The sequence below is a fragment of the Actinia tenebrosa genome, unplaced genomic scaffold, assembly GCF_029948245.1.
Source record: "Actinia tenebrosa isolate PJP-AT-01 unplaced genomic scaffold, QUT_ActTen_1.0 PGA_scaffold3__52_contigs__length_22856419, whole genome shotgun sequence".
NCBI classification, from domain to species: Eukaryota; Metazoa; Cnidaria; class Anthozoa; order Actiniaria; family Actiniidae; genus Actinia; species Actinia tenebrosa.
The window spans coordinates 15,936,261-16,046,381 of record NW_028292580.1 but is presented as its reverse complement, the minus strand read 5'-3'; the positions used below and the strand labels follow the sequence as shown (position 1 = coordinate 16,046,381).

The window sequence follows — 110,121 nt, the reverse complement described above, 5'->3', positions numbered from 1 at the left end:
GGATGGGGGGTTAGAGGAAATGCCGCATAATGTCATTTTGCGATCTTTTTTTTTTTTTTTGCGATATTTCAGGACCACTCTGTAAACCACTGATTGTGATGTTGGTATCTTCAATAAAGACGATTTATTGATTATTAGTATTGATTGTGTGATTGATTGTGTTTGTGTTCAAGTTGATTTTATATGAAAATACTGAGGGTCTGGGTGCCCTAAACCGCGGAGTGATTTTACTTGGCCCGCAAAACAAAGTTGGATGATTAGAGACTAACAGTCAAAGTAAAACAAAAGAAAACAATGGAATTAGTGTATACTATGTATGCTAACTATTCTTTTCACGGGCCAACATTTACAGAAATTTTGAACAAAGGGATATATTGAGCACGAAATAACAATTCTCAAAAGGCATTCCTTTTATCTCGGGTCTTAAATAATAGGCGTTTCCCAAGATACATTTTTCATTGTTCAATAGTCCAATAGAAAAAAAGCTATTGGTAAATGAATTTAGATTCGTTGAGCACTGAACTGTATCTTGAGAAAGATTTATTGTCTTGTCCTCCATGTTGGTGATATGATTGAGCAAAGAAACGACGATGGAACACGAAATAAGTCAAGAATCTGGCTGGAGTCAACTCAAAGATGCCCGGTACGTTATGTTTACAAAAACAACTCCAGGTTTGTCACTTTTCAATCAAGTTTATTGGGTGTATTTTGGTATTTTGGTATTTTGGTACTTGTTTTATATGCATAACATAAGAAACTGGTTACTACTTATCCTAGGGAGGGGGGAGTCTGGAGGATTGTTGTTGCCACATCAAAAGATTAACTCTAGCTGTCTAAAATCCATGTGATTCCCAGGGTACGGGTACCTGTTATTAAATGACTTTGGGGTCCCTGTGTATAATTTTTTCTTCTTCTAAATTCAAATTCAAAGTTTCTTTAAATGAATTTAAATTATTATCAACCTATAAAGATTTAGATATAATTTTTGGTATAACCCCGCAAACTTCCGCTTATCGTTTCAATCACACGCGCGTTCTTAAACTAGGCAAACCACAGGCAACCCAAGAAATACTTTTTCACCCCTTTCATTTTCAAAATTTTCAAAATTTTCAACATTGGTTTTTTCCAAACTTTTGTCAACACAGTAATTAAGCGCATTAAAAATACGGATTATCAGTGTGAATAAACATTCGTTACTTAAGCCAATTCTTTGGTTATTATTTCGATAGCAAGGACTAAAGAAGATGTTTTAAACGATATGTATATGAATCGTTGCGCGTGTCCTTATGCCAGCACATATCCATTATGGGAATAATAGAGCGTGTTATAATGTTAGAAATCATCCACAAAAAAAGATATGGATTGACAGTGTGAATATACATTCCTTACTCAAACTAAATCTTCAGCTTTTATTTCGATAGCATGTGGACTTTTGCTGAAAAAGATTTTTTAAAATTATAAGTATATAGGTTCGAATCTTTGCGCGTGTTCTTAGGCCCAGCACATATCAATCATGGTACGATTCAAACGTGTTATTTCAATATAAATTTTTGAAGAACAAAGATATGGATTGTTGGATTGTCAGTGTTTGCTGAAAAAGATATGTTATACTAGGATATATATATGAATCGTTGCGCTTGTTGTTAGGCCCAACACATATCCATCACCCATGGTACTCCTAGTTCAAACTTGTTATATTAATAGAAATATTTGACGAAAAGTCAGTGTGAATGGTATTTAATAAAAAAATTCCTGATTTAGTAATCATTTTTTGAAAAACGTTCCCAAGTTTTGCTCTTGTATCTTCGATACATCGAAATCATATTTTAAGCAAAAAAAAAATCACTAAACTTATTCATTGCAACGAAAATTCAGTGAGTTGTGATCTTGTGAACCTGTCTTATTTTACCACAGGGAGCCCAAAATCCAAAGATCGCCAAAAAACGCTTTATAGAAGAAAAACTAAAAACGTTTTTCAAAAAGTGCTAGATGATTTAGAAACTCCTTTCTTAGCTTTAAATCGTGACACAAAGAAATTTGGACTTTTTGCATTATTTCATAGAGAACAAGGCTCTTGAAGTTGAGACCCCTAAAATCGCGTTTTTTCGAAGGTCCCAAATTTTCGTCAATTTAAAAAATCGCTTTTTCTGAACAAAATATACACTAAATAAAAGCTTAGGATGAGGGCTTTATGTTTCTAAAACTATCTTTTCTAAATATATAAAAGTAATGGTGTTATGAGTGAAGGAATTTTCTGGTCTGCAGTCACCTAGTCAGCGGTCTACTGTTTTTACACTTTTGCATATTTTTGTATGTTTTTGATTTTCATTTTTAATGAAACTTGCATGTATAACACCTTTAATAATGCACTAAGTGATTACGCTGACAAAAGTTTGGAAAAACTTTGGGAAGTTATAAAATAAAAGGGCGAAAAATATCCTGTTTGGGCTGCCTGTGGTTTGCGGTGGTTTGCGGTGGTTTGCATTGGTTTAAGGTTGCAGTTAACCAATCGTGTTATTCTGAATGAAAATACAAGCGGAACTTGAAAGTGCGCGGTTTTTAGGGTTGCAGCTTTAAGAGCCTTGTTTTCTCTGAATTAATGCAAAGAGTCAAAATTTCTTTCTTCCAAGATTTAAGCAAAGAAAAAAAGTAACCAAAAGAAAAAGCAGAACCAAAAAAAAAAGAAGGGAATTTTGGGTGACTGATTCTTAAAAATGCTACAATATGCAGATGGATAGTGGTCTTCATTTAATCGAAAATGATTTACATGCAATTTTAAAGCAAAAGGAGATAGATGAGCGGACCTTAAGCTTTTATGGGGGGGGGGGGGGGGGGGGGTGCACGTGCACCCTGTGCTTGGTTATGGCCCTATATGGAAAGTTTACTTAAGATGACATGTAAATAAGAAATAATTGCATTTTTTTATTTTTTTATTTACGAAAACGCGACTTTTAAAATGCTGGGTAGTAGTTCATGGTACCGGTATAGGGATACCACAATTTTATGAAATGGAAATTTCCTAAAAATTAAAAGTAAGAAATGTCGTGTGTAAAATTTGACTTTAAAACTGCTTTTTGATTAAGACATTTTTTAAACAAACATTTTATTTTTCTGACCAGGTATAAATCGCGCCATTTAATTTTGAATTCGTGGGGTACTGATTCATTGTCAATAGGGACAAAGATATGATACTCAAGGGAGTGGCCATTCTAAAGCCTCTAAAGACGAAAGGTGTTTTTGTATAAAGCACGCTTTTTAAGAGTAAACTTTTCTTTTTCAATTGTAGATTTTTTATTCTCATGGGGTTCGTGGACATCCATCAAACTTGTTCTGTTCCGCCATTTTGAACTGAGCGACAAGAAGCCATCAAAGTGTTCCAAAAATGTCATGAAACCAGCCGTAATAAAGATCCTAGACGTCTAAAACGAAAGGTAATGTGAAATATATACTTCGTTTAACTATCAGGAATAGAAAACTAAATGAAGATCATTGATTTTTGAGCATTTTTTGCTCGCAATTGTTGAAAAACGATTATTAAACAGCTTATGGTTTCCTTGGTATTATGTCTTTATTTGACTGTTGAGAAACACTGTAAAAACCCGCGCATAAGTCTAGATCTGTTTTAGGTTAAATTCCAAAGCAGGCCCTTCTTTGATCAAATAGGGACGAGCAAAAAGATATAAATAAAATAAAAAAAAAGATCTTCAAAAAAATTAAATAAAGTGTAGCTTTAAACTGCATATAGGTTTGTTTTTGCTTAGATTGCAGTCATTTGGAGAGCTTTATGCCTTATTTATATATTAAACCACACCTACCAAAAACAAATCACTTTTTTAAAGAAAATAAGCAACTGCAGACGTTAACACCATTTATATAACAACCTTTTTAAGCTAACTTGGAAATATATAGGTTCTTATACGCGAGCTTTTACTATATTGTATTATATTCATCAGTTGTACCTAGTCATTATCTTGTACCTAGTTTCTTTCGTTCTTTATCTATATATTTATTCAATTTTTTAAATCTATTTATTCTTATTAGGCTACCAAATCATGCACTCCATCATAGGAACTGATCGAAAATTGAAGAGGCTTTTTCAATTCTGCTGACAAGAACAAACGAGGCCGATATTCAATCTACGTGTTATTATTGGTTATGTAAGCGTCAGGTTATACAAAATATCAATAATTTTTGCCATTTATTTTTCCCCGTGAAGTTTGATATTTTATATTTTAACGATGTATAATAAACGAGTTTTAAAATATTTTGGTGTTTGTTTATTTCATGGTACACCCCTTTTCAAATTTTCGTTTTTTTCCCGCCAAAAAACTTAGAAAATTTTTAGGCTCCTTGTCACTTGATCTGGAACAAAGCTTTTTCCCACCACAAAACTTACCTATCTTAGCGTGCAACCTTAGCTCCGCTTAGCTCACTGCACCACACCCACTTGCACCTCTTTGTCACCTTTACCCTTTGGCTATCTTAGTACCTCTACCCCACCCATCTAATCCCCCTAAGCACCTCTGTCTCTTGAGCACCTTTACCCTTCGGCTAACTTAGCACCTCTACCCCACCCATCTAATCCCCTTTCTTTATTCTGCTAATTACTCCTTTGTTTCATTCAGACAATAAACAAGACATTAATTATTTATAAGAATTTTATTTGGTAATTAATTCAAGGCATTACAAAGCCCTATGATATAAGGTACATCAATACCATCACTTTCAACAAATAAACTGACAGTATACAACGCAAGTGCACAGGCTAATGGACAAGAGGCAAGATGAAGGTAAGGGTTCAAATCCAGGTAAGATCTAGGTTCTCAGATGAAAAATTGGACAATCAAAAAGACAGCCACCCACAAGCAAGGAACAAGGTAAGTCTGGTATCCATAGAGAAAGTAAGAAGGATTGGCTCAAAAAAACAAACAAAACAAATTGGCTTTAAAAAATAAAAAAATTCAAATTGGCAATAAAAAAAATTAAAAATTGTGAAAAAAAGTAAAAAATCCCCATAAATTTTGAAAAAATATATACTAAGTCTTTTTGTGATTTTTTTTGCCCCTAGGGTAATTAGACGAAGGTCCCTGAGATCAAAAGTTCAAACCTACCCTCCCCTTAAGAAAAAATGGCCCTCAACAAAGTGTTAAGGACCACCCTTAAGGGTTTGGAATAGGACGAACTGATGACCTCAGGGACAGAGATTTTGATTAGGATCCTAAAGACATAGGTGTTGCTTGATTAAAAGACTGATATTGGATGCTAAAAAAGGCATAAAACTGGTGTTGTACTTTGCTAAGAAGAATTCAAAATCCAATTGTAGTACCAAAACAAAAAATATTCCCAATACGAAGTGACATTTTTAGTGAGATCATTAGAGAAATTTAGATTTTTTTTGAAAAATTTAATGATGGGGAACACCAGTTCTATGCCTAGTATATAGCAATAATTCAGCCCAGCTAAGACATGGAACTTTTTTTCAATTTGAAAAAAGCTGCCTTAAACTGATTGCATGGAGCTTTATGAAATTCCTCAAGTCTCAATTTTCGATGACCGATTTTAGATACCTCACCACAACACTTAATATTTGATCAATGAAAAGTTCCATGTCCACACTGAGCCTTACCAGTACTTGTAATAATAGACTTTTCAGGATTGCAGCCAACCATGGTGTATGGCAAGCTATAGCATAGTGTGTTATATTATGCTTTTAGGATGACATCAAAGTCAGCTGATCCTGGCACCCCAGGACTGTACCATGGTTTACTCAATTCTACAGTCTATTCTGCATTACAGCAAGAGTTACAAATGGTATTTTTTGCTGACCAATCCTTTTTACTATGATAAAACTTAAATCTGGTTTGAAAAGGTTCCCTTTCAATAAATTGTTTGCAACCGAGCATGCACAATTTGAATTTCTTTCAATAAATTGTTTCCAACTGGGTATTTGCAATTTGTTAAAGTCCAAAGGTAGTGTCAAGAAAATGCTATTGAGCCACCTTAATGTGAATTAATTCCAAAGACAGCTAAGCAATTTTTTCAATTATTTCAGTTAATCATCCCAGTGCCTGAAACATGGCAACATACAGTTTGACTTGTAAAATAACATTTTCAATTTGAAATCATTTTTACAAATAAATCTCTTTTCAGAGTCAGGCAGAAATCAACTTAGTTTTAGTATACCATTTGTTATCTCTTGTTGTACTTTTAACTCAAGCAACACCTTAGTCAGACTATGAGATGAACACACCAAGCCCCATGAAGTACTGATGCCAAATTACTTCTTGTTCGTTTGTATTTGTTCTGATCAGGTTTATCAGTACTATGTAAATTTTATGGAGAAAATCAAATCACTTATAGTTTTGAGACTTTCCACATTGGTGATTAAGTAAATGGAACTGAAAATAAATACTTAATTTTGAAGGAAACATCAAGATTGAAGACATTGTGCAAAGAAATACCATAACAATCCTTACAATTGGAGCTCTGGGAGAAAGGAATTTTTCACAATTCTTGAAGAACCCTTTAAAAAAGGCATTCAACTTTTTATGTCTTTAGGTTCTAGCCGAACAATGTAAAACGTGGCCAAAAATGAAAATATTTAGATAGTACTTCTATCTGGTCATTGGTGTGTCCACTCATAGTCCTAAGTTAATATTATTTCACCACTTTAAGAATAAATGGAACCATTCCACTGAAGAGTACAAACACTACAACCACTTGCAACAGGTAATGGGCTAATAAGTTGACTACAGTAGTACAAAATAAGTTCAATTTGTACTAACTGTTTACAAATATGAAATTTTCTTTGGTAGAACATAAATATCTTGATCATGATACTTTGTTGAACTTATTTGAGTGAATTAATTCAAATGACTCATCTGTTGCACTGCAAGTTTTAGTGTTTGTAAGGTAACTAAGAACTTGTCTGAGAAAAGTAATTTAGAAAATTGCACCTTCCAACCAACATCCTCTGGTTGACTTAAAATGAATGTAACACCAAAATACATGGTCTACCATATTTTTGATTAGCAATGTAAGATATTCAGAAAAACAACTGGATGATAAAAGAGGGCATTGGTGGAAAAATACAAGACTTAATGCTGGTAAATTATGCACTTGACTTACCGTGTTGAAGAGAGTGAACCAGGAGTGTAGAATGTAGCAGACAAATCTTTATTAAAGCATCATAATATATGGTAATCAAAGAAAGTAGAACCACACTATCTCATAAAATATGCTCAAAGGAGAAATTGAAAGCCAATGATAGCATTAAAATGACAATTGCAGTTGATTAATCATGATTTTGTTTACCACTGCAGCGAATCAGAGTATGCAAAGATACCATACAATTTATTTCATTGCCCAATTTTGCTGTTACGCTGTTCTCTCAATCAGTATATAAGGATGACAAGGACAAGATAGTGAGTTCTACTGTATCTTGTAATACATCAATGAAAATAACAATCATCATGATGTGTACAGTATCCTCTCACTAACTATAGTAGCAGAACAACTAAGAAAATTAATAAACCAAATTGAAAGCCCAAAAAAGATTGTCTTATTTTTTTCACTTTAATTCTTTAAAAAAGACATTTGGAATCACAGAATGTTTTAGTACAGTGAGAGCATACTGTACAGACCGAAAACATGTCAAACAATGAAATAATTACTTAGGAAAAAGCTTTTTTCTAAATATTGCAATCCTGGCAATTTGCCAAATTTGATGTGAAAGCCAAATCAGGCATGGAAAAAATAAAGCAAAAGTCTTAGAGTAATGGAAAACCTCCAAACTAAATGCAAAATATATTTTACAATGTATCATAATAACACTTGCCTTGAGGAAAAAATTAGAAGTAGTTTAAATATAATACACAATATTTTGAAAGAAACTTTTTCATGTACATCAATAATCAATCAAATGTAAAATAAATCATTCAATGTGAGACAAAAAATCAAACTCAATAAATATTAGTCAAATGCAATAAAAGAATATATCAAATATATATCATAATATGTAGAGTTGATCCCAGCCAGCCAGTCATCAGGTCCAAAGGAGACAGTATATGTGCATAAGTTACCAGCATTTAGCAAATTGTAAGAAAATTCAAAAGTTGTGGTCACTTTTCATTTGTAACAAAAAGCTTGCACAACCATTGATATTATAAGGTCTAATTCTTAAAGTGGTGAAAACAAATCTACATACAACAAAGCATTATATGTAGATAAATTTAATAATTAAGGATTATTCACCAAGACAAAGTGAAGATCAGCCAATATTTGAGGCAAATATCAACCAGAGTCCACCCAATCTGTGGTGAATAAGCATTTAGTAAAATTACACAGGTGCTAAATCAATTCAAAGGAAATTGTTTTCGCTGGTGTAATTTTACTAAATAACATCTAAAACTAACACTTATAGATTCAGCTAGTCTTCCTATCCTTGATGATCCAACTAAAAAAACAATAAAAGTGTCAGTATGATGGTCCTCCAAGTTGGACAAAGCTTAAGGGACCCTTCTTTTTTACCTGGGAGCAGGGGGCAGTGGGTTTTTTAACTGGCTCACTCGGCAGCCATTTTGACTAGTACAATAGATTCCACACGGAGTCCTATTCAAGTGCTTGAAAATAAATTTATGCAGTTTTTGTTCTCATGAGAATAAACATGTGAATAAATACTAAGAGGTGAAACACTTAAAACAATTCAAGTAGTACCAGGGACCATTTTTTAAAAGTAACAATGGATCATGGAGTCAGATTTCTTGTGTGGTTAACTTGGCAATTCCACTCCCCACCTCCCTGATGAAAAAGGAACTGTCCTAAGAGGGCGCCTAAAGTCCTAATGTATGAGTCAATATTCCAAAGGTTTCCATCCCCCCCCCAGGAATTTGACTTTTTGGAAACAAAATTGGTCAAATTCCCCACCATGCGGGCCAACAAAATGATCAAATTCCTAAACGTTCAGGCTCCACTAAGTGGTCAAATGCCTGCCCCTCCAGTCCAATGAATCTCTAATTTTACCTAAAAAGTACAAAACTGAGCCTGTATACATCCAACAAGTTTCATGCTAAGTACCTTTTGAGATCGCTTTATCAATTATAGCTTTAATTTCATAAGAATCAAAACCTGAAATCTTTGCCGACTTTGGAATTAGCGTAAACATATATGAAGAGTGGAGTCCAAAACAATAAATTTTATTGTTTTGGACTCCACTCTTCATCTACTCATTCTGTACTGTCATCCACATTGAAAGGTTTTGCTCCTTTTGTCTTTTTAATTCCAAGCTTTTCTTTCCCTGTTTCTCAAAGAAGCGACAAGTATAAGATTTCATTTTGAAACCAAATTTTTGTACCGTGGCAATTCGATTTCAATGAGATTGTAATGAATACGAAGTTCAACCTCAATCTTTTGAAAAGAGTGCGCAAAGGAATCTGCCAAAAAAGCTTTTCTCACTTCCCTTGTGCCATCCCAGATTTTAAACAAAGGTATTTGGATTTTTTTTTTAAATTCACAGGCGAACCAGAGCCCTATAAGCAGGATCCACAAGCGTAAAATTTTGCAGTACGCTAATTTATGCAAATTAGATAAGGGCCGCTATATTTAGTCAAAAGTCAAATGCCCACCCGTTTGGACATATATTCAGCATCAAATTCCCCAGTCTACGGAACTTGAATATGGTCAAATGCCTGGGGTATGCCCGCGGAAAGGGGGGGGGGGATGGGGACCTTTGGAATTGACTCATACATAAAAGGGCCCCTACAAAGTAGCATTTGTCAACCACTCCCTTCTGCCAAAAAAATATCTTGCTGACCGTAGTTCTTATTAAAATAAACGCAACTCTGTGAAATTGAACTGAATACTTTAACTTTTTTAGGAAATCGAAGAAAAATTAAAAACATGAGCCTTAAGAAATAATTTAATGATGGAACTACGGTTACAAATATCCAAATTGTTGGAGGGGGGAAAAAAAGAAAAGAAAATCATGTCTTAACTAACTTTGAATTCATTTTGCATTTATGGAGTAGCTATAGAGTGTCTGAACAAAAAAGTTAGCAAAACTTTTAGCCTTGAAAGTATGTCACACGTGTACCAACCAAACAAGATTCAGAATTTAAATGCTTATTTAAGCTCCGAAAAATTATAGGAAACATAAAATGATTTTATACAGGGGAAGAAGTCAGTCTTATCTTACGTTTTTTCTAGTCTGGTCTAGTTTTGAAGCCCTTACCATCCCTATCCCTTACCGTGTAATTGTCGAAGTTTGTGTTAACACCTCGAAGCTTCACTTCAGCGCCATCTTGTTTCTTCTTTTCAGAGACCCTGAAGCATGAAGCAAATGCTTATTTAACGGCGAATTCTTTTTAGAAAGCCTCAAATGAATTCATACAAGTGAAGAACTCAATCTTATCTTAAGGTTTGTCTAGTCTAGTCTAGTTTTGAAGCATTTCTTACCGTATATTCGTCGAAGTTTCTCCCACACCTCAAAGTTTTACTCTACGCGACATCTTGTCACCTTCTTGTCAAAGAGACCCTGAAGCATGATGGGTACACGTGCTTCACTGCCACAGGTAGCCCATAGTATGTTATAGTTCGAAGAAGATGATGATAAATTAGATCATTCACCTATAAAGAAACTTATCACCTCAATAATAACAACAAGCATATCACCTCAATTTTAGAATAGACATTTATATGTTCAACGCAGCCGATATGCAGAGATCAGTCCATCTTATCCGTCTCATCCATTCCACCCCGCCCCAATCATTTAACCACCCAACCATCTACTAGTACCAACTCATCCATCCCTCCACAGGGACGGATCCAGGGTATAGTTGCAGGGGGTGCGCACCCTTCTTTGGTTACACTTTCTTCTCCACTTCGAAGATAACCAACTTTGTTTTTTGCCTTTGATTCTAAGGTGTGCACCCCTCCCTGGGTTAACATTGTCCGCAGCACCCCTCCCTGGACAAAATCCTGGATCCGCCCCTGCATGCATGCATGCATCCATCCGTCCGTCCGTCCGTCCGTCCGTCCAATTACTTCTGCCGCCAAGCATCATGTTTTCTTATTTACAGTCTTTGACACTGAAACCGGCATATATTTTGGCGTCTACAAAGTTCAGTTTATAAACAGCCTTTTAAGTCAATTTATCATATACGTACCACAGGAGGCAGAGGGGGCATATTACGTCAAGCAACTGGAACCGTTAGGTCTAAGTCACAGCGCGCTCATTTCCCCCTCTTGCGTGGCCGCTTAGCAACCGTTAGGTCTAAGGCACAGCGCGCGCATTGCAACGCGAGGTATCTGACGGGCTCACGCTTACTCATATTATGTACAGCGATATATTAAAACAATGAAAGATAAGTGCCCCCTCTCCTCCCCCCCCCCCCCCTCCCTTGTGTACATACCGAGATTTACTCACTAAAAACCTGGTTAATACATTTTCGATCGTTCACTATTCCCGACCAATCACAATGCACGTATCGTTTTCTCACGTGTTGAGAAACGATACGACAAATTCGTTGCCTGGCGTACTGTAGCCGTACCTTATCTTACCGTAGCCGTGCCAATGGAAAACCATTTCAGTGTTGCGGCATGTCGTACTGTGCACTTGCTTAGTACGGTACTCAGTGCCGTACGTTTCACACTCATACGAAAAACTTGCGCTCTATGAATCGGAATCACGAGTAATAATAAATTAAAATTATATTCATAACACTAGATTTAGATGAAAAACAGTTTATTTATCGTAATACCATACAAGTGATTTACCTTTCTTAAAAATATTCTTCGAAACATTCTATGAACTAAACAATTTGTTTAGATGTTATGTATATACGAATATATTTTAAGAATATTAATCATATAAGAATATGATTAATTCTGATATTATATGCATCATGTTCTAAGGAAACTGGTAACCGAACAAAAATTATGCAATCGATAACCTGTCCACCTGGGATTTTTTTTTTCATACCGCATATCAATCCCTTGAATATTATTTCTTTACAGTTTGGGTAGAGGTCCCAAAAAAGTTTTTTAGTTAACAAGAAAATTAAAATAGGGTAACCTGTCCAGTAGAAAACTTAAAAAATTATGAAATTCTACCATTAAATAAAACACTGAAATAAAGAAATATTGTATTTTTTTAGCTATGTTTTGATTTTTTCCAAAATTATACCTCCGTACAGGCTGTTTTTGGAAACTATGATTCATCTTATTACATCAATTTTGTCATTAATCCAGGTATAAACCTGTTAAACCTGCTTTTTAGGTTACCATGATAGACCATGGATACCTTGTTGCAAGTAGAGGTGATCACCAACTCTTAAAAGGGTTAATAATTATTCTACATGTAGAGTCTTCTTCACAGTGTTAACTACGTTATGTGTCTGTGGGGTGCTATTCTTCTCCAGTTCTGTGGCGTAGGGCATTGGGATGTCAGCACCAGTGACTCGGTAGATTGGGGCATCTAAATAGTTGAAAGCTTCACCTGAAAAATCAACAGAGTAAAGTCTGTCAAGCTTGAAAAGTAGCATCGATCATGCGTTGTTTTAGTTTCTCTAGTACGTTATGACTTGCTGTATACCTGTTCCCTGGATACGATGCTAATCTACTGTCTGTTAATCCCCACATTTTACAAAGATACCCCCTGTAATCTTCGTTTAAGATACTGTGAGAGTGATTTGATTAGGAACTTGATGCAAGTGCATCAACCTTTACTCCAAGTGCACTATCAACTTTTACTGCTGAAGTGTGAGAGGCGTGCACTTAAGCTACTGAAGGCGCGATGACATGGTGCAATTATCTCTGAAACTTATCTCTAAAACGGCGTTGCAACACACCATTTAGGACACCATGCTTCTCAATGTAACATCACTGAATAGGTAATCCTTGATGCTATGCAGCTCATCTTCACAGACAACGGGGCAGATGCTAAGGAGGTAGACAAGAAGGGAGGACAAAATATTTGCATTGTAGTCTAAACAATGTAAGTGTACTTACTTTCGATTATTGATGCAGATATCTCAGCACCCACACCAAAGTGGGGCCAGCCTCCCTCTACTGTGATAAGATGGTTTGTTTTCTTGACTGAATCTATGATGCACTGGGTATCCAATGGACGAATGCTTCGTAGATTTATCACCTGTAAACAACAAGGAAATTGGTTGGTAGTATACGACACTGGCAGGAATAAGCTGAAAGCCAGTTGTACGAAGGGTGGATAATAATAATAATAATAATTATTATTATAATCATCATCATCACCATCATCAATATCATCATCACCATCATCATCGTCATCATCATCATCATCTTTTATTTGTTAGAGCAGGCAGATTATTTTGGCAGCTTTCGCTGATGTGGGCCTGCTTCCACTCGGCACACTCACTACCACTATATTTACTATTTTATGCATGCAACGCTCGACTCACATGTGGTTTTTACAGAGACAGGAAAACGGGATACCCGGAGAAAAACCCTCGTGGCAAGGGAGAGAACAACAGATCAAGCAAACTCAATTCACATGTCGTGTCTGCAGCCCTCGGACCTGCGACCCAACTTGGACTCACAGTGGTGAAAGACGACTCATTAGCGTACAGCACCCATGCCATTCATATAGTTATCCAAAGGATAAATCTTATCCAGTGGATAAATATAGTGAATAACAGCATCAACTTATCCAATAGATAATGATTTATCTGTTGGATAGCCACTATTCACCCTTCGTACAAACGAACCCAGTTTTTGTTTGTTTTAGTCATAAATTGTATAAGACATAAAAGATGTGTGGTAAAGTATCATAGTTTTCAATGATGTTTTCTCACGCTCGTAATGTTTATAAGGCAGTTAATTTCTTGCCACTTGGTCAAAGGAAATTTATGAAAAGAATTAAGCTATAGTAGGAGACAAACCTCTGCATCAATGCCTTCCGCTTCTAGCTGCTTTGCTGCTTGCAAGCTTACATCCACCATGCGAGAATGTGCGACTATTGTAATATGGCTCCCTGGATTATATATGGAAAAGGCATAAATAAGTATTGTAACATTATCAGCATGTATCATCTTCATGTATCATCATAATCATGTATAATCATCATTACCATAGATCATCATTATGAATCATCATCATCTATTATCACTATCTATCTTCATCATCTATCATATTCATGTATCATCATCATGCATAATCACCATCATCTACTGTATAACCCATGTTTCATCATGTATCATCATCATCATGTATCATCATTATGTATCATTTTAGTCATCATCATCTTCATCATGTATCATAACCATCATGTGCCAGGCATCATCACCATGTGTCATCATCATGAAGTACCATCATCATCATGTACAACTGCTACCATCATCACCATCATCATGTATCACCACTACCATCATCATCATGTATCACCACTACCATCATCAACACCATGTATCACCACTATCATCATCATCATCACCATGTATCACCACTACCAACATCATCACCATGTATCACCACTACCAACATCATCACCATGTATCACCACTACCATCATCATCATGTATCACCACTACCATCATCATCATCACCATGTATCACCACTACCATCATCATCATGTATCACCACTACCATCATCATTATCATCACCATGTATCACCACTACCATCATCATCATGTATCACCACTACCATCATCATCATCATCACCATGTATTACCACTACCAACATCATCATGTATCACCACTACCAACATCATAATCATGTATCACCACTACCATCATCATCATCACCGTGTATCACCACTACCATAATCATCATCACTATGTAACACCACTACCATCACCATCACCATGTATCACCACTACCATCATCATCATCACCATGTATCACCACTACCATCATCATCATCACCATGTATCACCACTACCAACATCATCACCATGTATCACCACTACCAACATCATCACCATGTATCACCACTACCATCATCATCATCACCATGTATCACCACTACCATCATCATCATGTATCACCACTACCATCATCATTATCATCACCATGTATCACCACTACCATCATCATCATGTATCACCACTACCATCATCATCATCATCACCATGTATTACCACTACCATCATCATCATGTATCACCAATACCATCATCGTTTCGTTATGCGCGAAAAGCATGAATTTAATAATAGATTCCTTTCTGCACGCACGCACGAGTAGCTTGCCTCGGATTAAGTCGCATTTGTATATAAGTAAGTGACGCTAATTTAAATTCAGTTCGTCGAGTTTCAGAGCAAGCTACCGGGTAAGTCAGATCGCTTAAACTTTATATATATTTTTCTACACAAGTAACGCTTTATTTTGCTTCGCATTTTTTAGATTTCGAACCAACTCGTATATAACTCGCGAAGAGAATTAGTTCTGAAACCGTAGCTTGTAACATTTCGTCAATAAACGAAACATTCGAAATCCGAGCTCACCAAGACGACTGGAACATGGCCGATGACGTTAAGAACCAAAGACGAGCAGCTAAAGGCAAGTTTACCAGAAAATTAAACGAAGTAAAGAAGGCTATCGACGAAGATTGTGGAGTAGAAATAGTCAAGAGAAATTACGACGAATTGGTTGAAACCTGGAAGACCGTTGAGTTAAAGCACGATGTTTATACCACATTCCTGACTGATGAAGAGGTAGAAGCCGGTGACACATGGATTCTGGAATTGCAAGATTTGTTCAGCGACGCTATGAAACGCCAGAATCAATACGAGAAGAAGAAAACGTCTACCGATAATGAAGCCAAGGAACAAGAAGAAAAGAAGCAAGCGGTTCTTAGAGAAGAAGAGAAATTTCAACGAATGTTAGATCAAGCGTATGTGAGAAGGAGTAGTGCCAAAGTAGTCTTTGGACAAGCTATAAATATTGTGAAATATTCGTCGCTTACAGCCCTCAAGGTAGCCAAGAAAGAATTAGATAAAGCCTTTGCCGACTGCAAGAAAGCAAACAACGAGTATCTCAGCCTGCTACCCAGAGAAAGTGCCACTCTAGAAATCACGTGGATAGTCGCTATACAGAATATGTACAGTCAAGCTGCTGAGGAAGTTGAAACAAAGTTGACAGAAGAACTAAGTATTCAGGAGACAGCAAAGATGAATAATCTACGGTTGGAAAAAATAAAGATGCCGAGATTCGAAGGAGAATTAAGAGAATATCCGAGATTTAAAGCAGATTTCCAGAAACAAGTTATGACAAGTTTATCAACAGAAACCGCTCCATATACGCTAAGATCCTGTCTTGGCAAAGAACCTTTGGGCGTGGTTAAAAGCGTGGATGATGACATCCACCAAATATGGAAACGCCTAGACGAGAAATATGGTGACCCATCGAAAATCGCTGATGCTATCATAGATACCATACGCAAGGTAAGACCGATAAGAGATGGAGAGAGTAAGCGATTGATCGAATTTATTGATGTCGTGGAAGATGGCTTCAGAGACCTTAAGAGACTTGACCTTGAAGTCGAAATGACAACTACTAGTTCTGTTAGTATAATCGAGAAAAAACTGCCTGCCAGTGTGAGAAAAGAATGGGCTAAGATGGTGACGGATGATGACAGTAAAGTTGAAAGAGTTAACAAGTTCCCTAGTTTGTTGCAGTTTTTACTAAGCCAGAAGAGAGCGATAGAATACGACGCAGCTGAATTACGTACAAGCAACACTTCATACAAATCAGCAGCCCATCATGTAGTAGCTAAAGAACAAGATACTCGCCAACCAGGAGAGAGACAACAGCGTTATTCTGATGGAAAGATTTCCCAGAAGTGCTTGTTACATGACAACGCGGATCACTGGACAGATGAATGTCGTATTTACTTATCTAAGCCGTACAGCGAGAAGAAAGATCTAATAAAGACGAAAAAAGCATGCTGGTCATGTCTTAAGCCAGGACACTTGTTCCGAGACTGCAAGAGAAAAAAGAACTGTGGAGAAAGTGGTTGTACCAGACGACATCACAAGACACTTCACAATCCTGAAGAAAGTCAGAACAGTACTGAGGAACCTGTAAGTAACCAACACAGCAAAACACAAGATGAAGAGACACCAAAAGGTAAACGTGCCACGTCCTGTGACAGCTTAGCAGAAGAAACTTGCCTCCTACTTTTTCAAAAAATTCCAACACCTAAAGGAGACGTAAATGTCATGTGGGACAGTGGAGCATCATTATGTTTCATTACCAACGCCAAAGCTGAAGAACAAAGATTGCCAAGCAAGAACGCGCAATTGACTATCATCAAAGTTGGGGGTAAGACGGAGACGATCGACTCTAAAAGGTACAAACTTCATCTGATAGACAAGCAAAGATGTGTGGTAGAGATAGATGCATTCGGGATAGACAGAATCACATCGGACATCCATAGCATCGACGTCGAAGGAGCAGTACATTTATTCAAAGATATCAAGAGAGATGACATAGCAAGGCCTGAAGGATCTGTAGATGTTCTAATTGGTTACGAGTATGCTGCATTTCATCCAGAACCAGAGCAAAAGGTGGAACATTTGATGTTACTGAAAAACAGATTTGGACGATGTCTTGGAGGTAGACACCCACTTCTCAAGGAAGTCAAAGAGACGCGTAGCCAACACGTACTTGGAGGAGTTCATCATGTTAGTCAGGTAAAGCCCAAAGTAGACTTAGAAGATTTCTACAAGATCGAGAATCTTGGGATCGAGTGTACTCCTCGTTGTGGCGGCTGTAAATGTGGAAAGTGCCCTCCTGGATCGAAGGACTATACGCTAAAAGAAGAACGAGAACTGAAGTTAATTGAACAAAACTTGAAATTCAACAATGAAGAAAACACATGGACCGCAGATTACCCTTGGATAAGAAATCCAGCTGAATTACCAGATAACAGGAAAGCAGCAATGGGATTGTTGATGTCTACAGAGAAAAGATTAGTCAAGAATCCAGAACATGCTAAAGTCTATCAAGAGCAAATAGATGATATGATAAACAGAAATGTCGCCAGAAAGCTCACTGCAGAAGAGATGAGACATTACAAAGGACCAGTCCACTACATTTCGCATCACGAGGTTCTTCGTCCAGATTCCAAGTCCACCCCTGTACGAATAGTATTTAACAGTAGCGCTAACTACATGGGTCATGTTTTGAATGAGTATTGGGCCAAGGGACCTGACCTGCTTAATAATTTGCTTGGAGTTCTCGTCAGATTTAGAGAAAATGAAACAGCAATTACTGGAGACATCAAGAAAATGTACCACACAGTCAAGATTGGCATCAAAGATCAGAACACTCATCGATTCTTGTGGAGAAATATGGAGAAGGATAGAGAACCCGACACCTACGTTATTCAGAGAGTATCGTTTGGAGACAAACCCGCTGGTACAATAGCTACTGTAGCCTTGAGAAAAACCGCAGAGATGTCATCAACAGAGTATCCTCAAGCAGCAAAGACCATCACAAGCAATACCTATATGGATGACATCATTGACAGCGTCAAAAGCAAGGAAGAGGCTAAATCTCTAACAACAGACATAGAGACTCTCTTGAGGAAAGGAGGATTTCAAGTCAAGTATTGGACGTTCTCACGTGAATCTAATCAAGGTGACGATAAACCGCTTTTACAAGACGAAAGAAATTCAAGTTCAGAGAAAGTTCTTGGTGTGGTATGGAGTCCCGTCAAAGACCAGTTCTACTTTAAAGTGCGTCTGAATTTCTCCCCGAAGAAGAAGAAGTTAAGAACAGAACCCGATTTGAGTGTCAAGCAGATTCCTGAAAGAGTTCCAGAGCCGTTGACAAAGAGAATGATTTTGTCACAAGTTAACGGGATCTATGATCCCCTGGGACTTGCTGGTCCGTTTACTGTGAAAGCAAAGATGCAGATGAGAAGGCTATGGCTGAATGATCCAAAACTTGATTGGGATGATCCTATTCCAGATATGTTCCAAAGTGAATGGTTGCAAATCTTCAAGCACCTTTTTGGTATGGAGAAAATATCGTTCAACAGATGTATCAAGCCAAGTAATGCTGTTGGTGATCCTTCCCTAGTCATTTTCAGCGATGGATCTCAAGAAGCTTATGGTGCATGTGCCTACGCCAGATGGGAAATGCCAGAAAATACGTTTGAGAGTAATCTAATCATGTCGAAGAATCGCCTGACCCCAGTAAAGAAGATGTCAATTGATAGAATTGAATTGTGTGGAGCAGTTCTAAACAAGCGTCTAAAGGTCTTCATAGAGAAAGAATCAAGATACAACTTTGTGAAATTCTACCATCTTGTGGATTCGCAAATTGTGCAAGCTATGGTCCAGAAAGAATCATACGGATTCAATACGTTCGCTGGCACGCGCATAGGTGAAATTCAAGAAAAGACAAATCCCTCTGATTGGTATTGGATTGACGGAGAACTGAACATCGCAGACTGGTTAACACGTGGCAAGAAACCTGATGAACTAGATGTTGACAGTGCCTGGCAAAAGGGACCAGAATTCTTGGAGTTACCAGTAAGTGAATGGCCAATAACCCAGAAACCCACAAGCATAATTCTCCCAGAGACAGTTCAACCTGTTATGATGGCACAAAACATCCAATCAGATACGTTAGAAGTAAGAATCAACATCGAGCGATTCTCATCCTACATCAGATTGCTGAGAGTGACAGCAAGAGTACTGGCTATGTATCAAAAGGACGCAAGTCCAAAAAGCAAACCTAGTTTCAAGAATGCCACAAAACCTCTATCTTCTGAAGAAATCGAGAAAGCTGAACTGTTTTGGATAAGAAACGCACAAGTACAACTGAAACAGAACATGAACAACAAGAGCTCAAAACGCCTTTGTCCTACAACCAACAAGGATCATGGTATGATAACAGTTGGCGGACGAGTAGATAAATGGATGCAAATGAGCTACAATCAAAATGAAGTCATTCTCCTACCCTATGATCATCGTTTTTCTCGTCTTTATGTAACGTACGTACATAATCAAGGACATTATGGCGTCGCGACTACTGTTGCCAAAGTCAGAGCACGATTTTGGATTATTAGTGCTCACAAGATGGCCAAGTCAATAAAGTTTCACTGCGTTACCTGCAAGAAATTGGAAAAGAAGACTGAGGAGCAAGTGATGAGCAAACTTCCAGTAGAAAGGTTAAAGCCTGCACCAGGCTGGAGTTCCATTGGCATCGATCTATTTGGACCCTTTAGCATCCGCGATGAAGTAAAGAAAAGATCCACTGGAAAAGCTTATGGAGTAATCTTCAATTGTCTCGGGTCAAGAGCGGTACACGTGGATGTCTCGCCAGATTATAGTGCCCAGAAGTTCTTGATGGTACTAAGACGTTTTGTTGCCCTGAGAGGTTATCCCAAGCAAATTATCTCAGATAATGGAACACAGCTCGTAGCTGCAAATGAAGAACTAAAGAGCGTGACTCAATCCTGGGACTGGGACAAGCTAGCAGAATTTGGAGCCACCGAAGGAATGCAATGGAAATTTACTCCAGCTGATGCACCATGGTATAACGGTATATCAGAAGCTCTAATAAAGTCGGTCAAGAAAGCATTGACAGTTGCCATTGGAAACAACATTATGACATTTTCAGAGTTGCAGACAGTTTGTTATGAAGCTGCGAATTTGGTAAATGAAAGACCGATCGGAAGACTCCCAACACAACCAGATGATGGCAAGTACTTGTGTCCAAATGACCTTCTTTTAGGAAGATCGACCTCAAGAATTCCAAGTGGACCATTTAAAGAGACAGCCAATCCAAGATACCGCTTCGAATTTGTTCAAAGTATCGTGAATGCATTTTGGAAAAAATGGACTCAGAATTTCTTCCCAAGTCTGCTCGTTAGACAGAAGTGGCATACCGCCAGACGAGATGTCAAGGTTGGAGATATAGTGATGATACAAGACTCAAACTTGGTGAGAGGAAACTGGAAGCTTGGAAAGGTATCCAAGGCTGAATCAGATCAAGATGGAAAATTTCGACGAGTGCAAGTACAGTACAAAGTACCCAAGCAAGGGGAGCCGCGGAAAACCTACCAAGGAAGAAACTACACCACTGTAGAGAGAGCAGTCCAAAAATTGGTAGTTCTGATTCCTGTAGAAGAAACTGAATAATGAAGAAAAGAAGGACACTAGAAAGACCTAGTTTGAACTTTAGATAAGAATTATTTATTGAATATGCATCTTGTTTAGTTAGAATTAAGTGTTTTTCCAAGAATTAAGGTTAAGATAAGATTCTTTATTTAGGCCGGGGGGGAGTGTTTCGTTATGCGCGAAAAGCATGAATTTAATAATAGATTCCTTTCTGCACGCACGCACGAGTAGCTTGCCTCGGATTAAGTCGCATTTGTATATAAGTAAGTGACGCTAATTTAAATTCAGTTCGTCGAGTTTCAGAGCAAGCTACCGGGTAAGTCAGATCGCTTAAACTTTATATATATTTTTCTACACAAGTAACGCTTTATTTTGCTTCGCATTTTTTAGATTTCGAACCAACTCGTATATAACTCGCGAAGAGAATTAGTTCTGAAACCGTAGCTTGTAACATTTCGTCAATAAACGAAACAATCATCATCATCACCATGTATTAACACTACCAACATCATCATGTATCACCACTACCAACATCATAATCATGTATCTCCACTACCATCATCATCATCACCATGTATCACCACTACCACCATCATCATCACTATGTAACACCACTACCATCACCATCACCATCCCCATATATCACCACTACCATCACCTTCATCACCATGTATCACCACTACCATCATCATCATCACAATGTATCACCACTACCATCACCATCACCATGTATCACCACTACCATCATCATCATCACCATGTATCACCACTACCATCATCATCATCACCATGTGTCACCACTACCATCATCATCATCACCATGTATCACCACTACCATCATCATCATCACCATTTATCACCACTACCAACATCATCACCATGTATCACCACTACCATCATCATCATCATCATGTATCACCACTACCATCATCATCGTCACCATGTATCACCACTACCATCATCATCACCATGTATCAATACTACCATTATGTATCACATATGCCATAATCATGCATCAACATGTAATGTTATCATTGCCATCATTCATCAGTGAAGCAAATGACTAAAACCCACATACTATAAAATACATGCCTTATCACAACATATTGGATACCTAATTTTCAAAATGCCTTGGGCATTTGACATTTTTCTCTTAATATTCTCTCTAATTTTCAAACTAATTACTTTCTGGATTTAGCAACTGTACCTTGTCGCTCTATTTTGGCCTTGCCCAAAGGAATAAGGAAGTCACTACTCATGGCCTCATCAGACATTTCAAAAGGAACACCATACATGATTTCATTCTCAAGTACAACAACTACGTATGAGAAAATAATATATAATAAAATTTAACAGTTATCGGCTGAACTTGAGTATAATATCTTAAATTATCAAGACAGACTGGAGGCCATGCTATCTGCCAAAGCTGTAGGCTGAAAATTACATGTAAATGTTTCAATTTGTTTTACTGTTCCACATTATGCAATGTGCATTAAAGCTCACAAAGCAGCCTGGGAAAGTGAGTACTGTAAAAGAACTATTGTTTGTTTTTGTTTGTTGACATTTTTAAACTTCCATAGAAAATGTTGTAAGAAAAATTGTGAGATTAATTTTTAGAGCCAAAAAAGCATAAGGGGGTTAACACATATTCAGGGGGTGATGAAAGGGTAGGGGGGAGTATGGAATTGTTGTCAAAAGCTGTGCATGGAGGGGGGTTGGGTTATGTTTGTCAAGCTTTCCTTGTGATTTTGCAGACTCCCCATGAGGTAATAAATGAAGCCCCCCAATAGCAACATCATATTATTTACTGTACCTGGGTTTGGTTCCCTGATAGCTGACTTGAGTAAACCTTTGGCATCTTCAGCTGAATAAGGTGACACAACCTATGCAAATGAGCAATAATTTGGTGAAATATCAACGTTATAATCTGGTTGGAATCAAAGTAAAGACAATTAGTCTATTATAACTGTTAGCAAGCAGAAACATCATACTTGGTACAGTAAGTTTTGCGGTCTGAAGAAAAAAAATGTTGGTAAAAAAGCATAAAAATATTCCTGCTTGTCTAAGTCAACATAACACACAGTTCATTTCTTCAGGAGTTCTTCAGGATAAAATGAATTATTGGAAGGGTTACTACATATGTAGTTGATTTATATCATGATAGTGGTAATATTTTCCAGGCTTATAGATGGTTCTGTGATGAGGTGTGACATGTCACGGCAGCATACACATAAGTGATAAAAAACAAGACGTCAACTTAGAGAGACAGCTTGCAAGTATATAGTGATTATAATGTCAGAGTGAAAAGAAATAAGTTACTACGATACACAGGTACCAGTCTATTGTTACCTTTAATCCAGGGCAGTGACCATACCAGGCAGCATAACACTGTGAATGCTGTGCAGCTACACCAGCTGCAGCTCCATTTGGTCCTCTGAACACAATGGGTACTGGAACCTTGAAAAATAATTAAGGAATGGTCAATGCTTAGCGTTTGTAAATCCAGTTCTGGATGCACGCAGGAGGTTGCTAAGCACAAAAGAAGTGAACGAGTCACACAAGGTGTAGCTGAGTGACATTACTTACATCTCCTGCTGACATATAGTATGTTTTAGCAGCAGAGTTGATAACCTGCAAAATAAAGAAATATCAATATATGTACAATAATGAATAACTTGTTTCTTACTTCTCCAGGCAATCAGATGAAGGTAGACTTAGCTAATAAACTGCTAATTATGGGAAGAGGGGTCACAAGCACCTAGTAGCCCAACCCTCTGATCAAAAATAAAATAAATGGAATTTAGCAGTATGGGAATTTCTACAGAGTAGCTCTTTGATTTGTCCGCTGAAATTCCCAGAAGAACTTAGAAGAAAATGTTTTGCAGAGGGAGGGAAACCAGAGAAAAACCCTAGAATCACAGTGGAGAACCAACAAGCAACTCTACTTGTATATGACACAGAATCCTGAGATCAAACCTGGGGTGCATTCATGAGAGGTAAGTGCTCTCACTGCTACCCACCCGTGCTTCGATTCCCAATGCTTCTCCCATATGGCCCTATCAATAACTATGTTAATAGTTTCTTTTCTCTTTCAGTAAATACCTCTGTGTTTTATATCCAAAGACTTATCTGCACAGACTTAGCCTTGCTTAAAATACAATGCACTGCACCCCTATGTTATTGTTTATATCATTCACCTACATCCTTCTCGAAGCTCTTCCATACACCAGTGCAGCGAAATTTCTGCAAATTCACTATGCCAATGTCCTCAAATTCCAAAACTGTCCTTCCTTTCATTCTACAGCAAGTAGGCTGACAGGCCCGCTGAATTTTTCAGAGAGATTCTCTTTGTGAAATTATGATTTTTTGGTCATCCAAATGTTAGACATCAAAACAGTCTTTCAAAATCTACCTTAGATTCCTTGCCAAAATTTCTCAAATCTCATGGAAAGCTTTAAGTGACTATATATCATTATATCATGATGGTCATAACACATCTAACAGGAAAAAAACTTCAGCTACAAAACCACCATTTTGCCTGGCGAGGAAAATGACGCTCTGCATGCACATTGTTTCCGGTGTGCAGTGCATCGTAGTTGACTAGGATTCTTTAAGAGCTAGATACAGATGCAAATGCAAAATACAAATAATGCAATGTAAAAAATGTGCAGCTTGAACAATAGCAATGTTTTGAAATCCCACAGACTTTTTATGGTGTCTGTGAATACCTGACGTATAGACGAGGCTGAGCCTGTGCAAATGACTCTGTGGTGTTAGAAAACAGCGGTATGCAACAAATGTGAAACTGGTGTATTGTGTACACTGTTCAACAAAAAGCAAATTTCATTTTGCATCATTTTAGAACTTATTGTTAAGTCAGTAAGGTATAATTATATATTTTGCATAGTATTACATATATACTTTATTGAGCACTTCACCATAGGGCTTTTTAGACTGTCAATTTATATTTTTATTTTCAAAAAGACTATTATTTCTTTATAATGGCATACTCACTTGATCAATAGCTTGCATAGCAAAGTTGAAGGTCATGAACTCACATATTGGTTTAAGACCAGCCTAAATAAACACAAATAAATTACAGTGTGGATAAATGCTTTTAAAAAATGTATGCTATTGATTTTTTCAACATTCTAAACAGACATGCTTTTAACTTGGAATTAACTTACCATTGCAGCACCAGCAGCAATACCAGCAAAACCCATCTGAAAGAATTCCATAACAAAATAAAATTTAATATAAAAATATCTTGAGCTATTTACAGTACAGTTATAACAGCCACACCCATAGCCAATTACAAGGGTAACAGGATTAGAGGCTGATGTATACAAGGCAGGATATTTGAGGCATAGCCAATGACAGAAAGAGGTTTCATTGAGGTCATAGACAGTTGACTGAATCTTGGTACAAAAATTCTGAACAAAACCTACTACAGTGATACAGTATCTCTAACCAAACCCCTTAATTAAGTCGTGGTCACCCTTTATTAAATCAATACCTTCTCAAGTACCAAACCAAATTTTTACGCTGTTGTTTGCACTATAGCACGCACTCGTGGGGAGAATTTTGCTTTTAATCAACGAAAATCGGTCAGTTTTTTTCCTTTTTCATGTGTTGAATTCTTTAGAATCGTGATACAAAACTAATTACGATTTTGAGACGACAATACCACGAAATATTGATGGCATTGGAAGCAAATATATTCCGTATTGGGCGGAGTCACGAATACCGAATATATTTTCTCCCAACTGGCTGTCAATATTTCATGGTATTGTCATCTCACAATCGTACTTAGTTTATAGAATTTACAAGTACTGTATAACAGTCCAACATTTCATTTCCATCAAATTGTCTTGCATCCTAGATACATGTAGTTAACTACAATAATGTAGCTATGGAGGCTTTGCACATGATTGTGATGGCAGCCATGACAGGAGGCTGGAATAATGAAATCTGGTTTGCATGAGAAACAATTCAGTTTCCCAGGGGAAAAAGACTATAGTTGTGCCTCCTGTCATGGCTGCTATCATATGATGGTGCAAAACCTCTATTCTAGAGCAACATGGCATACTTCATTACATTGGACGGATTCTGCGAACTTGGACACGGATGCCAAAAAAATATAAAAGGTATTGACTGATTATTTTTGATTGATGGCAGCAAAAAATTTTTTAAAAATTAAAAAGCATACAGCTTTTAACTATTCCATTCTCAGAATAAAAACCACAGTAATGCACAGTCAAATTTAGTACAAACCTCTGTAATCAAAACCATAATATATATAAGGCCAAACAAAAAAATATGTGTTTCTTGTTGCACAACCGACCATAATTTTCATACCGATTTTTGCCGACTCTAATATTTTATTCATTTCCAAATGCACCACAGGGTTCCCAGTAAGCTGATTTCCACTGCTGTATCAGTAAAAAAATCTGACCTACCGACCCAAATTATTTTTCTCATGCAACAGGAAACACACTTATTTTTTTGTTTCCAGCCTAAACAATATATAACAAACTAACCTCACTTATAGGTGTGTCTATGATGCGCTTGTCACCAAACTTCTTATAAAGACCTTTGCTAACCTTTTGGGAATGAAATGATAATAGAATAAGACACTTCTTATGAGGAGCAGTACAAAAATCCCGTTTATTTCCCATTTCTAAATATTTCCAATTTAAACATCTATGGGAAAAGAATCTTTGCTTGATTTTTTTCTGGAAGGAGGTCCCATAACACGCTCATCTTTATCTGCATGGGTTCCCTGGTTTTTCTTCCTCCACTAAACCTAATTAAAGCCAGCTAAATTCCAATTTGATCTGTAAATTACTCACTGCACATGGAGATTGTTTTCAAGGTACACTGTATCAATAAGATTTGAAAGTTTTGATCTACAAGGCTTTTCGCTGTTATATCACTGCATGGGACAATCACAACAGAGCTAGGCTCCAAACTAGGTGAAAGCCCAAAGATCGAATTAGAATTTAGAAGTTGATTTTTGCAGAGGGAGGAAAACTGGAGAACCCAGAGAAAAACCCTCAAAGCACAGGAGAGAACCAACAAACAACTCTACTCACATACGACATCAAGATTGGCAGGACTCAAACTCGGGCTGCATTGGTGCGAGGCGGAGCATTTTAAATGCTGTACTCATCAAGGCCGGGCCTTTGCTTAGATAGTGCATTGTGGTATAGCTTGGGTATAAAAATCTTCCATGCATCAAACCTTATACTGCAAAATGTTGCTTTGACTCAAGCTAGACCAGAATGCACCTTGATTGTCAAACTTAAAAAGGGCTAAAGCTTGTCAATTATTCATGGTAAAACAGGAACCCTGTAGCTGTAATTTCATTGGTCTTACATTACCTCCAATACAGATTGATTATTATTGATTGATGGAAGTGAAAAACCAAATGATTAGCAAGCAGCTACCAAGTTTGTGTTATAATGAAAACTGCTATAAAGCAAATGTACCTTAAATGTTTTAAAAATTAATATAAATTTAACGATAATTATTATAGACTAATGTAGCTTCCTGCCACATACAGTACATGTGCTTGTACTAAAAACGTACTTTGTATGCACCCTCGTACAGAGCAACTTCTTCGCCCAGAAGAAAGACATTCTCATCTCTTGACATCTCTTCGTCCATAGCATTATTAAGTGCTTCCCTAACTGTCAGCTAGTAAAAAAAAATTAACAGACTCAATTATATACAGGAAGCTTACTACTCATATGTCAATCAATCAATCTAAAACAGCTGTTTTGGGGGTGCAAATCGTAGCTGATATTTCTGCAAATCTTGAAACTAGATGTCCAATGGTACATATTCGTTGTATAGCGGACAATAAATATTAGGGTATAATTGGCAATAAGCAGAATAATCCATTCAATATGAAGATATAAACAATCCACGTAAGTAAAGAAATAAGCTTACTTACAGTAGCCCCTGCAAGATGTCGACTAGTCGAAAATGTCCGTCCAAAAGCCCCAGTTATTGCATTCTAAAAACAAAATAAACCCATCAGCATGATCTTTATAAACTATTTAACACCTGGAATACATAAAATACCTGGGTGGTTCGTCTACCTAGGCGAAAAACTCTCGAAAAAAAGAGCCATTTTGGTATATTTTCGTCCGGCTTCAGTAGCTTTTGATGCGCAGGCAAGAATTGACCATTCACGCATACTACCCGCTGTTATCAACCATCGATGCTTCAGATTCAAGATGGCGGATGAATGAAGGAGTTTGTCTGCTGGACTTTGAACTCAACCTTTTTGTTTATTTTTACCACTAGAATTGTAGCTTGGCTCCTTAGATTATAGAACTAAGAATGGCATCTTATAGATTGCTTCATGGCAATAAAATTAGCGCGCTAAATTATTTTCGTTTTGTAAGAAAGGTAAGTGTTGTCGTCTGTCAGAAGTTGTAGATATTTCTAAGCTCTAGTTATTTTTAAAACCAATCTCTACCGTACATTTGGTAAGCATTCTCTGCCGTATACTCGTTATATTTGGACATCAATAAATTTGAGTTCATGTAAAATATTGTTTACACTCTGCAGGTAACCGGTAGCCATTCATTGTTGTCACATTCAAGACGGTTTCAAAGCACCACACAGAGGTAAGATTGGTATTTATGGAATATTTTGCCAATTATGATTGCGATTTATTTGTCTTCTTTGATTTAGTTATCTGATAGTTAAATTATTTGGATTAATCTTGCTGGGTGGGATGCAGTTATGCAGCTGAGGGAGGGGTAGTGGGTACACCTCCAAAACAATTTCCATTTTATGCTTCATTGTTTTCATTTTATGCGTCATTGAAAAAATGGGTGCTGTAGCTGTAGTGCTTCCACCTCAGCAATGCAACCAGGGTTGAATTCTCATATTCATAATTTCATGTGTATTGAACCTTACCCTGCAACAGAGGTTTTTTTTCTGACCCTCTGTGGAGCTCAATCGCAGGGTAATTGAACGTTAAGCTAAAGATCCAAATTCTTTACCCCACCCACTCCCTCCCCCCCCAAACGCACAATTCACATATACAGATTGAAAAAAACACACAGGAGTGACCTAACAAGCAATTCTACTAACATATGCATCACCGAGTCAAGTCCATTAAACTGTGAGTTCCATTAGGTAAAATTTAAATCCTGTCACTGGTATTTTCACTCACAGACCAGGATCTTTTTATTACTCAAACTGTGATTGACTAAGCACCATCTGTAGCTGATCATAGTTGCAGTTTCTGTGCTTTTATTATACTTTTAAAGATCAAATACTAAATATACTTCTAAAATCTTTCTTAAAGTTCTGATGAAGATAAATACATCCTGCCTAAAAGTAAAGTCTACACATACCATTACCAAGATAGTCTACCAAGACTCCCAATACCAAAGCTAGAAAATACTTGTCACCGTTATCTGGCATCACAGAAACCACTCCTTACTCCTGAAGAATATGAAGTCACTAAGAAGTTGACAGAAAAGTTTCAAAAACAAGAAGGACCAGGTATTTTGATCAATATATAATGATGACAATATCAACAAAACCAAAAAAAATTCAGAAATCATTTTTTGTGTTATCGAGCATATTTCTTCTGTAAAACGGTTTCAGGGTATCAATAAGATTATTTTGAAGGTTTCAATGGTAATATCTATATTGTAGAAAGTCTATTAAATAGAGGATATCACATGGGTGGGAATTGTATCTTCAAGTGTTCAATTGATGTCTCATGAGTGAGCGCAGCAAACGAGTGAGATATCTAAATTGAACATGAGAAGATGAAATTCGTATCTCCAAGCGGCCATGTAATGTTCTGTTTATTATATAGATATCGATGAAACTTAAATAAAACAAAAGCTCAAAAATTCTTTATTAAAATAGCAAGCCGATTCAACAGCGATATCTTCACGTGTGAAAGATATGGTATCTTCCCACTGGCGAAAGATATCAAGTTTTCAACACTAGAGAAAACCGGATATTTCATTGATATCTACATAATAAATGAGATATATTTTACTGTTTGTAAATGCAGTATTAAATGCTGAACTCATCAAGCAAGACAAGATTAATAAACACACAAGCTATATCTCAGGTACACATTTTCACATTTTGGTATTATATTAGGATAATATGTGTGGCTATTAGCTATCCATCCATCAAGTTAGTCAGTCAGTCAGTCAGTTGGTAGGTTGGTCAGTCAGTCAGTCAGTCCAGTCAGTCAGTCAGTCAGTCAGTCAGTCAGTCAGTCAGTCAGTCAGTCAGTCAGTCAGTCAGTTGGTCAGTCGGTTGGTCAGTCATTCATACTTTCAATCATTCATACATGTACTTTCATTCATTCATTCATTCATCCATTCATCCTTTCATCCATTCATCCATTCATCCATTCATCCATTCATCCATTCATCCATTCATCCATTCACCCATTCATCCATTCATCCATTCATTCATCCATTCATTATGCTTGGCATCAATCTATCTATTCATTTAAACATTCATTTATTCAATTAACGTTTTAGTTCTTTTTCTAGTATCTGGTCATTTTTTTCTTTCATCAGTTTAGTCTTTCACTTTGCTTCATATTTCAGACCTAACTTATTACAAAGATTATCATTTATATTTTCACAGAATCATGGTTTGACATGTATCTTACTGACAGAAAATCCATTGTATTAAACTACAATCCATTTATCAATTTTAAAGAAGATCCAATAAAGGAGAATAATGACCAGGTTAGAGCCTAAAGTGTTGATAAATAAAACTTTCAACAAACTCAATAATATTGTTGAAAAAATTAGTGATTTTTTTTCAACTTTCTCTTTGGAATTGCAAAATTTTAGCCTCAAGAAATATTGCATTGCTAAAATCATAAAATACTCCAGTTTCATGTTCTCTATTGCCCAGGATTTGCCTATTAATTACTATTATTATTTATTATTAATTATTATTGTTAATGACGACCGTCTTAGCACTAGTGTCCATTACAAACCTACTGACTCTCATTCTTATTTACTCTACTCGTCTTCTCATCCTAAGCACACTCTTAACGCTATTCCGTTCTCGCAATTTCTTCGTCTTCGTCGTTTGTGTAGTGATGATCTTGATTTTTCTGTTAAATGTTCTGAGATGCGTTCCTTCTTCCTTAAGCGTAATTATCCTGCTCATGTTATTGATCGTGCCATTTGTAAAGTTTCTACTATTGATCGTACCACCGCTCTCACTCCTCACACTCGTCCCTCTAATGACCGCATTCCTTTCACTCTTACGTATCATCCTATTAACATTTCCATTAAACCCATTGTTAACCGCAACTTTTCTCTGCTTGACTCTGATACTCGCACTTCTGCTATTTTCAACAACCGCCCTCTCTTTTCCTATAAACGTGATCGTAATCTCCGTTCTTTCTTGGTCAAGGGAGTTCTTCCCTCTAACAAAGAACCTGGTACTTTTCGCTGTTCTCGTAAACGTTGTTATACTTGTCCTCACATAGTCTCTCACACTTCTGTTGTCGGTCCTAAATCAACTGTTAAAATCACTGACCATTTTGTTTGTACCACTTCTAATGTTGTATATTGTATTAAATGTACCCGCTGTAATCTTTTGTATGTGGGCGAGACTGGCTGCCGTCTTGGTGATCGCATTTGCAATCATCTTTATGATATTCGCAATAACGATCCCACCAAACCAGTTTCCCGCCATTTTAATCTAGCTAACCATTCTCTTTCTGACTTCATTGTTTTCGGTCTTTCTTTGCTTAACGGCAACAATGATTGTCGCAAGACCAAAGAAATGCGGCTTATTCACCTATTGGGCACTCTTAGTCCCAACGGGATTAATGAACGCTTTATTTTCAACTAACCTTTTCTTTTGTCTTTTGATTGTTTGTTTTTGTTTCCTTGCCTACCTTGCTCTCATTGGTTTCTTTTGTCTTATTCTATCATATATACACTCCTTTCTACCACTTCTTTCTCTTTTACTCCGACGAAGGACTAGCGTCCGAAACGTCAGTAAGTTGTTTCATCTTTTCACGGTGTATAATTTACCTTTTCATCATTACTGTTTCATTAGAAACACCGACGCAGCTCACACTAGTTTTTAGCTAGTTATATCTCAGGATTTGCCTAGTTAATTTTGTGTGGAATATTCATGTACTGCAGCGAAGGTTCATAGAATTTCAGAGTGTTGCTAAAATTAATGTTGTGCATTCTTTACTTTATCGCTGGTATTTGTGAATATTCTGACATTGAAATAAGGCTAACCCTGAGTAAATGAGTCAAGATACATAGCAGTATTGTTAGTATGGAATTGAAAATGGTTTATTAGATATTTATGTACAAATTTAAGTATAAATAAGGTAACTCAGGTTGTTGAAAATTTGATGGATGACAGCCAAAACAGTGTTTAAAACAATGTATGGGTGGCAAAAAAAAGCAAAAGTTATCTTATTGTGTCTGTCACTATCTGTATAGTCGACTAATTTTTGGATATATTTTTGTTTTTAGCTTATCCGAGCTACCAATTTCATCAAGTCTGCTGTAAGGTTCAAGATATCTCTGGACCAGACTGTCCTTGAGCCTGATATCTTTCACCTAAACCCAAAGAGAAGTGATTCTGATTGGTTTAAAAGCATCATAAGGTGAAAAAATACCTTAAGTAGACCTCTTTACCTTGGACGCAATGTTTTCCCATTTCAGACCATGTGTTATTCTCTTGAGAATAAGATTTTTTTACAACTCACATGACTTGTGTCTACTCACATGCAGCTGTTAAACAAAGAAATGATACTCTAGGGAATGACATGTGGTCTGAAATAGGAAAACATTATGCCAAAGGTAAAGGTCTAATTTGTCAAACCCTGAAACATCTTCTGCACTGATCTAAATAAGGGCATGGCTAACTCACAAATCGAATTTGAATTTAGCTTCAATTGTTGGGATTTGTAGAGGGATGAAAATTGAAGAACCTGAAGAAAAAGACCCTTGAATCGAGGGAGAATTACAACAAACTATACTCGCATGCTGTATAATGCCTAATGTCCTGGAATCAATTCCAAGACCCCAGGGGTAAGTGCCTAGTGCACTACCTGCATGCCACACTTGGTCCCCAAGTAATAGTCTAGTCCTGACCAAGTGATGAGGTCTTCATTTATTTAATGTTGAAATGTCTGTATGGGAACCTGGATAGCATTAGTGGGTTGAGATCTTGCATCTTACCATTGTAACCTTGGATTGATTCATAGACTTGATGTTGTAAAATAATTATTATTTGAGTATATAGACTTGCTTGCTATTCTCTGCTGAGCTTGGAGGGTTTCTCTCTGGCTTCTCTAGTTTTCCTCTCTCCTCGAAGATCACCTTCCAAATTTCAATCAGATTCTGTGAAAGCAAAGCGGCTGTGTAGAACCACTGCTAAAGATTTCAAAGTACAAACCATAATAAAATGTAAGACAAAGTAGCATGACGTTTTTCTTGTTTAAGAGCAAGAAGAAGAAAAAAGCCAAAGGATATGGTAAAGGAAACAAGAAATATATTAATATGAATAATTTTTTTTTTATTTGTTTATGTTTTAATTGCAGGTTTGTTCCTAGAAAACTGTCGTGGTATGGTGCATTCTTGGCCAAGGCATTTCCTCTAGACATGAGTCAGTATAACAGGCTGTTCTGCTCTACCAGAATCCCTAATAAAGGAAAAGATAAACTGGCTACGTTTGAAGGAGCCAGGCATCTATTGGTAATGCATAAAGGACACTTCTATGTCTTCGATGTCATTACTACTGATGGTAAGAACACTGAACACTGTTACAATAAACCATGTCTTCAAAATATGCCACTTGCCTAGAGCCTTTACCAAACCTTTAAAAACCTTCAAGTTTTATCTACAGTATACCCTTAAACAACCTGTGGGCTGAGCAAAGTCAGGGCACGGCTAACTCACAGATAGAACCCTTAAACAACCTGTGGGCTGATCAAAGTCAGGGCATGGCTAACTCACAGATCGAACCCTTAAACAACCTGTGGGCTGATCAAAGTCAGGGCATGGCTAACTCACAGATCGAACCCTAAAACAACCTCTGGGCTGATCAAAGTCAGGGCATGGCTAACTCACAGATCGAACCCTGAAACAACCTCTGGGCTGATCAAAGTCAGGGCATGGCTAACTCACAGATCGAACCCTAAAACAACCTGTGGGCTGATCAAAGTCAGGGTATGGCTAACTCACAGATCGAACCCTTAAACAACCTGTGGGCTGATCAAAGTCAGGGTATGGCTAACTCACAGATCGAACCCTTAAACAACCTGTGGGCTGATCAAAGTCAGGGCATGGCTAACTCACAGATCGAACCCTAAAACAACCTCTGGGCTGATCAAAGTCAGGGCATGGCTAACTCACAGATCGAACCCTAAAATAACCTGTGGGCTGATCAAAGTCAGGGTATGGCTAACTCACAGATCGAACCCTTAAACAACCTGTGAGCTGATCAAAGTCAGGGTATGGCTAACTCACAGATCGAACCCTTAAACAACCTGTGGGCTGATCAAAGTCAGGGTATGGCTAACTCACAGATCGAACCCTTAAACAACCTGTGGGCTGATCAAAGTCAGGGCATGGCTAACTCACAGATCGAACCCTTAAACAACCTGTGGGCTGATCAAAGTCAGGGTATGGCTAACTCACAGATCGAACCCTAAAACAACCTGTGGGCTGATCAAAGTCAGGGCATGGCTAACTCACAGATCGAACCCTTAAACAACCTGTGGGCTGATCAAGGTCAGGGCATGGCTAACTCACAGATTGAACCCTAAAACAACCTGTGGGCTGATCAAAGTCAGGGCATGGCTAACTCACAGATCGAACCCTAAAACAACCTCTGGGCTGATCAAAGTCAGGGTATGGCTAACTCACAGGTCGAAGCCTTAAACAACCTGTGGGCTGATCAAAGTCAGGGCATGGCTAACTCACAGATCGAACCCTAAAACAACCTGTGGGCTGATCAAAGTCAGGGTATGGCTAACTCACAGGTCGAACCCTTAAACAACCTGTGGGCTGATCAAAGTCAGGGTATGGCTAACTCACAGATCGAACCCTTAAACAACCTGTGGGCTGATCAAAGTCAGGGCATGGCTAACTCACAGATCGAACCCTTAAACAACCTGTGGGCTGATCAAAGTCAGGGCATGGCTAACTCACAGATCGAACCCTAAAACAACCTGTGGGCTGATCAAAGTCAGGGCATGACTAACTCACAGATCGAACCCTGAAACAACCTCTGGGCTGATCAAAGTCAGGGCATGGCTAACTCACAGATCGAACCCTAAAACAACCTGTGGGCTGATCAAAGTAAAGACACGGCTAACCTACAGATCGAACCCTGAAACAACCTCTGGGCTGATCAAAGTCAGGGCATGGCTAACTCACAGATCGAACCCTGAAACAACCTCTGGGCTGATCAAAGTCAAACTATCTGGTGTCATCCCTTAGTTATTGCTGCTACTTGCATATACCTTTTGTGAACCATGGATTCAGTGAAAGAAACTTGTATTTTCTGTTATTAACTAAAGGACCAAGCTTATACTGGCTGCCACAAAATCAAAGACACTGCTTCTCATCTGCATACCCCTATTTATGCTTATTGACTGCACCTCAGATTTTAATTCATACCTGCAAATTGACTTGTTTTACTTTAGTATAAAACACCAACAGCAATTTAGCTGCAAAACCCCTCTCAAAAGAAATCCCACCACAAAACATGTAAGCACAAATCCCTAATACAGAGGTGACTAGCAAGTTTTGCTAACTTAACTTCTTATGTTATTTGATCCATAGGTAACATCATTCCAGCTTCAACAATTTACCAGAACCTCAAAGAAATCCTCACCGACCCCACCCCTCCACCAAGACATCCCCTAGGAGTCCTCACAACCGAAGACCGTGACACGTGGGCTAGTCAACGTCACGCCATCTCTGCCATTCCTGCCAATCATGAGGCTCTAAAGTTGATTGACAGTGCTTTGTTTGCATTGTGTTTGGATGATGAAGCACCTTATGAGCCTGCTCACTTGACACAGGTTATGCTTCATGGTGATGGGATGAACAGGTAACCAATCATAATGCTTTTTCATTATCAGATGATCAGGGTCAAAAAAGGGAAGCACAGGCAGCATAGCAATAAGTTTGCTTGCCTATCACCAATGAGACCTTGATGCTAATATTTTCGATTGTTTTGACCCCCAGGTAGGGATTTAGTGCAAGCGGTCTATACAGCAATATCAATAGTAGTCTCGTGCAGTGCAGTGCAGCGTAGTGCAGTGCAGTGTAGTGCATTGTAAAGATAAAAAGTAAAGACAGTAAAGATTTCAAGGCAAATCGTCAGTACGTGCCTCATCCACGAATGTAATATTTTTTTCTAGCCACTCTATACAACTAACCTTGTCTTCATTGAAGGTGGTTCGATAAATCGTTTCAACTCATTGTCTGCAAACAAGGAGTATCGGCAATCAACTTTGAACACTCCTGGGGAGACGGTGTTGCTGTCCTTCGCTTCTTCAACGAAGTCTTCAAAGATAGTTCTACTCGTCCGGCCATCTCGCCACAGGAAGCCCAGTCAATAAACTGTGAGAGCACAGTAAGAAAACTGGAATTTTCTTTGACGCCTGAGTTAGAACGAGGTGTACAGGTAGCGAAGGAGAAATTCGACGATACGGTCAGTACCCTGATCACAGAAACCCTAGAGATAAAAAGCTATGGCAAGGATTATATTAAGACTAAGCAGTTGAGTCCAGATGCTTATATGCAGCTTGCTTTCCAGGTTAGTTTGAAGGCGCTGTGACGCACGAGGATTTCTCGTGCAACTTGCGTCGCAATAAAACGTCGTAGGAAGAACACACTGTTTCACGTGCAACTTGTGTCATGAAAAAAAAAATTGTTGCAAGTTACAAAAAGCAGAAACTGATGTTCTACATTTTTGCAACAAAATATCGGAACTGAGTACAAGTTGCGCGTTAGTGTATGTTGCAGGAAACCTTGTGCTATAGACCCCTTGCAGCACGTGGGAATGCAGCTCAATTTGGAGGACAAAACAAGTTTCCAATTTAAGAAGATTGAAATTCTTTTGTTTTGTCCTTCAACTTGAGCTGACGTTACATGCAAGGGGTCCATACAAGGGAAAAACCTACTCGTTACATCCAGCTTGTAGTAGAATTATTAGTGGATGAATAGGCTGCTTCTGTCATTACAGATGGGCATCTACCGTCAAAAGGGTCACTTTGTGCCGACCTACGAGTCATGCGCTACTGCGGCCTTTAGGCATGGTCGTACCGAGACAATCAGGTCAGCCAGTAATGCTACCGTAGCCTGCAGTGAAGCATTCGATAAATCACATCGAGCTGGCGTTGATGAGATGGTGAACAGAATTAAAATAGCAACGGATTGGCATGCTAAACTCACCAAAGAAGCCGCCATGGGTAAGAATTAAAGAAAATATTTTTTTATCGCATCAAGTATTATCTGGTCTCCTAGCTTACATTGCAAAGGTTTCTAGAAAATCATTTGTGCGACGGGAAAGAATTGATGCGTTCAATCGACCCATTATACCTCCCTATCTAGGAAAGTTTGGAATAATGCAAGCTAGAAGTCCACAGAGAATATTCATTTTGAACCCCTGGAGCAAATTATGGTCGTCAGTCAAAACGTTTTCGGCAACATTTATGGCACACACTGATTCTGTCACTATTGTAGTCTCGTTTTTAGTGCCGCGGCCTTGACGACGCTTAAAACGGCTGCGAGGGAGACTATGCCCATTTAAGTGTCTAAAACATTTATGGGTATTGAAGGGAAAAACGTAGATAGTAGCCAGAATAATATAAGATGAATAATCAAATTATGAAAATTATTTTTGCAACATTCAAACCAATATCTTGCTCTATTTTCCAAGGCCAAGGGTTCGATCGTCATTTATTCGCACTTCGAACGCTAGCAGAGGCATCAGGACAACAACCAGACATATTCCAAGACTCAGCCTACACTAAAATCAACCGTATCCACCTTTCAACCAGCACCTTGTCCAGCCCAGCTATCATGATAGGTGGCTTCGCTCCTGTTATCCCAGAAGGCTTAGGGGTAGGGTATGGGATCTTCGATGATCGATTGGGCTGTAATGTGACTTGTTATGAAAACGGTGGTAACGCCAAGGAATTTCTGGAATGCGTGGCATCCAGTCTAGAAGACATGCACACCGTTTTGAATGGAAAGAATTTCAAGCAGTAAGCGTGGAACAAGTTGAAACCTGTTCCTGGGCTATGAGGCTTACAGAAAGATACAAAAGTTCCCTCTCCCCCGAGATTTTTATCTTTTCTGGTTATTTTTGTTTACGGATTTCTCTTAGAATGTCTTGTTGCTCTAATTTTGGATTCTCCTTTTCTGATATTTTTTCAAAAAATTCTCTTGAGGCGGCACACCCCATTTGAAGGAGCCCCTTTGACTCCTCATTAGCTAATTAATATTTTACAATTATATTCATTTCGTTATTGATTGATCAATAACGGGTTTCCATTTGCCAAGGATCCTTCATGAATTCACCATGAATTTCAGGACATTTTGAATTTTTCCACAAATCTTGTTTTTACACGCCTATATTATTGTCTATGCAACGGATTCGTTTGGCTCGACCATGAGAGGATGTGAATTAACAAGAGTTAATTTTCTTGGGAAGTTACATTAAACATTATGTAGAAATTTCTAGTATTGTGCACAACGAGTTTCTTCTTCTGGCACCCGATGGAAAAGGCAGTTCATTCTTAAGTCACGCCATTTTCTGGTATTTATGACAGTATTTATGATTTATTATTTATTGGATCAACAAATTTGAATCATAAACCCTTTTAAATAAAATATCGCTAAAGTGGTTTGATACAACAGACTGAGAAAGAAAGAACCCGGTAACCTTCGTCCGATAATTAACCTTGAAGCAACTGAGCTGTTTGTCAATACAATGTATCGAAGTGTGAATCAAAAATGAGCGAACTTCGAATTTTAAACCAGTTCGATGAGGCCTACCTCGACAGCCGTTTATAAACTTAGTTATAAAATATTCCGGCGATGCATTGTGCCAATGTCAATGTCCAGCTCTCTTTCTCCTCAAAGTAGGCGCTGAACTAAAACAGGTTACGCATACCATTTCAAGAGCACAGCATTTCTTGAAGCATGCGCAGTAAGAGACAAGGGCTCTGGTAACGAGATTGGCTGGATTAATGATTTATTAAGATTCATAAGCTCATCAAAACAAAAGGCAGCACGCTTGGTGTTGAGGTTTTGCTGTTTATTGGAAAATAATATCGATATTTACGCACTGACTCCAAAACTATTTTTTTCGTTTTTTGATACAACTTTCTCAGTTTCGAAGCACTAAGTAGAATCAGTATGAAAAGTTTGACAGAAAGATATTCTCAAACAATAATAACTTTATGCAATTGATCTCAAAATTCATCATCGTAGTCGTATTCTTCCGGCTCGTATTCTTCATTCTCTTCGTAGTATCCTTCCTGCCCGTAGTTATACCCCGCCTGATATTCCTGTGTATATATCGCTTCGTCCATCTCGACACCAGGGTAGTATCCTTCCATCACCTGTGCATCCATTTCTGTAGGTTTTTCCTTCTTTTTCTTCCCACAGCAGCAGAGGTAAATACACACTGACATTAATAGTATTAGAAGTAGGAACGAGACAACGGCAACGATGAGAGCAGGCATGTTTTTTGTGCTTAACCAAGTTGTTGTTTGGTCCGTCGGATCGACTTGGGTCGTCTTTGGTCCCAATTCACGTATGAATGGATTCTTTCTGTTCCACACGCCGCCGTAACAATCGTTATCGTAAGAACAGAATGGAATATCCCGTTCTTTGCTTTCTTCCCACTTACACCAACTGCAGCCAAATGTTTTACGACAAGAGCTTTCACTTTCAATTTCATCACATTTTGGGTTGAAGCAGTTCGGAAGGTCAGCGGTGTTCGATGGAAGTGGTGGACGACTTAAAACTTTGGCGGAGGGAGGACTGCATGATGGGATTAACCTGTTTACAAAAAGCAATAACAATTCTATCATTTACAGTCACATATTACAAAGCTTTAAACATAGATGTTTCCTTGATTACTTTCGGCCATAAGATACTAAGACACTCTTATAGAAGTCATTGTTGTACGCGTTGTACGAAGGGTGGATAGCGCTATCCGACGGATAAATTATTAACCAGTGGATAAGTGGATGCTGTCATCCAATAAATGTATCCACTGGATAAGATTTATCCTTCAATTAGCGCTAATAAATTCACCCTTCGTACAATCGGGCCCTGATGCAACATAGTGGACGAATGTTCTTCATAGAGTATTTGCCCTAGAAAAATCAATGGATAACAAGTATATTTCTGGTTTACTAGAATATCTTTCATCAAGCGAATTCGAATTTAGCTTCGGAAAAATATCTGAGACCAAATTGCTTCAGTCCTCCTTAACGGAGCACTACACTGCGAGTCACAAAGACTCTTCGATGCAACTTACTCGTTCTTGATGACATCGTTGCAATAATCATAGTCCAGATACTTCGTACAAGGACACTCGCAAGTAGAATTAGTTGAACAAGTTTTCTCACAGTGACATGACGCGCTGTCATAACAACTGGATTGGCTGGTAGCGAACGACGCCACGAGGAAGACGTTGCTCTGTGGTATTCTTGTCATGGCGAACATATCGCACCGACCAGGTGTTTCTTGTTCGTTATATATGATATCATCAGCTCCAACATCAAGCTGATGGGAAAGGAAGAAATCGGGACTTAGGTGAAAATGGCGAAGCGATATGAAAGTACTGTAAACAAGAGGGACGAAGTGCCCTAAACAGAACATCGTCCATTTTTTTATGCTGTCTTGCAAGTTGGAATAACAAAGTTATGCAGTTTGTTTGTCCATGACTTCCTACAACCTGATATTCCAGTTTTCCTCTTTCCACAAAACCTAACACGCTAAACTCGAATTCGATCTGTGAGTTAGCCGTGCCCTGACTTAGATCAGCCCAGAGGTTTTTTCAGGGTTCGATCTGTGAGTTAGCCATGCCCTGACTTTGATCAGCCCAGAGGTTGTTTAAGGGTTCAATCTGTAGGTTAGCCGTGTCTTTACTTTGATCATCGAGTACAACCAAAAAGTAGTCGGTTTCAGAGTATCAAAGAAATGAAAGGGTTTCGGCTTTGCTTAGTTTGCCAAGTTCAATGGCATCAAATCAAACAAACAACTAACCTCGTAAAATATCTGCATGTTCCTCTGTGAGAAATCCTGACATGTCTTCTTTTTCATTGCGCCTATCTTGATAAAGTAGCTCGCAATGTGTCCATGTATTTCAGTGATGTGCTTGTTGGTAACTATGGCAACGTCGTCGTATAAATTTCGCTTAGCGAACCTGGGGTGAAAGACGACGTATCCACTCGTGTCCACCAAAAAACACGTGGTCGTTCTTGTATCCTGGCAGCGGAAGCCAAGCTCGTTTTTAATCAGAATATCAAAATTTGAAATTGTGAGATCAGCTGCGACAACACCAAACAGGTTGTCCTGGTTTGGGTTGCTGATTGCCATGGTAACAGATTGGCTGATGGACATGATGATTCCTGCTCCCAGAGGATCTTGGTATGGAGTGGTGAACGTCAACTGGTTTGGGGAATTCTTCGCCTTCAAAAACCTAAAAAAATAATAATTCAAAGGTCAATCGCTTTATAAATACGCCATGATACCAATTGTGGCATTTGCAACTCCTAAAATTCCAATTCGATCTGACGTCGAGTGCCGTTTAAGTCATGATTCTGAATATTTTTTGCAATAAAACTAAAAAGTCTTCTGCTGATTCCCTAGTTTTGAATGATTCTGGTTGAATTCAGTTACGATCTTCTTCTCTGCACATATCATTTTCTGATAAAACAAGTAGAGTGCCAAGCAAGCAAGTGTAATAAAGTGTTGACTATTACCAATGACGGTTAGAGTGGTCATAACTTTGTGGCAAAGGCTCTCCCGGAAAGAACTTTAGGACGCCATTAATTGTTCCGAAAAAGCGCCTTGGAATTTGGGCGAGACATTTTTTATGATGACTATGAACCCAAAGTTTCTCCAGAGAAACCCCAATCTTAGCAGTTTCAGCAATGCCACTTGGGAACGTTTTCCTGTGCTTATGGATTAGGTCGTTCATGTAGCTGGTGATCTTGCTCGGTGTCTCTTCGCTGTCGAGGTATTCTGAGGGGTCGTTGAAGGCTCTGGGACTAAACTTGATTGTCGATTTATCTGTGAATTTTACGAGATGTAAAATAATAAGTACTCGAAAAATGGAGAAAAGCCATTGTTTCCGATATTTTTGGCGCTAGCTTAAACTTATTTGAGCTTTAAAAGTGCATTCCACTTTGTTGCTTTGCAATCATTCATTGTGTTTGTAGTCTGGGTGTGACTGACGGCACATTCATTTTTTCCAATTTGATATAGTTTTATGGGTATTCTGAACAAAATCTAATATTTCTCTATTGGAAGGATGGGTAAATATACCCTATGCATGATGTCACTAACGTATACTGGCTTGTTGCATATACCTCTGTACGATACGGAGTCTGCATAGTAGCACGTCTGTCCATGTGGGACCAAGTCCATCCTGTGATATGCTACCTTACCGCCTAGAGAGAGAAATTATGAACCATTTAACGGTGGGTGTTTTGGAGAAATTCGCAAGATTGATGGCATGTCTCCATACACTTGTGCAAGTGTAGAGACAGACATCTGTTTGTCATTTGTGTATCGAGTTGTTTTGCGACAGGATGCAAAAAAATCATTATCCGCACAGAACAAAAATACAACATGATGAGATGAAATAAAAGCATCCCTGAACTCCTCATAATATTTATTTCCATAAACATAAATCACTCTTTTCCCATTTCAGACCACGTGTCATTCCCTATAGTATCCTTTCTTTGTTTAAAGGTTGTGCATGAGAAGACACAGGAATACAACTGTATACCAAAATATATATTTTTCATAATATTAGTTTAGCTACCATACTTTTCAGTTGTTGGTTAATTCTTACCGTTTGTGTCTTGGACGGTCACTGTTTTATCTTTGTCCGCTATGGCAATACAAATGACGTACATCATCACACGACTACAGTGGTAGTGATAATTAACCTTCATTTCAGAGATTCCTTGCCTGCTTCCTCCATCTCGTGTAAAAGAAATTCGTTGTCTCTGAATTTCCTTGCTCCGAACCTCCTTTCCCCTGAAAAGAAAAAGGAAGGTGCTTCATTCTAATCTGCTGGATAGAGAGGAGTAAAGGAAAAATGCTGTTGGCTCGGTGTAATTCTATACTGGCTTCCCGACTAAACCAAGAACAAGAAAATGGACACAACACATGTCACATCATATCACATCACAGGTCACATCACATTACATTACACCACACCACACCACACCACACCACACCACACCACACCACACCACACCACACCACACCACACCACACCACACCACACCACACCACATCACATCACATTACACCACATCACACCACACCACACCACACCACATTACACGACACGACACCGCACCACACCACATTGCACCACATCACATTGCACCACATCACACCACACTACACCACATTACACAACATCAAATCACTGTGAACACGTACCCATGTGAGAGGTACTTTACGGTTACCACAAAAACAAGTTACGCAGTTTGATCCCTATTGACCTCGCAAACTTTTATCGAAGTTTCTAATCCGCTTGCCTTTAAATTTTGAGTTCCCTCCTATAATTCGTGTACTATAACAAGCAATTTATCTGAAAAGTTTATTCCACAAGCATTTTCCATCGATTGTTGAGAGAAGATGTAGAGCTAATAAGTTATTGTCAAGATGGTTTTGAACTTGACCACAACACTTACTGCAGATTTCTTAGTGTTCCAAAGAACCGCTTGAACGCCTGCCCCTGTTCGAGCTTGAAGATATCAATGAGAGCTGGATCTTCAGTGATAGCTCCCGGGGGAGGCATGAGAGGATGACTAAGTACGATGCCATTATGGAGGTGTGCCATGAAGGAGTAGGAATCGGTTCCAGCATGATTGAAGTACTGGACGTCAGAAAGAAGATCAGTAAGTGTGATATCGGTTCCTGCGACTCCTTTCAAGACTCCATCACGAAAACATGGGATGGCTACAGTTATAAGGACTCCTACAAGCAAGAAAAGATTAAAAACAGAGGAGTTTAGACAAAGAGGGCCTTGCGGTGGTGCATTCTCCTCACTTGTGGGGTCTCGTGCTCAATAGCTAGAGTCGGGATCACATCTAATCAAATTATGTTAAGTCCTTCCCTTTATTCAGTCGAGGGTTTTTTCAGGTTTTCAGGTTTTTCCGCCCTATGCAAGACCTAAGGCCCTGGCTAAACGAGGAAACATGTTTCCAGAAACATGTTTACCGCGCGCATGTTTCCTCGATGTTTCCCAGTTTAGCCATATGCGAAGCATTGATGCGTGCAACAAATTTTGCTTCCAAGACGCAAAAAGTGTTTTTGCTGTGCGGCAGAAACATTTCATTTTTCAACACGCATGGAAACATTGTTTCCTGATGTTTCCTGACAGTTTTGCCACCTTAGGAAACATTTAGGGAAACATGTTTCTGGAAACATGTTTCCTCGTTTAGCCAGGGCCTAAAAGACGCTAAACTTCGTTAGATAGCCGTGCCCGGCCTGAAGTTGTTTCAGGGTTTGACTGTTGAAAATAGCTTTAAAGTAACCAGTTTTAATTTCTTACGATGATTGTATTGTGTTTCTTGGCGAAAAAGCGCACTTTTTGAACCTCTTTGCTTGGAACTCATTGACTCGTTCAAACTTCTTGCGAGATGAATAAATTATCTCTTTGATTGACGTTTCAATCCAGTAAAATGTTGCAGAACTCACTTCAGATAAATAGATTTTTTTCTCATAGATATTCATAATAAACTCTGCTTACTTTTCTGAACAGGTTTCGATAAAACATTTAATTTATTCAATCCAATTGGAATACGTTTATGAGAATTACGAAACATCATCTTCAATCTGATTCATGAAAAATGCATGAGAGAGTTTAAAGGCAAATATTTAAAATAAAAAAACCAATAGAAATACATCATCTTACCCAGGCCCCACGCATCGAGGTATGGCGAGGAGACGGAAGTGTATGTCTTGACAGAAGTGATCTTGGCTCCTTCCAAATGCTCGTAGTATGTAGAGAGTTTAGCGTGAAGATTGGCAATGTTCTCGACCGGTTTGAAGACAGTGGGGGTCTAGAAATTTTTTGATATAAAGGAAAATGATTTAAAAATGGCCCTTTGAAAAGTAATCCAAAACTATTCTGGACTTCTGGCTCCTCAGTTTGAGAAAAATAAGAGGTGTCACTTGTCCACTTGAAATTATTGTTTTCCAGGCCACCAAATGAAATACATAACGTTGCTAATAAGGGTTAATAACAGTAAAACAATAACTAAAAAAATTAGTTTTATTATTATTGCAATAGTGGGCAGGTTTCTATTCTTCACTGATAAATTTTCACGCGGCTTCATGACCCCTCAGTTTTACAGTGACGTCATTTCTACGTCACTGTTTCAGATCAGCTGAAAGTCTATGAGACAAACATTTCCCTTTTTACTTAATTCCAAGAACTAAAACAAGCTGCCATAACCCACCGTCTCCTTTGATAGTCTTTTCAAAAATTTTGTCATCTCGTGATCCTTGCCAATGCCATACGTCAGGATCAACACTCTGGTATTATCAGCGTACATTTTATCTTGGTGGGTATTTATTGATTGGAATATTGGATCTGATAGGTCCTTGGGTGCGCCGTCCGTAATAAACAAGATGACTGACTGCCTTCTCTTGTCGCCTCTTTCTTTATCTACTGATTTTTTTAGAAGACTAAATGCGGCGTCGAAGCTTCTTTCGTAGTTAGTTCCTCCTGTAACCCAATATATATATGCACATATTAAGGGTGATACCACATGAACGGCACTGCAAGGTACATGATATCATAGGAACATTAAGGATGATACCACAGCACTGCGAGGTACATGACGCGTATTGCGAGATACATAACATAGGGACATATTAATGATAGTACCGTGCACGTGACGGGTACTGCGAGATACATGACATAGGGACATATTAATGATAGTACCACATGACGTGCATTGCAAGGTACATTATATCATATTCACATATTTGCGAGTTACATTCAGCTGATTGATATCAGGACATTAATCATTAGCATACCTCCTGGCTTTGCTTCAGATACAAAGCTCGCAAGGTGTTTCAAGTTAAAGGACGTAGCTCTTGCAAGTCCTTTTTGGAAACAGTCATCTTCGCCTACTTTGCCTGGTAAATTCGCTTTAGTATTGAACAACACAACTCCAACCTGTGAAAAGTAGAACTTCATAATAGTATGATTAAAACTACCATGCTTTCAGAGGTGGGACGACGAGTGCACGAGAAAACCCTCGGATTCACGTGTTAATTGTCTTGCCGTAAGTGCATGTCAACTAAGGAAGAATAGAATGCACTGGGCGAAAGTGTTGGATGTGTAACCTTTGCTACATGGGATCTCTGGCTCTCCAGGGTGTGGTGGAGGGCACCCCAGAAGATCTAGAGCACTGTAGGTGCCAGTTAAACTTTAAAAAACACAAACCTGATCCTCCGGCGACAAAGCATTCAAAAGGGATGTCACAGCATCCTTAGCAACCTCAAGCCTAGTGGTCCTATTTCCCTCTAAGGTAATGGATGCAGCCATCGAGCTACTTGTATCAAGGACAATAACAATGTTCTTGGTAGACGGGCTAGCTGTCATCACATACCATGGCCTTAACCTGTTGTCATACTGTCCACAGTCCTTTACAGGACGTGATGGGAACGTTGTGGTTATCCCTTCTGTTGAGCCAAAGTACTGCCATTTTAGACGATGATTCTGAAAGGTATAGAAGCATCAGCTAGCAGAATGTCGGGGCGACTGATTATTGATTCATGGAGAGGTGGATGGATACTCTGGAAACGTTTTGCGGTTGTGCACAGAGTAGTACGCAGATTTGACACCGCACTGCGCACCTCACATTTTGCCATTCTCGACTGCGCTATAAAATTTAATGAACTATGAATTTTATATGGAATTCATTGCGATCACCATCGTATCACAATGTCAATTCCAAAACAATCGTTACGTACGACCTATAAGATTTAATCAAAGCGATTTTCTTCGACGGGGCATGCAGTGGAGACCAACTCTGGCATGAAATTTAGAAAATGATAAACGTTACTGAACGATAATTATTAATCAAGTTGTCATACCTTTTTCAAGTTTTTGTACATTGCTTCCATAGTATTGTCTCCCAGTCCCCTCGCGGATTGTTTTGACTTTTGAGACCTCAATTCACACGAGAGACCTGAGTCGATATTGGCCTTGAATCGAGGGTCGTACTTGACCGAATTTAATGGAAGATTACAGCATGGGTGCTGGTCAACTGAAACAAATTCACTTAGCTATAAGCAATATACGAAGCGTTTACATGTGGTTAGGTTATATGGGACAGCATTAAATATAGATATCATAAGGGAATCAATGGTGCATTGCGTAGCGGTAGTGCACAAGCCTCTCCTCTCGGTTCTCATTTTCATTTCTGACCGCACTCGGTATCACATGTGACTAGAGTTTAGGTCTCTCCCTTGATTCCTCCATAAAACCTCTCTAATCTAAATTCCAATTCGAACTATGACTGAGTTAGCCGTGCCCTGACTTAGATAAGTTCTCAGATTGTTACAGAATATCGATAAAATTTGCAGGTTTGGATTATTTTTTTAAAATTATATTTGAAAAAAACGTACTTTCGTCGATGTAGCGCAGAACTGAATATTATATCCTCTGCGCTTTTAGTAAAAATTCTCAGCCAATGAAATGCGACAATCAGCTAAACAGAAAAACCGTGACGCAATGTTTGAAGTCTTTTTTCGACGGTCCGTTTCGTAAACTAAGACCAAGGTCTTGTTAAAACATCGAATTTCAAATGAGCCGTATGTAAGGTATAGTATCTGTTTGTTACTACGAAGTAACTCTTACCATAGCTCCTGGCATAGTCTTCTTCGACTCCTCGTTTTAACTCTTGCAGGGCTGTTATTCTATCTGAAAATCGATGTCGTATAACGTCTGATAGTTGCTTGATGATTTTATTTCCGTCGACGACATCTTTAACTGCTTTTACTTTTTCATTGACTTCATTCTGTATCATTTTAACACAGACATATCAGTGTTTTTCTTATTCTCCTCAGCATGCGATTCTGCAGTGTCGTCATTCCGACCGGCGTGACGACATTAAAACCGAATTGGAAAGGAGTATAGTCTCGGTTCTCCCGGGTCGGAACAGAATAGAAGCCACCACCCTTCTTATTACTGAGACTACATCAAAATATTTCTTATAGATATTTTCTAAGATAGTGAACCTGATGCACTGTTTTGTTCGCCATGGCTGTGTGGTTCCCCTTGAGTTACATTGGTTTCGTTTACCGGGAATCTTTTGGAAAATCCCTTAACATACATTTTAATCAATCGTAGTATACTGAGAAATTATTGTAATGCATGAGCAAAATAAAAAGGGAAAACATTACGTCTAAGTTAAAATGTATGCTTTGACAAAGATTCTCATCTCAACGACAAAATCTAAGTGAACTAGTTTATAACATCAAAAACAAGAACTTGATTTGAAGTGACATTGAGTGACTGAAATAATTAATTTGAACCAAATCCTTGACATAAAACTGATGCAATGTATTCAATTTATTTGTTGTCATTATTTATTTAACTTACTTGGATTAGCTCAACACCAAGACAATCTCGACGCAGTTCATCAAGTTTGATAGCAAAACTGCCGACTAAGTCGTTGACTTTGGGCTTTCGATCACTTGCATAAGAAAAGACTGGCGATACGATAAGCAGAACTATTACAATATTCTTAATCTCCCAGCCCATCAAACTGTTTCTATTTTTATATTTTTAGGCGCGCGCGTCATTGGTCGATGTAACCATGCGCGCACTATTTTCGCGACTATGACGTAATTCATGAACTATGACGTCATTATACGAAATATTTCTTTGATCTTTCTTCTATAGTTTTTTGTGGATTATGTACTGTTTAATAAACGAGCAGGAGTGTTTTATCGGGTATAAAACACGAGGCGTAGCCGAGTGGTTTTAGACCCGATAAAACACGATCTGCGAGTTTATTGAACAGCTTAGAAAACTCATGATGTATGTTCTCATATTGTACGGAATTCTTTACGAAATGAACCAAGTTTGATAGAGAAAATCCAAGTTAAAGTTTATGCAAATGAAGACGAATCTATATTAGATATAAAACCTCCTTCATGGTCATGATTTCTATTGTGTTTTCTTCATGAATTATTAATGAGTTTTCTAAACTTTTGATAACAGATCTCTGTAAAAAATATAAGATTTATTCAGCCCTAGAAGTATGATTTTTTTAATTCCATTGGGTAAATCATGAAAATTATAACAAAAATGATAACAAAGTGTTTCATAAATGTTAAAAAAATATAGGATTAGAGAAGTTAAGATGTGTACTAACAGGCTTAGTGACTATTTAATGGAAAAACATAGCTAGCACTATTTTGTACTGAATAGCAATAGAGAAATTGAATTTTTTACTCAATTTACTGCAAATTAATTTAGTTTAATTTTAAATTCTGTTTCACAGATTTTTAAAAAAAGCATTTGCCATCTCGATATTTTGTTCAATTTGATTTTTACACGTTAGTATTTCATTGAGTATCATTTCTCCTATATAACATTGAGTCTCTTGATCCATTGTTACCATCACTAATAAATCGCGTCCGTCCATCAGAAAGTTATCCATGTTTCCTACAAGACTTGCAGCAGTGTTTTTTCATCCATGAAGGGTTTTTACTACATTCACCCTTCCCTGCCCATCTTGAACAGTTCTTGTTGTCATCAGTACAGGCCAGTTCTGTAGAAAAAAGTATAACTTAAAATCTAATTTACAAGCGATCTACTTGTAGACAAGCCAATCCAGAGGTTCTGAGATGGACAAAAATTTCAATCCTTGCCTCAATTCCTTCATTTCCTACTTCTTGCATCAGGATTATTACCATACACAATAACAATACATTTCTAAAACGCAAACAAAAATCTTGCCTTTTTTACAAGACTTGCAGCAGTTTTTGAGCATCCAACCAGAGTTTTTGGTACATTCATTTTTCTTTGCCCAATTTGAACATTTTTTCTGGTCTTTGTCGGTGCACGAGAGCTCTGAGATAAAAAACAAAACCACTTCATATTAGTGATAAAAATTGGAATAAGGATGAAACTTTGCAGTAGATTCTGGTGGTGGTGTTGTACTAGTAATTTAACCTGTAAGCGGTTTATTGTGCATCTATTGCCCCTCCACCCTTGGGAAGAGTTGGCTCCCTTTTTGTGAGTGCACTAGACCACCCTACACTCACCTTTCCTGCATGACACGCAGCAGTTTTTCCTCATCCAACCGGCATTCTTCTTGCATTCACCAATACCCGTCCAATAAGAACACTTCTTGTTAGTATCCTTGCACTTGACAGCTACAAACAAGCAAATCAAATATTTTATTCTTTCATTGCGTCTATTCAAAGGATTTTCCTAGTATGCGTAGATATACATTAGGTTATGGACGAGGAGAAATAAGGAATATCATGGTGATATATAGGATCAGGTTAGGTCGTGCGACGGAGCTATAATCAACGATGAAGATCGATGGCGCATGGCATTTTCAGCATGGGATCAAAAATTAAATTGAAAATTCTTCACGCTGTTCTTCACTGATTTCTCCTTTTCGAATCTTCTTTCACTTTCTTTATATAACCACGATCCAGATTTAGATTTAGATTTAGATTTCTTCTGTATATATAGTCTTTACTATTTGTGGATATGAACTTAACCCGTTAACTCGTACAAAAGATACATGTTCTAAAGTTCCCCCCTCCTCCCCCCCCAAAAATCATTCGCATTCCCATCTGAATCACATATATTTGGCAAAAAGGTCGGAAACTTACGTGAACATACACAGCTCTTTCTGCAGAATTCAGTCATGAATTTCGGTCTTCTAGCACATTCTCCTTCATAGGCCCATTGTTTGCACTTCATTTCAATATCAATACATGGAGGAACTGTTGGCTTCGCTATAACAAAACAGAATGCATTGAGTATTTCAACTGCGCGAGGCACTTATGGTTAGTGGTAGTGGGAGAGGGAGTAACCCTGTGATGGACCAGCATCCCATCCAGAGGGAATAGTGATACTCCTAGTCATGACATGCTACTGCAGTTGATCACGTAGCAAGATACAGGGGAGGAGGAGAGTGACCCTGTGGTGGACCAGCATGCATCTCATATAGGGATGATAGTGATACTCCTAGTACTTCATGTTACTGCAGTTGATCACGTAGCAGGATACAGCGAAGGAGGAGAGTAACCCTGTGATGGAACAGCATCCCATCCAGGGATAGTAGTGATACTCATATGGTCATTCCGGCCATCATGTTACAGAAGCTCCAAATAGGCACCATCTGTCTGTGGTGACTCCTTGGTGTTCTCTCGATTTCGATTAGTACAAAGTTTACCTTCATCTACATTTTTCATATAAAGTTAATTCAATACGAAAGGTAGTTCACTCCATGTCGTACCTGTTGGAGTGTTTGGACACCGTCCAGTATAGTAATACAGATCATCTAAAGCGATAGTGCCTTGTTCCTTTCTACCATTACCAGAACCCTCAAATGATACCTATGGAATACCAAATGCATATCTCAGATTTCAAATGTTTGAAAAAAACTATAGAGTATGGTACTATAAGAAGACACCTTTTATTAAAAGGACAGCTAGGTGCACGGTCCCAAAATGTGCTTCCCATATATTTACTGTAAAACGAACCTCTGTTAAGCAGACGCCGAGCAAGATTCCCAAGGTGTCTGCTAATACAGGTAGCACTTCATTTCTCGAGTTAATTCGCTCACCTTCTCGTTTTGTTCGCGCCATTTCCCTCGGAAAGTCATCGTAACCGGAAGTGCTTACTAATTGAATCCGAGTTTGCAGCGGAAAAAAAGGCGATCGAGAGTTGTATCAAGTCTAATTCGAGTTCACTGAGCTTCCCATAAACGTAGCTCAGTCGGAAAAAACTTGGACATCGAAATTAAAAGGCCCGACTGTGTGTTAGTGCTATACCGGGATGTCAGTAGTCCAGGGTTAGTCTTACTAGTGTTACTCCTATTTAATTTTAGTCATGTTTCTGTTTTATTTGTCTTTTATCTTAAATAGATTGAACAGATTGCCCGCAATCTTCAATATTATTACCGATTTCTTTCCACCCACTATGACCCAATTACTTTACCCAGTACCCTAATTTCGTCCTCTAGTCCCCCAGCCTCTTCCTAGTTTTGGGCGGGCGGGGCGACGATGAACCGGAGAAACCTGGGAACGAGATTACGTAGTATACATACGATAAATTAGTCGTCAACCTCTAACTCGTTTCTGTCTAGGATGAACTTCAATACTGTACAAGAAACAAACAAACAAACCTCGAAATTTTTGTTAATCACGTTAATGAAGGCACTTCCAAAATGCCATTGTCTTCCCTTGGAGCCACTAGCGGTGAAAACGGTCCATGATTTATCATTATTTCCCATAAGGATTCGAATAACAATGGACAGGGTGCCGACAGACGGGCCATCCATGAGGTAGTAAAATGTTAAACAAAATGGCTTGTCGCTCCAACCAAAAGTATTTTTGAACTTTGCTTTGCCTTTGAAAATAGAGCTAGGACCCGTAGGCAAGTAGAGATACCCTCCTATGTGAAGAAAAAATCATTGAAGTTAGTTGATAGTATAGGTGAACATTCCCTTTTCGAAAGAACAGGCTACAATGTTTATGGTAGTACAGTGATATCATGATAAGTTGACTAGTTTACTGAAATATAGCGCTTTTATATTAAATACCTCTAAAATTTCCATTGGTGTGGTCAGCTTTTGGCCCAGGCCTTCTCCAGATGTCTTCTAACACCCACTTCAGGTAACCCGGTCCCTCAGATTTCCAAGATCCCATGTTACCTTCAAACTGCGTCTCGTAGTATGCTACAGAAAAAGTTCAAGCATCATACATAATTACTAAATATGAATATAACGTAACCCAAGTGACACGGAAAGCGCAAGGTACTCGTGGTAAGGTAGGACTGAGGTTGCGTTCAATTTGGCAAATTTCTTTCTTCCTTAGTGAATGGTAAAAGCCTTGGAACAATCTCTGGGGCACGGCTAACTCACAGATCGAATTGAAATGTAGTGTGATAGGTTTTGAACCCGGAGTTGAAATCTCGAATCTCGGGAGAGATAATGGAATTATAACACTTTAGGAGCATCAACATGAAGAAGAAACAGACCTTACCTAGTTTACACTTTCCTGCTGTACATTCTTCTGTGTCTTTTGCTTTTCCAGGACATTTTTTGCCATTACGCATCGGATAAGGATTTGTGCACTTACGGTCTCTAGTTTTCGTTCCTTGACCGCATTTGGCATTGCACGAAGACCAGGGACTCCATCGTGACCATCCTCCGTTGATCGGTCCTGTAACAAAGACACGTCCAGTATGTTAGAGCAGTTTTCGTAAAACTGTAAAAAAAATTCACGGCACGAACACGGTCGTGACACGGCAAGGCTAACGCCAGACCAATCACATTGCTCGAGAAAAAAATCTTAAAATTCTAGAAAGCATCGCGTTCACGGCACGACACGCTTATAGCACTGAGCTTTTTACAGTCAAGCAAAAACTGCTGTATGACAATATTTCTTACAGCTTTCATATCACTGCGTTAGGTTCTCACCACATTCACTTGGTGCACATTTTTTATATTCGAGCTCTACCCCATGTTCATCGGATCCCGGACAAAGCTTCTTCTTGAGATATTCACTTCTGGCACCAATACAGTACCGCTGACGAGTACGTTGGCAGGCCCAGTTACATGGAAACCACTCAGACCAGCTCGAATATCCACTGTAGCCGGCTGTTAAAATAAGAAAACAAATGTTAACATTATTCGAAATGGGTCCTCCGCTTGACGCATTTCATTCTCACTTGATCGAAGCGAGAAAATCATTCAATAATAGAGACCTTTAGCATCAGGTTTACCGCTAACCGCTAGGGATCAGGCCCAGAAACACGCCCGCAAACACGTAGAAACACTCAGCTTCAATGAAATTCAATATGGCGGATCCGACAGTAACAACTTCGTTATGACGCCTTTCCGAATGTCGAAAGTTCACGGAAAACGCCTGATGTCAAACTTCAGTTTGAGGTTTGTCTAGCAAGGACGTCGTGCTAAAGGTCTCTAATAGAGAGACTATCTTAGACATTAAGGTATCAGCCAGAACATATCAGTACGACATACCTGGATATTTAGTACACTCATAAAGTGCATTGATGGCAACCTTATCGGTAGAACTAAAGCTACCTCCGGTCCTGCCAAGCTTTCCATTCGGGTTGTCGATACGTTCAAGAGTATTCTCACCGTTGCGTGTAAAAGTCCTTTTCCCATAATGCATCAAGCTCTCGTAATCATAAGGGAGCCCAAGAGAACCAACTGACCCAATATCATGTCGCTCGAAGTTATATTCCTGACCTGGGAAGAAACAATGGAGCGGCTAAACTGAGGAAAATTAGATTTTACGCACTGTCAATGGGGTTTAAATAACTGGGAATGGAAAATAAAGTCGACAAAGTTCATCGGGACTGTGGGAGACAGTTAAAAGAGTTAATGACCCAGGTATGGTGAAAATAGTACATTGGTCGTCAAATCGGTTTACCTGCAATAATGTTTTCCCATAGAACCCTGACGTACTTGTCTCGGTCCGTTCTTCCTTGCTCGTGATAGAAGCCTAAGATGAGAGAATAAACGTCAAGTTGCTACCCTGCAACCCTTACATTTACTGAGAGGCCTCAAGAGGGACCCAACAAATTCTACTCACTTGTGATATAGAGAGTGCAGGAATCCAAAAACGGATTCCAGAGGCAAAATACGGGTGAACTACGAGCTACCATTATACCACCTTTGATTTCTGAAATACGAAATTCATGAATCATTGGTCAGTACTCACCAATAGCATGCGTCATCTCGTGTAGAATGGTACCGATATCATGGCAGCCGTTCCCTAGTGACAGAACTTGGTGTTTCTTGGAATAAGTCTTCCCAATCAAGGAGTGGCATCTAGATATGAGCCAATGATTTAAAGGGTTAGTTGGTTAATACGTATGTCATGACTACGGATAATATATTTTTTAAAATACTTTTCCGGCACAAGAAGACCTCCAGGGATAACGAAAAAGCCTATGCTTATGATAGGTTCCTGTGAATTTGGCTAAGAATTTTCGTGGCAAAAACGTCACCCCACCTCGATCTCTCACAACGCCTAGGCCTGCAGATTAAAGGAGATAGAAGGATAGCTGAATAGCCAACTACATACCCTGCTCGTCTGTCGATGTACAGGTAGTTCATATTGGAAGGAGCTGACGACAGTTCGTAGAACTTTAGGCACGTGTAACGTTCAAAGATCCTCACAGCCTCTCTGATGAGATGGCGCTTACTCTCTAGAAGATTATTATCAGTAAAGATCAAAATAAACTTTATGTGTCACCTATATTCAGGAGCCTGGAGAGCGACTTCGAGTTCGTAAGCATTAAAACTATGCTGAAGGAATAAAACTGAAAAGCGCGCGCGTGCTGTATACAGTTATAAAGCACGCGGGAATAGATTGGCTAAACAAATGAGAAGCTAGGAGCAGCGCGCGCATGCTGTGTTCTTTCATAAAGCATGGCCCTCTACCAACCAGAAAGCGACATTAATACCAGATACGGTATTTAGTTTTAGAGCAAATGATGTATGAGAATGAAAAATCACTGTACGATGGCGGTGCCGTGTCCGAGCATTCTAATTGGATGAGCAGTGGTCTCACGCGCACTGTGATTGGTAAAAGTATGTTGTCAATTGGTACTGTAGCCTTGTAATATGTGTTGCCGCTTTTACATTCACGCCGATATATATCCCAATTGGTTATGAGGTCTAGATCTTGCGCTTCCATGGACATTAGAAGACACATGAATATGGATACAACTCAAACAAGTCTTATTTTCATATATTGACTGTCTAGCGCCTGCCAGAGGCATTTTCACATACTTTCAGTTCGACCTCGTTGAGCTGCGTCACTAGAGAGTTTAAGATTCTCGTTTACGGTAAACATGAAACGTCAGTTGACCATTAAAAAATTCTTTAAAATTAGTGAAAAGGAATCGCAAAAATCTCTAAGTAGTAGATAAACAAAAGAATACTTGTCTTTGTTGAGAAGGTTTGCAAAAGGTAAAGTGGAAACGATGAAAACGTGGTCACGTTTGCCGTTTGCGGGAAGGAAAAACGGGAATCTTAATCTGCCTACTGCTGTACTTCGCGGTGGTGATTAGCCATAACAAGTTTTTTTTTCTTCCTACGCAGCCATCCTTAGGGTCTGTCACGCAAGGTTTCCCTCTCGTGGAGAGGGAAACATCTGCGTGACCTGAAATAGCAAAACATCACGCTCAAGGTAAAGAGGTCTTATATTCAACACCAGCTGATTTAAACTGAATCATTACTTACTCAAACTAGATGCGATCATGTAAGGAACCAAACGATTACGCCACAGGGAATAAACACTTATTTGACCCGCCGTTCTTTTGTTCAAAGACCCTGTTCGTCGTATCATTTCTTGTTGCTCTGGTGTCAGTTCTATGTCACCCTCGAAAAGATTATTAACACTTTGTTCTATAGAAAGAGTGAGAAAAGTAAGGAATGATTTTCATGCTGTTAAAATGATTTGAACAAAGTGATCATTCCATTATCAGGCCAGTCCTCCTACCATCTAGTCTCCCCCACAGCCGCTTTCAGTGTCGTCACGCAACGCTTTCTCCCCTGAGTAGGAGAGAAAGCGTTGCGTGACGACACTGAAAGCGGCTGTGGGGGAGACTACCCACCATCCCGCCAGGTCTCTAATCTATCTGCTTATTTAGTGCATTAAAAAAGTTACATTATTATTATGCGAAAATTTAATGTAATAATTTAAGTAAAAAAATACCCATGTTCGTCTCTACGATGTTCTCCTCCACGTCGATTGGCTGTTTCTTTTGCGCCTCATCCTGGTACTTTTTGTGAGCCTCGTTGACAGCCATGATACGGGAGTGAGTGTCATCATCTTTGACATCTGCGGAGAAAATAAACTTGATTCTGGTGCATGACGAGAGGAAAGGAAAGGAGAGGAGAGGAGAGGAGAGGAGAGGAGAGGAGAGGAGAGGAGAGGAGAGGAGAGGAGAGGAGGAGAAGGCAATCAGATGAGAAAGGGATGAAGACCGTAATCAGTATACGAAAAAAAGGTTTTTCTTACCTTCTAGAACAGCTCGCAATTTTTCCTTGAATTCCAAGTCATCTTGATATGATTTACCTAGACGTCAGTTATGCAAAACAAAGTTATTCAGTCTTGTTTTTGGAGTTTTGCAAGGGTCATAAACTGTAGCAATCAAATGCATCCCCCCCTCCTTGACTCTACCTTCGCATAACCTCCCCTCACTTATTCATCTATTTTTCTCGGTTTGTGGGGAGGGAGCGTTGCGTGACGACCGACACTAAAAACGGCGAGGGAGACTATATTTACACATGCATGACTGGTCAGCATCAGACCGATCGGGTTTTAGGCTCAACCCTCAGCCAACCCGCTCAAAAAACTTCATTAGACCGAAGACTTTGGAACACTTTGAATCGATTAGAATTCATTTCAGTTGAGAAATTGTCGACAATTAAAAAATGCATGCCGAGAATGTAGCTAGCTACAGCGAGGGGAACAAAAACTTCAAACCTTCAAATTCTATCAATACCCTGGAACAACCTTTGGGCTGATCAAAGTCAGGACACGGTTAGCTAACAGATCGAATTGGAATTTCATAGCTTCAAGTTGTTAGATTTTGCGGACCAGCTTGAGGAAAACCGTAGAACCCAAAGAAAACACTCTGAAGCTTGTAAGGGAAAGACCTAACAAATGCCCAAGGCTCCCCAAGTGATCAAACATTTGAATTTTAAACGTCCCAACTTTGTACATATATAATCCCGTATTCATGCTTGTACGATTGTTTGAAATTAATTTCCATGCAAACCTCTTGAAAGTCCATTGAGAGGAGAACCATTCAGCAAGCTGACTTGGAGCAAGAATAAACCAACTAGTAAAACTCCAGAGGCCATCGATTTTCTTTTGATTAATACAAGTAGTCGTGAACCTCCTGCTTGCTAGACTAGCAAATCAAAAGGAACCGTTTGACCGCCAAAAACCGTTAACATTGGTGATGTAATCCATTTATTTTAAACTCCTGCTGTGGTGTATTGTTTACTTATGGACATTGTATCAAGGATTAAATGTCCCCTGAGTACTGATTTAAAATATGGTTGCTATGTTGACTGTCTTGACTGGATAAACGGCATTTTCGCAAAAATAGAGCAAAGGGGAACGATTTTATCTCAGACAAGGGACGATTCGAAATAATGAATTCGAAATCATTTGCCCACTAAAAATCAGTTTCAAAAGTTAAAGCAAATTAGAATTTTCTCCTACAAAGGTTGAGTTTTCGCTTCTTTCTCTATGAAAATTCTGACTTGTTTTCGGTTAATCTTGAATATATTGAAAACGACGTCTGGACACCCCTTTTTTCTTTACAGATTTGAAACCAGCATTAAATTAAGGTCTAAATAAATCGTAATTTATAAACTTTTTTATTGATGTTTTTAAAATTAGTTAGGCAGCCACCTTAAAGGTGCTGACACACGACGGTGCAACATTGCATGCAACATTGCACGCAACAGGACTGTTGCAGCGTGTCTGCCCCAAACTTGTTGCATATAACGTTGCATGCAACAAATCTGAAGTTGAATCGCGCTCTACTCTTGCAACATTACGCGCAACAAATTTCATCCTGTGAACATGGCTGCAACATTACTTCCAACATTTTGAAATTTCCAGCCAATCAGCTTGCACCAAATCTATAACTGCTGACCAAATATCTTAACATAGCAGGCTGACACAAGCGATGTTGCATGATTTTGTTGCAATGTGTGTCACCCCGAATGTTGCATGCATTGTTGCACCGTGTGTCAGCACCTTAAACCTCCTAAGCAAGCAATCGCAAAAAATAATATTTGCCTACTAAAAACTTTTCTTTCGGCCTGAAAGATTAAAAGAATCTGGTATCCTGATATATAATGAGTATAAACAAGACGTGAATTGAGAAAGTATTTTCTTTACAGTTTATTTATCATGTTTTTCACTTTCAAAGTTGACACTATTCTTCACTTTATTTGGTTGGAGCAAAGAAGAACAGAAACTAGCTCGAGCAAACTCTGGCGCACTCCTTGTGCCGTTATTTTCTTGGGTTGGCTTGGAGCCAGTTCTATTTATCTGGGAGGCGATTTTATAATGGATTACTGAGGATATATTCGTAGGAATTTATTGATGTTGACAATGTGGTTTGGTTTTATCAAAGACTACTTCTAGAGTGGCTCTACTGAAACCATCCATTTCCACAAGTTGTAGGTTTTATGAAGTTGTTTCCAGTGGATGTCTCTGCCCGCAGTCCTTTTGAATGTGATTCATTTTCTCATCCAGGGAAATGACAGCCTTATAAAATCGAAAGAAATTTTACAGAACGTTAGGTATGAAGCCGAAGATTGCAGCCGAGATGTTTGGGAAAACTGGAAAAATACACACTGAAAATCGCTGGTTTACCAAAATGCTTTTTTATGCGTAAGCATGTAACAAAACCTTCACCAACGTTCTTTGAAATAGAAAGAAAGAAAGGAAAATATCTTCTTACTTGTAAAATGCGGTTTAAACAAGTCATAAGCGTGCTGTACACGACGGTACTTTCTTTTCTTTCAGAGTTGCTATGAGTATGAACATCAGATGGATGAATAACTTCATGGTTTTTATTAGAAGCACTGCTCGTCTTAGCTTGAAGGAGTGGAGAATCGCTTGGGAAGGGGTGAGAGCCATTTCGATCTTGACCAACATTCTAAATCAAAGAGATGAGTTCATCAGCAATCTCAACTTTCTTTATCTCATAGCCAAAAAGCCATCCTAATTTTGGACGACGCACACAAATTGAGCTCACAAGGCTTGCTGAATCAAAGGCACTTTAATTTCAAGTTCAGTTCATCAACAATTCCTTTCTTTTTTCAATGAAGAGATGCGATAACGCGATACCACTTTTATCTATACTTTTAGCAACACCTTTTTGATACAGATTTCTCTAATGTCACCTGCCTGTTTTGGAGAATACTTTACCTCTACATTGTCTGACACTTCTCGACCAAATGCCTTTTCCAGATGTCTTAATTTTTCCTCCAGACTCTCAATTTTTCTATAAAAAAAATAAAAATTACCAATTCATGTAAGGACACTTTTTCTACACATGTCAATCTGAACCTGCAAGGATATTAGACACAGGGTAATATAGATTCACTGATTTTATATCTTGGACTCCGTACTGATATTTTTACTGTCTGGAATTCGGATTCATTCCTTTTCATGTAGTGCTTATTTATAAAGACTAGTCAACAATATTAGGCATACTTTAGGTGTACATTCACTGCCTAGCGGCAGCGCGTAGCTTAGCGGCCTTCTCTAGAAGACAAAGCTCCCCATCCATGCACTCTGATGCACGTACGCAAGGTAGATAGACTGCAGTGTGCTCATTGAATCGATGTATGATTTTTCCTCGGCATTACTTGATGCAGCGCAGAACCAGTAAAAGAGATAGAGAGACTTGTTTATATGAATTGAGTAATGCCGTGGAAAAATCATACAAAGAAAGAAGAGAGTAGGGAGAGGGAGAGGGAGAGGGAGAGGGGGAGGGGGAGGGAGAGGGAGAGGGAGAGGGAGAGGGAGAGGGAGAGGGAGAGGGAGAGGGAGAGGGAGAGGGAGAGGGAGATGGCGATTGGGTCAGCAAATAGTAAATTGATATAGTTTTATAGCTAGTTGATCTGTTTCTAATCTTGCGGTATCCAGTTCCTGTTTAACTACCTTTCAGCTACTGTCCTCGCGACATCTGAACTTTTGAGCCTTGCTTTCAGGTACGAAATCTGCAAACGTATAATTATTTGGCATGCAATGAATTGCTGAAGGGAATTCATTCAAACTATATATTCCATGTAGGCTTACCAAAGCAGATGTTCTGGTAAAAGTGCATGTGATTTTACTCAACTCAAGAAACAAAAATTACTTATTACGTGGATGTAAAAGAGTAAAAATAGACACAAAAGAAGTGCATGAAAAAATGGAAAAGAGATCCACTCACATTTAGTGTACTGTAGTCTGACAGCCTACTAACTATGTTATGATAAGCAAAAGCACACTACATAATCTAGATTTAGGTTTTCTCCTACCTCTAACGTGTATTTCAGATTTTCATTCAACAGCTGGTCATTTTTGACATCTTGACCGACATTCACCGCGGGCATTGGAATTCTCTCGTGCAGTAGGTCACGCGCTACCTTAATTTCGTACAACAGAACCCCTTATCAGAACTGAATGCATTAGAATGAAATCACCTAGAATAAACTATTGGAAGGGTATTGCACAATTTCAAATCCAGAATAGACTTCTCTAGCCTGGGGTTCGATGTTTTCCCATTTCCGACCACGTGTCATTCTTTGGACAATAAGATTCTTTGTTTGAGTTGTATCCATATTGATGTGTATTTTCATGCGCAACCGTTAAAAAAAGAAATGATACTCTTGGGAATAACACCTGGCCTGGAATGGAAAAAAATACATTACACCCATGCAAGGTAAAGCTGAAGTCCAGTTCATCGAATTATAACTGAAATCGTCATATTGTACAAATAGCCATAATACTGGTAAGAAAGTATATTACTAAATAACTGTTATAAATCTCGTGTTCTGATTGGTTGGGAGCGCGTGCTTTATGAGAGTACACAGCACACGCGCGCACTTTCAGTTGCGTCATTCCTATCCAAATAAAGGTTATTGTATTTGCATTTTATACAGCACGTGCGCGCGTTTTCTATTTCTTCCGCTAAAATACACTTTATCTTACCTCTACACTAGAAGTACAGGAATTAGGGAATGGGATGTACCTTGGTAACACACTACCAGCCATGGATTGAGGTTCGACCTGTAACGTGATGTCGGCTTTTAATAGTGAATTACGATCATATATTTGTGAAAAAGCGCGGCACGATACAGAAACATGATCAACATAACTATTACAGTAATCGTTGACGCAAATATTGAAATCAATCAGCTCATTTGAGCACAAACTCCAGGATTACACTTTCAGGGGTGATGGGTACCGGGTACGAATACACCCAAACAGCTTCCTCTTAAGGAAATCAAGGGTGATGCGCGTAGCGGTAGTGCACTAGCTACCCCTTGCCTCTCACCTCTGGCTTGGGGTGCGGGTTAGATTACTGCATGCATCATATGTCAGTAGAATTTGTTACTGAGGTCTCTCCCTTTTTTCGAAGGTTTTTCTCACGGTTCTCTGGTTTTCTCTGAATCTTTGAATTAGCCGTGCCGTAACTTAGATCAGCGCAGAATTTGTTTCAGGCTTCGATTTTTGAGTTAGCCGTACCGTGACTTAGATTAGTCCAGAGTTATTTCAGGATTCGAGAAAATTTGCAGGTCGTTCCAGTCAACATTGTGCGACCTCATCCCTAACAAAGTTTTCTTACACTAGATTGTATACATACACTGATCCTTTGGGATCCCTGTGTAGGTGTTTGTTGATGATCATTGGTTTGCAGTCCTTCGCCAACAGCTTTTTTTCTGCTACTTGTCAGGCTGTCTAGTCGACATTTAATAAGCCCTAGTCTGTGCTTCAGGGTATTATTATCGATTTCTAACTGACGTTTTTCGGTTTCTAGGCGCTAAAAAATCAAATCATAAAGCTTCGTCAAACATTGCGCCAATCACTAGGATAGCAGACCTTATCACAACTTTTAAAAACTTTCCCATGCGGAGCTTTCTCAAGTAGCCGCCATGTTTGCTGGAACATTAATCTCACACCCAGTATAGCTTCTCGCATTTATGCGCTTATATATGAAGATGGGCTTACACGAGCACAAACTAAGACTTAACTTATTTCTCAAGGAAATTATTAAACATGGCTGTCGCGTCCACGATGAAGGTCCAAAGGATGCGCTGATTGAATATTATGGAGCCATAGAAAAATATTTATTGGGTGGGCAGTGTAAGCGAATAAGTGACGCTTTTAGGGAAGGATGGGCTTTAGCCTTATTCTTCCTCGAAAGTTTTTATTCAGCGTATCCAGGCTCTTTTTGTTTCCCTTGAAACAAAAGACAAACCTGGCTACGAGGTTGATAGTACACAAGTGTACCGCGTTAAATCAGTCGCGTTGCATATTCGCGCAGTATGGCAAGACTCACCTTTATAAACCTGTCTTTTATGTGAAGCTTCTTCTTAAGATAGTCATCTTTATTTTCCTCCATTTTCTAACTTGCTGGGATTTATTGAAAAAGTTCGTTATATGATTATAGTTCGACACCAATAAAGTTGTTTGGACTACAGATATTAGACATTATTCAAAGCAATCGAATATTAAATTGCATAGTACACTGAGAGTAAAAAAAATCATCAAACCGGAATCCTAAATGAAAACTCACGAAGATCGTAGATTCGATTTGCGCTTGATGACTTAATACTGAAGCTGTCTCATTCAATCTCAGTGGTAGCTAGTATCCGTTTGCGCTTAGCGTGTCTGGTGTAGGGGTATAATAAAATTATTCGCATCTACTTCTACTGCAGGAATTTTATCAAACATCTTCATTTAACAAAAACAATCTGTAGTTTTCTTAGAATTGCATTTCGAATACAGTCGATTCTGAGCGCGCGCAATTCCTAGTTTTTTGGTTTTTTTTATCTCGAAGAGAAACGAAGAAAAGCAAGACCAGAGTGTGTTAAAGAATCAAACATTTGGAAAAGAACTCACCTAGCCACTTTTTCCTGCTTATAGTCTTTTATCAATCATCATTTTTCAACCGATATCTTTTCCTAATATAAATGATTCTTTTACAAGAGCTACGTAGGCTTATGACGTAACTAATAGTTCAATTTTTATTTAATAAATGAGAATCAATTACCACAAAATTAACTTTTAAAATGATTCAAAACCTCTTTTGGCCCTGCGCACATGTGGACAGTACAGCTTACCAAGACAAAACCCATTATTTAAACTGCTATTTTTTCCATTTACAACTCTGCTCAATCTTAAGTCCTTCAGTAAAGTTTATTTGCCATCCAGCAGAGCCTTGCATTAGACACGTCCACCTCTCGGGGCTGAATTTACCTTTGCTGAGCGATATATCTGATAAGCACATGACTATTTGATCTTGGAGCGGACCTCGGTGAGGTTCATAGGTTGTCCCCTGAACCCGCTGGCAGGATTTCCTCGAAAATGCTAAACCATGCATAGCTCCTTCAAGGATTAAAATTTTGACATTTATTCCTGGGGACAAGGGCGCCAGGACAGACGAATTGAGTTTTAGATGTGTGTGTGATTTTCAGTTATTCTAATTTCCAACCAACGGTCTTTCTGGTTTGAATCAGCCGTACGATATAGGAGAGTAATGGCTAACAAAGCGACGTCGGCGCTGCTTGGCACGGATAGTGCAGCTGATTCAAACCACTGAGAAAGACCGTTGGTGGACGTGGTAAATATATTCATATCGTACGGCTGATTCAAACCAGAAAGACCGTTGGTTGGAACGGACGTTTATTTTTAAAGATAAGTGAACACTATTTAGTATCCATTTAGAAACAAACATACATCAATTCAGTCAGAATAACTGAAACAATCACACATACATCTAAAACCCACTCAAAGGCCAGGATTCGCCCCTGAAGTCATGCGCATGCCTCCATTTGATGCTTGCTGGCCATGGAATAAAGAAGTTTTCTGTCACTGATACAAAATCTTCCTTGAGTTTAACCATTACAATTCATTTTTCTGCCTCGATTTTGAGATAAATCGGTGATTCAGGTCTGAGCTGGTTAAAAGATTTCAAAACCAAAGGTTTGGTATCGAATGACTTTCTAAACCTCAAGCCAGCTTCCAAGACACGAACCAATATGACCTTCATGACCATCATGGCATATCGGCTACCAATGCACTGGCGAGGACCTGCTCCGAATGGAAGATAAGTAAAGGGGTGTCTCTTCGCTTCTTCCTCTGGGCTGAATCTCTGCGGATCAAACTTGAATGGGTCTGGCCATACATCAGGGTCATGATGGAGAGCATAGGTTAGAATATGTACACGGATGCCTTTGGGAAATTTCAGGCCATTGATGACGCATTCCTCCGAGCATTGACGCATATGACGATGACCCGGAGGACAAAGGCGCAAAACCTCCTTAAGAACCCAGTCCAAATAGTCAATAGAATAAGCAAATTCGTAGCTTCTCTCCCAAGTTTTTTCTCTTGCAGATTTTATTTCCTGGATTAGCTTTTCCTGGACATCTTGGTTGGTGGCCAAGTAATAGCTTGTGCAAATTAGGGTCGTTGTTGTTGTGTCGTTGCCTGCTGCCAGAAAACTTAGTGAACTTGCTTTCATTTCGTCATTATTCAAGCGGCTTTCTCCGTCTATCACTGTTTTATTTGCATCGATCATTAATTGGACTACGTCGTATCGACCAGTTGGCCCATATTCTTGCCGACGCCGGATGATAGCGCTGTTGAGATTGAGATAACATTAGACGAATGTTGAGAGCACGTCTCTGCACAGCCCGCATTATTCTTGGGAAGGTTACTCAGATACTTAGTTAACTAACCTTGCAAGATCCATGAAATACCCAGCATTACCAATAATATCCACGTATTTTGCCAGAAAGTTGGCCCATGGGCATATTGAGACAAGAGCAATGAGGAATGGACGATTGAACAAGGACTTTGAGCGATTCAATAGTGTTCTGTCATCACTTGTTTGTAAGTCGCTTGTATCGACACCAAACGAACTAGACAGAATGATGTCAAGGATGCATAGACTTATCAAGTCAGACATCTCTACACTTTCACCTGCAAAGAAAGCTTTTAGCTGAGTTAAGGCAGGTTTTCACATGCGAATGCGTCGGAATCGGAAAACGAGTCGCAGTCGGAATCAGAGTCGAAGTCGATCGGAAGCAGTTCGTTCATACATGAAATTGCAAGTAAAAACTGCTTGTCATAAGCGTAATTAATCACAAGCCAAGGAGAAGGAAACCTTCCGATCCTTTCCTGATCCCAGATTCTGACGCCGCCCTTCTGACTCTGATTACGCCTGCGCCTGATGCGCGTTATTTCTGTGGGATCCCTGTGGTGGATATCACTTCACTCAAAAAAAAAAATTTTCGCATTTTCTCCGTACATTTGTTTTTTGTTGTTCAAGAGTAACAAAGTCGAAAATTTGCGCAAGTTATGTAATTTTCGGCTAATATCGGCATATGCTAAACGTGAGTGCAAAACGCGTGACGCAATTAAGGTCAACCTCTCTCCATAGCTACTTATATAAGTGCATCTCTACGGACGTGATACTACATACGCAATCAACAGCACTCCACTGAACTGAACTGAACTGAACTCTACCATTATATTTTCAAACTAATAAAATCACTATAACTCTACTTTATTGCTCTGGTACTCACTCGCTATCCGTAAGCCACACTGGTTATAGTGTCAGTAGTTTCGTGATATAAAATGATCGTACCCTCACTGAGAGCATTGTAAACAGGTCAAAGGGAGAAGAGCACTGCAACAACCGTGCTAACCCAGTAAAATTTCGAGTAATTTCTTACCTGTGTCAGCCAATCGATGCAGTTTACTGATCATTCTATCAGCAGCTTCTTCGACGAGCTCCACTGTACTTTTCAGTTTGGCACTACTGAAGGCTGGAGCCAAAACTTTGCGAACTCGCTTCCACTTCGAATATTTTGATAAAAACAGCTCCGAGTCCAGCGGAGGAGGTAGCTCAATTGGTATACCTCTGTTAGGAAACTTGTGGAATTCCTTGACCATGATTTGCTTGATCATATCTGGTTCCGTGATGCAAATCGTTTGGCTCCCTGCCGACGAATACTTAAATAGTTTCCCGTACTTTTTAGACAATTCATACTGTATTCTGTGATTTCCTTTCAACTTTTTCAGTGCGAATGCCTGTAGGATAAGGCTCAGAGGGAATGGATAGTATCGTGGGCCCGGTAGAGGGATAGGCACAGCTGCTGTAAAGTAGAAATATATTGGTATTAGGAAAAGCAAGATGATTCCAAGTGTAATCCATAATGGAGCAGAAAATATGGTTCCTGTTACGGAAGCCATTGCTGTGCGAGTTTAAGGAATGTTAACAAAAAGCACTGTAGCGTAAAAGTCTATTTGCGTGACTTGCCCCTAAAAAAGGCAAAGGGCTTCAAAGAAATCTTAATAAAACATTTTGATATTTGGGCTTCCTGTGGCATAGGAAAACTATTAAGTTAAATTTCCATTTTTTTGTAATAGTTTCTACATCTTCTATGTCTCCGATCTTAAAAGTAAAATATCAACGCTGTGACTTGCCCTTGAATCTTTGAAGTCATATGAATAAAAATACCTCGAGTACCCTTTGTACTTCGAACATGCAGTATTCGTCGGCCAGCGGTCATTTTTTAAAGAGCCTGCGTAGTATGTCATTTAGTACTGTGACGTCAGAGTACCCATGATTCGTTTCGAGCTTTCTTTCTCTTGTTCACCGAACACGAAGACCCGAAAAGATCAAAGTTTCTTCCAAATTCTTACCGGATTTGACCAGAAAAACACCACGATCGAACATGTTCTCGAGGTTCCTAGACACAGCAAAGAACAGTCCCTTTGGTAGCCCTGAGACAATTGAAAACCTTTCTACAGATGTGGCACCGATGAGGAATTCTCGAAGACTCATGGCTTCAGCCGCCGGTGAGTAGACTTTGCAACGTGCAACGCGTTGATTGTCGTGTAGTCTTTTTAGAATTTTGACTCATACTAAATTTTGACTCAAGCTAAAGTTAGTTTTAAAGCCAAGTTCATCACATGAGTATTTCCTAACTTTGATTACTTTATAACCAATTATTATATCCCTCTAACTTGACCAGTCTTTAACTAAGTCACACTAATTATTTGTTAAACTGTAAACTCAAGTTTAATACTCAAATGCTTTCAAGTTTTGTGGTTATCACGTTGTATTTTAGTCAAAGATTCTTATTGACATCAGATTTATGCGAAAATGCATAGATTATTTCAATAGTTAACGTCAGAATCAGAGTTCAAGGTAGCTTGTTACCGGCAACTTTACGATCACGTGGGAGATTGACGTAATATGCTACTCTGTTAATATTGCACAATAAGTACCCTTGTCCCTTGTAAATTATATATATTTGATATCCGCCATCCAGAAAAGCAAGATAATCATTTTAACTTTACAAGCTGAGGAAATAATATTCAAATGGCAAAAATGAAATTAAGTATAAACCAGAAAAATCATACATTTCAATAGCATTGTAAGTGGGAGACACTAGACACAAAAGGCTCCAAAAGCATCTACTATTGTTGACAGTTCTATTGTATACGCTTTGAATTCCTTGGTCTTCTTGTGTCTGAAGGCTAAAATGTTTGATTTGTTGCTGTTTTCAATATTGTACGAACTTGGTAGCTGTGGGTTGACCTTTGGAATCTGATTTGTTACTGCTGCCAATCAAAAATATAAAAGGTACCAACTGATTATTTTGATTGATGGAAGCAGAAAACTAAATTCTAGAGTCTAGCTCGCCTGCATGTCACCCAACCTAATAGGCCCTTTGCAGCTAAGCAATCACGTGCTGATTAATTCACTGAGAGCAAATGAATGAACATTTTGATTCCCATGGGTGAAATTTACTGGACTGCAAACAAACTTTCTACAACCTGTTTCGAGAGATCGTAATAAAACTGCATTTCGTAGCACACTGGATACATGTGTTTTCATTCAGTTCTTTACAAGTAGCTAAAAAGAATCACCAATTTAAAATGAAAACAAAAATTTTGCATTCCAGTACAGACACGTGACCGTTAACTGCAAAGGGCCTATTGTGGCTACTTCTGTCTGTGACCCAGTGATAGTTTTCTTATTCTGTGAGCTGGATTTCAGTATGCGTTCTGATTGGCCCTTTTTTACAACATTGCTGATTGGCCATACAAACCTTGTGAGATGCCAATCAAAAATCAGACTGTTTTTTATATGATTTCACATGTATCAGCATTTCTTGCAGACTTTAAAACTTGAGTTAATATTTTTGTGCTGACAAGTGTTTGTATAAAAGCTCAAAGACATGCTCATGCAGAGTGAAAATGTTGTTTAAAAGCAACATTAAAGGGCTGATTGTATCTCAATTGCATTGAGTTCAATAGTTATCTCGTTAAGGTCTTTCGTTAGTAGTTAATATTAAGTACATGCTGGTCAGTCCTTTGTATACTCACTTATATCAAGCAGTTGTATCAATGAAGTGAACTTTTGCTGTATATTGTATCTATAAATCCTAATAGAATATTTGTTTTTATACAACATTAAACACTACCCCAAGATGAAAGCAAGATTTTTTAGTGTCAAATGAACAAAAAATATCATTTCTCCTGTGTCACATATGAGCTGAAATATTGATTTAATAATGATGAAATGGTCTTTCTATGGTTGGGGACCATTTTGATGCAACTGCCTTACTCAAGGGGATTGGTTGAGATAACTACTCAGTATAATAGTGTTTTCTCGGTTGATGTCACAATTTTGCATCATACGATTGAAATGCCCACAAGCCAAACCAAACACGCATGCTAACATGCTGCAGCAATGTTTTGTAATTTTGCTGTTCCAATTCATGGAAGAACTGTGTTTTTTTTAATGATATTAATCTTCTTTTCCATGTAATTGAAACCTTTGTTTGCAATGTTTATCTGCATATCAATCCCTCAAGGCTTTGCTATATCTATTTATAGTAACGATGAAAAATGCTATTGGCTTATTGCAACTCCTTATGGACAATTTTTTTCTGGAAACTTACCAATATCATAAAGGAATCATTCTATTCTAAAAGTGTATCATCTTTCTTTTTCTAGCTGAGGAGACAAGCTGTGAGTTTGGCAGCATGAAATACTATGCATTATGTGGATTTGGTGGTATCTTGAGCTGTGGTATCACACATACGGCTGTTGTACCTCTTGATTTGGTCAAGTGCAGAATACAGGTAAATTTATACTTGTTGGAAAATACTTTATTTATCAAAGTAGGACTTCATTCATATATGAAATCAGCTAATTGTTGAGTGATATTTGGTTTGATTAGCAAAACGTCATAGCAAAACACCAGGGATTAAAATAACAGCTGGTCAGTCGCTGGTCATGATAACTGTTCAAATTAGTTTAAGCTGGGTCAAACCTCGCCAAAGATTTGACTGGACAAATTCCAATTCTGTTGCCATTATTTTAAGCCCTGAAATGCCGTAAGTTATCAAGACCATGGCTGTTTAATGTACCTCAGCCCATTGGTTTTGGCAGATAGCAAAGCCTTGGTTTTGACAATTTACGATAGCATACAAAAACCTCATCCATTTGCCCTATTTCAATATGACGTCACATCAAAACAATCTATTGTTTAAACACAAAGGATCATGGTCATCGGAGGGGGTTAAATCAATGCAAATTCACCGAAAATTGTTCTAAAACCTGTATCAATCCAGGAAGAGAAGTAGAATAGCCAGCAAATGCTCAGAATATTTTTAGTTCACATTAACACATTATATCTGAAAACCAGGCCATTTTAGATTAAACTGTTTCACTAGGAGCAAATTGTGTTGAATTTTCTATTGGATTTGGTGATTCTATCCCCCACATAAACAAGCAGTGACATCATAGTGAAATAGGGCAATTATTATTTACATGCTAAATAAGCCTGAGTATCTCGTTTGAAAACAGTTTTTTGTTTATCAAAAGCTGTGGACTGCAAAACCCAATTCCTTCCTCCCCTCTCTCCAAATTCAAAATATAAATCATACACATATATTTACAAATATCATTAATTTGTTATCCAGGTTGACCCTGCCAAGTATCGCAACATTGTTCATGGATTCAAAGTTACATACGGTGAAGGAGGTGCGAGAGGTCTTGCTAAAGGTTGGGCACCAACATTTATTGGTTACTCAATGCAAGGCCTCTGCAAGTTTGGCTTTTATGAAGTATTTAAGATCCTTTATGGAAATCTTATGGGAGAGGTATGCCTTGGTTGGTTTATATTTTATTAGTTTTATTGCATTAATGAATTACTTTAACAATATGGTGGTCATCTTGCCAGGGGGCAAAACAAAACAAAGATGACAGGAAAAAAAGAGTTTTGTATGTTTGTCTTTCTTTTATGGGTAAAGATTATCAATGTGCTGTCTTAATTCATCTTTTGACGTACTGTATTCTCTTGTGGTGAGCTGTTAATATCAAATGCTGTTTTTACTGTAATAAAGCTGTATTTGCCCCTAGTTGCCTCATAATGCCTTGCAATCCAAGATGGCTGTCACATTATTGAAGAAGCCATTGAATGCATTTCATCTCTAGATATTTTTCCTCCGGTAACATTTGAAAATTCATGGCTTGTGGGGGCTGTCACCCAGATGGCTAAATAATACCCAATCAACAGATATTATTATATATTTTACTCACCATCTCCCTTCTGATTGGCCACGAAAACCTCTTAGGCTGTCTATTTGTTGATCAGCCTGTTGTGGCCTCAGTCATCAACAACACAAAAAATTTCAAGAGTGGAGCAGAGCTTGATTAAGTAAACGTGGTAGCATTGATTTAAGACATCTAGGTCTTGGCTTCCACCAATCAAATTTTCAATGTTCGGAGTTCAGAGCCAAAAGCTCAGATATTCAGAATTATAACTAATTACATAGCTTATATAGTTATGAAAATGTACAGAAAACTGCATTCTTATTTCTTAATTTCTCCCTATTCCTTTTCAATCTTCCATTGATTATAGATCTGGTTTATTTGCAGGAAAAATCATATCTTTACCGAACATCCCTGTACCTGGCGGCATCTGCCAGTGCTGAATTCTTTGCAGACATTGCTCTTGCTCCCATGGAGGCTGTAAAGGTAAAGATCCAGACCACCCCTGGATGGGCTAACACCCTTAGAGAAGGTGTGCCTAAGTTATGGGCTGATGAAGGAGTAAGAGGGTAAGTTTTTAAATAGTGGTGAGTTTAACCCTTTCACCAAAGTAACCCGCTTTTCCGGGATTGTAATTTTGTTTCCCGTACGAACTATCCCGGTTTTCCGGGAATTCGATCGTTTGATGTTTGGGAGCTGGAAACTACCGGTTAATTGACTCTAGAGGGGCCTAAATCATATTGACGAAATCTATAATGCTGAAACCCCAAAGGCACGTGCTTTCCGCCATATTGTGTCATATGATATTTTTGATGAAGAAGCTATGAAAGGTTCGGATGAAGCGTGCGTTTACGGGCGCCATTTTTTAAAAACCAAACGTTGTTATGAGTGATTCAGAGGACTCAGAAAGTTCAGAGAGTGATTCTGACGAGGATTTAGAGGATATCTTTGGAGAATCGAGTGATGAAGAAGATTTTGGAGGCTTTGTTTATGAAATACCGGACAATATTGATTGGAGAAATGATCGTGATGGAGAAGTCTTTCGATCGTTTTATGAAGACAAGCCGCACACTGTTTTTAACAGAAGAAACTGTGGACCAACAATCAACCAAATGCCTGGTGAAGGACAACCCATTGATCTTTTCAAGCTGTTTATTTCTGATGAATTCTTGCTAAAGGTGGTTGGCTGGACAAACCGTTGGTTTACGGTTAAAACAGGAAAAGACCCAGATAAGCCATTGACTGATATTAGGGAACTCAAAGCATTTCTTGCGCTGTTGCTTACTATGAACAGAGACGTTAACCTTCCTAATTATGAAAACTACTTTAGACAAGATGAGAGAAAGTGGCTTTTTTTAGTACCTGGATTTCAGCATGTTTTTACATTAAAAAGATTTCAGTTTTTAAATCGTTATGTGTTTTTTTCGGATCCAGATAGTTTGGATGGAGATAGAGTAGATGAAGTTGCTAGACAAGATAAACTTGCTAAGATCAGGCCTCTCGTTGAAGAAATGCAGTTGACTTTCAAAAGAAATTTCAATTGCGGGAAAAAAATCTGCATTGATGAATGTATGATACCTTACAAAGGAAAACTTTCTTTTAAGCAACGGATTTTATCAAAGCCCGTCCGCTGGGGTATCAAACTTTATGAACTGTGTGACTCAGAAACAGCATATCTGTCCAGGTTTGAGGTCTATCTTGGCAAAGCTAGAGAGGAACAGGAAGTTTCAGATATAGGAAAGTCAGGAGCTGTTGTAGCACGTCTAACTAGTGACTTACACGGGAAAGGACACTATTTATACATTGACAATTTTTACAACAGTCTTGCCTTGTGCCTTTATTTGCAGCCACGTAGTATTTATGTTTGTGGTACTGTTCGCTCCAACAGAAAAGGGTTTCCACCAGCTTTGAAAAATCTCAAAGCATCGACGATGGGACCACGAGGCAGCTTTGAACATAGGAGTTATCATGGCATTGTTGCCCTTAGCTGGAAAGACAACAAATTAGTCCATTTCTTGTCCTCCATTCATTCTCCAGATCAAGTAACTACACTTCAGCGAAACCAAAGACGACGGGGTGGTGGATATGATTTGGTTGATGTACAAGCGCATTCCATGATAGAGGACTATAATTCTAACATGGGTGGAGTAGATAGTAATGATCAACTCACAATTGTTATGAAGAATAGGAGGCAAATGCGCTGGTACATGCGACTAGTTATGAAATTCCTTGAGGCTGTGGCTTTTAACTCCTACGTCATTGAAGGGTTTTTTGTAGATCATACCCCCCCTGGAAAGAGAAAGAGATCCTTTGCAACCTTTAGAGAGGAGTTAATACTGCAGCTGGTTGGGAATTGGAGGATGCAAAGGTTGAGACCTGGAAGGAAAAGGCAGGCAAACCCCTTCAGACTTGACAATGTTGGAGACCATCTTCCTGTCAAGGGTATTGGCTGTGACCACACCTGTCAAGTCTGCACTGAGAGAAGGCGCCGGTACATGGCTTCTCACCCAGATGTCCCAAAGAGAGAGGTTCCTCATAAATTAACCAAGACAACATTCATGTGTGACTGCTGTAAAGTGTATTTGTGCATCAGCAGGGAACTCAACTGTTTCAGAGTATGGCATACCAAGGTAGAATATTGGAAAGAGTAATCCATCCTTCCTGTCAATTCATTCCGGATAATGGCTACTCTTTCCAAATTGTAGGTTGTAGGCACCGAACTTTCATATGTAATGCTGACAGAAATATCTGATTAACCATAGTTCTTGGACTGACATTTTTTATATCAAAAAATGCCTTGTCATATAATTTGAAAACTTCTACAGCAAACCTACGTTCTAGCCAACCCATCGCAATGCATACTAAGAACACGTTTGTAAATATTTACACATTTTTAAACCTTTATCTTCATGAAAGCCCATTATTTATATAAACTATTTATAAAATACTTAGAAGAAGTGTTTTTTAATTGATTTCTTTAAAAGAAGTGATTTTTAACTTGACATATTTGGCATTTTTTATGTCCCTGTGATTTTTTCAATAAAATGTAACATTGACAGCCTCAATCTCATGTCAGAGATGCTCATTTGCCGAACCAACACCATGAATAGAAAGTACACTTCCAAACCTTTCATTTGAATATGGGGTTCCTATTAATGAAAATAACTCCTTCATGCTTAAATATCAGTTTGAATAAAAGGGGTTAAATTTTGCTGGTTTTCTGTTGTGTGGAGTATTTTTTGAGCTGGGATCCCTTTGGTGAAAGGGTTAATGATGTAATCTGTGTTCTGATTGGGCTAAACAAAAAATAAATGTGTTTTCTGTTTCATGAGTAAAATATTTGGGGTTGGTAGGTCAGATTTTTTTTTACTGATACAACAGTGGAAATGAGCTTACTGGGAACCCTGTGGTGCATTTGGGAATGAAAATCGGCAAGAAAATTAGAGTCGGTCACGCAACAGAAAACACACTTATTTTTTTGTTGGCCTTGGCTGGATCACTGTGGAAAAGAAATTGATAGCAAATGAGAATACATCCAATATAATTGATGATGGTTGATTTGATTGAGAAAAGAAGCCCAATCCTAATGTTTGTAAATAATGAATGTCATCTTTTCTTTTCAGATTTTACAAAGGTCTTCCTCCACTATGGATGCGACAGATCCCATACACCATGATGAAGTTTGCTTGTTTTGAAAGAACAGTAGAGTTCTTGTACAAATATATCGTACCTAAACCAAGGTTAGTTTTCTTTATTCTTTTAAGGGTTTCATGAAATAATGATAAGTGGAGTACTGTTATGTCGAACCCCGATTTCTCAAGAAGGCCTAACTTGAGCCGGATAATGTGAAATAAACACCTGTGTTACATTACAATATTTCAATCTGAATTAGGGCTTGAAATAATGGCCGTTTATCGGACAATTTCCACCCAGAATTGAAACTTGTCTGATCAAATCTTTGCCTTGCTGGTCATTTTGGCCAGTAATGATGAGCCAAAAATGAGGTGTGACTAAGCTAAAACTAATAATTGTCCATTGATTAACAAGCCATTATTTTAAGCCCTGTCAATTAAAAAAAAGTAAAATAAATAAATAAGTTATTATTAAAGATATACAATACTGAACCTGTGTAACTCCACACAGCACACCACAGCAAGCAAGTGTTTTTTATAAATATAAGATTCCAATAGCTTTTTTTTTGGATTAAAATAACAAACTTTGATAGTGTGTTAAAATGCTGCGTGGTCTAATGTGGTCCTAACACATTAAAGAGGTATAACGATCATAAATGCGTATAGTAACAGTTGATGAAAATATGTCTGTTTTCAATTTTTTAGGAGTGATTGTTCCAAACCCGAACAGCTTGTCGTCACATTTGCTGCTGGTTATATTGGTAAGAAAAAGTCTTCAACAATCATTTTCCACTGGAACTAACCTGAGTATTAAGGTTCAAAATTCTCCACCCTTCCCCTAGTAAGGTCGTGATCAGCCCTTTAATTGTTTTTCTCGTCTTTCAGCTGGTGTATTTTGTGCCATTGTCTCCCATCCTGCTGACACAGTGGTATCCAAGCTAAACAACCAGCCAGGAAGCTCCCCAATGCAGGCTGCCAGAGAGCTTGGAATGGCTGGTTTGTGGAAGGGTCTTGGCCCCCGTATCGTCATGATTGGCACCCTGACTGCCCTACAGTGGTTCATCTACGACTCGGTGAAGGTCTTCTTCCGTCTGCCACGCCCACCACCACCAGAAGAACCTGAAAGCTTGAAGAGGAAGCGCCTTCAGCAGCAGGCTGCCTAAAGGAGCTTAATTTTACCCTTGATCCCCTTCACCTCTGTTCTATTTTTACCGACCTTTTGTGTTTTTTACCAGCTTCTTTTCTTAACTCAAATAACTTGGATTCTCTTTATTATTATTGTTATTATACTGCTATAGACCATTTTGTCCGGTTCAATGGTCATGAAATACCGTAATAATCGATTGACTAGCACACAATACAGCACAAATGGGGGTTTCCAGTAAATGCTATAACTAAACTTCGTTTGATATAAATAGAAAATACCTGGATTGAATGAATGTTATGGAATGAGGTGAATGACTGACCATATATGGTCAAAGTGTGGATATTCTCATTGGATTTGACATGCGCAATTAAATAAAAAATAACAAATAAAGTATTTATGTCATTTCTAAAATTATGTTTTTTTTCTTACGTATTTTGATAAGTTTTTAAAGTTAATTGTTGTAGAAGAGAGAGAATACAGCCAAGTGAGAATTGGTTACCAGAGGTTTCGTACCCATATTTCTTCAGGCTCGTTTTCTGCGAGAAACGAGGGACAAATTCCGAACGAGATAAACCAAAAGTTGGATAACTTCATAAGGAAATTGCCTTTAGTTTTTGTCTGACCACTTTTATTCCGAAGTCGGCAAATACATAGTCCTACCTTGGTTGGATCGATTAGAGTTTCTTACGTGTTGGTCCGGTGACTACGATAAAAGTTGAATCGGTATACCGATAGAGGCTTTGCACAATCACGTGATGACAGAAGGCACAACAATAGTCTTTTTTCCCCTGGGAAAATGAATTCTTTCTCATGTAAATCGGATAGAATCGTTCTTGCCTCCTGTCATGGCTGCCATCACGTGATGGTGCAAAGCCTCTATAGTAACGATGTGTAAACGCAGGACCTAGAACTGGGTGGTTTAAAATTCCAAGGATCTGCAGTATTAAAACGAAAGAAAGAACAATTCAATTACCGAAAAACTGGTTGAGCGATAGTGAAGTTACTACAATTTGCAGGTAGAAAAGGGAAAAACAATTATGAATGAGTCGGCTTTTGAGGAGGAAGAACGTGCACCAAGGGCGGATCCAGGGAGGGGCAGAGTGGGGCTGAAGCCCCCCCCCCCCCTCTCCAGTCTTAATTAACCCCTTAGTCCCACATTTCTCACCTAATCTTTTATGTTTTCGAGTCCTAGTCCCCCTTCCTATCTGGTGTCTTGCAAAATTTGGTCAAGCCCCTCCCTATATTTTTGGCTGGATCCGCCCATGGTGCACCCAATGCACCTCCGTACGACCCTGAGAAGAACATTCTCAAAATCGGTTCTCCTAAAAATATCTTATTTTCATGAACGTTAGAGTGATTTTCATAAACCAATGAAATACATTTTAGCGTATTTAGTGTTATGACGCAGTCCAACTCCTTTGTTTCCTATTGTTTGAATCTGGCTATTAAGATCTAATAAGTAACTATTATTTTGTGGATCTAGACACTTAAGAATTCTTTAGTTTAAGCAAACTGATAATGGCATTTTTACGAAATATCTTGGTTGGAGGAACTGCAGTTTTTGTAGCAGGGATTGCATCGTGGCTACGCCCTGTACAACTGTCTCACCTAGAATACGGAGGTATAACTACGTAATACTGTCTTCTGTTGTGTTCTCATCTCATCTCATCTCTTTTCCTTTCGTCTCTTTTTCTTCTTCTCTTGGAATTATGTTATGAGTTCTCTTCTCTCCTTTTCTTTAGTCTAGTTCTTCCACTGATTGCTTTGTCTTCTTTCCCAAAGCCCCGAGAAGACCAATGATGAGGACTAAAAGACCGCGAAAGCCAAGTCCACATACTGTGTATTTGAAAATATATGGATTCTTGTAAATAATTCCAGAAAAAGAATATCCGATGGAAAGGATAAGACCAACCTGGAAAGTAGCCGAATACGACAAGAAAACGGCATGCGCAGTTCCCTGATCAAGAAAATCATGTCCAGTAAAGCTGTGAACCCACCAGTTTACGAAAATGCATGTTTGGTCGAAGCCATGGCTAATAAAGCTGTCTCTGCACAAGTTTTTGAAGTTTGAACATTTTGGACACTCGATGTGGAAGCAAAGAGCAAGTAATAAGCTATGATGTTATTTATTAATATTAGTCATAAAGCGTTTGTGAAATCAAGCCATTCATAATTTCGTCAATGAGTTTGACTGTATTTTTTGCACTGGAAATGTTATTTTAAAGTCGTGTTTTAAATTCTAGAAAAAAAAATACATAAGCCTTATAATCTTCTGTGAATTTGAGGTACACAAGAAGAATATTTGTTTCACATGGCTTAACTATAAACTCCTACATCATGTGTAAAACCTAACTAAACCCTCTCTGTAAATATGTATTTGACTGCCATCCTCAACGCGATAAATTCATCCAATTTTAAAAACAAACAAAGATAAATTTTGGATTGCGATAGGTGAAAGAAAATAGCAACCTTATCGAGAAAAGAGGAAGTATAGATGAATGGATGGATGGAGGGATGGTGGATCGATCCACCCTATTACTTCAATTCCTCTGATGCAGCTTGAAGGAGATTGTGATTCAAAAAATGATTAGGTATATTCGCCTCTCAAATAAAGGCATAGGTAGCCAGAGGAGCCATCCCTGTTAAAAGCGTTTACGTACAGGAATGGCTCCGGCAACCAAGCACGTTTTAATACATCTTTTAAGTTACTCACTACAGTCAGTAAAACCATTCCTAGTGCATGTCTAGTACGAACAGGAATGATGAGTACTGTATGCAATATTTTTTTCCATTTCCGTGATGCTCGTAAAACCATTAATTTTTTTATCTGTTAATTTATTTTAATTTAATTTATTCCGCTTATTTTACCATTTCTCTTGCCATTTCTTTCATCTTTATCAAACAAGAAATCAAAAAGCGTTCAAAAATTAAATCCATCACTTGTGGCCATGCTAGATACATGCTAAAACAGAAACAGAGCAGAAAGATAGCAGGAAACGGTTGAGGGTACACAGAATCTGTGAATTTATATTACTTATTATTTTCCCTTTTATTTTCATCTTTATCACATGCATAAGAAATCAAAAGAAATGTCTGAAAAACCATCACTTGGGCCATGTCAGATCGAAGGACCTGGGATTTAGAGAATGCGCCTTTTTGTGATCGATACGACTGGTCTTCAAGGTCTTGTGCCCGTTGTTGTGCTGCATGCGCATGCGCCATTGGCATGCGCAAACTACTATGAAATGTACCCCTATATCCGAGTTTCGATCCAAAGAACACCGCATTATGCCGACCCAAGCCACTTAGCCACATACCTGATGGTTTTCAACTATCATTCAGCTTTAATATTGACATTGTATTCAATGTTGGAGGTTGGTGTGGCATTCAAAGGCCCTTTAAAGTAAATTAAAAGGCTAGCTGTGGTTGAGCATGTAAGCTTTATCCATAGGGATCCTGTTAAATCATATTTGCTATAAATTCAGCGAACTTCGATATTTGCACGCTACGAACGATCTTTTGAACCTATATTATTCTTTGCATGTGAATAAAAAATATCATCTTTAAAAAACTTAGCTGCAGAAAATCTTGGAAAATTCCATTGCGCTGATTCAGTGACAGACAGACTCACAGGATATATTTTTCTTTCTTTTTCGCTTTTTTTGTCATAACCCAACAATTAGTTTTCCTAGCGCTACAAAATGAGTCCGTGAATTTTTTTAAAGACATTTATCGGCCAGTAAAACATTTCTTTCTCGTTCTATTAAAGGAACGTAACTGAAAAGTCCATATTTTCGTTTTCTTCATTTAAATCACAATCGCAAAGTACTTAGGTAATTTTGGGGCTAATTTGTTAGTTTTATTGCTGTCGTTATTGTTTGGCATAAATCTTTATAATTAAGAAAACTTAACGTTACACAAAAAAATAAAAACTGATAGTCAACATCAGTTATTGTGCTAGACTTCTGCCGAATTGGACTCGCAATTACTAAATGACCCTGCTATTTAAGCTAGGTTGCGATAGATGGACAATACAACTGTCTGAGAAAACGGTCAATCGAAAAAGTGGAAGTATATTAGACTTGCTGCCAAACTTAAACAAGAACTGAATACCCGTGAATTATGGTCAAAGGAATCGTCGATACATCTGTCTAGTTTGTAACGGTGTGTTATTTAGTTATACAATGAAGGGTTTACAGAATGGCTTTGGTCAAATTTCGAATGGTCTATTATCTTAATAAGCAATACACTTCGGCTTTCCCTCAAATGCTCATTAGCTCTCAGTATAAGACCACAATGTTTTTCAATCGTGTTTGGATTTCAAAATCTTTGACTCCCCCACTCTTCACTGACAATAAAGTCTATACTTTACTATGATTGCATGCAGCAGGTCCTGATATTATGATAACCAAAAGCCTCTGGTGAGATTTATTGGTAGAAGTTAGCGGTCACCCGTACTAATTTTCTGTCAATTGATGTGTTTACCTCTGACTGAAACGTCGCGTGGACCATTGTCAACACTAATCCATGTTTTAAAAAAGCCGTTTTATTCTTACTTAAAGAAAAACCTGAATGAACTATACATTTATACAAGGAGATAGAGGTCTAATAGAGAACGGTTTATAAAAGAAAAAAGCAATCCCACCTGTTTAGAATCAGTTGTGATACGTCCAACATTATTTGGAAACTATGTCATGTTGTTAGATACACAGCAAACGAACGTTTGGAACTAACGGCAAACACTAACTTAGGCCGTTTTTTTTTTTTTTTTTTTTTTTTTTTTGCGGCTCAGAAAACGTTTTTTTTTTCACAGCTTGAAAAAAAACAGCCATAAATGTCCTGTACCAAAGGTGGCAATTAAATGTTTTCAAACCGATTAAATGTTGTCGAAAACTGCTTATAAATTATTGAGTCTTACTTAGAAAACTTCTAATTGCATTAAACTTTAAACTGTTCTAACCGTTGGAACTCAAATCCTTATTAGTAAAGAACTTAAATGATGAAACTTAATCAATTTGCGGCCGCAAAACAAATCCAAATATGCCGGACACATTTTGTACTTCAGCCGCATTAGTCTTTTCAAAAGATCGCGTTTTTTTTCCTTTCTTTCTTTTTGTGTGTTTATCAGTGTGTATAAAAGTGTGGCTCGCTAGCGTTCGTTGACGTAAACTTCTTTGTTTTGCGTTATTATTGAAGCCTCTTCAAACTTTAAACCGTTTATAATGAGAGGGACACGTGCCAACGCATAATACGTTTTTGAATACTGCCAATGTGTAGTTCTACTCATCTTTTACAATTTTAAGACTCCAATACTTAGCAATAATCTGATGGATTTTGTCCCACTTTACTTCATTCTTTCAACGATTCAAGTAATTTTGAAAAAAATGTACAAAATAAAGCCACCAGTTTCTTAATCCATCCTCAATAGTTTATCCAGAATTTTTTTCATCAAGTTTTGTTTACAGTTTCTTTAGAATGTTGAACTCTAAATGACCTATATTTTCTCGGCGTACACTTCATTTGTGCGAAACGAATTCTATTGACAGTCGCGGTAAAATGTTTATCAAAGCGAAGCTAAAACGCACAGACGATTTAGTTTGGGGCACAGTTTCATTTGTAAAAGCTACAAATACAGTTATATTGAGTCTTTGGCAGCTTGTTCAAGGTTATTGTCTCCTTTAAGAAGGAAGCTTCGATTACAAATCAAAGTCTGTCAGATAGCTTTAGAAAATTTAGGCTAATTACTTCGGGGTAAAGAGTTTAAACGCTGTGCGTGGAGTTAAATAGTTTTTCATTCAAAATCCGCCATTAAAAAGTAGCTTTGCACTTCCTGTTTGGAAGTATAGAAATTTTGAATACTTTTAGAAACTATTTTCAGTTTAAATGGAATGAAAAGCGTTCTTATTGTCGTACGAAAATAAAGAAAGGTGTGTTGTCGGTCAAATCAATTGTTTATGTTTATTTTCTGTAAACCAAAAGGAATCGCTTAATTTCTATAAAATCTCAGACATGCTAAATCCCATCTGAGAAAAATCAATTCGCACTTATTATCAAATAAAAGACAACAGCATCTACGACATAACTTACATTCAATTGAGTTTATTAACTTCATATTTCTTCTATACATACATCGAGGCAAATTCGCTTGAAGCGCTCGTGAAAAATAAGTTAGCTTGTCGCTAAATCTCAACGAGTTTTTACTTAATGCCTTGGTCATTGTTTTCCTTACAAAATCTTTAAGAGTGGTCATTGTGTTAGCACGTGCCATATCTAGCCGTTATATACCTCGATATTTACATTCGCCGAAATGATTATAGTATAAGTGAATCTATATTATTTATATAAAGGCAATACAAATTTTCTGTTAAAATGTACAAGTTTGTTATGGGTATCTGTAATATTCAATGCAGTAAACGAGGTTTTAAATTACAAATATGTCTTATAGTTCGTTGGGGTAATTTACCACTTTCGATACAATTAATATTTTTTGTTGTTCTTATTCTGTAACCTGCGTCTTGCTTTCGTGCAGTTTCCGTACGTGTTTCTTGAGATCAAAGTTCCTACAGAAACCCTTTCCGCACTCCTTGCAGGTAAAGGGCTTTTTATCATTATGAGTATGCATATGAAATGTCAAATTGTACACTTGATGGAAAGCCTTTCCACAAACGTGACACTTAAAAGGTTTCTCTCCGGTATGCGTTAATCTGTGATTTTTGTAGTTCCCCTTTTGATGGAACCCTTTTCCACAAATGTCACAAACGAAGGGCTTGTAGCCGGCATGAATTCGAATATGGGTGTTCAAAGTTGATGACCGATTAAAAGCCTTGTCACAGATGTTACACTTATGAGGTTTTTCCTTGGTGTGGATGATCTTGTGCCGGCATAGTGTACTCGCTTGTCGGAAGCCTTTTCCACAAATCTTGCATTTGAATGGTCTGGCACCGGTATGCACGGGCATATGACGTGTCAGGTTATAGTGCGCATTGAAGACTTTCCCGCACACTTCACAAGTAAAAGTTTTTGGTACACCATTTCGTCTTTTTCGTCCAACAGCAACCGCGTTTGAGCCAAGTGTTGGTAAATTTTCTTCCTGTCTTTCAGCCTTGGAATCCAGAAACGTGCTCCCAGGAACGAAGATGCTTGCTCTAGGAAAGCCATCGTCGCTTTTCGTTGGAGAAGGCACCAGCGAGCCGTCGAAATCTGGAGAGATAGGTCTGTGGCTGTCAAAAATGGAAGAGCTTCGACTGAAGGGTGAGATTTCAGGACTGTAGTCGTGGCAGTTGGGACTTAACTGGAATGGATTAAAAGTGTACGGATTGAAGAAATGAGACTTTGGTAGGAACTGTCCTTTTCCAGTTAAGCACGCCGGGTCTAGCGTGTGGAGATCCAACTTGATTGGCTTGAATACTTGTGCTGGTTCGATTTCCACTCGAATTGGTTCCCACATCAGTGAAGATTCGCTTGGGATTACAGATCCTCCTAGAAAAAAATTCAAGTAACAAAAAAAAAATTAGAATAGAGTACATTTTTTTGCTTGGCAATAAATATTTAATCGAGTGTGGCATATTTTGAACAAGCCGCTACCAATTTTTTTGATTTCCAAGATCATTGTTTGCTTTTCTGAAATAAGTAGCTTGGAACTAAGAAAATCATTTTTGGCTTGTCATGTTGCTTAAAAACCAATTTTGAACGTCTGAACTTACCGTCTTCCCAGGGCGAGGCACAGCAATTCTTTTTCAACTTAACGAGAAATGATCGAGGCATCTCCGGACTTTAAGTGACCTCAGTGGATGGTTATTTATATTCCAAGGATGTCTCGCACTGTCTCTTTATCTGGACTTCCAAAAGACTCACAGGAATTTGAATTCAACGGTCAAGCCCAACGGTCGAAATTTTTTTACCAGGATTTGATTTAGTTCGTCTTACTGAAGTTAGCAAGAGAAAAACTGATGAAGTACTTATCGGCCAAATGCTGTTTTGTCAGCGAATAGCAAGAGCTTGATGATCTCAAGTCTATCAACTGGCTAATATGTTTGGCGCGTGTCGCTTATAAATGGTTTCGTGTGCTCTTTTTTCTTTTATCCAAATCATGTCAGCTGAGAAGTGGACAATATAAACAAAAACATACGGCGTACGACCCAACCACGAGTGTGCCGAATGATTATCATTGGTAAGCTCATTCTTCGGTCTCCCAAGGCCTTGCGTCTCGTCCAATCAGAGAGGAGATCAAGTGACACCCTTTACAATGTTCTTGAACAATTGCTCTAACCAATCCCCGCCCCTATCTTTAATTAGCACCCAATTGTAAGGAGCAATTTGCACGTCATGGGGCGCACTAGTAACTAAACTTCAGAATTAACTATGGCCAGTTGTTTTGGGAACAGGGTAGACGTATGGAAGGAAACTGGTGTTGAGACTCCAGTTAAGATGATTATCAAAAATAAGATTTGATTAGTTATTTCCTTTTTTTTTTCTTTTCTTTTTTTTTTTTTTTTTTCTTTCTTATTTCATTTTTAATCTAAATTTGTTTTTGAAATTCTAGATTTTTTGAGTATGTACACATGTTTTGTTCAAATTTGAGCACACTTGTAAAGGATTCCTTTTATATTTTCCCTTGTTTTCACTCACATTCCCTTGTATTCTAGTCATTCAATTCAAAAGCTCACACCGCCACCATACACACACACACACCATTCAGTATTGAAAGAAGAAGCTTAATGCATATTTTATAACTTCAACAGGGAATATACAATCTCAGTAAATACGTCTCACACCTTTTCAAACGATGAATCTTTATTGATGAGATGGTCCCACGACTGATTATATTTATTTTATGCTGGTCCAGGAATATCCTTATTTACAATCTAGCCTATCAAGAATAAATTAATACAATTTCAAATACGAAAGTTCCAAATTAATGCACTTTTTTTCTGTTCGTTTCCTAATCTCGATAAGGCATTTAGTTTCTCCCAAAAGAATGTAGTGTCGGAAAACAAGCAGATGTATATAAATGTCATCAAAAAAATGGCTAAAAAATAACTAAATATCCTTTTCTCGCCATGTCACGCCGACAAAAAGTGCCCAATAATGTTTTTCCTCTATAAAAGAGATGTAATTGTTCGTGCTCTTAATGAGATATGGAATACAAATTAATAGGGATTGGATTTTTACAAGACACAGTAGTAAGGGTTAAATAAATGGGTTTAGAATAATAGAGAAGCTATTTGTCACAAAAGGCTTCACATTTCCATTACTGCTGGTATTAGCTTGTTCCAGTTTGCCTTAACCTGATAATTGTTCAATGAACATTGAAACGAAAGCATAAATATTTTATAGCTGGCATGAAAAACCGAATAAATAAATCAGTAATTGTGTATTATATGCGATACAAGGCCTAAGTACAGAGACAAGGCCTTTGCTATACAAACTATGTCTCTATTTTGATACGCTCATAATGGAGCATTGTAAAAATGGTTTTTACTCCAAATTGGTTTTGCTTCGGCCAGGTGGTCGATTCTTTTCCGTTTAAACTGAAGTGATTTGCCCCTGGAACATACTTTTGTATCATTTATTTTGATTTTAATTTAATGAAATAATCCATGCATTCAAATACGAACTAACGGCCAACAACAAAATTTTTCTCCTGTCAGTTTTGCCCCCAAGAACTGAAACTAAGGAAGAGATCGAAGTCGTACACCAATTCACTTAACTATAAAACCACTTGATCAAAAATTAGTTAATATGGTCATCCTCATGCTCAGCCGCTTTCAAAATGAGATTTTGGTTAATCCTGTATATCATAAAAACGTATTTAAAAGAGATCTTTATACCATTGTTATATTGAACAACATACTGGTGTATAATTCCGCGTGCCATATAATAATTACTCCTCGTGGGTGATGGGGTTGCTTGATTGTTATGGTAATTCTCTTGTCCTTCGACAATGGAGCAACACGCGTCTGTCCACAGTGGATAAACTACACTCCACTCCAACTGTGGATGACATTTTGAGAACGAATCGCAAATCAAAAAAGATACAGCCAATGGACTTACGACAATTTTCAGAAATGGTCAAATCAATTGTGTTTTCTAAGTTTGAAAAATCCTGATATTTTCCCCACGTTTTTTTACGTAAATCTTCGAAGCGACTTTAGATAAAATTGCGAAACGAAAAATAAACAGCACATTCCCAGGGGATCAAAAGTCACCATCATGATTACTTTTTAGGATTTTGCGTTTGAACGCACTGATCAACTTTACCTTGTTAGGGATATTTGAGGCTTAACAGCTCCAATTCGATTTTCAAAAGCTCGAATAGCTCTACAATTGTTAAATCATTTTATTTTTACTGTCCGACACCCTTTTATGTAGAGGTTTTATGAAGTACAACTTCTGTTTACTTTTGTGAACAAAAATTCACAATTGTGACAACACGTTTCTGTTTGGGCCACAACGTCTAGCGCTTTGAGTTCTTTTTCATCTTCATTTCCAAACTGCTGTAAAATCCCTCGTTTAATTGGGTTTTGAATGAACTATGGAATAGACAATACAATGCTTTTGTATAGCTGTTCTATATTTTGAATTGATATAAGCTCATTTGTATAGTAGGATACTGAGATTTTTTTTTCAAGGAATGAGTGTTAAAGCGTCGAGGGTTCCGGTTAGTCTGCCACGTGCCGTGCTGACTGCAACCAAAATCGGCTTGCGATCGGTGCTCAAGATACTAGGCGCCATGAGGAAAACTATTCCGATGAATAACAAAAAAAACTGCACACCCGAAAAGAGCTAAAAATACTTTCTTATCACAAGATCTTTGGGATAGAAAACATGTTCTTATTGGTAGAACGCCAAGTATTTATTGCCTATGACTTTGATTTGGACCAATAGCGTTCCTTTCTTTTGGCCATTCTGCATACATTTACAGAGGCGTGCGTTGATCTATCTATATTAATTTAAGTTCATTCGAGAGTTTTTCTTGGATTAAGCAATAGGCATACAGCCTCATTTCATTTCAGCCAATTAATATTACGTTAGGAGAACGTTTACATAGAAAAACAAAAATTAAACTACAATAAAAAATGGTCGTTTTTTTTCCAGCTGGCTCGCTCGGGGTCAGGAAGGTATTTGTTTGCCATGGCGCGTGGCCATTCGCGTGGCGCTCTCCAAATAAAGAAGACTAGTGATTGACAGGCTTACCTTGCGCTACCTTCGCTCTTTGGGCTTGCATATACTCAACTTGCTAATTAAACATCCAGGACAGCTTGGGGTGCAAGACAATACCTTATTTTGATAGAGTCGCGTGGCGGTATCATTTTGTTCTTAAATGATGAAAAAAGAGAGTAGAAAATAAGGGGTTTTTCTTTGGGCTAATTGAGACACTCCACTGGAATTAACGATGAAAATAGATAAAAAGCCCTTCCAGCGCGAATTGGTAGCTCGAACCTCCCACTTCTCTGCTCGTGCAAAAGTGAGCAGATGTATGAGTCCGGGCCGGTGAGTTAAAAGCCCCAAAACTTTCCACTTGGAATCTGCCTTTTTTCTTTCTTTTTTCCCCCACGTTCTTTTTCAGTGTTGTTGCTTTTTTTGCGTTTGTGCTGTTGTTGTTTTTGCTATTCTTGAGAGTCGGGCGAGGCACGTTTTTTGATATTGTTTTATTTGGCCCCTTGAAATTCCATCGTGCAATATCTTGGAAGTTTCAAGGAAGTCCTTACAGTGCAGAGAAGCCTTTCAAGTTGTGTGGTTTTTACCCCCAAAACAATGTCTAACAGGTGAAGCCATACAATTCGAAACAAGACAAATTAAGCTCATTAAGATAGTTTATTCCAGGGTATGCACTAAACATAAGGATTACGTCAGTCTATCCATTTACGAGCATCTTCTACAGGATTTGAAATTGCTTTTCTTCAGCATTTTCGCGATATTTTTGAACAAGTCGAGTGAGGAATCTCTTAAGATATGACCACTTAAGATAAAGACGCATAAATACAAATGAATACGTTTTTAACGATATGACCTAAATACTGCGAATAGCTTCAATTGACAATAGAAGAATCAAGTGAACGACCATTCAGCCGGTTGTTTTACGGTTTTCAATAGCAGAAGAAAGAATTAGTACACTTGCCAGGGTCAATATTGACTTGGTTTAATTCTTCCAAAGGATGGCACAACTGTCCGGGGAACAAACTACAAAAACACATGCAAATAGCTTTGGTCGGTGCGGCACAATGTACTTTCTGCACATGACGCGTGCCAGCTATTTCAGACACGCATACATCCTTGTTTGTATGCCTCCAATTTTTTTTTTTCTTCGAGTGACACCCAGCCTTCTAACACTCACTCAAAACTTACACGCTCTCCTAAAACGATCGCCCGGGCGACTTATCCCAAGGAGAAAACATGGTTCACGAAACTAAAAGATTTTAAGTTGAAAATTTGCGGCAGGGTTTGCTAAGATTCAGGCTTTTAATACTCAAATCTCATCGGGTTGTTTCTTTGATTCTTTCTCTAATTAGCTCATCTAGCCTAAGAGCTAATTCAGGAGCAAATTTTAGTTCTTTGGCCTCGTGTCCTTTAAGTCAAGGCACGTGCGCTCTACATGGGGATCAAATACTTCTCCTAATGTCTTAATTGTGTGCCAGGTATTCAATCCCTCAATCTATTCTATTTATTGCTAAATTTTAGGATTAGCTGAACAAAAAGAATTAGCTCTTACAAATACAAATGCCGCTGTTAACTTGTTTCATTAAACTTGAATAAATTTGGAGGGAAAAAACATTTTTTCCCTTGTGACATCTAGAACCAAATGCATAAAGAAAAAGATTCTTAAAACACCTCTGAGTTTTTATTTAGGTTTTATTCCAACATGTTTCGTAAAAAATCCAATATTTTATACAGAATTTATATATTAACTATAATCCTGATTATGTGTGTTTAAAATGAACGTATATTGTAATAGGTTATTGTACGAAAACGAGCAGAAACAATGGAATATTTAGACATATTCTTGAAATTCCCAATTAAATAAATCTGGTGTCTTATTCGCTAATTTCCTTCTGGATTTTGGATTATTTCATTTGCAAAATCAAATAAAAAGTTTTCTCTTAATATTTTTTACGAGTCGTTTGAATATTTTAATGCTAGATTAACAATATCAGAAGATATACATTCCATGTGTTAAGCTAGGAAGAAATAGTTAAGAAAAAATAACCAAAAATTCAGTCAAGACCATCGATTATTATGGGAGCGATTCGGCTTCGAAACAGCTTCTCTTCAACTTGTTTTCATAGTTCAAATTTTTATTCGCTCGACACTATTGTATTTCTCTTCAAATATGAGGAAACCCTCTAGGAAAACCAAATAACGAACTGAAATGGTCAAAAACAGTTACCGATTTAGCCGAATTATAAGTACAATAATTGTATTACTGAAATCTGCGGCATCGAATATTTTATCCGTGACTATTACTGTTGCACAAAGAATAGTTTTTGTTGTTTGAAATGGGAAAAGAATGAAATCCCACACTGAAAGGAACAAGATAAACGAAAAAATGCAGTTAAAAAGTGATCTTTGAGCATTCGTTTTTTAAATGTTCAAAAGAGATATCTCTTTCCAGAGTAGCATTGAATGAAAAGAAAAAGTTACCTCTTGTTATATTGGAATGACAATTATATTTGAAAAGAAGGTACTTCAAAAAATTGTTTTTAATATCATAGCCTTCTTAACGGAAAAAAAATGTAAAAAAGGAAGACTTTTCAATTGTTAATAATTTATTTGATTTGTTGTGAAACCTTATAATATTATACGGTAGGGGGAAAACTAGACTGAAATATCCCCCCTTTCTATCTAAATCAGCTGGATATATATATCAACAATGGGAAGAATTTTAGTAGACTGAATTCAATGCACCTTCCGAATCCATTCAACAAATTTCATGGCTGTCCACGTTTGTTGACAGGCGATAAGTCTTCAAAACTGTTTGACAATTTAAGTCCCTCTTACTGTTCCCTGACTGTCGTTCCCTTCGCGATATAAAACGATTCAGCCATTTTCTCTCGCCTAGTTGGGCTTTATTTGAACTAACACGTTTATAGAGCCGTTTAAGACACATAAAATGTAAGCAAAAGAGGCGCTAGAGCAGTGTAAGTATTCTTAAAAGTTAGGACATGGAGAGTATCAGTTAATTTGAAAAAAATCAGTAAGAAATCTTGTCTTGGCTTTGTTACTGAAATGAAAAAAATGCGGTGTTTTTAGCGAGAAATCAAAGGTTTCACACTGTCCTGCAAAAACACTTTGCAAGAGTTTCCTAATCCCTACAGTATAGTAATGCAGAAAATGTATTTAAAGAGCAAATAGCAACTGATACCATTTCATCTTCATGCTGTTGCAAGAACAGTCTTTCTTCTTTACTCAATGCAAACAAATCTCGAATTTACTTAGTTTTTGAAAAGCAATGGCTTTTAAGACTCTTTTTATAAGACCGACTTTAGGGTTTTCATTTAAAGAGAAGGTTTTTCCAAAAGAAATCTTTGGTTCAACAAGGAGAATAGTTACGGCCATATGTTGATAGAGACTTTCCTTTTGTACTAGCTAAGCAGGTGGATTTTTAAAAAATATCTTTTTATTAATTTGTACAAAGACCGAACTTAAAAATATAATTCACGGGCTATAAACTCAGCATGCTTTTCAGATGACCAAACTTCTTTCCCCGGGTCCGATTTGAGGAATACTTGCTTGATGCTAGGGTTTATAAACAATATGTTTTGTCAAAACACAAAATATTGTTACTCATGTTTTGATACAATAAAAAAATTCATTTCCAAATCTTTATGAGTTAATTGTTTTAAGAACTTCCCTCTGTTATGCTGGGAAACACGAAAAAAACAAGTACTTCCTCGTCCATTTTATTACACATTTCTGACGAGTCGCTTATGTTGTTAGTGTTTTAAACACAAAGCTTTTCAAGGACGAATCTTTAAAAAAATTAATCGATCAATCGGAAGCAGTTGAATGGCATTCTTTTGGTACTTTTCAAAGTGTTAAATTTTGGTAAACATTTGAACCGCTCGATCTTCAAGAGAAAAAATCTGTCAGCTTGCCTAACTATAGAGCTAAAACTTTCCCCTTTTGGCGAGGCCCCGTTCATAGAGGAAAGAAAAGCAACAGAGACTTGCGCTTTCTCTATTGTAACTCTGTTCAATAGCCTAGTGCAATTCCACTCGAAAAGTATCGAATACAAACGAATGTCAAGAACTCTCTCTCAAATAACAAAGTAAGTTCTGCTACAATTAGAATCGTAGTTGAACGAACTAAACCTTCTGTTCAGCTAAGCTACAGTAGCGGTGCAAAATAACTGAATATAGACGTGAACTTCTTGGTTTTGAGAGACAAAAGTTTTAAAGTACTTCGCCTTCATCATGATGGAGGCCCATATCATGTTCAATCTCAGTTTCTTCGGCAATTCAACAATACGCAGTAACTCAATTCTATTTTTTCCAATATCAAACGTGCGTTTTTTCTAACCCGTCATAACATACATATAACATAATCTTTGACTCTCGTGAAGGCTGTATGAAAATATTTCGCATGGAGATCTTTTTGTGAACTATTTCGTGAAATGGCATGACATCTGAGTACATTTTACTGAACAGTGGATGATCTTAAATCGCGAAAAATAAGCGATAAAAATGACATAACACTTTCAAAAACATTTCTACGCGTAACGTTTTAAGAAAGGAAGTATTTCAAGATCAATTTTCGTCAATGATCCTTTTTGTTCTTGTTTTTAGAAATTATATTGCTTAGCGCGCGCTTTACCCGGCTATGATTTTCAGTTTCCCCTGGGCACGCTCTCGTCGAGTTTTAATAATGTCATTTGGTTTTGTTTCATAATTCTAAGTTTTCAAGGATGGCACGCGTCTCTTTGTCTGATATTATCAGACTGCCAAGCTAGGCCCGTAGGCTATGACTCTCTATTATATTCTCAACACTAACACTTGTCTTAGGGGCGCGTATCTGATCTTTGCGTATCTCGCTGACTATCGAATCCTGAGAGGACTGAGGACTGCTATCCTATTAAACTGATTGAAAAGCTATCGAAATGATTAAGGAATGCTTTTATGGGGTGTTTTAGTGACATATGGTGCGAAATCTATGGGTAAATACCTTCAAAAAGGGAAGTTTAGAATGGTACATGACTAAAACTGAATCAGTCTACGTATACATATATCAAAAAATGAAAAAATAAATGAAATAAATGAGATTTAGTCTACAGAGTAGCTATTAGTCCACTGAAGGTGCGAATGTGCTATCGTTCTTTCTTGCTAAAAGGTTTCTTCTCGCAAATCGTTTCTTAATCTTCCTATAATAAACCCGATATCACCTGTACATAGTATTTCGAACCTAGAAGTCCTTTTCAAAAAGATATTTTATGGCTTCATTATATGATCATCCTGAAAGCTATTTTTGCACGTTCTTTCTAAACCTTACCTACGTTTTCACTCAACAAAAAATAATAACGAATCATAAATCGCAAGTATTGATCTAGTGTTTGCTGCGGGTCCAAATCTTGTAGCCCACCGTGGAATCGCTTGCAGCGAAGTTGCAGTCTTGCCTCGTCATGATTTCATACAAAGGTTCGATCTTCCATGTACTAAAACGTTAAAGATAAAAACTGATAAACTATTTCACGGACGATTAAACAAAAGATCTTCTACCTGACCATCTATCTCCTTATTTACGCATTTGCGAAGTAGAAAGTTCTAAGACATGAATAGCCTCAAGAATGAACTGACGCAAAATGGCGATTTTACGTTTTAGTCGAAAAAATTTCGATATGATAAAAGCGTACGTGAACAATATTGGCCAAATTTCATCCTGTTTGTGCGGAAGTTGGTTTAGACTAGTCCATCTGCTCGTACTTAAAGCATACAAGCAAGTATCAATCTATCTTTTGATGACTGGCGGAAATGCCTTCATACTATAGCTATTCTCGCCGGGAGAGATCTCAAAAAATCTCTGGCAGGTAGTTGTATTATTCTTATAAAAAAAGGAATACCATTCTAACTTACGCATTACCGGACTATAAGAATCGCTTGGACGTCGAGAACTTTAGGGTTTTCTATGGTCTTCGAAAGATTTCAGAGCGATAAAGAAGGCGAATTCTCTGTTGAGCACTGGCAAGGATAACAAAAAATATCCACTAATCATCTAGAATCATTAACTTGCTAAATTACTTGAATACAAATATTCCCCGCTTTATTAGACATTGAATGGAAATCCCTAGATTCAAAGGACATTTTAAAAATCAAATTTTCTTTGATTAGCTTAGAAAATAAGATAATTTCGACGATGATAAGTTGGTCTCATAATGAGCCAAGGTTGCTTGCAGCTGCCGACACTGACTTGAGACTCGCCCATGCTTATTTTTCATTATTAGTCTTTCCTGTCGTAATTCCAAAAATATGCGGTTTTGATCACTAAACTTAGGCTAACAAGATGCTCTTTTCGAAGAAGATTTTTTTCGAGCGTGTGGTTTTGGATTTGGTCTTTTCAAGCCTTTACCGCTAATTTAGTCATAAAGATTATGACATTTTAGGCGCGACATGTTTTAGCGTTATTTTGAAATAGTCGTACTAAATCAATCTGTGCACGAAATATTGTACTTCTTTCACGCCCCAAAAAATTAAATAACACTAGGACAAAATTTTCACATCGATCGAGCAAAACAAAAAATTTTTCAGGCTAACAACCTCAAAAAATATAATAATTGTTAATCAATTTGGAAAATTTTCAGTCCATGAGGAGAAGAAAAATAAAGTTAGGAAAGGTTACTTAAAATTATCAGTTCGATTCTTGCACAATTTCATTTTAAATTTTATTAAATTTATTGTTTTTACTTTATGATTTGTTCCTGGCATTAGAGAATAAAGAGTCAATAATGACTTATCTATTTAATTTTAAAAATGAAAAAAAGAGAGAAAAATGAAAGACATAGAAGATAGGATAAATATAGCAGCTTGGTCGAGCTTGTAGTGAAGTCGTTAGATTATTTCAAGCTGGATAGTTTTCTTCTCATACTCGACTGCCGACTATACTAGCTGTCAAAACTATAGCTATTGCGAGGAAGTTATTGAAAAATTAAAAACCTAAATTGAAAATTCGTTAGCCTTATTTTTTAAATATTTAAACGAGGATATTGAAATAACAAAATGGTCATCGAAGTGGCAGGCGGGCTGTTGCTCTTGAACGCCAACCACAGAATAATACATGTCTTATTTTATTTCATTAACTTCGATAACATCAGCCTGCATGTTCTCTTTATGATTTCGAAAACATTCTAATCTACCTCCTACCTATTCATAAGAAGTTTTAATTTTGTCAAGAAATGTTGAAATATTCTAAGATAGATAACAGTTTTGCTAAGATTTATTTTTTAACTTCTGGAAATAATTAATGAGGTAACTTAAATTGAAGAACCCAAGTTTAGCAGCGACAAAATAGATCAATTTTAAATTGAGTTGTCTGAAATACTAATATGAAAAAGATAATGTCTTTATTTATTTTTTCACTTTTTCTTAGAGCAAAATTTTATTCTCTTTGAAAAGTTTCTTGGTTACTTTTTAGTTCTGGCAGGAGTACTATTCAGTCCTAAAGAGCCTCATGTATAGAAAAGATTAAGATCTGAACTAGCTCTAGAAACTACTGATATCATTTTTGTAATCGAAGAGTGGGGGCAGTATAGATAATGCGTATCTAAACTATAAAACTTTCAAAATTATTTGATTTTGCCAAGTTTAGGGTTTTTTATTTTATATCAATTTATCAATATTTTATTTTTCAAACCCCTGAAAAAAAGACAAGAAAAAAAAAAAAGATCGAGCGGAGAAAATGCTGCGTTTTTTTCGGTTGTTTGTTTCCCAAAATGAATTTTTTCAAATCGTTGGTTATCGCATGAACTATTCATAACACTTCATCCAGAAAAGACTAATTATTTCTAAATAGCCTAATCGTGCCATCATCAATACCCTCATGTTAGCCACTTCGTCTGTTCTTCAGCAAACGATAAGGACGGTTTTCTGATTAGCCAGATACTTTTGCGGTTTTAAGTCATATCTCATCCAAGATCAAGTCGTCAGCTCTTTCATATGTAAATTGCCCGAGTAGTGAAGGCCCTTCTTTCAGTGGATACCTTAAATTAGTGACTCGGCTATGCTTAATTAACGTTGGACAAATTTTATTCATCTGAATTGATCTTTATCAGTGTACTATTCAATACGATACTTGCCTTTAATACTGTGAGATTTTCTGGCTTATTGTCAAGCGTCAACTGATCAGATGACGCGCGCACGTGGTGGACTTGCCGCGCACAAGGTGAACCAAATGGCACGCTAACCGTATCCTCCTTTTTTGCGCTTTGAAAAAACATCTTCCATTCCCACCCCCCTCCCCATCCCCGTTATTTTCTGGGATGCAATATCTCTAGCAATCTTCAAAACCTCATGATCCCCGATTTTCATGAAAATTTCGATTCATCATATCGAGCGACATACGATATGTAAAAATACATGAGATTGGCAACATGCCTTTTTTCCAACTGACAACCGAACATATATGAAATAATGGAAATACTTGACAGCGACATACAAAATACAAGCTTTATTAGACAAAAGTAGAGTTAAAGTTTATGGATATCGAGTATTCTAGTAAAACAGTTGGGAAAATCACGCAATAGTTAAAATTGCAGAGATGCTGCCCTCAGATTTCTGCAATTTTTAATACAAGCATTAAATCGAGCAACATCCGAATAGAATATGACATTTGATTTATTTCGTGAGAAAAAATAGCGATATTGAAAATCTGTGAAAAGACGATCAACATTAAAACCAGCAGATCGACGTCATAGCTATCAGTACTTTAATCTTTTTATTTTCTCCTAGCTTGCCACAAGCCTACTAAGAAAATTGCGCATTGTTAGCTACTCTTTTTATAGCTGGATTTTTCGCTTGTTTAGTTTTTTTCAGCACTAGCATTACATTTTTTAGCCTCTTTGCTTTTAGATACAATGAGCACTACTATACCACATGTACTCGTGCATGTGGTACTCGTCCATGTGGCCGCTCCTATCAAGAGTAGCTACATCACGCACATTTAATGTATGGAATTTTACTGCGTGATACATCTACTGTGGCTGATCAAGTGCTACCAACCATATGAATGGTGTGCGCACATATAAGACATGCACATGTATGGAATTTTACTGCGTGACTCATCCACTATGGCTGATCAAGTGCTACCATCGCGATACATGAATGACGTTACTCACCTTGAAGTCACGCACATTTAATGTATGGAATTTTACTGCGTGACTAATATCTACTGTAGCTGATCACTGAGTGCTACCACTCATAATGTGATGCACCTTAGAGTAACGAGCACTTTATGTATGGAATTGTACTATACGTGACTCATATCTACTGTGGCTGATCAAATGCTACATACTGCCCATAGAGCAGATTTTGGATGACTGTGAAAGAGTAGGTGATGCTTTCTAAAATTTGATTTGGTAATTTTTTTTGGCAGTTCTGCGACTTTTGCGTAACCGTGTCCACGCCGTGTTTATACCGTGTTTCGGGCATTTTATTGGATGGAGAGTAAAATCTAGATCTCGAGCAATGTGATTGGACTTGCGTATGGATTGACGTGTGTTACGACCGTGTTCGTGTCGCGAGCTTTTCACAATTATACGAAAACTGCCTAAATGAATGGTGTGCGCAGATTGAAGTCACGCACTATTTACTGATATGTTTATCCATAGGACTTCTATTACCGGTATAGTGACATGTTAATAGCAATGTTAGTACTACCATCTAAGTAGTATGTAGCTTGCTACCTGCTATATACCTGTTCTGTCAGTCACGCATGTACCGGTATTGGTATTGTATTATATCTCTTGTTACTGTCGTGACGACTCTGTATGAAATGCGCAGGAGAGAAGAACTTGAAATTCAACGAAAAAGAGAAGAAAGGAAAGAAGACAATAACAGCGGAAAGTAGACTGAGAAATGAACGAAAGAAACGGTAAAATGAAAGAAAAACGAGAAGAAGAAGAAGAGGAAGAAGGAAGAACAAAGATACATGAAGTCAGGAGACTACTTCCTTAAGATAGCAAATTTATATCGCTGGTCCGGGATAAATTATTCGGCATCGTATATGACTTTGAACAATCTAGAGGTCTCTTCAGGGTATCGATAAAATTTATTGGAGGTCGTGGAACCTTGTTTGGGCTGCCTGTGGTTAACAAGATATAGGGGCCTGGACATTCAAGAGGGAGGAAGGGCTGACACCAAAAACCCTACACTACAACAGAAAACATGGTAAAATATCTCACTGTAAAACTACATTTTCCACCCTTGTTTATTGCTGAGCTCAATTCCTAGCTAAATACATGATTGTGATCTTATTTTTAAGGCTGAGAATGGAGATATCGAGGAATGGAGTGTAAAAGTATTGGACGCAAGTAAAGACGGAGATGTGGTCAAGTTTACCATTCAAACCAAAACGGTGAGGAATGTCTTGCTTTATAACTCTCTGATTCAACTAAATAACTAATTATCCAACTATCTACTGTCTGCTAGAGGAATATTTCTGTATTTAAGGTTTAAGTTTACGCGCATTTGTTGTTTATTAGTTTATATTAACTTTGCATAAATTCGTGGTCACCTGATTTTGGATATTTGATCCCGTCTCATCGATCCTGCATAATGTATTTAAAGGACCTTAAAAAACCTCAAAAATCTTTCAATAGCTGTGTCATCCAAGTATTAAAATGCTATGATTTTGAAATACAGTTTGAATAGTTATAAGAATTGTTATATTTCTAGTATTAGACAAAAGCTGAAAGTAAGCTTGTAGGCAAACGAACGAATGTCAAAATTTTAATTAATAATGAACAATTATTGCTTATATAATTAGCTTTTTTTATTCTTGATTTGGTAGTCAATTAATAATGGAAAGATATATTTACGCGACAACAGGCATGAAAATTAAATGAAATCCTAGTTTGGTTTGGGCTATCAATACATGAAGACTCTCATTTCTTTGGAAGAAAATTAAGAAAAGGGAAGTCAGCTTATATAGCTTTGCAGCTGTCAGCAGCTTCTTCAGCTTTATAGCTGAATAATGCTAGATTCTTCTACCTCACCACATTTAGGGATCACATAAGATAGCAATGCACCCATGCAACTCCAGTGCACCTTTGCTTGTCGGCATTAACTACAGTGGTGTATTTATTGGGTGAAGAACTGTTTACAAAAACATTCAGCTTCGTAGAAGCACACTTCTACAATTTACAATGTATGTTGGGGCTTGAAGCAAGACAGAGCTGCTGCTGCACAGTTTACATTCTGGAGTGGTGATTTCTTTGGATGTCTCCATAGCATTATCCATTGTGTCTTTGACATCCAATCCCATTCTATCCTTGTTCTTTGAGGGTTTTTGCTCAAGGTTTTCCAGTTTTCCTCCCTCCATAAAAATCAACTTCTAAATTCTAATTTAATCTATTGGCTGCCTTATCAATTGGGCTGCAAAACCTGTTATTCATATTATGCCATCCACCCAGAAATGGTTAATAAGATTAATAATTATGAATACTTCAATACCTTCTATATACTCGTTCCCAGTACTTCACTCGTTTCTAAAGTGGCCTATTGGAACTTAAACTTAAAACTTAAACTTATATTTTACAACCATCACTCCCCAGACGGGCCGGGGCTCTTCCGTGAGGTTCCCTCCACACGCACTACCACTACATTCTATATTTACAACTTACAACACTCAACTCACATGTTGCTTTTTACGGAGGGAAGAAACCAGAGATCCTGGAGAAAACCCTCGTGGCAAGGGAGAGAACAACACAACAAACAAACTCAACTCACATATGATCCAGTCTGAGTCAGGGCTCGAACCCGGACCACAGTGGTGAAAAGTGAGCGGTAAACCACTACGCCACCCATGCTACCCATGCCACCCGGAAGCAATGGAACCAATCAGAAAGCAGCAAAAAACAATAGCCCTCCAATATATCCTTTCATTCCAATGAGAAAAAATGACGGTGGCTATCTAGTTGTTTGCATGTTATGTCAGGGTCAAATTTAATACCATCTCGTGCAGTCTAGGTTTCTGATTGGCTTGACTACAGAAAGTTGGATTGCATTTAGTCTAACTGGTCTAATTGGTTCTCTTGTCAAACTGGTCTAAGTGGCCCTGGTCGCAGTAGTTGCCAGTAGTACTGGTCAAAATTACCTGTAAGGCAAAGATTTGACCAGACAAGTTTTGATTCAGGGCGTACATTGTTTGATGTTTGGCCGTAATTTTAAGACCTGTGACCAGATAAATTCTGATTCAGGGCATACATTGTCTGATGATTGGCTGTAATTTCAAGACCTGTGACCAGATAAGTTCTGATTCAGGGCGTACATTGTCTGATGGCTGGCTGTAATTTTAAGACCTGTGACTAGATAAGTTCTGATTCTGACCAGACATTGTCTGATGATCGGCCATTATTTTAAGTCCTGAAAGTCCAAACTATTAATAATAAGAAAAGTATGAGAAAATTTGGTGAGTATATATTGTTTATTTCTTCAGAGTGACCATGACAATGAAAAAGGTGTGATAGTTCTTCGTGAATATGATGACTTTGAGTGGCTCTATCACTGTTTGACAACACAGAATAAAGTTGATGCTGTAGTGGTAAGTTACCATAGAAATTATTGTTAAAACATATCCACCCAAACTTTTCAGCTTGGGCGTAATGTTTTACTATTTCAGACCATGTGTCATTCCCTTAAGAAAAAGATTCTTTGAGTTGTAATTATATTCATGTGTCTTCTTATGTGTAATTAAGAGCAACAGATATTAGCAAATTTATAAGTCTATTGAGGAGAAATAATTATTTGAACCCAGATGGGAAACCAATATAAAAAAGAAAAGCGAAAATTCTTGCTCAAAGTATTTTACCCTCATTGTATCCCATGATGCAATGGATAAGTATGAAATTTTGTTTATGAACAACTTTATCAAATTGTTCACATTTATTCTATTCTGTAGATACCACCCTTACCTGCCCGACCTATTGTGACAGCAAGTGCTGCTGAAGCCAAATCAAAGAAACAACTTGGTAATATGCAGCTAGAAACATCTTTTGTTATTATTAAATTTCCAATGGTTTAGCATGGTATGTTTGCCACACACTTGAAACAAGATATGATATAACAACTTGATAATAACAAAATGTTATGTACCCACTAGGAGTAGCTGAGCTGTTACATTACTAATTTTGACCAACTGTTATCTTCATATAGGAGACTCATTTACTCATTGGCATCATTTACTACCACTACCAGAATCCCTTGCACAGTCTCTTTTGTTCAGTCAATTAGCACCAATTTTCCTACTATTCTCATGAGGGAATACAAATTAGAAAAGGAAAGAAAATTTGCGAAGCATTTTGGTAGTGGTAGTAAAAAGATGCCATCATGCAAACAGCCTATTGTGGTAAATACTGTAAGAGCAAATACCACACTAAATTATTGGAAATTTGTTGGTATGTCTTCATATTCACCACAGAAAGCCAGAAAAATTCCCAGCTTGTACAATGAATGTAAATAAAATGTACTTGCATTTTTTATGTCTTGTAGGGAAGGATTCCAAAACGATGGTGCCAGATGAATTCACCAGAGACTGTCGTAACCTTGAAAAGTAAGAGCTGCCAAGCGTTTATCTTGTATATCTTGCATCTTGTGTATTAATGGTAAATCAAAATGCTTTTATTTTATATAACCTTTGTTTATCCCTCCATAACCATGTCCTGAAACACTTTGTGGGGTAAATCTTATTCCTGGGAACATGGCTGCTACATGAGAAAGGTTCATTTATTTATTTATAATTATTTATGTGTATAAGTCTGTAATATATTTTATTATTTTTTAGATTTCTTCAACTCATCTTAGTCCACCCTGCCTTCAAAAAAGATGAAGGTTTAGAAAAATTCTTGACAGAGGAAGAGGTAAGGTTATCTATTCTTATTATTTTTAAGAATAAATAAGATACTAAATTAATAATTATAATGGTAGGAACTGGTTGAGTGTTATTCTGTTGTGTAGGAGGTTGTGGGTTCACTTTCTCCTGGGCTTAACTTAATTATTATGATTTAACAGGTCAAAAACAGTTTTCCGTGGTTAATACTCTGATCAAAACACGCGGGATGTTGAGAGAACACGAGAGGAGCGTAGGAAACCACAATGCGTAGCAGAGTAGTTTCCAGCTTCTTGACAATAATAGCAAACACGCCAAAAAAGTGAAAAAATATTGTATTATCCTGATGTATTTGTAAAGCATGACGCGAGTGTGTTTTGATACCCTCATCAAACCTGGTTTTCGGCCAATCATAGCGCGCGTAATATCCCAATTATTTTATAAAATGTTTTAATCTTGTTGTTATCATCATCAAACATAATTATTAACTAAAGTTATATTAATTCATCTTAGGCCCCAGTCAGGTCAAAAGTAAAGAAAGGCTTGTTTGATAGCCTGAGTAAAACTGTAGGTGAAGTCAGATTTCAAGGGTACAAGGTACTGTATCTCTAAGCAAATTTTGTATCATTGAAATTGTATCATTGAATCACTTAAACGCGTTAGCTAGTCTACAGATATTTATTAACACTTTCAGATTACTAGTTTTAAGTTGGTTATTGCAAGTTAAATGTGTGAATCTCTTTACAACCTCTCTTGTTGTATCTTGTATTATTTACAGATTTAGAGGACTGAGGGTGGTTGATGCAAATAGGAACTGAGAGAGTCCGCCATCATCACCTGGGCCCAGTTGTACGAAGGGTGCATAGCTCTATTGGGTGGAGTCCTTGTCAGGTGGATAAGTCGATGCTGTTTTCCAATGAATTTATCCACTGGATAAGATTTATCCATTGGACAGCACTATCTAGCACCCTTCATACAACTGGGCCCTGATAAAAAAAGTGTCAAAGTTTTAAGTCATTCAATGTTAAAACTTATGTCATTGTCATGCTGCGACACTCTTAAAATAGCATGCCCAACTTTTTGTTAATTCATACCTAACCTAATTTTTTCATGCTTGGTTGCACATAGGCCTGCCTTAAGGCATAAATAACTTGTGAATGGCTAAATGACTTATAATACATTTTCAAATATTTTACATTTCAAGGACAGAGATGAAGACTTCCAGAAGCACAGGGATTTTGTAGATAAATACTTGCTGGCAAGTAAAGAAGCCAGTATGGTAAGGAACTTAGAACAGTAAATAATTATAAAATCAACTGCAAGTTAATTGTCATTCATGTTCTATGTATCACATACTATAGCACTATCCATCCTTTTTACCACTGGACCCAGAAGTTTAATTAGGTCATTAGTGCAAAATTGCACCATCGCACTATAAGTTATATAACAGATGCATTGTCTTTCACATGGGATAAAGGTATAATTTATATTACTAATATACTGTTTTCATGTGAAGTTGGATTTCTTGTTTTCCTTTTTTTAGAACTTTACAAAAATGATCAACAGCCAACAACGTAAGTACAGCAATTAAGTTAGTTAAGTAGAGTCTCAATACATGTATCTTGAACCTCCTGGATACAAGGGAAAAGATTAGAAGTAACAGGTCCAGTTTGAGATATCCAGGTTTATGTTGTATGGTGATGCAAGACCATGGGACATACCTTCAAGTTTGAGAGAGATATGTGAGAAATAAAAGTACTCCACTGTATGTGAAAATCAAATAAAATCTACCCTAAATGCCAGAGCCTCTCTTACTCCAGTGCTTCTCAGTTGTAGGTTTTGTTACTATCAGGCAAGAGAGCCTCTGTGACACTTTGGGCATATGGGAAAACAGAAAACTAAGAATGAATGTCTCATTTTTGTTCTGTGGAATATGGTTCATTGGTAATCAGAGTAACTTATTTTCTCATTCTTGTTTGTTTGTATCTTAGGAGTAGCTCTGGGTCTTGGTGAACTGGGTACATCATTGTCGACAGCGGCAACCTTATCTGATATCGCCTCACAGAAATTGAAACCGTTAGTATTTAGAATCACAGGGTTTTCATTATGGGTGGATAATCAGAGAATGAGGACTACATGTAAGCAAAATTCACCACTTCCACATATAAACTGCCATCTTGTCAGGGACTTAATCATTTCAAAAAACCTTGCCAGGACCTTCCAGCTACATAGTTCATTTAATATCTTCTCCTATTATTCCAAAACTTAATGAAAAATTGGATAGCCTTTCATGGTTGCTTGTTGATTCGTCTTGTAGGTCTTTAAGTATATTCTCAAATGCACTAACAAGTCATAAGGTAAATATGATAAAATTTTACTACCCTTAGAGAGGATTACCAAAATCTTGCTGTAGCCTTTGATATATCTCACAAACGACTTCATTTCTCTTCTCATTCATTAGGATTCATATGAAGTAATGAGCACCAATGATGACAATACTCTTGGGTTTTCTTTAGAACTGTATACTCGCTACATGGAATCAGCCAAGGTAACAAAGTTAGAAACTCTAGTGTTTAAAAATCTTATTATCCATTCTCTTCACACTTTCTTCTTTTGAGTTTTAATTCTTAGTTTATTAGTAAGGAATGGTTTGTTGTCAAAGCCCCACCCCCCCCCCCCCCACCCCCACCCCAGCTCACAAAAATTATTTCAGGGCATGATGTACTTGTAGTGCAAAAGCTCAGTAAAAATAAAAAGATGTTGTATAAACAAATTCTATATAGCATTTCAGGGTAGTTCTAGACCAATTGCATGTGACGTCAAAGCAGCTCAATTTGGAGGACAAAACAAAAGAATTTTAATCTCCTGAGATTTTGAAACTTATCATTACGTCCTCCAAATTGAGCTGCATTCTGACATCATACTGCAAGGGATCTATTTACGTGTATAGAGTGCACTGTTAATGTTCCACTCCTTGCCACAGGGGTTATACATTCGGTTCCTTTGTCTGCTCTAAAATCAGCGGGTAGGCTTGCTTTTTGAATCACTCAGAAATTCTAGGGTTCTCCTCCATGTTCTCTAGCTTTTCTTTCCTCCATAAAAATCGACATAATTTCTAAATTGATCTTTCTATGACTTTATCAGTGAGGCTGCCAAACGTTTTCAGTTTTCCAACCACATTCAGTGATAAAAATAAACGAGAAACTCCCACTTAGAAATGTTAGTATTGATAATCAAATCCTTGTGGTTTGTTGCCTGACAGGAGATGCTGTTTAGACGAACTTGTAAGATGGTTGAATATGAGAATGCTGTCAAAGCCTTGGAGAAGGCAAAACCACAAAAGAAGGACCAGGTATAGATATCCAACTGACTGGCCACCTGACTGGCCTACAGACAATGTGACTGGCCAACCTTAAGGGACAAAACCTAAGGGACCAACTGACTGACCAAACAGTCCACTGACTGGCCACCTGACTGACTGACAATGTGACTGGCCTGACTGACTGACCTGACTGAAGGGACAAAACCTAAGGGACCAACTGAAAAAGGCTATTGAATAAACCTTGAGATTAGGTTTATATTTCCAGTAAGTAATCCTGAGTTTCATATCGAGTGGAAGACCAAGGATACGGGATAACTGCTGACCAGGCAGTATAAAATTAGCATTTTTGATATATGTAGTTGTAGAATACTATTGAGAAACTTTGACAAACGCATCGACAAATCGACAAATGCAGCCCAATTTTGACCAAATGAACAAAATCACTGGAAATTGGAAATATTTATGGCATTGTTTTTAAAGTTGTCCGGTTCAGTTCAACCCAGTTCTTCCACTATATGGAACAGTCCTTCCACTTTATGAAACTCAGCAATCCTTACTGTTGTCGATCAACCAACTGACTAACCCACCAAATGATCCAACAACGGACAGCCAATATTATTTTTATTAACCGAAAAACATGATCATGTTGAAACTTGGTTGCTTTGCATTATAGTGTGAAACTGTGAAGAATGATACGGAAGAAGCTTACAACGACATTACAGAAATGGGAGCCTCTGAGGTATGAGGTTCTTCCATTCACCCTCTCTTCCATCCCACCCCTCCTTTGCATAGTTATATTTCAATAGAGGCTTTGCACCATCATTTGATCGCAGCCATGACAGGAGGCAGGAACAATTGAATCTGGTTTAATCTGATTTACATGAGAAAGAATTCAGTTTCCCAGGGGAGAACGACTCTATTGTTGTGCCTCCTGTCATGGCTGCCATCACGTGATGGTGCAAAGCCTGCATAAAGGGATTTACGGTAGCTATATATTGTGGGGCAAAGACAATTGTAAATTTCTCGTTGCAAATTGAATGAGAGGATCAAGGCTGGCCTCTCCCCTCAGGGATCTCGGCTCCAATTCCTGGAATGGTCATCACATATCAATAGATTTTGTTAGGTCTCTCTCTTGATTCGAGGGTTTTCCCCCAGGTTCTCCGGTTTTCCTCACTCCCTCCACGCTCAATTTCAATTAGATTTGCTGTTAAAAGTTGATTTGCCGATTTGCTGTTGCTATTTAAGTTACCTGTTCTCTGACTTTGATCAGCCAAGAGATTTCAGATATTTGTTTTTACTGGCTTACAGATGAGCCGGTTCAATCGCCAGCGTGTCTTGAGTCTTCAGTCAAGCCTGACACAGTATGCAGAGTCTAGGATCAAGAATGGTCGAGACACCTATGCCGTACTTGCCAAGTTACTAAACGACGTCAAGAAAGCCAGTGATTCTTAACTGGAACGTCTGTAATGAATACCCGCATGGAAATGAAAAAATGGGAAATTGAAAAGATGGTAGTGAACGCTATAGCAGGATGATAGCATGTACAGTTAGTAGTATTATGTGATATATGGACGTCTTTGTGGCTGTCATGATTTATTGATGGAACACTGTAAAGTGGTGTCCCAAAATGAATGCTATTTTTGTTATTATGCGCCTCTTTTTTTTAAGAAAAAAAAATTATCAAATTCTAATTATAAATAATTTACAGGGAAAAGCGTACAAACCATATAGTTTTGTTATTACTTAATTTTGAAGAATTACTATCGCTGATAGGCACATCGTGTGAGAATATTGTTTAGACAGAAAAATGAACCCTCGTTACACTAAATCATCACGCCACATCACTCCACTCCATTCCACACTACATTACTCCACTTGGCATTAAACCACCGCTACCTCATGGATGCACACACAACACACCATACCCATGCGCACAGCAAAACCACACGCATGCGCACACCATTAATTGCAAACTTTATTGGCAAACACCCTCAAAACTCCGCACAGCAAAATCTCACTGAAAAATTTACCAACAAACCAAAAATGTCAGCACCCAACAATTCTGTAACGTTATTTGAGCAAACTTATTTTTTAAACCAGAAAGTAAGGGCCTAAAAAAGAGAGCCTAACTTGACAAGCCAAACGCCTTGAATATGAAAATATTAGGCATTGGTAATATCTGATCCTAAAAGTGCTGGATGATGTTATAATCGTACTTTATAAAGGCATCCCTGTGATGCGTTCAAAAGTCAATTAATATTTCTAGACAGTATTGATCGAGTTCAACAATTTTATACATTAAAAAAATTTAATACTTATCGATTCAAATTCAAAATAAAAACCAAATTTTATTCTTTTTTATGGAAGGTAGTCTTGGTTTTATTATCATGCAAGTTGTTCTAAAGTCGATCAGGCAGCCCTATGTACGATATCAATGGCACCGTCACCCTATTGAAACACTTTCCATCAAGCGATGGATATCCAATTGTCATGATCAGAATACATGGAATATATATAATTGCGTGCGTTTTCCAACTGTCGATCAACTGCTTAATCCAATATTCCTATATCCTGGAATTAGAATAGTCCCCTTCACAGTTCCCTGCGCCATCTTGAAAGGTAGCCGTGCCTTTGCATCGAAGCGAGACGAACGGTGAGCTTGCGATGATAGAGACCTTTTTTAACACCTTGGACAATTATTCATATGTCTCTGTCATTGCAAGCTCACCGTTCGTCTCGCTTCGATGCAAAGGCACGGCTACCTTTCAAGATGGCGCAGGGAACTGTGAAGGGGACTTTTTGAGTTTACGAATCACATATTTAGAAACAAAAGACATGTCCGCCATGTTGGATGATATCACAAAAGACATGTCCGCCAAGTTGGATGATATAGCAAAGACATTTCCGATGATATCACAAAAGAATTCTACAAAACACTGAAGAAGTTTATCCAACATGGCGTATATGATCACGTGCTTACCAGTTTTGCGCTACTCCCACGCGTAATTTCTTTTTATTTAAAATGTAATGTTACAGCTGTGACTTACATAATTACCTGTGTGAAGTGTAACAACTAAAGCACTAGCGCAAGAGTAGTTCCAAACAAATAGGAACATAATAGATCTCTCTTGCTTAAGTAGCGGTCCATTTACCCACGGCTTACTAACGTATGTGACATAAAGTTGGGAAAGCTGTATCAATACTTCTGGCGTGGTTGTTTTATCGACTCCATGGTAGTTTATTTTTATTTTATTTTTCTATTTGTAACAAGACCACCTGAAAAAGGTAGGGAAGGAAAGACAGATAGACAGACAGAAAAACAGACTGAGGGACAAAAGAAAACAGAGTGAGAGAGATGGACCTTCATCACGCGTTGGCCATGTTTCTCAAGATAATAAAGATGTGTTTCGCCCATATAATCTTTTTACGAACTTAAATGCGAGTCTACGCGTGGTGGAATCTATTGTTCAAACCAACATGAATGCCGCGTTAAAAAAGCCCATGATATAATGGCTACATAAATCTTGAAAGCATTAAATTCAGGTGAACTGGTTGTCTTCGTTTTCCCCCCTCAAATCTGAGGTGGTGTCATTATGCTCTTGGTAAAGTCGTTGGGGAAAGCTGCACAAACGGGAGAAATTTTCTTTTTCTAGAGTACAGGCTGTAGGTCACACTTAGACCAAACTCTTCAGATATATCTAGATTGGTTACGGTTTTGTTTTTGTTTTTACTATGGTTTCATTTTGTTCATGATAGCCTTGCGTGGGCCCAATGAAGCTGCGCAAGCACTGGAGACATTTCCTTCTTCATACACTGGGTCTCAATTGTATCTGAGTAAACTCTTCGGTTTTATCTCGATTGCTTTTATTTACTGCTCTCCACAAGAGTCCTTGGTTTCCTCTTATCAGTTAATGTAGCGCTTGAAAAAATGGACTCCAAGTTTACTCTGCTGCTCGGCACTTAAGACAAACAGTTCCTACGAAATGGTATAAATAGTTGAGCCGAGACCAGAAAGCTATCATTCTTCTTTGGAAGCCAACTGAGCGATATAGAAGACTACTAAACTGACAAGATGAAGGCTGTCTTTGTTGCACTTTGTTTGATTGTAGCTGTAGTAGCTGAGGACAGAGAGCGTCGATTCTTGGTCAATGTAAGTAATGGGAGTTTTGCTAGTGCGTCTCGGCATGTTTTAGAATTCTATGAAACAATGTGTAAGGAAATAAGACAATATGAGTTTTTTTTAAATATTGAAATATTTCCTCTCAGCGTTGCTCCGCGGAGTCTGACTGTGGTGCTAACAAGTGCTGCCTGTTCAACAAAGTCTGCTCACCCAAGCTTCCTAAGTACTCTACCTGCCATCTTACGGTAAGCTTCTATTTGCTATTGTTTCTCTGCTAGCGGGGTCATCTGTCCCTCGTAACGTTTTTCATGCTCATTAGCTTACCTAACAGATCTAGAGGGGTCCAGATCTGTATTAGATATCCTACGCCCCACCATATAGTAAAATTATCACTTCTTTTGTTCTAGCCCCTGTCTGCATGGCCACTGTTGACCGAACATTCAATTTGTGTCAATCGCTAATACAGGAGGGCCCATTCTCTTGCAACTAAAATTTCTAATTTTTCTTAGAACCCTACTTAGTGGAGAATTCCTCAGACTATGTAGTATACAATTAGAGACCACCTTGCCTTCCGAGTAAAGCGCACCAAATCCTACATTGCTAATGATGAGAATTATGTATTATGACGTCACTATATAACCTTTTTAGTTTTTCATATGTTGTGTCAAATGTTTTCCCATTTCAGACCACGTGTCATTTCCAAGAGTATCATTTCTTTGTTTAACGGTTGCACATGAGAAGATACATGAATATGGATACAACTCAAACCAATAATCTTATTCTGAGAATGACACGTGGTCTTAAATTGAAAAAGCACTACGGGCAAACTAAAAGCGTTTATTCCAAATCCGTTTTCGTAATGAGAATTTCAGTGATGAGTAAGTGCAAAATATATTATTTGTATC

The 110,121-nt window shown here is 38.0% G+C and overlaps 9 protein-coding genes and 1 long non-coding RNA gene across 10 annotated transcripts in view; 4 read left to right on the top strand and 6 right to left on the bottom strand.

Moving 5' to 3' along the window:
* Positions 1 to 4,644: 4,644 nt before the first annotated feature.
* On the bottom strand, positions 4,645 to 10,513 carry LOC116305908 (uncharacterized). Its single transcript, XR_004198206.1, has 3 exons — positions 10,453 to 10,513; positions 10,245 to 10,320; positions 4,645 to 8,455 (listed from the first exon to the last, which is right to left on the bottom strand). It is a non-coding gene; the product is annotated as an uncharacterized LOC116305908 (long non-coding RNA).
* Positions 10,514 to 11,723: 1,210 nt separating this feature from the next.
* On the bottom strand, positions 11,724 to 28,287 carry LOC116303270 (pyruvate dehydrogenase E1 component subunit beta, mitochondrial; the record flags this gene model as incomplete). Its single annotated transcript, XM_089035958.1, has 13 exons — positions 11,724 to 12,493; positions 13,006 to 13,147; positions 13,917 to 14,008; positions 22,319 to 22,429; positions 22,925 to 22,994; positions 23,461 to 23,568; positions 23,698 to 23,742; positions 25,126 to 25,188; positions 25,299 to 25,334; positions 26,652 to 26,714; positions 27,703 to 27,810; positions 28,070 to 28,132; positions 28,201 to 28,287. Coding segments are annotated over 13 exons (1,137 nt in total), but the record flags the coding sequence as incomplete, so codon positions are not given.
* Positions 28,288 to 28,351: 64 nt separating this feature from the next.
* LOC116303285 (carnitine O-palmitoyltransferase 2, mitochondrial) lies at positions 28,352 to 38,867 on the top strand. Its single transcript, XM_089034939.1, has 11 exons — positions 28,352 to 28,530; positions 28,693 to 28,751; positions 29,441 to 29,640; positions 30,167 to 30,226; positions 30,760 to 30,863; positions 32,634 to 32,767; positions 33,707 to 33,909; positions 35,955 to 36,225; positions 36,573 to 36,936; positions 37,366 to 37,591; positions 38,062 to 38,867. The coding sequence occupies exons 1-11, from the start codon at positions 28,462 to 28,464 to the stop codon at positions 38,391 to 38,393; spliced, it is 2,022 nt and encodes a 673-aa protein (XP_088891065.1). The 5' UTR covers positions 28,352 to 28,461; the 3' UTR covers positions 38,394 to 38,867.
* Positions 38,868 to 39,601: 734 nt separating this feature from the next.
* Positions 39,602 to 49,627, bottom strand: LOC116303281 (VWFA and cache domain-containing protein 1-like). The gene is made up of 14 exons (XM_031712796.2): positions 49,012 to 49,627; positions 48,203 to 48,427; positions 47,502 to 47,693; positions 46,849 to 47,124; positions 46,437 to 46,578; positions 45,854 to 46,122; positions 45,307 to 45,454; positions 44,081 to 44,366; positions 43,225 to 43,412; positions 42,737 to 42,817; positions 42,128 to 42,437; positions 41,409 to 41,844; positions 40,678 to 40,925; positions 39,602 to 40,193 (listed from the first exon to the last, which is right to left on the bottom strand). The coding sequence occupies exons 1-14, from the start codon at positions 49,171 to 49,173 to the stop codon at positions 39,602 to 39,604; spliced, it is 3,555 nt and encodes a 1,184-aa protein (XP_031568656.1). The 5' UTR covers positions 49,174 to 49,627.
* Positions 49,628 to 49,668: 41 nt separating this feature from the next.
* On the bottom strand, positions 49,669 to 58,835 carry LOC116303310 (uncharacterized). Its single transcript, XM_031712835.2, has 17 exons — positions 58,426 to 58,835; positions 57,663 to 57,719; positions 57,357 to 57,482; positions 56,882 to 57,046; positions 55,719 to 55,842; positions 55,353 to 55,462; positions 55,062 to 55,133; positions 54,647 to 54,877; positions 54,083 to 54,262; positions 53,646 to 53,825; positions 53,204 to 53,338; positions 52,787 to 53,055; positions 51,896 to 51,995; positions 51,267 to 51,392; positions 50,685 to 50,795; positions 50,377 to 50,490; positions 49,669 to 50,188 (listed from the first exon to the last, which is right to left on the bottom strand). The coding sequence occupies exons 1-17, from the start codon at positions 58,508 to 58,510 to the stop codon at positions 50,070 to 50,072; spliced, it is 2,304 nt and encodes a 767-aa protein (XP_031568695.1). The 5' UTR covers positions 58,511 to 58,835; the 3' UTR covers positions 49,669 to 50,069.
* A 5,565-nt stretch (positions 58,836 to 64,400) lies between these two features.
* Positions 64,401 to 67,734, bottom strand: LOC116303286 (cytochrome P450 3A8). Its single transcript, XM_031712803.2, has 3 exons — positions 67,127 to 67,734; positions 66,128 to 66,371; positions 64,401 to 66,028 (listed from the first exon to the last, which is right to left on the bottom strand). Exons 1-3 carry the CDS (start codon positions 67,644 to 67,646, stop codon positions 65,299 to 65,301), a joined length of 1,494 nt encoding a protein of 497 aa, XP_031568663.1. The 5' UTR covers positions 67,647 to 67,734; the 3' UTR covers positions 64,401 to 65,298.
* A 293-nt stretch (positions 67,735 to 68,027) lies between these two features.
* LOC116303277 (solute carrier family 25 member 3) lies at positions 68,028 to 77,135 on the top strand. Its single transcript, XM_031712792.2, has 7 exons — positions 68,028 to 68,255; positions 70,425 to 70,552; positions 71,396 to 71,575; positions 72,354 to 72,535; positions 75,590 to 75,706; positions 76,304 to 76,359; positions 76,484 to 77,135. The coding sequence occupies exons 1-7, from the start codon at positions 68,132 to 68,134 to the stop codon at positions 76,759 to 76,761; spliced, it is 1,065 nt and encodes a 354-aa protein (XP_031568652.1). The 5' UTR covers positions 68,028 to 68,131; the 3' UTR covers positions 76,762 to 77,135.
* Positions 77,136 to 82,828: 5,693 nt separating this feature from the next.
* On the bottom strand, positions 82,829 to 84,852 carry LOC116303271 (uncharacterized). The gene is made up of 2 exons (XM_031712785.2): positions 84,449 to 84,852; positions 82,829 to 84,224 (listed from the first exon to the last, which is right to left on the bottom strand). Exons 1-2 carry the CDS (start codon positions 84,507 to 84,509, stop codon positions 83,242 to 83,244), a joined length of 1,044 nt encoding a protein of 347 aa, XP_031568645.1. The 5' UTR covers positions 84,510 to 84,852; the 3' UTR covers positions 82,829 to 83,241.
* A 13,157-nt stretch (positions 84,853 to 98,009) lies between these two features.
* Positions 98,010 to 107,457, top strand: LOC116303291 (sorting nexin-5). The gene is made up of 15 exons (XM_031712809.1): positions 98,010 to 98,116; positions 98,211 to 98,303; positions 100,386 to 100,490; positions 100,848 to 100,917; positions 101,438 to 101,498; positions 101,730 to 101,805; positions 102,288 to 102,371; positions 102,979 to 103,053; positions 103,318 to 103,348; positions 103,766 to 103,850; positions 104,092 to 104,131; positions 104,236 to 104,322; positions 105,037 to 105,126; positions 105,770 to 105,835; positions 106,405 to 107,457. The coding sequence occupies exons 1-15, from the start codon at positions 98,114 to 98,116 to the stop codon at positions 106,546 to 106,548; spliced, it is 1,110 nt and encodes a 369-aa protein (XP_031568669.1). The 5' UTR covers positions 98,010 to 98,113; the 3' UTR covers positions 106,549 to 107,457.
* Positions 107,458 to 109,119: 1,662 nt separating this feature from the next.
* The window catches only part of LOC116303314 (uncharacterized), a 2,362-nt gene continuing 1,360 nt past the window's right edge, over positions 109,120 to 110,121 (top strand). The window contains exons 1-2 of the mRNA XM_031712839.2: positions 109,120 to 109,246; positions 109,363 to 109,461. Coding sequence (XP_031568699.1) covers positions 109,169 to 109,246; positions 109,363 to 109,461 — 177 coding nt within the window. The 5' untranslated portion in view covers positions 109,120 to 109,168. The remainder of the gene's footprint in view (positions 109,247 to 109,362; positions 109,462 to 110,121) is intronic.

Excerpts from the sequence above, each read along its gene's own strand:
- LOC116303285 (XM_089034939.1), top strand. The coding sequence starts at position 28,462 with ATGGCATCTTATAGATTGCTTCATGGCAATAAAATTAGCGCGCTAAAT. Across the intron at positions 28,752-29,440 it reads TTTCAAAGCACCACACAGAG|TTCTGATGAAGATAAATACA; the intron begins GTAAGATTGGTA and ends TCTTTCTTAAAG. Across the intron at positions 37,592-38,061 it reads CACCAAAGAAGCCGCCATGG|GCCAAGGGTTCGATCGTCAT; the intron begins GTAAGAATTAAA and ends CTATTTTCCAAG.
- LOC116303281 (XM_031712796.2), bottom strand. The coding sequence starts at position 49,173 with ATGGGCTGGGAGATTAAGAATATTGTAATAGTTCTGCTTATCGTATCG. Across the intron at positions 47,125-47,501 it reads TGTACAAAAACTTGAAAAAG|AATCATCGTCTAAAATGGCA; the intron begins GTATGACAACTT and ends TATACCTTTCAG. Across the intron at positions 42,438-42,736 it reads AGACTCCGTATCGTACAGAG|ATAAATCGACAATCAAGTTT; the intron begins GTATATGCAACA and ends TAAAATTCACAG.
- LOC116303310 (XM_031712835.2), bottom strand. The coding sequence starts at position 58,510 with ATGGCCTCTGGAGTTTTACTAGTTGGTTTATTCTTGCTCCAAGTCAGC. Across the intron at positions 54,878-55,061 it reads ATGGGAAAACATTATTGCAG|GTCAGGAATATAACTTCGAG; the intron begins GTAAACCGATTT and ends GTTTCTTCCCAG. Across the intron at positions 50,796-51,266 it reads AAAGAGCTGTGTATGTTCAC|CTGTCAAGTGCAAGGATACT; the intron begins GTAAGTTTCCGA and ends GCTTGTTTGTAG.
- LOC116303286 (XM_031712803.2), bottom strand. The coding sequence starts at position 67,646 with ATGGCTTCCGTAACAGGAACCATATTTTCTGCTCCATTATGGATTACA. Across the intron at positions 66,372-67,126 it reads GCATCGATTGGCTGACACAG|GTGAAAGTGTAGAGATGTCT; the intron begins GTAAGAAATTAC and ends CTTTCTTTGCAG. Across the intron at positions 66,029-66,127 it reads TATTTCATGGATCTTGCAAG|CGCTATCATCCGGCGTCGGC; the intron begins GTTAGTTAACTA and ends CAATCTCAACAG.
- LOC116303277 (XM_031712792.2), top strand. The coding sequence starts at position 68,132 with ATGTTCTCGAGGTTCCTAGACACAGCAAAGAACAGTCCCTTTGGTAGC. Across the intron at positions 71,576-72,353 it reads ATGGAAATCTTATGGGAGAG|GAAAAATCATATCTTTACCG; the intron begins GTATGCCTTGGT and ends GTTTATTTGCAG. Across the intron at positions 75,707-76,303 it reads TATATCGTACCTAAACCAAG|GAGTGATTGTTCCAAACCCG; the intron begins GTTAGTTTTCTT and ends TCAATTTTTTAG.
- LOC116303271 (XM_031712785.2), bottom strand. The coding sequence starts at position 84,509 with ATGCCTCGATCATTTCTCGTTAAGTTGAAAAAGAATTGCTGTGCCTCG. Across the intron at positions 84,225-84,448 it reads TGCCTCGCCCTGGGAAGACG|GAGGATCTGTAATCCCAAGC; the intron begins GTAAGTTCAGAC and ends ATTTTTTTCTAG.
- LOC116303291 (XM_031712809.1), top strand. Across the intron at positions 98,304-100,385 it reads TTACCATTCAAACCAAAACG|AGTGACCATGACAATGAAAA; the intron begins GTGAGGAATGTC and ends TTATTTCTTCAG. Across the intron at positions 104,132-104,235 it reads ATGCACTAACAAGTCATAAG|GATTCATATGAAGTAATGAG; the intron begins GTAAATATGATA and ends CTCATTCATTAG.